Genomic DNA, 144,179 nt, shown 5'->3' with positions numbered 1-144,179 from the left:
AGCTGGGGGAAAGGCTGCCGTTCAAGAAAAAAATAATTTTTTTTTCACCCAAGGAATGTCTCCCCCCCACAAGTCTGCAGGTGATTTTTTTTCAACCTGCTGTGAACTTTTACTGTGAGAGCACAGACCAGGCATGGTGTGCCTGAGGGAGGAAAAAGGGAATCCAGGTGTCACTGGAAATTTTCTCACCTTATAAGAAATTAAATGGACCTAAATACTCGATGGAGCTGCCATAACATCTATTTAAACTGAAGCTTTTCTCAGGAGAGCTCATTTTTTACCCTAGGCACTTTGAAATGAGAGGATTAAACTAAAAGGTTTTGTTGCCAAGTCATACATAAAATGAAGAGTACATTCATAACCAGTTTCAGTGCACATCAGCTACTTTAGAAGAGCCATGTCAGTTTTCTTTTCTTCTAGTAATAACCCTTGATGACCTTGTCCTGGCTCCATGCGGAGCGGATGTCTCAGCCTCCTCTCGCCAGTGTCCCCTGCCGAGATCCTCGGGAACGCATCTTATCCTGCAGCACTGGGCGACCGGCTGTTCCTCCACAAGCAAGCCCTGTGTCTCCGGTTGATCCAAAACCAGCCTTCTTTTTATATCCTCTCCTTCCACAGTCGTGATAGAGGCCTGCCAACCACAAGAGTTTTGTTCACCTGCCAGAAAACACCCGATGCTGCCAAGTTGCCCACAACGAGCATCAGAGGCTCCGCTTGCCAGCGGTGCCCAGGTCACAGTTGCAGAGGCAGCGCTGCAAAAACCTGGCAGCTTTTACAAGGAGACAGCCTGGGTATCTTTGAAATGGCTTTTCCTGTGACCTCTGGTGGTATTTTAATAACATGTCTTCTCTTCAATGTGCTCAAACTTTTTTTTTCTTGTTTTATTTTTTCTTTAAAAGCCCAACCTCTGTGTTGGCACTCAAAACAAACCATTAAGTGCGAAAACTACGGATGGCTGCTAATTAGGAAATGCAAGGGCTTCATCTGGACTGCTTCTGCCTATGGCCCCATCTCTTCCCAAGTCTATCTTTATCCCCTTCGTTTCCCTGGTGGCTGCTGAAGCTGCTGAAGCTGCAGTGCCCAATGCTGTGCCTAGACCTGCTTTGCATGACTTCTGAAGAATGGTATTTCCAAAAACTTCCCCGGGGTGCCTGCACCATACTTCACTGGGTTTCACTCTGGTCACGATTAGCTGACACTGCTTATGCTCTGTCCTTTTGGAGTAAAATGAGTATTTCCCCTCCCTCGCTTCCAAGCCTATGCTTTCAATGGCTGCAGAGTTTTACTTCTGTACTTAGCTGAGCTACATGTGTAGCGTTTTTGCCTTTCCTCCCTACCCTTCTGATCTTTCTTTATCTCTGCATTTTCTCACTATCCGCTAGCATCTTCCCAACTGCGGGGCCTCTGGCTGCTCAGCCCTACGGAGGGGATACCATTGTGCAGGGATGTGCCCCCCTCCTCTTCTCCAGCAGGACACCCCTGCACCACCCCGATGCCACGGCAGCTTTGCCAGTAGAAAATAATAAGCCAGGTTTACAGCAGTTCACGCCCCAGCCTCAGACACAGCCCAGAAATAACAGGCTGTGTTCATCATTTTGCCACGCAGCACAAATCTGGTGTGCTAGAATTTGCCTCAAACCCCACCCCCCCCTTTTTTTTTTAATCTCCTAGGTCCCTAAAAATGTCTGACTCAAAACAGAGGTGCTTTTAGGTTGCTAAAGGGTCAACCGTTTTTATTTTCTATCTGGAAATGAAATATCAGTCCTATTACAATCTGGCTTGGAAATCTGTGATTGGATTTAGTGAGGCCAGAATGTTGGGCTATATTTTAATACTGTTGAAGTATTTTGATGTACAAAGTTATTTTTCTTTAGGAGGAGAGCTAACTAAATGAAACAAAAGAAAGCTTGCCACCACCAGAAATGCCTTATGACATTTACTGATGGCTCACTACATCCTTGTGGCTTTAGGCTGGTTAAGGAGAGGTACAAAAACTGTATTGTTCTCTTTAAAGTTCTATAAGTTTCAAGTTGCTTGTGTAGCTGCCTCTCATATTTCCTAGGACGGTGTCTGTATGAAGGTCTCTGGATGTCCCTGGACTCCTGCCATATACACCTTAACACTTGTGTTCATTTTAGTGCCTTTATTTTCAGCGTTTGCACATTTCTATGAAATGAAACTTGTAACTCAAAGCATTTTATGGGAAATGTTATAATTTTCATAAGAAAAAATTATGTGGGAAAACAATGTTCTCACTACCAAGCAAAAGTGGGTAAGTATGCTTCCCGGAAAATACTGTTGAAATAATTTTAATACTGAACCAGTTACCTTTTGTCAATCCAGATAATGTTAAAATAACACAAAGCATGTAAAAATTCTATTTAATGTGCAAGATAATTATGAAACATACATACACACTACATTTCACATGTACTTTAAAATGAACTGATAAAGTGTGCATGTGTGGTTCATTTGGACAGCTGGTCTTCCAAATGTACTGTCACTACAAGCTGGTATCAAATGTTGTACCCTATTCTTATAAACTCAACTCAGCCCTGATACATGATAACCAAAATAAAAGGTAACTCTACTTCTAAGATTAAAAAATATGTACCAGGAGAGACTCTTGCAATACATTTTTTTAAAAAAGATAAAACTCAAAATGGAAAATCAAATTACCCTTTCAAAAACATTTCTTAATTTCTGATTCAATAGCAGCAATATCTCGTTTTCTGAAAGAGAATTTCTCTAGTGACTTGATCACAAAACTCTATATGAGTGTCCATAACCACAGCTCCAGACAAAGGCACAGCTTTGGTGTTGTTCCCACATAACTGACTTGTTTCAGTGGATGTTGGTCTAAACAATGAAAGATCAAGACTGACTGACCAGGTACAGGAATCTTTATACAAGTAACTGAGAAAATTCTACAAAATATTAGAATGAACTATTTTCTGGCACTTCTTCCCATTACTAGAATACCTAGCAAAGTGAAATGGAAGCCGTGTGCATTTCAGGTGGCTCCCAGAAAGTTCCCGTGCTGTCACCAGAAAAAAAACCCCAAACCCCAGGGCCTGATTGCCAAAACTCTGATTGCCAAAAGCAGATGCAGGGCCTGACTCCCTGGAACAACAGCAAGCTCCAGGAGCTGAGCTTCTTGCATTTAGCCATCAGCAAACAAGGCAGAATGAAAAAAAAAAAAGTTACCAGAGTTTCTGTGTAATTCTTTTTAATCTCAGGCAAGAAGTCAAGGAGTCTGTGAGTAGAGATAGTAAGACATCCTCATTAACCCTGGTGGTTCTCATCCGTCTTTGGGGAAGCTCATCAATCTTGTGCTGCAAAGAAGGCTGCACAGGTACTGCTCTCCAGTCATACAGGGGATGTCATTCTCCAGAGCTGTTCTTCTGACACCTTTTCCCCAGCATTAAAATCAATGGAGGAGTACTGCAGATGAAGATGCCTGGAGAAATGTGAAAGGTGGGAATAAACAGGAGGGTTACATGATGTTTTTAAAGTTACTACTTTTTGATGTGAAATATTGAGCTCAAGGACACAATCATTTGGTTTCAGGTGTTCCCCCACTGTGCTTCTCGGTGGGCAGCATGCAGCAGGAGCAAGGTCGTTTTCATCAGCACTCTGCTCAGCGAGCGGGGAAACAAGTATTAAGTTTAAAATAGCCACAAGTTGTTTTCCACACACCCTTTCCCCAGCCTTGGACCCACACTGGCTTTCTATAAATGACTCAATTATTCTTTCTGTTCTGCACCAGCACACCACGGATGCGTATGGGGTGGTCAGGTCACACACCCCTTTTATTCCTCTTCGGCAGATTTTGGCTGGATTCCTGAATGGGCTTCCTTGGTAAATGTTATCTTGTTACTAAGATAGTAACAGTGACAGTGAGTTCATAATGAACAAGACTGAAGAAAAGGAAAGGCAGTTACCCTGTGGGAGAAAATAAGGGAACAAGGGAAAAAAGGAGAGCACAGACTGGGGCCTTGGCTGTACTGGGCTGGGGGGCAACTGGGAATGTCCTTTCAGAGGAAGCCTATTTCTGAAGCGGGAAACCGCACAGGTATGTGGGAGTGCTACCTGCAAAAGGATATGATAATACTCATTTCACTTCATAAACCTTTTATTTTGGGGAATTTTGGGGGGTGTGTAAGGTGAGAGGAGAAGGTTGCTGGTGGTAATCACACAGCCCCCGCAGAGCCTGTTGTGCCTGCGCAGTATGATTTTTAACAGACAGCATTATGGTCGTGTCATACAAGCCAGAAGGTCAAAACTCAGCCTGAAGTCAGATCTGGTCAACCGCTATGAGGGGCAAATAATGGATCATCACTGAAGTAACTTCTGGGAGGCTTCTGGGGATTCAGTTTGATGCCTGTGGTCAGTCTGTGGGACTTTCCCTTACAAGCCTGGAGAAATAGATGACATTCAAGGTAGGGAGAAGACACCGAGACACTGGAGGCATATTACATGGACACTGCTGGCTTGTCAGCATGCCTGAATGCAGAGACGGACCACGAAAGACTCCTGTGGCAAATGCTGGACATGTCTGCCAGTGTTCATTAGAGGGTCAAATAGGCATTGCAGAGTGAAGTGCCCCAGTGACAGCACTCCAGCTAGAGCTCCTGAACAGCAGCAACACATCAGCTAAAAATCTCCTGAGTTCAGTCACAGAATCACAGAAGAATCACAGAATGGTTGGGGTTGGAAGGGACCTCTGGAGATCATCTAGTCAACCCACCTGCTAAAGCAGGTTCACCCAGAGCAGATCGCACAGGAAGGTGTCCAGGCGGGTTTTGAATGTCTCCAGAGAAGGAGACTCCACAACCTCTCTGGGCAGCCTGTTCCAGTGCTCTGGCACCCTCACTGTGAAGAAGTTTCTCCTCATATTCAGATGGAATCTCCTGTGCTTCTGTCTGTGCCCATTGCCCCTGATCCTGTCACTGGCACCACTGAAAGGAGTCTGGTCCCATCCTCTTGACTCCCACCTTTGAGATATTTATAAGCATTGATAAGATCCCCTCTCAGTCTTCCCCTCTCCAGGCTGAGAGTAAAAGGTATTGTCTTGACTCTTAGTCCTTCTGCAATATTAACCCTACTACCTGTTTTGTTTTATTTTTTTTAGATGGGTTGATTTGCCATGGCTTTTCTCTGCAACAAAAGATGAAAGCAAGAGCTGTTAGCTTCAGAGTCAGTTCACTGCACAAAAAAATTACTTGTCCCTAAAAAATCTTTAGGAAGTTTGAAGAGAATATTCACCTCAGTGAACTGAGTGAGAAGGGAATTAAGTGAGGTATGTCGAAGTGATGTGTAAATAGTTTCTCACTTTTTCTTTTCTCTTTTAATTTTATTTTAAAATGTGCATGGAATACAGATATTCAGAAGGCATGTCTCAGGAAATGAGCTTGGGAAATTTGAGATGGGCATGGGTACATTCAATAATGTGTGAGAGTGTGTGCGTGTGTGAGATATTCAGTTGCTCTAAAAATGTGAGCAGAGGGAATGTTTGCCAGAAAGAAATATGTAGAAACAAAAGGGTGGAAAATAGCTGAAGAAAATACAGTTTCTCTCATTCATAAAATACAAGCATAGCTGCTTAGTTGGGGTAATTCCGACTCTTTCCACTGAGTGACTTAGAGACACCTCCTTTTGGAAGAGATGGGAAGTCAGCCCTAATGCAAAAGATATTAAACAAAGAAGTTAGGGCAAGTGTCACTGTAGCAAGACTAAAACTATGGCAGTTGGTTTTAATTCACTGTCCCCATGTATCTGCAGTGTGTTCTACACTTATATGAATTAACACCAGACTGGAGACTGAAGTCTGGCCAACCCTTACCTCTGAGCCCAGAGGTGGTCTTGTCACCCATTACAGGGGTGAAGGTAAGAGATGGGGGGGACAACAGGACATCTCAGGAAATGCAGAAGAGGAAATAATTGAAACTTCACGAATTTAGCTATGCTCTGTCTTGGGAATTGTGATAGGAAGGCACCTGTAGGAATAGCTGGAACACAGAAAACACCAGTGACTTGTTGAAACAAATTAATGCAGGCGCTGCATAAGAAGGCATTGGCTTTCAGAATTTTGTAATTGAAGACATTGCTTCATTTCTATGTTTTGTATCTCCTGAGTCACTCTTATTTTTCAAATAGACTGTGAAATTAAAAATCCTCCAAATTTGTGCAAAGCCTACTTCAATCTGAGAAAGATGTAGGAAAGAACAGGAATGAGAAAGGGAGAAAAAAAAGGCCTGGGATAACATCCAGAACTATTCTGCTACAGGATTCTCCATCTGCCAAGAGCAGAAAAATGCCTTTCTAAAGTGAATAGCACACAAAATGCTGAATGAAGTGAGTATAAGAAACTCTATCAAATCAGCAATTATTTGGTGAAAGGAATACAATTTTTCTAGGCTGAAGTGAGCTGAAATGCTAAAAAAGTCTGTTGCCAAATATTACATCTGGAGAACTGCTGCTGCATATTTCGTGATGATCTTTATAACTTTTCATTCTACTAAGCTTCCCTGGGAGAGCTGCCTCCTGGCATGAACTGGGATGTTACCCTCAAAATTTACTTTAAAAAGAAGATGAACTAGAGTGCTCAGGGTCAGGTTTTGGGGGTGCTCTGGGCACTGTAAGTAGGAGAGAAATAGCATTGGCCTCATAGCCAAAATACTGTTGTTGCAGTCCTTTTTATTCTCCAACGTGCACAGGACATGATGCTGCTGAGCAACTGGTTTTCACAGATTTGCAGACTGTAGGTGTTCACGTGCACTTTTCCTACCCTAGCGAAAATGGACATTACAAATAAAGTGAATATAGCCTAAATCACACCATCCTATGGCAAGACTCATTGAGCTACAGAAGTCAGTTTTAAACATGCAAAAGGCAGAAAAGGCGAAAGTTATGTTTCTTCTTGGAAACTGTTACTGCTCTTTATCAATATCTGCTGCTTTTCTCTGAGGAACAAGGACACTCAGAAAAAGAAGTCATGCACCGTGCTTTCATTCAGAGAGCTCTGTACTGTTTGCAGTTATGTTCTTGGGACACTTTTCACTTCTTGGCCTGAGGATAAGGATGAGAAAGAAATCCCCACCTTTCTCAGAGAAATCTTTAGCTTTATTTTGATGAAGAAGCTCCAACCGCTGCCCTGCAGCAGCTACCTTGGCCCCACACACAATTTCTGGGGCTGCGCTGGGGCAATCGTGTGAAGAAGTGGAAAAGGGAAGGAGGAGACAAGGAGATTTTCTAGAGCGGCTGCCTTGGTGTGGCTTCCCATCAGCTGCCCTTGGCAGCCTTCAGATGGGCTTAGCTATGGACAGCAAGAGCAGGAGAGCGGGGCCTGAGCCAAAACAAAGCGGACAGGTCTTGTCCCCCTTTGCATTGCAGGTTTTTGGAACAAGCGTTCTTTATCTCGGAAAAGTGCCATTGTGAAAAATGTCTGCCACTAATGAGGCCAAGCAGAGCAAAAGATGCAGGATTTGTGACGCTCCATTTTGGCCAGTTTCCTTTCTTTGAGGCTTTGCTGAAATACAAAGGCCACAGGAGAACTGTTGTAATTGGTGCACTCTTGAAAACAGAGATCCTATAAATAGCTAAAGAGAGCTTGAAGTGGAGGGGACATCAGAGGTTGGGTTTTTTTACCGCTACTGGAGAACACTAATTAGTCTGGGAAAAACAATATTATTTGGTCAGATAGTTCAATAATTGCTGCATGATGCTTTTGAATGTCTTTTTCTCCCTCTTTTCCCTGATTCCAGCTTTGCTGGTATGGATTAGCTGCCTAGGCTTTCAGGTGTCTGTTTTAATTGCCCCAGATTTGTCTCCTTTGTCCCAAATGGGATGACTCCTTGCCTTTTCCTTTTTCTGTGTTCTGCACGGAACAAGAACTGTGTGGTGTTTTGAGTAATATTAATGGAAAAAACAAACCAAAATCCAAACAACTGGGAATTAATTTATAGACTGACTGTGTGCTCTGTGCAGGACCTGCATGGGAAAGGACTTCACTAAGTAACGGGAGATGTTTACATAGGCATCTCAGAGATAAAGAAACAGCCTGGTAGCCCACCGCTCCCCAAGCACATAGCGTACATGAGGTTACCTTGTCCCTTGGTGTCAGCACTATTGACTCACCTAGGTATTAAGAAACTTTTGGTTTACACTCCCTTCGCAACCATAGCTATGATACAAAGCTCTGAAATTTAAAAACATATATACACTTTTTTTAAAAAAAATCAGTCTCTTGATTTTTTTTGCAGCTTTGAAAGGTTGTAACATTTTTCCAGGCTTTCATCACCCATTTCAGCAAAGTGAAGCCAGTCTTGGCCAATCCCTGAGTTCTCTCTTTTCCTCTTTTGTGTTTTGTCCTCTTCCAGGCTTCCTGGTCTCTCCCACCCATCATTGATGGAGCCTCAAAAGTAACTGCTAAAGCTTCAACGCTGCCTTAACGAGCTTATTTGGTGGCTCCAGAACTGCATTGACTTCTTCAAGCCTGGGTGCTCTTTCCTCTGCCAGCACATTAATTGTGTTAGCCACTTGATCACAGTTAATCTTTTTACTGTTGTGTTAGAGTAATACGATAAAAGGGCAAAAGAAAATCAATAAGAAAGCCTTCACAACCCATCAGTAAATCAGATGAGAGTCTCAGCAAGGCAGTGAGTAAAGCATTTAACAGACTGTAAGCTGCTTCTCTTGAATTAAAAGCTAATGAGAAATAATAACTGGAAGACTCTAAATTAGCTCTACTCATGCCTGGCCATAAAAAGGAAGATACGAAGGAGCCTCCTCACACAGTCTCTTCAAAAGGCACTTGGGAGGAGAGTGGCTTGGGAAGAGAAGATAAATAACTTCCTACCATTAAACATTCCCTCAGTGCCAGACCTGGGAAAGCCCCTCTCTGGTGTTGAAATTTCACCACAGAAAAGAGGGCAGCCCAAAAGCCTGGAGCAAGTCCTGCTTCTCACGGTCTCCTGAAGGTCCCTTAGCAGATTCCTTCTGTGCTGTTGGAAAGGTCCAGCCTGTCCCTCCATACCTGAAACCGTGACTGTGCTGTGGGCAACATGACTCCAGATGTGCTGAGGTCCTCCCAGTGAGTGTTTTTCCTTCATGGAGGTAGATGGGTGGGATGAGAGGACCTCAGCTCAGCTCCTTTATTTCTTCCCCCTTCTCCCTCTTCCACCTTTTTTTATTCCTTGAAAGACAGTAATTTCACAAGCTGCGGAGCTCACACATGTCTGGGCCTGAAGGAAGAATTGCTTCATTACCGGAGGGTAAAAAAAGTGTTAAGGTGCAGGTTCAGCTCTTCTTCCTCCATAGAGAACTGTCTTATTGCTAACTTTTGATTTTTGATGGTTTTTTTTCAAGTCATGATATTTGCTGGTAGACTCTATCTAATCTTAGTATCTTGTAAAAACACATTCTTCACGTTTTCCCCAATACCTCTCCTCACAATGAGGAATGGTTCCCAGCAAATATACACGAATCTATTCCATGTTCTGCTGAGTCTCTTTTGCCAAAAATGAACCTGACAACTAGTACATCATTGGTCTTCCAAGGTGACTGTCAGTTGTGTTTTCTGACCTTCTCTCATCCTTCCTCTGTGTATGACCATGGGGCATCACCTGGCTGGAAAGGACACATGCACTCAGCTGGCTGCAACGAAACCCCACCGGGGCCAGCTCTGAACGAGCTGGTGCTGCTTCTCTGGAGCAGAACAACCACAGCAAAGCTCATGTTGTCCAGCCACCCTGAGCACTGGATGAGTTTCTCAGGGACTTTTGCATCCTACGCTGAATTTGGCCAAGGCTAGCTAGCAAGCTAGATAATTTAAAGAGTTTCACATTCCTGCAACACATTGACCCATAAAAAGGCCTGCACTCTCCACAGTTTGAAAACTTCAGGGGGAGATAGGGCGGAGGCTAGCATTATAATTTTGTGTTTATACAGTCCCCATCATAGTGGGCTTCTGGTCAGTGAGAGGGCTGTTGCTGCTGTTGTTACGTGAAAGGTAAATGATGATAACGCGTTAATGGTGGCTGGCGGCAGGCTGACACACAGGCGGAGATGTGACAGATGGTGCACAAAACTAGTTCCTGCTGCTGTAGTGAAAGTAATCTGTTAAAATCTGTAGGGTTTACCATGTAAGGGTAAATAATACGTTTTTACCCTGGGGCAATGAGATCCGGCAGGATAGCAAGTGCTATGTGATCCCATCTCTGGTGTTAAAAGGGGTTTCCTGGACGTTTAATCCTTTTTATTTTTTGGTGACCCAACTTCTGGGAGTTTTTTATGACAGAACAAGAACTGTGACTCCTGTTTAAGATGACAATCTGTCAAACCATCAGCTCTCTGGCTCTGCTTGCGTGCCTGTCACACAGCTGCAGGTTTTCTTAGGCTCTGCTGCTGGGAGCCCAGACATGGGGGATACATCTATACTTTGTTAGCTGTTTTTCATTAGTAGTCCATGTTGAGGATACAGCATGAGCATTTTAAAAGCTATCCTGCTTGGTTCACTTCTTGACATCACTGATTTTGCCCAGTTCTGTACTACTAATTAATAAATAATAGCACAAAACTGTAACAGCTCACACTGCAGGAGCCAGGGACTGGCAGAGTGCTCTCCAGCTTTTTTTAGACATCAGCGAGAAAACATCCTGTAGCTCTCTCAATTTACTTGAAGACCTTTCCTGACCATATACAGTGCTCAATTTTGTCCCTACCTGGGAAAAATAACAACAGCAACAAAAAAGATAAGGCTGAAGCTGATTAATTTAATGAGGGAGACAGCAAGGAACAGTCATGGATAAAAAAAACCCAGACCTTGATCATCAAAGCCAAGACTAGATATGTGCTGGCTTTTCTATAAAAGCTGGAAGTCCAAAGTTTAAATGGGTAGAGGCTAAAAAGTAAAATGTCTGGACTTTTAAATTGTTACGTTAATGCAATAGACATACCAGAAACTTGGAAAATAAGCTGAGCCATGGGATAGCATAGTCGTAGGCTGCAACCGGTAAAGGAATTGCAGATTATGTTGTGCTAGTCTGTGTTTAAAAAAGAACGTGGAGTCAAACCAGGTAAACAAGTCATCTGTGGCATACAGGTAACAGAGAATCCCTGCAGTTTGAAATACTATGCCTAAAAGGGAAAAATATTGAACAGAGAGATGCTCTCAACCACCTGACCAGGTTGGTGACCTTGACTGAAAAATGGGAAGGGTAATGAGAAAGCATGAAATGGCAGAAAACAAGGAGATTGGGGGTCTTGGTGACATCCTGCAGCCTGGGTAAATGTTATGAGAAAGTATGAGGCAGAGACTATGTTTTCAGATGCCATAAATAACTGCTTGTTGCAGCAGCAGCTAGGCAGAGAACACAACTGAGAAAAAACAGTACCTGGTTTTGACCTGAGCATCGCTGCAGATGCAAGTGTCACCCAAGCATTTTAGCACAGTGACCACAGCACATCCAAATTCAGTAAGTCCACAGGAATAAAAAAAACCCAAAAAGACCACAGTGTAGAGCTTCAGAAGGGACAAAAATGTACAAATGAGAAAACTTTTTAGAAATTAACAGCACAGTTAAAAAAGTAAAATGCTTGCAGATGTCATGGAGACATTTAAAGACATATTGAAAATTCAGAGTAGGGATATATTATGTGGTGGAAAAATACTTTCAACTTTTGCACAGGTAAAGAGCAAATTAAAGGAAACCAGAAGAAAAAGATATCTTGCAAAATAGAGGGGAAGGTACAAATGGAAAAAATAGAAGAGAATACATATTCTGCAAAAGTAAATGTAAAATCCTAACTAAGCAATAAGTAATAAAGAGGTTCTTGGTAGCAGTAGGCTAAAGGCATGTAACTAATAATAGAAAATTTTCAAACATATCAGGAACAGAAGGTCGCTGGCAGAAAATCAGTATAGCTGATAAATGATCAAAGTGTAAAAGAAAGGCAAAGCAATGGCAGGAAAGCCAAACAGATTATTTGCATTGGTGTTCACTCCAATTTAGGAGCTCAGTGGAGCTGCCATACTGAAAACTTTAATTGGACAAGCCTGATGAAAGGTCTCAAGCTGAAGTGACATTAAAAGCCTTTTAAAAACAAACCGATAAAACAAATAACAACAGAACAACAGGACCAGATGGCACTCATGCAGGAGTTTCAGAGCAGCTCTGATATGAAATTGCCAAACTCTTAATTGTGGCGAATAACCCACTGCTTAAATTGGCTTTGCTTAAATTAGCCTCAAGGTTAGAGGAAGTGGGACATGTGATGCCCACTTCTGGAAAGGTTTCTAGAAGAACTCAAGGAAATACATACTCATAAATCTGATTTTCATTTGAGGGGCATTTTTGAGAAGCATTATAAAGAAGAGAATTAGTAGACATATGGAGAAATACAAAATAATGGAGAAGATTCAGCATAGCTTGGAAAACATGGCTCATAAATCTGTTGTTAGGGGGTTTTTTGTGAGAATCATCATGCATGTAGATGAAGCTGATCCAGTAGACACAGTATACTTAGATTCCTCAAAGCTTCTGGTGAAGTCTCTTCCTCAAATAAACCAAGTTGTCATAAGGGTGAAGGTTGTCTCATGGATTAGCAACTAGTTTAAAGACAAGAAACTAAAGGCAGAGATACCTGTCAGTCTGCACAACAGGGCAAGGTCACGACTCAGGGTCATACAGGCATGTGTGGTGGCCACAGGGCAGCTCAATACACTCATGAATGCCCTGAAAAATTATTTTCATTGGAAGTAACAAAATTTGCCCACAACATTCACTGACTTGGAGTAATCAAAATCAAAACCGATTGTGGAGAATTACAGAAAATTCTCATGGTACTGAATAGTTTGAGAATAAAATAGCAGATGACAGTCAATGTTATCAAGTGCAGAGAAGTAGACTTAATTTTAGTGCATACAACTTTACATGCACAGTGGCGGGCCCTGAAGAATTGCCACTGAGGAAAACTATCTTGGTGTTCAAGAAAGTTTCAGCTAAACCCACGGCAGTTGTCAAAAAGGTAAACGGATAATTAAAAACCAGCAGGAAAGAAATGAGGGAATAAAATGGGATGTTTTGCAATTCTGTAGACCCATGGTGCACTATCATCTTGAACGGTTCGTGTTGCCCTGCTCATGTCATCACAGGGTAGGTGTAAGAAGAACAAGAAAAAACAGAGAAAAAGGCGGCAAAGCTGGTGAGAGCTGTGGAGCAATAGCTGTATGAGTAGAAATGAAAAAGACAGGGACAGTTCTGTCTGACAGAGGAACCTAGAGAAAGTAGATGTGACAGGGGTGTGTAAAACCAAACACACCATGGAGGAAGTGAATAAGGAGAGGTTACTTGCTCTGTCCAAACTCAGCAGCTGCCCAATCACTCGGGTGCTGTCTCCTGCTGGTGGCCCTTCACAGACACAGAAAAGGTCCTTAGTCGGCCCTTTGCTCCAGACCAGCATGAGCCGCCACGCACGTCAGCACTCTCAGAGAGCATCCCAGCCAAATGGACCTTGCCTCGTCATTCCTAGCAGGGCCACAGAGAAAAGAAGATATTTTTTCTCTGCTTGTAACTCAGCAGTGCTTTGGCCGGGACTGTTGGGTTGTGCAGAGTGCTGTGACTACCATAAAGTCATGATTCACAGGGTCTGGAAAAAAAGGCCTTGTGGGAGAAAAAAGCGTGATTATTGTTGTTTATATTCAACAAGCACACTAGCTTCAGAGGTTGTCTACTGCAGGAAAACTTATATTTGCATTCAGAAAGAAATGCCTACAAGGAGAATGATATAATTAGGGTAAGTGAATAGCTATTTAACTACATGAAAATCAGTGATAGGAGGTTATCTTCAGTATTGAAATATGACTGATCAAACAGTGCTGGAGGAGAGAGGCTCCCAACATCCACCTTCTCTCTCGCCTCATTTCTCTTACTCTAAAAAGTGCCTTATTCATTCAGTACTCTACTTGTTTCAGCATGACTCTGTGAGGAGCAAACCACTCTTCAGCTCAAGGAAAGGCAGACTTGAGCCATTCAGTACTGAAAGCATCTAGAAGTCACTCCTGTGACATGTCCAGGTTAAAAAAAAAAATATTCAGGCATCAGCTGGTGCTCATGCTTTCTAACAAGGCTAATCTTGGGCCATAACATGCCAGGATGATGAGAGGAGCAAAGGGCAGTCAGGAACAGGTGGGTTTACAAGCTACACTGCAGGTTATGATTTTAACTATGTTTGGTTCAAATTCTTAAATTTCTATGCTGCCTCTTAAGAGCTCTGTGACTCGAGATGTATCCAGGGTAAAAACTGTGGGACGCCTAGAAGCAAAACCAAGTCTGACAAGGAGACTTTCCTGCAGTAACTCTGTGAGTGCTTGCAGCCACAGTGACCTTTTTTTTCCCCCGGAGCAGTTATGGAACTGATGTAGTTGTACTAATATGATTAGAAATCAGGAAAACTTGCATTCACTGAGAACTAGAGGAACTTTAATATGCAAAACCATAGAGGACACTCAAAGAAAAGTAGTTGTAGTGAAGAAACTGTTCCATTTTGGATGAGGTTTAGAGCCATTATCCAGAGCTTTATCTAGCCCAGATTTTTTTTTTTTTTCAGCAAATGCCAGCACAGTTATAGCAGTATAGAAAGTCTCTTTAGTATGTGTATGGGCAACAGGAATATTTACAGATTTGCAAAACTCACAGATAGCAAATGCCTTTTTTTCACTACAGTTCATTACAAGAGTACTACAGACCAAAGGTGGAATTGTTTCTGCTCCTACCATCCTAAAGTAACCTTTTTGTCCCTCTGTTCTACCTTCAGAGGCTGACTGACAAATGAATCTTGAGCAAGCAGGACTGTTTCCAGTCTCGGTGACCCTCAGAACATGCACTCGTAGGCCTGGCAAGGGTCTGACCTAAATCTGAAAAAAATCTCCATGTGTGAGGCAGGAATTTGGGTGGGTTGAAAAAAGAACAACTAGGGTGCTGCTGTGTATATAGGTGTCATGTTATCCATTTCCAAAGTAAGCACAGGATTATAACATATACTCTGCAACAGGGCAGAAAGTACAGAAGCGAGAAATGATGCCATGCATGAAGCCAAGTCACCCTAGGGATGCAGGAAAGTGTTAGTATAACTTGAGGGGCTCCACTAGAGAACATCCAAGGATAATTATCACCAGGTTTAGACCTGGATGCAGCTAATGGTCTCTCTAGCATTGTCTGGATTAGTACTACTGAGAAATGTTGCTAGCCTGCCAAATTACAGTACATGCTGGTTATGATAGTAGGATCCAGATATTCTGGAAAGTGAAAATCAGTTTATTCTTTCCAAAACAGCCACTGAACAAATGAAATGTGTGGATGCATTGAAGCTTTGATTTGGTAAAAAATAAGACTGTAATAATGCACTGGCTTTAGAAATTAACTTTGGATCAAGTGATTTCTTCAAGTTAAACGAAAGGACAACAAAAACAGGCATATAAACAATGCTTTTGATTTTAAACAGCCAATCTTTGTGAAGCTGGCTGTTGTGGTGTGCCTAAAAGCTGAATTGCAGCATAGACTTTGAAAGATTTTGCATATTTGATTTAATGACATCATGGAGTTTGGATCAGAGTAAATGTGGAAGGATGTTTACGAAAAGGCTAAGGTCACCAGAGGAGAATAACAGCCACGGGATAGACATTGAGAGCAAACATACACCCTACAGCAAGACTGATGGCTTGAGATTAAGGAAGTGCAGGATGAAAGTAAAAATTGCCAGGAATCAAGCTGAGATCGATGTTGCAAAGGATATTAATAGAAATAGTAAAAAACTCAACCAAACAAAATCCAGCATGAACGATATCGAAAACCTCAGACATCAGGAGAGTGAAGAAGTGGGACTGTCACGTGGTGAGGGCAGGATGGAAGTAAATGCAGCCAGTTTGTCACCAAAATGAAATTAATATTTTCCTTTTGTTCTCAGCAGAACCTGTGAGGAATACGAATAAAGAAAAAGCAGGGTGACTAGTGGGAATGAGAGCAGAAGGCTATCATTTCTCTGATGAAAGCAAATCAGAAGTTGCTCAGCATGCTTATTTCCAAGAAATGTTGGGAACGGTGGTGGCTGAGGTGTGTGAAGTGATGGCACAAAAACTCTGAACATCCCACCTCAGGGCAAAGGCAAAAACAAAAAAGAAAGGATCTATTGATCTGACCTTACAGTGCACAAAGCGTTAAGTGGTTTGTTTTGTTTTAAGGAAAATTATGATGAGAGACATAATGGTATAGCAAAGCTCAACACTCCTTCATCACAATCACACAACAGCACACCACCCTGGCAGCTGTCTTGGGAAGGCGGCTGCTTCCCCCAGCCAAGGGAAACCCAGCAGACCTGCCTGGAGTGCTGCAGGGTGTGATTCTGCATCAGACGGAAAACTGCAGAAAACTGCAGCTTTGGAGCTGAATGCGGGTTGCCAGGGCAGCCAGTGACAGCTGGGAGGAGGCAATGGGCTGGGCTGAAAGGGGAACAGGGATGCTTCCCTAATTCCTAGTGATTCCTAGGTGTCCATCCTAAGAACTTCTACCAATCTACCCAGGATAATTTCACTGTGACACTGGTACACCCAGAAAAGAGAGAGGTGCTGTGCCTTGCAGGTGGGGAAAAGCGAGATGGGTCTGAGGGAGGTAAGTCCTGTGGTCACAGGTGAACCCCACATTTGGGCACCTGGATCTCAGGAGTATCTCATTCACAGGGTTTTGCTCTTGGACCCTAGCTGTGGAGTGGCAGAATATCCATTCAAAGATATTTTATATCTGTCTTTCTTTCCTGCTTCCCCTCTCTCACAGAAGTAATTTTAAAAGAGTAGAAGGATTTCTTCTGAGAGCCAGATGTTTTGAGGGCATTTGCCTTCAGGAATCCTTTATACAAAAGTTTTCAAACTTCACAGAAAAGTTTTACCATTGTTTCACATTTGACTTCTTTTCATCAGTTTCGAGCCAGCTCTGGAGAATAAATAGCTGTCAGAACAGGGTGCACACCACAGAGGCCATCATCAATCCATAAGAGCACCTAAAGTGTGGAGTTTCATGGTTTGCATTCACATGTTGGCAAATGTGATAACACAGCTTTTTCTTTTCTGGAAAGGAGGAAAGCAGCCCTTGCGTTTTGCCCACCTGACTAACAGGACAGCAGAGCAGCTGATCCTGCTGGGTCTGAGAGCTCCTGCCTGGTGTCTCTGCTGTTCGGCATTATCCAGCTCAGCAGGATCCCAAGGCTGGAAGAAATGGCTCTGGGTTTCCATAATAGGCAACAATACTATTTATGATTTGCCTCTGCTCTGCTCTGTTTGGTTTTGTGTTTGTTTTTATTTTATTTTTCTTTTTCCTTTCCTTTCCTTTCCTTTCCTTTCCTTTCCTTTCCTTTCCTTTCCTTTCCTTTCCTTTCCTTTCCTTTCCTTTCCTTTCCTTTCCTTTCTTTTCCTTCCCTTCCCTTCCCTTCCCTTCCCTTCCCTTCCCTTCCCTTCCCTTCCCTTCCCTTCCCTTCCCTTTCCTTTCCTTCTTTGCTTTTCTTTTCTTTTTTCTTTTTTTTTTCTTTTCTATAATAAGACTAGTCCCCTCCCGCCCCTGCCCTGTGCCAAAGATGCTAATTTTCTAGGCCTTAATTAATTCCTGATGCATTTCAAAGAAGACAAAATTATCTTCAATGAAGAAAACACTCGGAGATTATATAACGATTCTCTCTTAATTTTTCTTACCTAAAAACACACTTATCTCCTCTACAGAGAATATAATTATACAAAGAAAAAAAATTTTCTGTGATAAGAGAAAACTGAGGTGCCAGTTCAATGGGTCGCAAATGAAGCCAAGCTGGTCTAAGGGAAAGTTTCCCGTGACGCTGATGGGGTGGGCAAGTACTGGGTTTCTTCAGAGGAGTGTGAGGGGCTTGTAGAGATTCTTTCTGGGCAGTATTCTAATAGTCAGGTGCATTTTAGTTTTGCTGGCAATGAAAGTACTTGTAGCGATCCTGTCCAGGTGCTTGTTTTGTTTTGTTTTTTCTTCCCAAAGAGTGAAGAAGCCTTTTAATTAAAAAATATTAAGCAACATGGAGATGAGTGTCCCATGAGAGAAAACTGATTTGGGTTGCAAAGTTATGTGGAATAGCCTGTTGCTTTTTGTAGCATATGCAGAGGAATGAGGCAGCGCATGGTTGTGTTCTGGCTCACAGCGCATGTTCATATTCTGGCTCTTCCAAGTCACTGACTTGGCGCTGTATAAATTTGCTGCAGATCAAATGTGATTTCCACAATAGCAAAGCTATCCACAACTCAGCTGCAGAAAACACTCTGTCCAGACCTCTCCCATTTAGCATCCAAATGTTAATCAGCAGTTAAAAAAAATGAAACAAAAGACAACTCCTCATGACATGTCTCTCATTGTATCAGCAAGCCTACATCATGTCTGTGATATTTTGCATAAGTAACTTCCTCTTGTGTGGGTTTGCTAACACATGGTGTAAAACAGTTGCAAGAAATAATACATCCATCCTATTATTCCAGAAATGTGAGTGCTGAAAAGATGATTCTGCCTTCTGTGTCTCAGAGTTTTCACCTTCTGAAAATTATTGGAGAAGAGCAAAGTTGTTTTTTTTTTTCCTTCCACATAACATGAATAATATGTCAGGGAAAAAGATCTCTGTTTAGCCAGAAGTACCATAGCTACCACAGATGACTGTGTGGTCCAGAGTTGTACTATGGATTATGAGAGCTCAGTAACATTACTGTATAGCTGAACTATTCCATAAGTTACACAGGTTCAGATGAAAGTAGGTAGAACTGCATTGTGCTTGCGGAAGCATTAGGTTTAATTCCTTTACCAAGCTGAGCCTTGGCTGTACCCTTATTTAATAATATATATTAATATTTTCTTCTAAAATGACGTGCTACCATGCTTATATAAATATTTAAGATGAAATGTGAAAGTTGCCATTCTTTCTGGAAGGCCTGTCATTGTTGTGACAGAACTACTCCACTTTCACTGAGCAGAGACAGCAATTTTCAAAGCCAGAACTTGTTCCGACAAAGCACCTGGCAAGTAAAGCCATAAAACATTTCTTCTTGCTGACTACTATGAACCACAGGTTTGCACTTGCACGGCCTTTTCTTTAACCAGACTGCTCACATTTCTGCAAGCTCATGCTGGTTGCAAACCAAGTAGCACATGTATTATTTGTGTCTTCTTACAAGTTGGTAAAGGGGGGCACTGACACGTTCAATTATACACAGTCACAGAGCAAGTCTGTGAAAAGGAGGGATGAAATGGGGAGGCTTTTTCCCTGCTCCCGCTGTTTTTATTTACAAGAAGTTGCAGCAAAGATATAAAGCCTAAAATCCTCCAGCAGGCATGCAAATAAGGATTGACATAGGTGATTTTCTGCCCAGGCTTTGGCTTGGCTCCTCGCTATTGTACTCCACTGGGCAGCACAAAATTCCTTAGCTCAGGCTTACAGGTAAGAGGGCAGGACACTGTGCAGGATCTCAAGCTGGTTGTGGAGGTCTTCAACAGGACGAGGAGGAATGGAGAGACGGTGCAGTTCTCTCAACAAGAGGAGAGAGGTGGTTAATTCTGGATCACCCTAATGTGGGAGGGGAGACGGAAAGAGCCATGGAGAGCCCCGGGAGCTGTGGGTCACTCTGGTGAGCAGCTGGGCACAGCACAGAGGGTCTGAGGTGGGGCGACCTCCTACTTTGTCTCTGTCAGTTCTGAGCTCTGCTAAATGCCTTCCTCCTGCTCCAGCTATACCATGTCTCTGCTTTAACGGCTTCATGGTAAAAGCTCTTTCATACCTCGCATTAGAAGATCGGAAGATGCCCAGTAAATGGTCGTTGTTATCTGATGACCCTGAATCTCAGTTTCCTGAAGACCAGAGAAGAACCAAGGATTACTGTGTACCAATTAAGTGGAGAAAAATGACAACTCAAGAAATAGGGTTTGTGTCTTCTGTATAACTATTACATTAAGCATTAGGAAGACTCAGGTCATCATAGAGTAGCCACTGAACATAAGAAGGGACTCTGCAGGAAGTGCTTGTCTTGAAAGGCAACTCAAAGAAGGTTTCAGAAGGATTTGACAGGTCACAGCAGGATGCTTCAGTCATCTGATGGAAATCTGGCTTCTTGCAGTTCCATTATTTGCTGCTGACATGAGATGAAGGCAGAAATGGCAAATGCTTAGGAGAAAAGGGTCATTTACCTTATTGCTGTGATGGTTGCCAGACACAGTGGTCTATAGTTGATATTATGGAGGAGAATCAGGAACATGGGATGTGTCCCACTCTTCTAGTAAAGCAGCAGAAGGAAGACTTGGGAGATGAAAGAGGTGGACTTGGAAAGCTGCCAGATTTTAAACCCTTTCCACTTTTAAACCCTTTCTACTTTTAAACCCTTTCCACCTCTTCGGATACTTCAGACATAGATAAAGGTAAGTGCTAATATAAAAATCAGCTGGTAAGCATAATCATTTAGGAAAGCATAAAGATACAAATGAGGGGACTAGCTGGTGAACGAACCTTTTTATTTGTCTTTACGCTGTCAGGTGTAGGAAACCAGTGCAGCAGAGCTCAAAGTGAGGTCTTAGGGAAATGCAAGGGACTTTATACTAAAAAACCTGATTTCACTCATACTCATTCCTGGACAGATTTCACCCTCTGCACTCATACCCTGTTACGGTCTTGCACAGTGTGATAAATGCATGTGCTCAAGTGGACTGGCCAAGGACCGCTGGTGTGTGACATGGAGAACAAGAGTCACAGGCTAGCAGTTCCTCTTCATTGGTGATGACAAAGTGGATTTGGACAGGCCTGTTATACCCATAAGAAGCCAACAGTGATGGTATCACCTTTTTGCCTCAGAATTTTGCTTTTTTAATCCTTTATAAAGATCATCTGTGCTGTGCTTTGCTTCGTCTGTCCTTCCATGCTTGGTGTATCTTAGAGTACCACCAAGTGGAATGGCCCATGCAACATCCTGTAATTCTGTTACCTTCCTCCTGTGGGATCTGCTACTGCTGAACCATCCCAGCTGTGGCTTTGTCTGAGCACTGTATCTTTTATATCACCTGATGGGGCAAGATTGTAGTCTGCAGTGGCAGTCACTGGGTTTGTTTGACCTGTGGAGCGGTCAGTCAGCAGAAGCATCCTGCCCAAGTGATCGACACATCTGTGGTTTGGGACTGACCACAACAGAAACTGCTTCTGACTTTGACGGTGCATGGGCATGTGGGAAGAGGTTGGAGGTAGGATGTGCACATCTATGGGCTGCAGCAATTAGTAGATGTGAAGGGAGGTTGGAGAAATAAGAGTGAAAGGGTGAATCACGGTGGACATAAGGAAGGAAGCAGGAGATATTGTGTGAGAAGCAAAACAAGGGCTGTAGGATGCAAGCCCGTAGAAAACTAAGCTTCCTTGGCTCTGCTTCTCATAGACTAATGTTTATTTTCCTTAATGTCAGTTCAGGGAGCTGCAGCTACACAGGCTGTACCTCATTAAGGATTATGACTCAGAGGCACAGCAAAATTGAGATATTTGGTCTCGAACATTGACAAGTTTTGTCTACGTGTGCAGAGGCACCATCCTAGCTCTTGCAGAGTAATGCCTGTCTTGCTTGCAGTGAGATAGCAGGTTTGGAGTGAGATACAAGTTACTGCATTGTCATCTTTCTTAGGAGACCTGCTATGTGAGGAAGAGACTTACTTTCAGGGGCTTGTGCAGAGCAGTGTGGCTGTAGATCTACCACTAACACCTGTCACATAAGAAGGGAGCAATGAGATTCTGGCATTTTCTGAAGAGTACAAATGATATCCTTTTTCTTTTTTTAACTGGTCTTCCCACAGTCTTCCTAGCCATTCAGCTCACATTGTCCTTTTCAACTGACAAGTGGGCAAAGCATATATACTAGGTTTTTTCTTCCTCAGTGTGCAAGGACAGTTTTTATTCATTTTGGCTCCTCAGGGGAGATGTGACTAGACACAGTCCAGGCCCTGATACCTGTATACAAGGCACTGCTCAGCTTTACTCTCTGGACACAGCTTCTCTCTACTGCTCTTCCTGCTGGGACAGAGCAGCGAAGTTGTCTTTTCTGTGCTGAAGGCACTTCTACCTTCACCAGGGGCTGTTGGATTGGTGTTGCCAAAATTCCGGTTTGCAAACTGTTCCATCGTTTAAGCTACATGCTCCTCCCTCTCAGTGGCTGCAGGGAAGGTCAAGGTAAGTGGGGAGCTGGACTCCTCTGTCCCCTTTGCTTGTGGGGCAGGGACTGTCCAGCAACAGCCAGAGAAATGTTGGTTCCCCTTGTGAAAGCTCTGCTGAGATAGAAGAAGATGCTCAGCTGCCAGCTGGGGTGACTGGGGCTGTGCTGCAGCTCAGCCTGGTGCCCAGCTGCATTTGAACCACTGGCCGGGCTCCTGCTTTGCCCTGGCCCTGCCTTGTCCCCTCAGCCTTCCCCTGACACAGTCCTGTTCATAGCCCTGTGGTTTCGGCTCCTGATTTCTGGCTCACATCGAGTCAGCTTGTATCCCGAAGTCACACAGCATGCACAGACTCTCAGGATTGCTCTGCCTGATTTCTGGTCTGTTTTGTGTCCTGCCAAGCTCCTTCATGTCCTACTCAGTGCTGACTATAAGGTCCTGGTCTAGTTGCCACCTTCCTGGTTGAGACGACCTCTCAAAAGACAATTTTATAACCACGGTTTACTGTTTGCTCCATCAAAGGTGTGTATACTCGGGGGAACATGGGCTAGTGAGTGCTAGGGGCTTGTAAACAAGGTGGGAAGGGAGCGAGGGATGTGCAAACAGGAAGCGGAAAGGAATGGTGTGTGTAACTTTGGTGCTTGTGTGTAAGCACGCGTAAGTGATTCAGACCAAAGGTGGTGTGCCTAGCCTAACACCCCGTCTCCAGCTTTGGGCAGTAGTGGATATTTAGGGAAAGAGTATAAGAAATGCGGCATTCATGTATTTTTTAATCTGGTAAATAGGCTGGTTCTTTGCAAAGACTGTGGGCATTGCTATGGGTTGTTACCCAGCCTCCACTCAAACATTTCTACTGTTAATGCTTACTTTCTTCTATGAGTTATTTATTCACTATTAGCAGCACAAATTGATACTGCAGTTTTGGGGAGGAGTGACCTACTCAGAGTTATAGTCAAGTTTTCTGTAGTCTTAAGTTTCCTGCAGGCAATGGATTGCAAAGAGAGAAATATTATAAATGTATATAATACAATACACTGCTTGCACAGACTATCTGGTCTCCAGCTATTGATAAATACTTACATTTCTTATTGACACTGTTGTGTTTTTACAACACCCTGCTCAGTCTTTATAGCCTTACAGCAATCACTGTCAAAGCTTTTGCATCGAGGCTAATAAAGGACAACTTGTGGTGGCCTCCACCACCCATATCTCTCCACAAAACTAAGCTAGACATTTATGGAGTTGCCCATTCAGTGCTATAAATAAGCAGAGTTTGGAACATGCACATATCATTTACCAACCTGGTTGAACTAACTCATTAGAAAAGGAAAAAATGTAACCTGCTAACAGAAATTACTTTAATGAAAAATTACTTTAATGCAAAACAGACAAAGTGTGGAAATAGAACCTGACTGATTACTGCTGCAGTCCTTGCAGTTCAGCAGGAATTTCTAGTTTGTTACTCAGATTTGGGGATATCTGCAACATCATGATAGATAACAAGAGAAAGTCATCATAATAAGTAAGCAAAGGTCAATGTACACAATCCTGACATCCATCAGTTTTACAGTATGACAGGTTTGGTGCCCTCTGATTTCCACAGTCCTTCAGTATCTCTTGGCATGAGGATGACCTATACCACCTTCTTGTTTGTTTGTTTTATTTATAGACACAGTGCAAGATCTTTTTTTCTCAGTTAACAAAGTCATCTATGTTTTCCACTCTCACTGTCTTACAAAACCTCCTTCATAATACAGCAGTATGACAGTAGTGGCAAGGTTTGTTTCCTGAACATCAGAGATAAGACACCAGATGAGCTTGTGGGAACAGTCCAATATTTTCAGAAGCAAGTCCATGTGCAGGTTAAACAAAACTGAGACTTGTGACTTTCAAGTGTAAGACCAAAAGTCAAGCTAAGGTTTGCTTGGGTTTTTTTTTCTCAGTGTGGCTTGGGTTGAAGTAGTATCTCTGGAAAAGAGGACACACCAACAACATCACGCCATTGGATTGCTTTCACTCCACTCAGCTTCACAAAGTCAGCGGAGAGTTATTACTGACTGTTGTGAGGTCAAGGTTTCACAAATAATAAGGTCTCTACAGTAACTACCAATACTTAATAAAAATACAAACTCTCTGCCCTTTTATGCCCATGTTTTTTAAAACTGCTTTACAAAGGAGGAAAATAAATAGTGTGTAGCTGCAGGAAAATTAAAGTACTCCCACAAGTGATGACAGTGAAATTTTTCAGACACATTTTTCCTTTTCTCTTGTGTCCGTATTTAAAAAGCAAAGCAAGAAAATTCTCTGAAGAGCCTCGAATAATAGCCAATTTTAATGCAGAATCCTCCATATAGATCTACCGGTTTGTAGACAGTGGAAGCCATGTTACCCACAGAGGAAATGTCATAGTAACCTCTTCGTAGCTATCTAGCCCTCCCAAATTAAACCGTCTGCAAGACTATGCATAAGCAACCTTGTGCCAGGAATGTTAAACAGTAATATGTGACTCTGCAATCTAACAACACGTTTACATTAATATTACAAAATTATTGTTTACGTTGCAGTAAATCCCAGATAACTCCAGTCAAGAGCTGAACCCCTATAGTGCTGCTCAATTGTAGCTTAAAGTTCAATTGAGGCCCTGGGGAGCGGGCTTTCTAAAGTGAAAAAGAAAGTCCCTGCTGGGGTACAGAAAGAAGTTTAATTGCCTTCTGCTTGGGTGTACTGCATTACGCCAGCTGAGCGTACAGCCCAAAGGAGCTGGGACAGAAGGGGCAGAAATGCCAAGGTCTTGGGCTGGTTGGGCACACAAGCTGTGTGCAATGAGCAGGGACATCTTCGACTAGATCAGGTTGCTCAGAGCCTTGTCTAGCCTGAATCACAGAATGTCCTGAGTTGGAAGGGACCCACAAGGATCATCGAGTCCAACTCCTGTCCCTGCACAGGACAACCCCACAGGTCACACCATGTGTCTGAGGCCGTTATCCAGTCTCTTCTTGAACACTGCCAGGCTTGGGGCCGTGACACCTCCCTGGGGAGCCTGTTCCAGTGTCCACCACCCTCTGGGGGAAGAACCTTTTCCTCATATACAGCCTGGCCTTGAATGTCTCCAGGGATGGCGCATCCACCACCTCTCTGCGCAGCCTGTTCCAGTATTTTACCACCCTCATTGTAAAAGATTTCTTCCTCATGTCTAGTCTGAATCTCCCCTCTTTAGTTTAAAACCATTACCACTTTGAACATCTCTCCTCCAGCTATCCCACACGTGTTCATCAATTAACCTTTCTTTCTCCCTATACATATGCTCAGCTCCCAAAGGCATGATCCCCTACCAAGGCCTGCTCCAAACAAGGCTCTGTCCCTTGCCCACAGTGGGAACCCTCTCCACCTGACCCCTTTCCCACCAGAGCTCCTTCCAGCAAGTATTTGGTGGCAGCCAGGGCAGGAGTTCCCATATCCCTGGGGAAGTATTGCACTGACCCTGACACCAGCATGCTCTAAGGGGTCAGGGCCCATGCTCTGCTCTGAGAGACAAGGTTGGTGCCTGGGTTAAGATTTTGGGCAGTGAATGGGGAGGAAGTCACCCTCACCACCACAGATTGATGCAAATCATCTATTAATTTTGCTGAATGAAAAGCAACTACCATGACAGTATTGCTCAGCAGGCTCTCACCCTAGGAGTCGCAGCCTTTCTAATTGAGACAGAATAAGGGAAATAAAAGGGGAGTTTGACTTCACATTTTTGTTTTCCCAAATTACGGAGAGCTCAGACACAACTGCTTACACAAGCAGTAACCCCACTGTTTAAATGACAAGCTAAAGCTCCAGGGTTCAGCAGCCGTGGCTGCTTAGAAGTACCACAGTGCTTGATTTTGATTAATAAGGGTTTTGCAAATGGAGCTGGTAGAAATGTCTTATTCCCTGTTCTCTCCTTGGCTGCTGATGTATAATGCTGTAAGCTGACTGGTTTGTGATATTCCTGGGAGAGGAGAAAAAAGATTGGTAAGCAAATATCCCAGATTATATCAGGGTGTACTAGGGTAGAAAATGAGCTTCAGTTTGATACAATGGGTGGAAATGTTCCTTCTCAAAATCTGACTGCTATCACATTTTTGTCTGAATTTGTAAAAAGTGCATATTTTTTATCTTCCTAGGTGACACATCACCTTTGCTACCATCCCAGCAACTAGCAAAATCCTAAATACATTTTTAGGACTGCTGCTTACCTGCTGTGACTCACATGAGTATTCTTCACAATCAAAGCTAAAAATAATTCTCTCTAAAGAGAAAAAGATGCTGTCAGATAGGAAGAGTTTTTATTAAGCAATGGGAGGGGGGTTTTTGTTAGGTTTTGTTTTATTTTGGTTTTAGGTTTAGGAGACTCACTTAGAGAAAGAGCTTCTTCCGTTGTACACAGTTTTCCTGGGAGAGAATCAATGCATTTAATTTGATTTTGAATCTTGCTGCACAATCAATAATGCCTCAAGTCTGGAAGCAAATGTCAGGGAAAGTGACTTCAATCTGAGATTTCAAATCAGTATCCCTAAAATTTAAATTTGAAATCCCTTTCCCCAAAAATCAAGAGTGGTTTGCTTTTGACTAATTCCGTATTAAGAAGAGGGCTATATGTGCTAGGTAGAAGAGGCCAAACTCTGGTACTGTTCCAAAAAGCTTCAAAAATAAAGTGTAGAAATAACCCAAGCAGTGCACTCCATGTCTTGGTAGTCCTAGAGGGTAATCAATTCCTATATGTGGACATGTGCTACGCATGCCAGTGGTGGTCACATATGTTTGCCCAAACCCTTGGGCTCTAGCCTCTGTAGCAATGTGCTTCTATGTGCCTTGGATGGGGAGGGAGAATAGGGCCAGAAAACCTCCGCATTTTAATTTGATCTCTGCCCTTATTTTTTAGAAATTAAGTCAGATCCCAGACACATTCACACTTTGCATGACCAGGCAGTGCTATTTGTCCATCTTACTGTGTGACTGCAACGTCCATGTTACTCCCTGCAGGAGGCTAGAGATATTATTCACTTATACTGGAACTGGATTAAGCTACTGGCCAGTCTCTGCTGAAACTTTACTTCTTTCCCCCCTCCGCCCCCTGCCAAACCACTAGTTATCAAGCTTTTAGCCTTCCCTTTGCCTTTTGTCCAATTTCATCTATTCTCTTGTTACTCACATCTTGGTCTGTTTAGCCCAGCTTATCTATTTGTGACAGGTGGGAATTTGAGAGAAATTCTTGGTTAACATAAACTACCAGTTTTATGTCCATAGATTCCACAGATGTGACAGTTAATTTCAACTGCAGACCTTCACCTTTTTCTTTTGAACACTTTAAGTTTCTTTTTGTTTAGATATACTTGAGAAAAATCTCTACAGAATGTTGTAATTTTACCAGTGATGGTTTGCATAGTTCTGGGTCTTTCTCACACACACTTGTGATTTCAAAGGGAGCTATATTTAATGAAGATGCCTTAGTAAGGGGCTGCCAATATTTTGACAAGCAGTTTCCACAAAATTTTACCCCTTTAACCTGTGATAGACCCTGCTAAGCACCTTGAATGGATGAGTTTGCACAAAAGAGGGATTTGCACATTAAAAACCACACGGAGTTGCAATTACGCAGGGTGAGCATCTCTACAACAGAATCCGCCTTCCCAAAACCTGTGTTAGAACCATGTCTTTCAGGGGAAAACCCACTGAAGAAAAAAAAATGCCAAACACAGCTTTTATTTTTTCAGTTTTAAGATTGTCAGAAGTAGGAATTCCACCATAACCTTTGGTACAGCTTTCTAATGGATTGCCAGAAACAGGAAATCTGACATTAGTACAGCTTGGTGATGGTTACCTATCCTCACATTTCAGATCTTGCATGTCATTTTTAGTTTGAGTCTATAGCTTCAGCTAGTCAATTGGACTTTTTCATTTGGTAGATGAAAGAGCCCTCGCTTATCAGATTTCTGTTCCCATGTAGATGGATATTTACAGCCTATGATCTGATTATCGCTCATTCCTTATTAAGCTAAACAGGCTGAGCTACTTGAGAAATCCCAAATCTTATTTAATACGCAGTCATCAAGGGCTGATGCATAGGAAACTAAAGACTTTCTTCTTGTCATGTCTTTGGTGTCATGACTAGATTTGTCTTCAGGCATGATTTTGTGCTGAAACAATGCTTATTTGGTTCTTATTCTTTCCCATTAGTTGTTACCATGTTGCACCTCTGAATAACCCAGGTTTACTTCCTTTGAGGAGAGGTCCTCCTTCTGCTGCAGTGAGGCCACCCTGACTGCACAGGTTTCTGTCTACATATAGGTTGGAGCATCAAAGTTGAATTGGACAGTCCACATCACACTTGCAAAGTGCGTGAATTTCTTCCAGAGCCATTGGGTGTCTGAGCTCCTGTTCCTAATTCAGAAATTATCTTCCTTCAGTAGCCTCCAAATTCCCCAAAAGTCCTAAAATTTCTTAAGTGTCACCTAAGGCTGAGATGCTAATGCTGATGTGCACTGTTACAAATGAGCGGCCTGATAAGCTTGGAAGGCTGTATGAGCTGACTTACATCACAAGGCTCAGTCCCAAGAGGGGAAGAGCACTACTTCTGGGGCCTCCGTGTTTGCCTTGGGCAGGGTTTTGGCTTCCTTTTTCTTATAGCGAACTTCCCAACAACTAGCGCCTGTCTTTCTTGAGTAGCTGGATTGCCATTTTGAAAGCAGACTTGACTATTTCATCATTTCTGTTGAGCAGTCATCGACAATCTTATCCCATACCTCTCTCCACCGTCTTTGATCAAGTGTCTTATCAGTCACTACTTGCTTCTGTTGAGGTTTGATTGCAGGGTGACAATAAAAGCGTGGCAGATGTATTGTTAACCCCCTCTCCCCCCACTTCCCCCTTTAGCCCCTCCCTCTCCCCCCTTCCCACTAAGGACAGGCGATTGGGAGGGAAAGAAGGACTGAGAGAAGAGAGTCGGAAAAATTAAAAATGTTTTACTAATGCTACTAATAAAAATAGAGAAAATAGTACAAAATATACAAAACCAATCTTGAAAGTCCCGGCAGCTGCTCCGGCACCCGAAGTCCTGGACTGGACTCTGCAGCCAACCGGAACTGGATTCAGTCTGTCAGTCGGCCTCAGTTCGCAGGGACAACTTGCAAGGTTCTCTCCTAATGTCAGCCACAAGGAAAAGGGACGAGATCCTCGTGATCCCCCACTTTTATATGAAGTATCACGTGAATGGGATGGAACACTTAGTTGGTCAGTTTCAGTTCACCTCCTGCTTGCAAATCTCGCGAGATGCATCGTTATCAATGACCTTGCATTCCATTGCCATGTCTACCAAAACATGTACCTAACTTTTCAGAAAGCGCAGTTAATAAGAAGGCTTTAGCTGACAGGGAAATTCACTAAAAGAGAAACTTGTTTTTAACAAAACCAGGACAGCTTCCTAACTTCTGGCTGTGCAGAATTCCCCAGACCATCTTCCCGCAGCCCGTGGGCCTCTGTTCACCCCCACCACAGAAAACACCACGTCGTCCCCTTGGCTGCCAAGACCTCTCCTTGCTCTCCTCTCTCCACGATTCGTTCCTTTCTGCCTTGAATTTGGAATGACAGCGACGTTGAGAAAGCATCCTTTGGCCTTCCATTGAATATTAACTTTATCTTCATTTTAACTAGTGGATGAATTCAGGCAAATGGCAAACCCCAAACAAAACTGCCATATACTGTATTTACTGTAAATATTTGTGCATAGTTTCTGACACATTGTAGAATATAAGACCACCATGCAAAATGCTTAATGTACACAAAATGAAGAAGAAAGAAGGGGACAAGTGGACAAGAGGGGAAATGAAGGTATTTTCTTTGGAGAGAGTTGTAATATAGGGCTCCTTGGAGCTGCCTCCCGCACTCTCTGTGCTGTGCCTTGGCTGTATGCACGGCAGAGATTACAGCTGTCACTGGTGCAGCTGCAAGATCAGGGCCAAATCGGAGCTGTGATTGCATCAGTTTCACTTAATCCCATTTCTTGATTTAGAGGAAGAGAAAATGACATGAACATGGCATTTCCTTCCTCTTTCTGACAAGGCAATTACACTGAATTAATCTTTCTTAAGACCTGTCTTAATCGTTTCTGGTTTTCTGCAGTACATTTGTCTGTGTTGCTGGGTTTGGTGGTGGTTGTTTTTTGTTTGGTTGGTTTGGTTTGGTTTGGTTTTTTTTGAAAGAAGCTGCCCTTAAGCTCCCGACTTCATCATTTCAGACTACTTTGAACAGCAGGTTTTGTAAAACAACAGCTATAAAATTTAACACTGCTAAGGGAATATTTAAGTATATCTATATATTATGATCATAAATGTATATGATCTTCAGATAGTGAGCGTAGAAAAGATTGCAGATATTTCCTCTTATTTCAGTGACATTTCAAAACATAACTTAAGCAAAACTCCTCTCTTTGGCTTCATCCCATGCTGATGGCGAGAAACTCCCTACACAGGTACAGCACTTGATAGTCCAACACTGCTGGTGAAGCTTTGAAAACCCGTTACCAACCCAAACCCAAGCAGCCCAAGCCTGCTGGTCCTCCTAATCATGGTCAATGCAAAGGTTCCTATTGCTTAACTGGGTGTTGAATCAGGCTCACAGGGAGCAAGTCTGGGTAAAAAACACCTCCATGCAGACATTCACTATGCGAAGGTGTCTGTATCCTCCCCTCCCCAATAAGCAAGGGCTGTCTATATGGACCAGCGACAGGGCCAAGGCTGTGGAGAATTGCAGAGAAGAGCAGGTGCAGTACAATGAGCATCTTTGAGTGAATTTAGGATCGCACTTCTGTTTGACTAGTAAGGTTGCCGCACTGGAGAGGCTTGGGAGAATTTACTTAAAAGGCAATCAAATGGCGTAGGAGGCATTTTTCGGGCACAGATGTCCCACTATACTTCACAATCAAATAATTAACACCCACTAAAAACCAGGAAGACCATTGTAAGCTTAGAGGTAGGTAAACTAACATCGAGATGTTGATGTGTATCATCCACTGCTATCACAGCAGGACCCAGGAATCCTGAGTAATTAAACCCAGGGAAAAATTATAGAAAGCAGAGTAGATTTCTTTTTAAAGTCTCCCAAGATTAACTGAAAACATCCTCTTTATTAAATAAGTCTTAAATTTAAAGCAAGGCAAATAATCCATACCAGTAACAGGCTACCTAGGGATCTTTTTGCTTTCTTGTTTTTCCCTCTTGGCATAAGTTGAGCTGGTCTCATGCCTTTTAATGAGCTGCCTCCCAGCTGGAAACAGCAACTTCTACTGTTTTCCCAAAACCTCATGTTTAGACTGTTTTATCAAACACTCCAGTCATCAGAACTTGTTCTGTAAACTGCAAGGTGGAATATATTGTAAGGAAGTTATATCTTGTTGATCTGAAAAAAGAAAATCAGGATATCAGCTTTTACTCTCTACTTTCTTAGTACTTTCTACATTTAGTCCTAAAGCTGGAAAGCGAGTCCTTACACACGTGAAAAAACAAAAGCAGGTTGATATATAACATTAGGGCAATGATTTTCTACTCTGCTCTGGTGAGACCCCACCTGGAGTCCTGTGTCCAGCTCTGGAGCCCTCAGTACAGGAAAGACATGGACCTGTTGGAGAGGGGCCAGAGGAGCCACATAAATGATCAGAGGGCTGGAACAGCTCTGCTGTGAGGACAGGCTGAGAGAGCTGGGGTTGTTTAGCCTGTAGAAGAGAAGACTCCAGGAAAGCCCTTGTTGCGGCCTTTCAGTGTTTAAAAGGGGCCTGTAAGAAAGATGGGGACAGACTTTTTAGCAGGGCCCATTGTGATAGGACAAGGGATGATGGTTTTAAACTAAAGGAGGGGAGATTCAGGCTAGATGTGAGGAAGAAATTTTTTACAATGAGGGTGGTGAAACACTGGCCCAGGTTGCCCAGAGAGGTGGTGGATGCCCCATCCCTGGAGACATTCCAGGCCAGGCTGGACGGGGCTCTGAGCAACCTGATCTGGTTGCAGATGTCCCTGCTCATGGCAGGGGGTTGGACTAGATGAGCTTTGAAGGTCACTTCCAACCCAAACTGTTCTATGATTCTATGATTTTTAAAATTTAGGACCAAAACCAGAAGGATTTGTTTCTCCCTTATATTTTATTACCACTTAAACAAGTTTGAAGAAGCTGATGACATCGCAGCACTGGACCTCTAAGATGCCCATTTGGTGTGCCAGGAGCCATGGCACACTGCTCAGCTTTCAGCCATGACTTTGAAATTCCTCAGCCAGGTGCGAGGCACAAAAGTTTGTAATCGATGGCTCATTTTGACTATTAACAGTTCGTCTCTCTCTTTGTCACATCTCTTTTCCTGGAGGTACAATGCAAACCCAACCAGAGTGGTCACTCCCGGGGAGGCCATGGCTTCCTGTGGCACACAGCAGCAGGTCGCAGGCTGTTGTGCTACCAGCACATCTGAGCCTCTGTTCCTGTCCCCATCTGTGTCCCACAGGCTGCAGGCGAGAGGCTGCTGGGGCTGCCTGCAAGCAGGGGGATGTGCTTTGCTTATCCCCAGCCTACAGATTTTTACTGTCTTAAAGAATAACTGGGGAGCTGCGAGTCAGGCAAAATGTACCTGTGTGCATTCGGGTGTGTGCGTGCCTGCGTGCTATCTTTAGCAGTTCAACAGTTGGCGTTTTAAAAGCTCTGTTGCAAGAAATATTCCCACGTCAAATTCTGCATTAGGGAAAAAGAAGGCCTTTTTTATAGCCAAAGTTTTTCCTAGATTGGAAACTTTGGTACTCAATTATTCTATTTTGAACCCATAGTCATTCTGATCATGATTTAAGGCATAGTTGGATATTCACTAATTTATATAATCAATCTCAATCTTTTTTTGTCCTTCATATTTTTGCTCTTTTCATTTTGAGAAATTGATTATTATTGACTATTATTATTAAAATTATTAAAATAGGTCATTTTGCAATCATATGTAGTTTTACACTACCTCATACTTCTCTCTTGCAAACAGAATCTCTATATTTACTTACTAAAATAATTACCTACTCTAACATACATTTATCCAAATACGTAATTTTTTTGCATTCTTAATGTACTAAGTGATATAATGTGAGTAAAAAAGAAATTTAATTTGATACTAACTTGTGCCAAGCACTTTTGATGAAGAATGGAACTCATTAAAAAATGTGGGAAGTCAATATTTCATATTTGTGATTCATTTGCTGTAGAACCTTCACTGGCATCTGTCTGCATTCAAATTATTAAAGAAAGGAAAGACTACCCGCTCCTTTCCTCAGACTTAAAAACCTCAAAGTATTTTTCAGATGTTCTAATTGCTCAGGTAATTGAACTTCTTCACAATATATGAATTTGCAAAGACTTTATTCAGTTACCGAGTAAGAAAATCTTTCAATGGCACTTATTCCTGTACTGAACAGCTGCTGATTTTAATATCTTGCCATACATTTTTTTTTTTTCTGTTTCATGTTTCGAGGATGCTGTCAAATATAACGTGGGCAAAAGTGTCTCTTTATGAAATTTTGTTGAGATGGCAATGCAATAACAGCAAAGCCAGAACATGCTGCTTCTTTTACTCTCTAAGTCAAAAGAGGCAACTTTGGAAATTTCAGCTCTTAGTACCATGGAAAGCAGCAAATTCTAAAGACGCATTTTTAGAGACGTCTACATTTTTAGGCTTGATTTAGATGTGATAACCTTCTCTTTGTAGTAGTTTATCAGTAATTAATGTTTTTATGGTGACCTCCTCCCATCAGTGACAAACGTATTTGATGCAATAATGCTTAAACTTCACACACTTGTAGTTTAAAGAGAAAATTTTAATACAAGAACAATATTCATTGTTTAAATGTACCGTACACAAATGGTGCCTGTAATGTATATTGCAAGGCACTGCTATGATACGAGATGCATAATCAAAGCAACATTGTAATTTTCTTCTCCAAATCTCAGTTGAAACTAATTAGTGCACACACTATGCAACTCTTTTTATCATAACTCTTTGGGTTGGTCTGGACTGACATCTTGCACAGCTCAGTTCACTTTGGTCTGTTTGCTAATGTGTCCAGGTCCATCAGTTACTGTCCCGTCATCTCACCAGCCTGAGGGTGGCTTTGGTTTGTGGTGAGCCTGTCACACAGGGTTCCCCTGCCTGCGTGTCCCTCGAGGACGCAGCTGGAACTGGCTGGACGCAGCACAGCCAGTCCCATCCCAGGGACTGTCTCCAGTTTCCCACTTCCAAGCACCCATTCAAGGTGTCATGGTTTAACCTGAGCTAGGAATATAACCATGGTAGCTGCTCGCTCACGTCCCTCCCACCCCCAAATAGGGCAGAGAATCAAAAGGGAAGGGAGAATCTTGGACTGAGGTAAACACAGTTTAATAAAATAGTAAAATACTAATACACTACTAGTAAATATATATATATATATAGAATAGAATTAGAATATAAAATAAAAGACATTCAATGCAATTCCTCAGGAACTCTGCATGGAGCAGCCAGTCCCAGGCAGCAGCACAGCCGATCCTGGAGAGACAAGAGAGAAAAAGGCAGAAAAGCCCGGAGATCTCTGCAAACGGCAGGATGGCAAAAGGCCAAACTAAGGAAAATCCCAAATAGAACTGCCCTGAACAGGTCTCCATCCCGCCTCCAACAAAGAGAGAGAGAGACTCGAAGCTCCTGACTCTCCTTAAATATGAAGCATGACGCTAATGGGATGGAATGCTCCTATTGATCAGTCTGGATGTCATTCAAGCTCTGCCCCATCTATGCCCTGCTTCCTCGCTGCCTCACACCTGTGGGCAGAGCTCAGAGGCCTTGGCGCTTAGACCAGAGTGATTAAAAACATTAACTCTATCCTGGGGTGTTATCTCTTGTTCTCAAACTAATATCAAACAACAACCGTGCTAGCTATGAAAAAGAAAGGTTTCCAGCTGCGCGAAGAAAACTAACTCGATTTCAGTCAAACCAGCACACAAGGCATGCTAAGTGCTGGCAGCTGTTGTATAGCAATAAGTGGCTGAAGTTAATTCCTATCATCTCCTGGCTCTCCCCACATCCACATTTGGCACAGGCCAGTGTCCAGCAGCGCCCAGTGGCACCAGCCATAGCACTCCGCACTGCAACACGGGAATTCAACAGTTTCGGGTGGGAAGCCCCCTGATTATCCAAGGCTGCAAAACCTCTGTAAATAGCAGGGCTCCTGACACTGTGCTGTCTGCAGAAACACTTGGGAGCTGTGTCTCATCCCAAAGGTCATTCATCAGGGAATATGCATTACTATTATTATTATTATTATCAGTGAATCTTGCCCAGGACTCTGTTTCAGAAAAATAAAAACAAGAAAGCAGCAGTTGTTTCCCAGTACTCCAGTGCAGTACAGCACTGCTGAATCCAAGGCACCGGACAAACCTTCTGTGCCTTTAGTGATGATTGGTTTAGTCCCATCATCCTGGAGAACACATGAAATCAGATGTTTGTCTGTATCCTCCTGTGATGATTTCGGAAGCTCAGTTTCCCCTTACTGGTTTTTGGTAAGACTGAAGCAGATGTGTGGGACAGTGAACTTTGTCATGCAGCTTCTTGCTAGTATCTTTTCCATTCTTCAAGTGACAATTTGATGAATTCTGACTTTTAGGGCTGTACAAAAAAGATCTCTGTTCTTAGACCATGTGCCTTGTGGGTGTGTTATTGAAGAGAAGTATTCTTTGCTTCTTGCTGTGCCTTTATCGGTCTCTCCGGCAAATGTCAAATGCCATGTCAAATCTAAAGCTTCCAGCCCCCCTTCTGAAGTGATAATACATAGGGATCTTCTGGAAGATCTGTGAATATCCACTCATCCTTTTGATTAGATTCACTCTAATGCAGAGCTATTTCCTGGGGTGTTTTCAGCTGGCTGCTTCTTCTGCCTGTCCTCTTTCTCTCATAGTGCTTCGCATGGTGTTACTAGTGAAGTTAACTTTTAGACATAATGCTACTGCACTCAAAACCTCTCGTCTCTGTGTCACTTTGTATTTGCTTTGTTTGAGCTCTAGAAGTTTGACTATGTCTTTAGCACCAGGTTATCTATAGTAAGCATATTAGAAACGAGTTATCTGGATATATTTTTTTTTTCTGTCTCAACAAGGGTGTTTAGGAGTAGTTGTCCAAATTCAGTCTCTGATTTACAATAGTAAGTGTTTCTTCCATGAATCCTTTAATTACTGACTCAGATATAGGATTTCATAGGATTACAAATTTTCCTGTGAAGTCAGTCACAGTCCTTGTGCTTGGATTAATGGATATGCTATTTCTAACCAGAAGATGTTTGCATTAAGGAGCACTTTCTAATCTAGATTTATCAGTCCCACACTTACTCTGCTATAACAATCTTTTCCTCCTCAGTAGATATGTGGGAGCAAGCACAATAGCAGGTTTTGCAACCCTCCCTACTGAAACCTGTGAAGCACCTGTTGTCCATGTTCTTTGTAGCAGATTTTCTTACTTGAGCATTTGATTATTGTGCATTACACTTAACCAGCACTTCATGAATCCCTGGATCTTTCAAATATGTTTTTTGGTTTTGGCTTTTGGTTTTTTTTGTTGTTTGTTTGGTTTTGGTTTTGTTTGGGGTTTTTTTGGTGTGTGTGTGTGTGGTGTTTGTTTTTTGTTTTGTTGGGGTTTTTTTACATCTGACAGCAGACACAGTCTGCTTCATATGATCATCCACTTGGATCTGCATCAGAGACTCCCTAGCAGTAATTGCTGCTTTTCTCTCCTGACACAAATGCATCCAAACATTTCTTCCCAACTGCAGATGTGCTAAAGCATTGCTGATGACACTGAATCTGCTGTACCTTACTCTCATTTCCACTTCTGGCAAATCCAGGCAGCAACATGACTGCAAAACTGGCATTTCTCAGAATTTGTGGTTCATGAAAGTAGATTTTTGAAGCAACGTTCCATCAGTCATGGAATTTCTAAGGTTGTATGAATTATATAAGCCTTTCATGCTCTTGGTGGGAAAGGAGACGGATGTCCACTGGCTCCCTTCTCTTCTCTACTTAGCTTCAGAAATGTGACAATTACATTGAAATCTGCAATACAAAATGGTATGTACTGTAAGCTGCACAATTCACTGGTATTATGTAAACCAGAACACTGGTAACAGATGTACAGACCAAACAGATACTGTGACATTCAATTTTCATTTTGGTGGTATCTTGGGAAAATTACTCATGGGGAAAGATTAACACATACACAATGTCTACAAAACCATACAAATAAGCCTGTCTAATGGAAATGTTACCACAACATTGCATAACAGTGCCCACCTGTCTTGTCTAATACCCTTAGGCTTAGACACTAATTGCTGGCACAAACAGGGTCTTGTTTTCCTCTTGGGTATATTGCTGTAATGTCAGTCTGACTCTACTAGCATCACCAAACCACACCTGAGAAACCAAGGAGTCAGGTCCATAAATCAGGGATTGTATACCATGATGACAGATAATATTGGACATTCCTCTCTGGCTTCATGCATATATTAATAAATCAACTGAGATTTATTTTATTATATATACAGCTGTACCACTAAATACTTTTCCCTTTAAAACCATGTTTATCGAGTTTCAGGCTGGTAAAGCCATCGATTACTCCACAAAAGCATTTTGAAGTCTATCAAAACCATAGTGGGCAGGCATATCCCCTTCCATCTAACAGCAGCTTACTGAACTGCAAATGCTTCCAAAACCAGGAAAGAAGCAGCTTCTTCCACACACAGGTAGGAAATAAAGTTTTCATCTATATTAGGGATCTGGTACATTGCAATCTTTCATCTTTTCACATTTTGTATGTTTATACTTAAGAGGGCAGTCTGACAGCAGCTCTGTCCAAGACCAGCACCAATGGCTTAGCTCTGAGTGGGTAGGTTTTTGCTGGAGCAGTGCATGAAATAGGTACGTTGGTTTGTCAACATTCAATTATAAGTACGGAGGCACCACCTGCGGTGGCGAATGCCATTAAAAACATAACAAAACTGAACAGCATGCGAGTGCCACTAAAGACAGAAAGCAAGGTACTGCCATTGACAGAGAAGCTCTCCTAATGCCGTCCTGAAGCTGAGGAATCTCATTTGCATTCACATTTTGCTCCCCATCCACCATTCTGGCAATGCAAAAGAAAATCAATTGACTAAGCTTCCAAAATTGCTTTAAAGACTCAAATAATGTCAAATCCATTTCTGATGTCTACAGCAATTATCAGAAAATTCAGAATTAAGTAAACTCAGCTCTGTCTCCTTGATTATCATTACTCCATCATTCTTTGTACAGATGTGTTCTATAGATCAACTGGGCAAGTCTTTTTCACACTTGGTCTGGGAACCATGCATAATTCATGAGCTGTCAGAAGGTGGTTGATAGAACAGGCCACCAAAATTCAGTATCAAACATGCATCTTTCCAGGCATGCAAGCAAGAAAATAAGCAAGTTCATGAAAGGAAACCTAGTAAAGGGATATTCAAAGCTGAACTCAAGGTTTTCTCTTTGTAAACAAAAAAAACAGTGTGGGGGCATTACAAGAAAAGATCCCTTAGTTTTATCTGTTGGGCTAAGTGATCTCCAGGGTCCCTTCCAGATCCACACATGTGCAGCTGCACAACATGGCGTGTGGCTCATTTCACCTGATACTCAACAATGACAATGCAGATGTTGACACAGATGTTGACGGGCCTTGCCTTGGCTTTTGAGGTTGAAAATACGCTGTTAAGAGAGAGGTTAAATCAAAGTAGTGTTTATCCAGCATTCCCTCAGATCTAATTATGTATATGTCTGTGATCCCACCCTCCTTGTACAGAAAAAATCCCACTAAGATTAATGGGTATTTTTTTCTTGAGAAGATGCCCAAGACACAGTTATTAGATTAGAGGGGGGGAAAAAAAAGCAATTTCAGTATAAGTCAAGAGTGTTTCGTTCAGCTCTGAGAGTCTTGAGAGAAGAACAGAACTAAAATTCACCTCAGGGCAACCGAAGATGATGAATGCAATTTCAAGAGAAAGTATAGGGATCTGTAGTTACAGCAGATGTGTAGTGTGTATTTGTATTGCGTGAGGTTTTGTTCTTTGCTGAGCAGTGTGACCTATTTCCCAGCATCATGTGATTTTTGTATTGGAAGACTCTTCTGTAAAGAAGTAGAATTACTTTTTCAGTAGAAAAGCTACAAATCTGATTTCCTTAGTTCTACCCAATAAAGTAGTATAACGTCGCATTTATTTTTATTTATCTATTTATTTAAACGTCATAACCCTTTTGAAAGATATGTATGTGTAAAGCATATGCACACACTTATTTCTTGTTGGCAGCATGTAGTTTCAATAAGTTTTAATTGAAAAAGTGTACAAGGCATCAGGAAAATCCAAATTACTTACACTCGGATTTAATATGATTTAAAGTCAACCTCCTAACACAACGGCAGTTAAGTACTTAGGCATCTAAAGTGCACGAAGGGAATTTAAGCCGCCTTCTACCTCACAGCGGTGCCTAAGTTTTCTGCCGAAACTTTGCTTAGCTGCCAGAAGTTTTTTCAACTATGCACACAGAGATGAAAATCTAGGGATGTCACCTCTGGCTAAAATGACCTGGCGTTCCTGTGTCCCAGTCTCATAAGCAACCCTGTCTATCAGACTTTCTTAGTTCATTCCTAATGGACACCAACACTAGAACTGAGAGAAGAGAGAAAAAAAAAAATCAAGCTGTAATGGAGACATCTGGAAGGGAACTGTTTATACAAACTCAATAACTTTTGAAAAGCAGGCCCTTTAAACTATGCACAGTTAGGCACTCTAAATCAGAAGTCCCTTCTGCAATGCTTGCTATACATGTATTTTTATCTCATGGCTTCTTTATTTCTAGTCATTTTTATTCTAACGTACTGGAAGTTTCTGTAATTATGGTGATAGGATGTTTTAATGCTCGTATAACTCAAAAGTGACCAAATGAAAGCTGACTATACTTTCCCAAAGGAAAAAAAATGTTTTATGAACTGACAAATTTCAGCTCTAACAGAAATTAACTTTCAGGTAATTGTTAGAAAGCCATGTTCATAGTACAGGTTTCTGTTCATTTGTCAAAATCAACAGCACAACACTACTGAGGACACAACAAGGCTGAGAATACTGTAGAAAATATTATAAAGGCAATGTTGAACATTTGGTAAGCTAAGAGGATATTCAGTTAGGTTGGTTTTAAAGTGTTAACCTCTTTGGGAAATGAATTCTGGCTTTCTGTGTCTTTCGTATTACATGAACTTTAATGCATTGTGTCTGCATGTTTTTTTGGTTAAGACCTCAAGTCAATTACAGCTTAAGTTTAGGATAGGATGTGCCAACACTAGAAAATAACAGCATTGTTGCTATGTCATGCTTTCACTGATGTGCTTAGCGCTGTGTATCCGTACTTGCCGGAAAACCCCTGAATTTTCAAGTATAGATGAAACTCAATTCAGTGTCAGCTTCAAGTCTTCTCAACCTTTCAGCAGCTGATGTACCATGGCTCATGTAGTCCCTGCTGTACAAAACTGCAAGTGGTTGCCTGGCTTCTGCTCACTCCAGAAGTTAATCAGGGCTTAATTGCAGTTGACGGGAAGTAATGAGGATCTGCCTTTGGAGCGAGATGTTGAACATGACTCAGACATGGCTTGGTGTTGAAAGCTAACACGGAAGTGTCCTCCAGTGGTTTCTAACTAACTTTTTGAGAAATTAGATCTGGGGAGAGGAGCTGTAGGAGGTGCAATGGGTACAAAAGAGACACATCTCAAAAACTGAGAGAACTGAACCCCCATTGACATTGAAAAGACAGCCTCTTCAGGTGGTGAGAAAATCTGCTCCTCCTAATTATATTCACATTCTCTGAAAAGCTGACAAGACAAGCGAAGATCAACATAAGTGACTTTCTTTCCAGCAGACCCTGCAGACCTGTTGGCATGATCTGAAATAGCTGCTTTCCTGATGCTCTTAGGTAGATTTCAACTACTTGGATTAAGATTAGTGCTTTTTGTTCAACAGAAAAGGCTAGTAGTGCTCTGTTTCAAATCTTGCTTTGTGCATATAGCAAATATTGCTCTTGTGGAACAGCTCATTTTAAGCCTGGGGATAACAGATGAATATCAGGACAGCTGCTCTCAGTTTCATTCCAGAGGTCCTGGTCAGCACTTCACAGAGCTTTCTTACCAGCTGAGAAGATGCTGTTTGCCAGTGAGATGTCAGAACACAGCTGAGCAGGAAGGTGGCAATGAATTTCTTGGCAAACTTTATAGGTGCTACCTTTCGGGATTTTTTTTTTCATGCTGTTTCTGTACTCACCATTTTTATCCCCAAACTTTAAATATATTTTCTCCCTTTCTTTCTCCCTTTCTCTCTTTCTTTCTTCTGTATCTGTCTCAATCCAAAATACCCCATCATCCTTTCAGATTTTAGTTTTGATCATTTGATTGTTATGTGCACAACTCACTCAGTGTACACTATAAGCACTGCAAAGTAGTATTGCCAGTATATACAAAATATGGAAATTATACTTTACTGTAGTTAAAATTTGGATAGACCAGAAACAGGTCAGGCAAGCTTAACCATCTTCCTGACAGTGATAAAATCTGAAAAGTCTTCTGGCTGAAGAAATTACATCATGCTGTTTTTGCAATTAAACTGTCGTAAGCTACTTGTATTAGATCATTTCCTTGAACGAGCTATTTCTTATTTGGAAACAGACTTGTGAAATATACTAAAAGTTCACCCAAAGGAAAAATGGAAGCTGTACTCTATGTGCATCCTTCTGCAAACCCAGAAGCTGCAGAAAAATAGCTGCAAATACCTGTCTACTACCAGTGAGGAAAATTAAGAAAAACAGGAGACCAGGTGCTGGGATCTGTAAAGGAATGCTAGCCTGCCTTTGTTCTGCCTCAGTTGCGAACTACATGAAGGACTGAAATCACCTGTGATGTTCTTCAGGAAGCCACGGAAGCTGCTGTCACTCATGTCAGCCTACTATAAAGCTACACCAGCATAGGAAACCAGCCAAGGATTTTGTGATTGGCCAAGCCAGCATGGGCTGAGCAGCATTAGGTAAGGCTGATCAGGACTGCCAGTAAGAGGCTGTGCTGGAGGAGATGGAGAGAGAAGAAAAAGCTGCATATGCACCTGACCTAAGGGCAGAATCTCTGCCTTGTAATAGAACTCATGTACAACTGGAAACCAGTAGAGTTCTGCGATGATAGTGAAAGCGCAGCAATTAAAGGATTTAATGGCACTTAAAGTAAACACAGAACATAAATATTTAGATATTACTTGTATGTACTTTTCTAAAGTAGGTTGAGTTATGATGTGCTGAATGTCACATACCGCAAGCAAAAGAGGAGAACATTTGGAACCTAAGTAACTGTTAAAACCACTTTTTTTTTTTTTTTTTTTTTTTTTAACAGGTCTCCCATAACTGCTGGGAGTAGTAACTCCTTTACAGTGATGCTCCAGAGAGCTCTGTGACCACTGTCCTTCAGCATCACTGCCTAACACAAGTCTCCTCAGAATCCACATTCTGGAACCAAATAAAAGAAACCGATTTCAGAGGTAACGAAGGTATGCAATTCTACTAGAAGGCTTTGAGAGCCGCAAGCTCCCATCATCTCACAGTAAAATTACTACAGCATCAGTAAGGTGTTTGGAGAGTAATGCTAGATGCTGGTATTTGAAAATGTTGTCCCAATTTTAAAGTTTTTTTTTGGTTTCTTTAATAAAAGATCTGTATTTTTCAAGTTTTGTCACTTCCTCATACTGTACCCAAGAAAGGACAGGAAGACCTCCCTACTCATTATTGCCCATGAAAGTCTCACTGAGTTGAATTTCTCTGGCCAGGACAAACACAGCTCCTGCAGCCCTCGCATGCAGTCCTGTCACACCCTGAGGAGAACGAGTAAGATTCCAAACAAAAACGTTATTTTTTCAAGGCTTATTCTGAAAAACGGACCAAACTTGTATTCCCTTTGATATGTTCTGACCTGCTTCTTTATGGTACATGCGAGAGCACAAAGATACTGTCAGTCTACGGCGTTACATTTGTTTGAAATCAAATAACCCAGGTGAGACCCCGCTCCTTTCAGGAGGCGCTTCCCCCAGGCCCAGCCCTTGGCAGGCCACACCATGTACCGCATGGGAAGCGTCACCTCGGGAGCCGCCGCTTCACCGCTTTGCTCTTCATTCAGACCCGCGATTGTATCTTTATTTATTAACAGTGTTACGTAGCGGTTTCCTGCCTTGCTGAGAATTTCCGTTATTGATTCCTCACGGTGCCATCTTCGCGTTTCTTCCACGCGGATCCCCCGTCCCTGTGTAGGTACCCGGGAGCTTCGCTTACACCTCGAGGAGCGGCAGCGCCGGGCTCCGGCGGGGCCCGGCCCGCAAGTGGGGGAGGCCCCGCACGTCCCCGCCGCGGCGGTCCCGGGACGCGCTCCCGGGCAGGCGGGAGGACACAGAGCGCTCTCCGCGGGGGCGGCGAGCGGCCGTGCCCGAGCGAGGCTGCTCTCCCTCCTCACGGACGGGTCGGGGGCAAGCGCCGCCACCGCCGCTCCCTGGGGCGGGGGAGTGGGCTTTCACGGGCGGGTAAGCGGCGTCTTGGCCTCACTTGGGGGAGCCGCACTCCCCTTCCCGGGCCGGGCGGTCGCCCCCCGCCCGCCGGGGGAGCGGAGCGGCGGTGAGGGGCGCCTCGGGGGGGAGCGACGGCACCCCCTGGCGGCCGCCCCGCGGCGGGGGGCGCAGGCGGCGGCTGGGCGCGGAGCGGGCGGCTCCGCTGCGCTGCGGGGAGAGAGCGCCCGGCGGAGGTGCCGCCTCCGGGCAGGAGGAGCGGCGGCCGCTGCCGTCCCCGCTATGTGGCCCGACCTTCCCGCTCTTCTCCGCCCCCCCGCCGCCTGGCTCTCCTGCCCCCAGCGGACCGGGAGGAACTGAACCATCGCTGCACAGGAAGTAGCGGCTGCGGGGAGCAGCGGCGGCGACAGCTGGGGCTGCCGCACTCAATGAGCGAGGCTCCCGCAGCCGCCCGCCCCGCTTGCCCCTTCCCTGCCTCCCGAGGGCAGCGGCGCCGAGCCAGCCCGCCGCCGCCGCCGGGGTGGCACCGCGGACAGCAGCAGGCGGAGGCGGGCAAGGCCGCCCGCCCTGGGGCCGAAGGCTGAGGCGGGCAGAGGCAGCTCCGGCTCTTCCCGAGGAGGCGGCGGCGGGGACCGCAGGTTGGTGCCGCTCCGCCGGCGAGGCGCGGGTGCCGGGCTGCGGGAGGAAGGCGGGCGGCAGACCTCGCCCGTGCCGGGCCCTCCGCGGCCGGGGCAGCGCCCCCCGCCTCGGCGCTCCCGGGCGGTGGCGGCGGCTCCGCCTGGCGCCCCTCTCGGAAGGCCCCAGCGCGCCGCCCCCCGCTGCGGCGGCGACCGGAGCCGCGCCGGGCCCGGCTCTGTCCGGCGGCCGCGGTGCCGGTGCTGTCGGCAGACGCAGCCCTTTGTGCGCCGGCGGGCGGGGGGGCGGCGGCCGGGCTGGCAGCGGGGGGCGCCCGGGGGGATGGCGGCCGTGCGGGGAAGGGCACAATGGTCCCGCCGGCGCGGCCGGGCCCCGGCTGCAATGCATCCCCCTCCCGGGGTGAGATAGGCGCCCTCCCGGGGGTGCGGAGCGAGGGAGGCGCAGGCTGGCGGCTCGCTGCCGGGAGCGGGGCAGCTGGGCTCTGCGCCGAGCGGGAGGGGAGGGATGTTGGCAGGACGGGAGAAAAAGTAGGAGAGCGGTTCAAAACAAAACAAAAAAATCTAGAGGAAAGCCCGTTTCTGAAGAGCTAGGCTGTACCTGGGTGCAGGGCTTGAGAGTGCAAGATGGAGAGGAGCAAACCCTACTGATCTGAGAGTGGCTACCAAATGAGATGCTGTTGTGCCTGGATTCTTTTCAGATGATGCTAATGGATTTAATAAGCTGCTAACCTAATGTGTAGGTATCTAAATCAATAAGCACATTGATTATCCCCTTATGGCTTTTAATACACCGTATTCTAAAGGAACTTTTTTCTTGTGACTGTTACCTCTTCGATACCACACTTGTATATTGTTCTCCTCCGATATTTTTTCCTCTTTGAATCTTCATCTCCCCTCCTTGGTAAGACAGAGAGCAGGCATGGAACGAGAAAGTAAAGCGGCAGAGTTTGCAGTGATCTTGCTGCTCCTTCTTCAAAGCAGTAACAGCCTTATTAGCTCATCATGTCATCAAACTCACTAATTTGTAGTCCAAACTAAACTTCATGGCCTTACCCCCTCTCCTGCTCTAAGGGAAATAGGCTAGAGTCCAAGATCGCATGTTTGCCATCAGTGAATTGCTGATACGTACAAGCATGTTTGGAAGTAAGGTGGTAAGCTCTATTGTCTTGGCAGCATTTCCTTTGCGATGGTGCTCTTCACTTGAGAAGCTCCTTGCTTGAACTACGGGTCATTTGGGTGAAGTTCAACATAATCACAGATAGGTATGTGTATTTCTTTTAAGTTTGATTCTACAAGTGGTAAAACCCAGAAGGTTTCCATTCATCTTCTTTCAAGACTGCAGCTATATACGGGATGAAGTTAAACGGAGTCGCTGTAACCTGCAGTAAACTTGCTTTGCTGCGGTGAATGTCGGGCTGTTACAGAGCTCTTCATGCCCTGAGCAATTCTGGCTCTTGGATTTTAAACATATGTGTTCTGGTCGTTCCTGTGACTTTCACAGGAGCCTTGGCTTTTGGTTCCCATCTGTGTACTCTAGTCTTCTCCTTCACATCTATTGTTAATGAACCTTTGCAATTAAAATGATGTGCATTACATTCACTACCTTTATTCAGCCTTTTTTAAGGGCAATCTTATGTACGCTAAGAAAGCCTCATTATTCATTTCTCTCTTAATTCCCACCTTCACCTCTGGACCCCTATACACATGCTTAATTGGAGAAAGCAGGCTAGAGAACAGTTGGTCTCCAAATATAGCTTGAATTCAACAAGCACAGGAAAAACACCTGACCAGATTGTCCCTGCTGAGCATGATTAAAATGGCAGGACTGCTTATCAAAACTTCATACTGCCATTTAACAAACATTGCAGATAGCTCAGTCAAGGGTGTATGAGTTGTACTTGACAAGGGCCGCAATCAGAATGGACTTTAATTGAGGTAATGGTGACAGAAATAACGATGCTATTTCCTCTTCCCAGTGTCATTTCTTTTATCTCTGAAGAGCTGCATTAACAAACAGGTCAAAATTCCACCTACAATTACAGTGAACACTACAAGCGCGAAGTGTATGTTCTTTTCCCAGACAAAGCCAAAGCTTTCTGCCCTGTATTAATCTTCTTACAAAATGAAACTATTGCATAGTCCTGTGCTAGTTTCTTTTTTTTTTTCCTTCCTGCCTGTGTTTGGAGAAAGATGCATTGTTTTCAAATCCTGAATGGTGTTTTGTTTACTTACAAGACTATTATGGAATAATTGGATTTGAAGCTTACATTTTGTGGGGGACCAATATGAACAAAGAATTGCTGTTACCTGTAATGAGTTCACCTATACTAAATGTATGATAGCTGTAAATTACGGTAGGCTGCTTCTACGCTTTATGCAAATACAAAAAAACACAGGAAAGGTTCCATGCAGTCTTGCTCCTTTGGCTCAGGAGAACATAATTCTTGATAGGAACGGCTAATGACAAAGAAAGATAATTATCATTTGTGCCGGCTAAAAATGTCCTGTTCTTTGAATGTCTTGTGTGTGTGTGTGTTAATAGTGAGTGTTACTGCATGTGTATTAGTCTGTAGTCAGTGCTTGAACAAAGAACAGGTGACTAGGCAATTGGTACCTTGAACATCACAAGGTAAAGAACAAAAGAAATGACAAAAGCAAAGGGAACCCAAAATTTTGTTGTATCTCAGACTGTTCCACTACCTTCTGGTGCTGAGCCCCTAGTAATAAGGATGCTTGCGTTTCAGGCAACTTTGGCATATGGGTAGCTCTTAATAAGTAATAGGTACCATCTTTTAAAGGAAAAATAAAAGGAAGGGAATAGAGAGGCTTTAGAAAGTGTTATTGAAATTTCTTGTTTACTTATGATATTAACCAACATAACGTGAGAAAAAGAAACACTAATCTCAAGGCCTCTGCTGCACGCTTGATGAAGATGCGATTAAACGTATTACATGAAAATCAATTTGCCATCTGATGCACGATCATGTCAGGATTCCAGGAGTGAGTCAGCGCCTATGTTGGGGACTGATTATTGCTAGGACACGGGGACCTATTGCTAAAATCAGGATAATATAGGAAGTGTTTAATTTGCTAGTGCACCAAACCAATAATCTCTGTTTCCTCTTTTGGTTTATTAATTGCAGAAGTCCAAATTCCAAATGATTTAAAAGGAAACAAACCCTTACTTAAATAGTTGTGGTGTGTTTGTTGGGTTTTTGTTGTTGTTGTTGTTGTTTTGGGGGGGGGGGTTTGGTGGTGGTTTTTTGTTTGTTTTTTTTGTTTTTTTTTTTTGATCGGTGGGTACTTATGATTTACCTATAAAATTTCCTTGTTTCTTTGAGTCTGGACACGTTTAGGAGTGTGCAAGACATGACAGTGATGAGAAGCTGGGCTCTTAAAGCTGCTATACGCAAGTCATAGCAAAAATGAAAGAAACACTTGTCTCTTTTTAAAAGACCAATCTGCAAGTGCTACTTTTGGATCCAGTCTTTGACAACAGCACCTCCTTCTGCTGTGTCTTTTTCTATAGCTGTCTAACCTTGCATGGGACAGACAGCACAACTGTGCAGTTTAGTAGCCAGGACATTAATCTGGGGAAGCGGGAGTCTTGGCTTCTTGACCAAACGAGTGTTCGATATTGTAAAAAGAACTGAGAGCCACAGGCACTCTTTTTCTGTCTGTAAAACCATGCAAAACCCAAACAGTTTTAGTAGGAGAGACAAACATCTGGCTGTACCAGAGTACCCTGTGCATTACCAGGGAAGTGCTAGGTGGAAGTTGTGAAACCTTCCAGGGAAAATGCAAGGAGAGCTGTATTGAAACAATGTACAGCTCAGAAGATGCGAGGCTGCTGCCCATCAGACTGATAGAAGAGAATCATAGAATCATTTCAGTTGGAAGAGACCCTCAGGATCATTGAGTCCAACCATAACCTAACTCCAGCACTAAACCATGTCCCTAAGAACCTCGTCTGAGCACCTTTTAAACACCTTCAGGGATGGTGACTCCACCACTTCCCTGAGCAGCCTGTTCCAGTGTCTGACAATCCTTTCCATAAACAATTTTTTCGTATAGACAAAGGAGCTGATCATCTTGGCACTCTGAACTTCCCCTAAAGCTGTTGATCCCTACCTGACATAAATCTGGGGAAAGCTGGGATTGATGGTACATCTCCTTGCTGTGTGCTATTGCTTCTCCGCTCTTCCTTCCTTCTTCTCGGGCATGCCATTTCCTCCATGCATTTTGCATTATTTTGGGCTGCTGATTCCCCTGGGAATTGAGGAATTTGGGACTTCAGCTCTTCAAGGCTTGCTACTGCAATGCTGCATTATTTAGTGCACCTGTAGGTGCCAGTTCCTTGGTGAAGAGCTAGGATGAAGAGAAGCAGCTTTCTGTTACATCTTGGATGAGGGGTACAGCCAGTGTACTGATTAGCCCTAATACTGTTGTTTTTCTTGCAGCAGGATCAATAATGTAGTGTTTGCTTTCCAAACCAAAGATGTCCCAATGATCCTTTGGAGCTTTGTGCAGTGGAAATAGTAGTTCTCTCAGCCAGATTGGTCTCTACCCTGGGTACAACCTTGTTGCCTAATTACTGATTACTGCTGTAGTTTGAGACTGCTCAAAAAAAAATGCTCGTCCTTGAAGTAGGTGTTGAGCTCCCTATGTTTTGTGAGAATGGAGGGGCATGTAGATTCCTTATATATTTGGAGCAATATGCTAGAAATTTTCCTTATGGAAGAGGTGGATCCAAGTGTATGGCAGAACATCTAGAAACCAATACCTCCTCTGTATGTGTATATTCATGAAAAAACCACTATTTAAAGCCTCTACAATGTTTCTGCATCAGTGTTTTTGGTCTTTAATGGTCAGGTGTAAGTGGCATAACATTGAATTCTTTTCTGTGTGTAGCAACTCTTCATGTAGCCAGACTTTCTCATTTGCTGTATAGGAAGTGGGATTTCAGTGAAATTATTAGTTGCCTTTTTTGGCCTATTGTTCTCATGCATTAGCATTACTTAGGTAATCATAGTGTGTTTATTAGGAGCCATGACAGCCTAAAAACTGAGTTCTTTGTCAAAAATGAAATGTTTCCCTTAATTAAGACTAGAATCAGCACCTGAATCTATTAATTAAATAGTCAAAGTTTATATCTATTTAGGATATACTAATGAGCAAAAAAAGTGCATTTCTGACTAAAGTGTTGCCCAGACTAAATGAGCTTCTGTGAGGCTTTTTTGTGGAGAAAAATAATCTATTGGTGCTGCAACTGTCACACATGCACGGTTGTGTAAAATTCATGTGGGATCTTTCCAAATTCTATGGTACTCAGAACAATAGCTGCTATTTCTTTTTCAAAGCTCTTCAGAGATGTTAAATAATCCTTGTGACAGCCTTATGAAGTGAGTATTGTTGTAATTATTTATGGATGGCGAAACAATTAATTTGCATTGTCTCCAGCTGTACTGCAAAAGAGGGATTTTCAAAGTGCCTGCGGCTTGGCCCGCCACTAAAATATGCAGGTACGTTATCAAGGGGTGGGTGAACGCATCTTTCTGCCTCTTCTAACTGTAGCTGTGCCGATGGAGAGAGGAAAACAAAACAAAAAGCAAACTTTTTGCGGATGCAGGAGTCATCAGTATGCAGGCACATACATGCGGCTGGGCCCTATGCATCCTTGTAAAGGATGAATTTAGCTTGTTCAAAAATTATTCTACCCATGTTACTGGCATCACTTCTTGGAGGAGAGATGGGCAGAGCTGTTGGCTGTGAAGTTTGTCCATGTGTGAAACCTGGGTTGCTCAGACTGACTTCAGAGCACAAGTTCGCTTATTTGTGGGATGAGGTCCTGGTTGGACCTTTCCCCCTGGGCGTGCTCAGGGTTATGAGTTTCCTTGAGGCTGGGCTCCTAGCTCCCTTTGATCCAAAAATGCTGCAGACATGGCTCTTTCTCTGCTACGTGAACACTGGCAGTATCTGCAAGCTGAGGGACGTCTGAATAACCAGGACGTAAGTTCCCGTTTGGGTCAGCCCAGCATTGCAGCTTTCCTGCACAGCGTGGCTTTGGTTGCTGGTAATGTCTCTCTCTTCTCCTCCATCAGCTCTTTGTGCTGCCCTTCCAGCACTTATAAATGCCACAGCAGATGGCTTGGGGATGCAGTGTCTGTAATTACCATTGCAAGATTTGCCTAATCTTGACTCTGTACAAAGAACACATTTCTTTTTTCCCCTGGAGATTTGAAGCTGTGGGTACTTCACATGCAGATTTGGTCTTTTCAGGGGAACATGATGGATGTCTTTTAACATAATTCATATGATGGTTTAGTGTTAGGAGTTTTCAGTCTTTTCCTGCAGGGTCAGCATTCAGGTTCCTGGTAGTAATACAGGCTAGACTGCTTCTGGACCCAAATTTTGATGATGGCTGACATGTGGTTAAATAACACAGCTATAATCAGTTTATTTGATAAAGGTAGATTTTTAAACCTGTTAGCCTGCCTGGTAGTCTTCCATCAGGTTTCAGTGCAGATGTTGTTCCTCCTCGTGGCTGAGCAGAGATGCATGGCTATATGGCTGACCCATCCACCTTTAATGCCTAATGCAAGCATTTATCTCCCAGTTACAGTTCTGATTGATTGATCCAACACTATGCTGCACACTGTATGTTTTTTCTATGGATCCCTGTGCTCCAAATGCCTTCCTGCCGTTTGGGGCCTCCTACCAGCGTGTTGGAGCTGAACTTCTCCTCGTGAGTCCGTTTGATGCCTATGGCCCTTGGGTTATAGACCTCTGGTTCCTCAGGCAGCTTCCTGGGGCTGTGCACAGTACAGAGAGTTGGAGCCCCTCTTTTCCTAAGGAGCGTGAAGCTCTCTTCTCTATTTAAAGGATTTTTTAATTTTAATTTTTATTTTTTTAAATGCACTTTACCTGTAAAGTACCTTCGGCTAAAATTATAAGCAGCTTTGGGAAGTTGGGCCAGATTCCAGATCCTTACTGATTTTTCCGTCCCCCCCTATTTCCAGTGAAATACCCTCATCACTGGGTTTGTGGAATTGAGGTAGCTCTTGGTATTTTATGTGTTGGGGTTTTTATCTTGTCTTTTGCTTTTCTGGCCAAAGAAAGCTTGCTTTCCTGGCCACCCCACAGCCAGCTTTCTGTCAAGGGACAGAGTGCTATGCCTTTTACTCACCTCTGTTCACAGCTAACTCTTCTGAAACCTGTAAATGTTTTCACATCCAATTTGAGTGTGGCATCACTCTTATCCATGGGAAGGACAGCTGTTTGAAAATAGATGTGTTTCATATATAGCTAGCACTGCGGCAAGGATGTTTACATGATCTCTCTTAAGAATTGAGATGGCTTAATCTGAATATTATGTAGTTTGAGTAATTTAGTTTGCTTTTTGTCCTCTTGAGTTGAATTGTTTTTGATGAAGGAAACTGAACTGGCTAGCTTAACTCTCCAGTTGCATTTTTCCCCAGTGTCTTTCTGTGGTGGTCTGAGACCTATCACTGCCAATCGCTACTGGATTCCTTTCAAGCTTTCCTGCCCAAATACTCATCAGAAAACACTCAATGAGCCCACTCTGAAAGGACCAAGTTTGCGTTCATTTTCTAGCAACCTTAGAGCAGTGTGTCTTAAGCTGAACTCCGAGGGCAGCAGCGCTATGGGGTGTTTCAAAAAGATGGACCCAAATTGTGAAACATACTGCTTTTGAAATTGGGCCCATCTTTTTGAAACGCCCTGTGCTTCTTGCCTTGAGAAGTGCCTTGGCTGCGAATTGCTAGAGGCTGGGAGGTTGGGCAGCAGCAGGGTCGCAATACGCTTGCCTGGGTCCTCTGCTCTTCCTTGGCCATCGTTTGCTGGCCACTGCCAGGGATGTGTCATACGATGGGGTGGACCTCGGTCTCTGAGCTGGTACAGACGTGCTCGTTTGCTGCTTCAGTCCCGCTCAGCCCTAGAAAAGACATTCAGCCTTGCATTGGAAATGAAAGCTTTGGTTAAAAGCAGCGTTGCTTCAGCTTGCTTATTGCAGTTGTAGCTGTGGCTGTGAATTGAGAGCCATAACTTGATTCATGGGAAAGGTTTTTGGAGCATATAGTCTTAGCATGAGCATACATACCTGTTCATTCTGTTAGATCTGTACTGCTAGCAAGGTCTCCTGGGTGCAACTGTGCCTATATTAAAGCCCTCTTGATGGTACTTTTCTCTTTTTGATTTATAAGTTTCTGCTAGCAACTTGCCAACAAGGAAATAAGCTTTACTGGCTGAAAAGTTTCATTTTAGTCTCTGTACTATAATTTTTTTTGTTTTGGTGGTGTGTTGTGTGGTTTTTTTTTTTTTTAATGGTATACTCCAATATGCTGCTGGAGTAGTATATTGGCTTTTCAGTAGCAATATCATGCTGGAGAAACAGAGCTGATGGAACTAGTGGTGATACTGAAGGGAATTTTTTGTAGTAGCTTGGAAAGAAGGCTTTGTAGCTTTCCAGGACCCAAAGGTATCATTAGCTTTACTGGAAAAAAAACAAATTTCCTTGTTTTGCTGTTTACCTGATGTACTGGCATTCACAGCATCATCTTGGTTATATTTCACAGTAAAAACCAGATAGACAGTGTTCATCATCACTGAAGTAACAGGACCTGCTGTACGTGACCCACTATGAGCCTTACGTCATTCAGGTAATGTGCCTGTACCTTTCTCTACAGCAAAAGAGAGTGGTATAATCCTTTTTTTTTTTTGTCCATTTTTTAGTGTCCTAAACCTTAAACAAAAGCAATGATCTCAGCATTTGACAAGCAACCATATGGTAGGTCTGGTTTGAAGGTTGAACCTTTGGTTTACTTTTAAGGCATTACAGGTGGAAAGGCAGTACTTAACGTCCATCTACACTAATTCTTCAGACACCAATTCAAAAGCTGTCTTGATGGATCCCAAAGGAAGCTATGAACTACTGGGAAGGGTTATCTATGGATAACTTGGCTTGCTGGCCCTGAGAAAGGCAGAGGATGTGTTTTTGTATGAGGGAAACAGGTTGAAGCTTTAATGCACTTGGTGTTACGTTTGAAATTAGAACTGGTTGCTCTTCACACTCGCTGCTGCTGCAAAGGAAGGCACATCCATTGAGGACATGATCAGGTTTATAATGGTAGAGTGAAGACTTATTTTTCAATGAAGGAACATCTAAAAAGAATGTGGGTTTCAGATTAGTTTAACGAGCATTTCCTTAGTTGATTTATTTTAATAAAACTTTGCTAAATGGCTTTTTTAATTGAATATTTAAGCAAGTTGAAAGCAGGCATTTTACTGTCCCTCTTTAATTTGTGCTGATACGTGGTTTAGCATAATTATTTTTTAATGTCCTTTTTTAAAAAAGTATGGTGCCCTCATCCTCCTGACCCTCCCGCCTTCAAGAAGAAGTGGATTTAATTTGTTAGGAGAGTAATAGCTACTGCATTGCTGCTTTGTGACAAGGAGGCACATGGCAGGGGTGGGCTTGGTGAAAAAATTGCTGGCTTTTAAAGTGACGAGTTCAGGCCAAAAAGCTTTAAAAATGGTCTGAAGCATACTGTGGCGTTTGTAAGCTCCCTTTATGAACCTCATGAATTCAGTTCTAAATATGAGCCTTGCAGCATTATGCAGATGCTTTGATTTTACTGGGTCACCTAAAATAGCCAACTTTCAACTTTCCCCCCCCGCCACCTCCTTCCATTCCTCCAGCCAGCCTGTCCTTTTCTGGTTGATCAGCATTAACCTTCCTGAGATCTGGGCCCCTAGAGAGGGAACAGAGCCGTATTCTTGTGTGTTCAGGTTCCTGCCTGATCCAGCACGGGGAGCAGTGAAATAGCGGAGTGATCCTGGATGTGAGCATGTTGTCACAGGGCAGATAAAACTGGCTGTTTACCTCCTACCTAGTTGGCTCTTTTCTCCTCCCCAGTGCAATAAGAATATCAACACTGAGAAAAGGTTGGCAGCGGCTTTTGTAGTGGGATTGCAGTTTAGCCTGGAAGGGAGGAGTCTGTTTGCTGGTGCTCTTAATTCCCCTCCTTCTATAGAATCAACCACAATCAGTTTTGGTGATATCATTACCTACATTCATTTGTGCCTCTGTACTTGCACTGGAGTCTGTCCTTTAATGCTATTCATTAACACAGCTAGGTTGGCAAAACATGTAAGGGAAAAGAAAGCCCTAGGCTTGTCTGTATTCCTACCAAATACCTGGTTTGATAATAACCAAAAATGTAGTGCTTCCACTTAGCAGTTTGCAAACTTGAATGTGAGTCAATCTTACATGGCTGCAAAAAAACCCCAAACCCTCCCCTTCTCTCTGACCCCAAAAGCAAAAAGCAAGCACGTGGGATGGGGATACACACCATTGTGAAATGACGCTTCTTGGCATGAGCTGGACCATGGCATGCAACTGAAGGCTTCACCTTTTAAGAAACGCCTTTTCCCAAGGACAAAACTGTAAGAAAAACTGAGTGAAAAAATTCACAAGGATATCTAGAAAACATTACCAAAGGAAGGTTTACAGAATGAAGGTTGTTCTATGTAGAGAATACTTGAAAGCCTGCTGCAGATAAGGGAGTGAACTGCTCTCCTTGCCTGCTGTAGAGATGGCAAGAAGTTATGGATTTAAGATGCAAAAGGGAGAGCTAGAAGGCTTTGGAAAAATCTTTCCATTGCCAAACAGGAGTTGCGAAATCTCTGTTGCTGGAAAGAACTCAAAAATAAAAGATCCTGGCAGATGCTTGTGGGAAGGTTGAGGTTTGGTGCTCCTGCACTGGGGACCTGAGTGCTGGGTCCCTGGTGGGAAATGCGAGATGCGGGCAAGGGGCAGGGAGGAGCCAAAGAATGTAGGTCCTGTCTGTGTTGTTTGCCATGCAAAAAATGTGTGGGAGGATGGGGAGGTAGGGCGCTAAGAAATTAGTGTTCATGATGAAGAAAGTGAGTTAAAGGTGATGGAGAAGCTTAGCTGTTAAAGGTTTGGGACAGCTGGGTTAGGTGACCACTTGAAATCCCCTTCAGCTGCACACAATGTAATTTTGGTTTGGTAGAGACTTGTACTGCAAGCCTGCTCCACTCTAGGAACCTTGTATGCTGTGAATTCCGGCACAGGGCAATGCTGATCAATCTGTGTGTCAGACTGAATGACCCTGGGAAGGGTATTGGTTTTTTAGCTTTTCTGACATGGGGTCCTTTTAATTAGTGGCTGCTTCCTATCTTCCACTTTAAGTATGTGAAAACAATTCCCTTGCAGTCCACATTTGTTCCATGCAGAAGGTGTAGCAAAGCCTTGAGGATACTGACCTGTTTAAACTGGAGCTTGAACCCAGCTACTATAAAGACCATGGTGTTAATTTCCTTTGTTTTGCTACTTTTCAGCCATTCGGCTCTTGGTGAGTTTCTGTGGCACAGAATTAATTCTTGACGACCAGCCAAAGTACATTAGAGTTGCTCTGGCCAGAAGCAGCAACTACCAGCAATGCGTGGAGGGCACTAAACAAAAGCTTAAAGGCTGGGTAAATCTCAGTCAGAAGCTTGCTGGTATGTGCCTGCAGAATTTCAATGCAAGCACGGGTTCTCTCTACTGCTTGCCTTTTTGGAATTACAGCCATTGCACAAAGCTAGTGGGTGCTGAAGTAGTTTTGCAGAATGATAACCAATGAATTAAAATCTGCGTCAAGTTCCTGGCTCCCTATACTGCCAAATGCTTCACTAGCAAGCATTAGAGATGAAGTACCAGAAAATTTATGGACTGTGATGCTCTATCACTCTGTATGAGCAGAAAAGAAATACCATCTAGCTTCCTGAAATGCTTTCTTTTATACATGGTATGCCTCAAATTGTTTGGCAGGACGTATGGTCTTTGCGTGTTGGTAAAACACAGGACATCTAGGATGCTCCACACAAGGAACTTCTTGCTCTTTGAGTTCTTTCCCCAGCATTGGCCAGTGCCTAATGTCAGCAGCGTTGAACTGTCATCAACTGTGTCTGAAAAACTCATCAAAAGTATGTGTATCTTTAATATAAATAAGACACAGTTTGCTTCCTTCTGACTGCGAGGAACTTCAGTCTTCCTGTTGCTGACTGTGGAGTGTGTGCCTAGAAAGGAGAGACAGAACTAAGATCAACTGAGCCTCTGTTGAATGACTCATTCATTCAATGGGCTGTTGGGGGAATTTGTAATATGCTGCTTTTTAAAATGCCATATGCTCTTAGGAGAGCGAAGTCCTGCTGTGTTTCTGCCTTAATTACAGAACAACGTTAAAATGGGATTCTGTATGTTGGAAGCATTTTGGGTGCTGCTCTTTAGTAAATGAACCCTGTGTCTTTGAAGATTTCGTCTTTTGCAGATAATGTAGTACTTGGAGTTTGCAAATCTGGTATAATCTGGTAGAATTACACCTGTGAAAGAGGGTAGAAGCAGCAGAGATCCGGTACCTGCACTTCGCAATGCGGGTTTGTTCTAGCTAGCCAGTGAGTCCTCGTTAGCTCTGTGCTTCTAAACCTGAGAATAATTGTTAGACAAATTAAAAACCCACTGCACTGACACAGGTCCTCTCTGCAGGAGTGTCTGTCCGACTGCAACTGTGATTAACAAGTTCTAGCGGTGCCCAACACAAACAACTTGATTATAAAGTGGGGATTTTATTTTTTTCCCCATTGAGTTTTTTTTTCTTGAAACTGTAGCCTGCAGAGCTTCTCTGGAAGAGGGTGGATCTTCTCAGACAGGTGAATTTGTGCATCTCCAACTTATCTCGATCTCTTGGTGTAATTTTCTCTTGTTCACCTCCTCCTCCTCTTCCTTGTTTTATCCCACTTACTGTGGGTTTTGTCAGGGCTCTCATTTAAGCGTTTGATTCAGTTGCCAAATTACAGTAATGAGCAGGTGAGTTTAATGCTATGTTGCATGATAGATTAAGTAATTGTACTAGCAATGCTTTATCTTTGTGTATTTCATTTTTGTACTTCCTGTGGAATTATATCAGGTTTTCTTTATTGTACCTCTTAACCATTTTTCTTCTATACTAGATGTACATGGGGAAGGGAGAGGAAGGAGAAGGAACATGAAGGGAGTGAAAAGGGCCTTTAACTGTTCCTAGATTTTCTTGGATTTACATTTATTTAAGTGTGTGTGCCTAGAGTGGGGGCCAAGGTTCTTCTCTCCCAAGTCCATTGTGTGGGTAGCCAGCAGGTAGGTACCCAAACAGGTCTACATGTGGGTAGATGCTGCCATTATTTTGGCTATGAACTAAGCCAGTAGGTTTTTTGGAAAGGGTCTGAGTTGAAATAGAGGAAGGTGTGTGGGGAGATGCTGGGGAGGCTGTGCGGGTTCAGCAGTTCAACCCTTCTCTTTCTGGGACTCCCTGTTGCCAGCCTTGCTCTGCATTCCTACATCACATCTCTCCTTGCCTTGCTTACTGCTTCCCAGATCTGTTTCTTAGACACTGACTTTGCTTCTTGTCAAACTTCTTTATTTCCTCCACCATGAACCCAGTGGGTTGTTTCTGCTTCTTCCTCCCTCCTGTACCTCACCACAGCACTTTCTGCTGCTTTGTCAGAGGATGAGAGGCTAGGGCTGTGCTCTGGAAGACTCTCACAGGCATTTAAGAGCTGCTGCCTATTTTTGAGGATGGCAGTATCTCTTTCTCAGGAGTCCCAGTTTCTTGCTTCAGGTCTGGATGCAATCCTAATTTATGTAGAGATCCTATCTTAAGACTTGTTCAGATGTTAACTTAGCACAGACAGCTTTGCAGTTCTTGCAATGGGAGTGATAGTTTCTGCATGTGGAGGGAGCTGTGTAAGCTCGCTGAAGACCCTGGTTATATTGGACAGTTCTTGACTGCAGCCTTTTTAGTTGTTTGGTGAGAGGTTATTTTGGGAAGAAGAATGTAATCAGGTCAAAAATCAAGGCAACCAAGGCCGACTTATTTTGTATGGGTATGTTTTTATTGCTGGGCATTACTCACAATAGAAGTTGGAAGGATTGAAGTGTTCAAACTAATTTTTATGAGTGGTCTTTCCTGTTGGCAATGTGTGGCTTTCCTGACATGATTTCGTTTCAGATTCCTGAATACTATTTTCTGTTTTGTATTAAATGTACTTCTGACTATATAACAGAAGTGCTTTGGTGAAAGTAATAAAGCCCCAAGGGGAACAAAACCATTTCCTTTTGACTTAGAGTTTTTTCTATAGACCAGCTGTGTCTTGTTTTGAACTGTTTCGTGCTTAATATGAATTCAAAATGTAAAGTCCTGCCAGTGAGCAGAGTAAACTTAATAAATCACTTAGGTAAGATAAGGTGGAATATTTGGAGTCTTAAGCCATGCTAATGTCGCCTTTGTTCTTGGTGTCATGGTGGTTTCCATCAGTAATCGTAGTGACCTTGGAGAACAGGGTAGCAGCTCTGTGCAGGTAGAAAACACTTTCTGAAAGTGTGTGTATACGTAGTTAATGTTTTTAGTTAATGTCTCCAATACCTAAACCTCTTTTTTTTTTTTAGTTCATAATGTATGTTCTTCTGTATTGGAACATGATTTTGCTCTTTTTCTTAATAAAAAGAGAAACTCCATGATCTCTCACAAAGTGATAGTGGGAAATAGTGTTGCGTGTCTCTTGAGGTGTTGTGGAAGCCTAGTCCTTTCACGCTGCTATCTTCTATTTGCCTTCTGTGCAGCTCAGTTTTTAAGTGTGTGCTTTTCCTCTTGTGGTCACTATTGTCAAAAGTTTCTTCAGTTATTTGTCAGACTGATACCATGCAAAGTATTTCAAATACTTACTCTGAGAAGGCAGCTTTCTTTCCTGCACACTGAAATCACATGGCCATCCACCAAATTAACTGGCTGGAAGGGGAAAGGATAGAGGGACCGGGCCAATTCTAAATCTGATTATCATCATCTTTAATTAAATGCTGTAGAGACTAGTGGGGCAACTCTGGGGTCTGAACATCTAATGTCACTTTAGGCACTCTGGAGTATTTCTCCAGGCCCGGAGCCACCGCTCTCAAAGGGTGTAGGTTTCCTGATGGTCTGGTGTCACATCTGCCAGTTCCATATGGATGCTGTGGATGTATCCTGGAACTAAAACAGATGCTTGGCACCTGTGTATAAAACCTGTATCTCTTCCATAAGTGTTGGTAAGAACTTCAAGGAACGTGGGGTTTTTTTCCTGCCTGTTAACCTAGGAGCCTTTATAACTGTTAGACCTTTCCTCAAACTTCAGTTTAAAATCACTCTGAAATGAAGATGTCAGAGTAATCTATAATACAGGAATGTTCTGTGGGTTCAACATTGAAAAAATGCAAATGTGTAAGTGTAAGAATAGTGTGTCTTCAAAGACAGATATATATACTTATGGGACTGCAAGTGCTGTAAACTTAATATTTTCATTGTTGGCAGGAGCAAGATTTTTATTATGCATTAAATATTTTCTAAGCAGCTGAAGCAAGTAGTGTCTGATTGTTTGCTTTATCGCGTGTTCCTAGCCACAGTGTCATAGCCATTTTAATGAAATAGCATGCCTCTGCCATGATGAAGGTAAAATAAGCAAGGCAGTGAATTGGATCAGTATGGTGATATTTTTCCCCCCCCCCCCTACTTTCCCACTGTCCTTTAGCACAGTACTTCCAAACTAATAAATACATTGGAACACTATGTGATAGCTTTGTAATAAATCCGATCTTCTAGAGAAACAAGAAAACATCTCTGGAGGTTTCCACCTTTGGAAAAATATTTGTCATGTGAAGAGCAAAATAATTTCCTAGCAAAAAGTACTAGCATCTCTATGCTTTCCAATCATCTGTTATTCATCAAAACACTCAGAATTATGTTTAAGTCCTCTTGATTTCAAGACTCCCATGTGTCCTGAATGAAGCCGCATTATTATTATTATTACTATTATTATTATAATTCATAAAGAGTATTTTAGACTTTGATGAGACCATAGTTGAAAAGCCACCTTAGAACAGAAAATACTAAAACCATCTTGAGCTGTGGAAAGAATGACTAGTGTGGATATTAAGAGAAAGTCCAGCCTCTGAAGAGCAGTCACTTCAATGGGTGCAAATTCGAGTAAGATTCATGGAGTCTCTGCATGTCGTTGATAATGGTAGTTGAATGCCTATCTGAAATAGGGGTGATGGAAGTTACTTGCTCACTAAGCATTCGGATTTTATTAAAATTCCTTGTATGTAGGTGCATATAAATTGTCTATGCAGATTCAGTTGTTTATTATTTTGAGTAAGCATTTAATATGATAAATACCTTTGCAGGAGGGACGGCATATGGTGGAAGGAGAGAAGTTTTGGGTTTTTTTAAGTATATATTCATTTTCTCTTCGTTTTCTCCATGTCCAAGAGAAAGACAGGAACATAGTTGGCTGTTTTTAAGAATCAAGCAATAGGCAGAGCTTTAAGCCTAGAAATAATTAGAAACCTTCCCCCCAGTTCAGTAACTCATGCGCATCTCTGCAGTAACCAGCACTTCAAATGATGTGTAACCCAGGTTATTGCACTGCTGAAAAGCAAACATCCTTTCCTTTGGAGTGCACAAAATGCTGCTTGCAATTTTCAGGTGGTGTTAACTGTGTGCTTGTTTTTAACTATTTGTCTTTGTCTTAAAATAAGCCGGTATTTTGTATATGGGTCAAAATATGTTCTGTTTACCAGTGGTACACTGAAAAGCAAAAAATCTTACAATAGCGTGTTATAACGTTATAGTGAAATGGGCAAATAATACTATGATTTGTGCTTTCTGAATAGCTCAAATTGTGTTTGAGGATTGTGATCAAATGCCACTTTGTGGCATAGCAAACCACTGGCCGTGGGGCTGGGTGTAGCTTGGGCGGGAGGCGGCAGCGGAGCCTGCAGCACTGTGGTCGGGCCTGGGCAGTGGGGCAGGACGCTGGGTTGAAAAGCCAAGTGAGGCACCTGGCAAAATGCACTCACAAAAAATCATAACCGTTCCTTCTGACTGTAGAGTGCTCAAAAAGAGAGATCTCACTCATACTGGCTTGGGCCAGTCAGTAAAACTTGCTAAAGTCTATTGCAGTATTTCTCAAATTCACCTGCGTGCGTATAAGCAGTGCCAGGGTTGACCTCGGTGATCCAGAGGGCACTTGCATGTTTGCTTTACCCATGCACTTTACCCTGATTATGTGACTTTTCCAAATAGTATTTATATGTTAAGCAACATGGGATTGTGGCTGGATCTCTGAAGGATGTCGGATATTGAAATTCGGATGCAGGGAGCAGTGTGCACTCACGGGTCAGGACATACATGCTATTCCTCTCCGGACATGCTCTGCACCAGCACGGGCTGGCACCAGTCGTTTTGGCGATGCATTCTTAATCTTTTGACGTACTCATGTTGTGCACGGCTGGACACATCTGGCAGTAGCAGGATGCACGCAAGCATCTGACCAGCCGTCTGGTCTGCTGCTGACACTGGGAGGCTCTTCATCTGCAAAAGGGCCCTGGATGAAGGAGGACCCACGAACACGGAGTCAACTGTCCCTTTGGGCCCATGAGCCCGAGCAGTGCGAGGCTGAGCCTCGTGAGCCGTGCGAGGTGCAGGCCCAGGGGAATCCAGGGAGGTCGTTCTGCTGGCATGGAGGTCCCGGACGTGTCTGGGCGATGTGTGGTTCCTCTGCCCCTGGGGCAGCTGTCCCTGCGGTGGGATGTCGGCCAGCAGCACTTCTTGGGGACCTCTCTGCAGACCCAAACCTGCTGGCTCAGCAGTTGCGGGTCTTTGGTGCTGCAGGATTACCTATTGTCTACCAAAAGTCGTGCAACCTTATTCCTCCATTTGCCAAAAGTGGATTGGGATTTGATATTCTAAGGTGATGGTTGTGCTGGAGAGAAAGGTGAAGCTGGGAGACCTGCAAGAGAAAAGCTGTAATGCCCCTAGATGTCTCCTCTGAGGTGTGTGTGAGGTCTTAATCCACTTACTACTGAATGCACTATACTTAGCATGCTCTGTCAGTGTGGAATTTTATTTTCCATGTGCCAGTAAATACTTTAACCTTTAATTATTTGTATTGTTTTATGGGTTCCTTGTTCCTGAAAGAGCAACTCTTAAAATCTCGCATCCACTTAGGAAATGTTGTGTTTACATATGACTTTCTGTTTCCTGTGAGGATAATGAGACAGTTTTTGCTATGTGGTAATAAATGAATGTGATGGATGTAGAGAGGCATCTCACTCTTTTTAAAATTATTTTTTAACATCTTTTAGTTCTTAGTAGGGTAGGAAGTGGCTCTACTGTTCCATTTTAGCCTCTTGAGGCATCTTGAAAATGAGAGGAAATCTAACCCTATGCTTAGGCTGGCAAGGAGATGGGAAAACAGACTTCTGACATATAGATGTCATTGACTGTATTTCCTGGAGCTTGAAGGCAGACAGTCTTACTGGAGCACCCAAATCTGTCACATTGAAATAAAACAAAAAAATTTTTTAAAAAAGAAAAGCCTGGTTCCTTAGTATTTGTTCATTTCTCTTTTTCCTTTGCCCTTCTTTGTGTTTAAAATATTAATTTTATTATTTATTATTTTCTTTCTCTGTATAAAGAAACTGGCTTATTTGGGTAATGGTATATTCTTACAGTCAAATGTTATCTTTTTTTTCCTTTGATTTTAAAATTTTAAAAAACATGCTGTGAAATTAATCTGAGAAGCAGTAGGTAGATGAAAAGGGAATACTCTCTTTAACACAAGTAATGGAGCTCCCAAGAGCAGAGCAACTGGAAGCAGGGGGAAGTGCAAATGCGAGAAGGAACAGATCTCTATGACTGTGCTGTTTAACATTTAAAAGCATTTCTGCATGGGGCATGAGTAAACTGCCAGCTGTCTTTAGTGTTTGCAAAGAATTATTCCCCTTTCCCTTAGTCATTGTGGAGTCACTTGAGTATATCTATACATTAGCAAGGGTTTTTTTCTGCCCCTCCTCCTGGTAACCCCAGAGTGAATGCTGCTTGGGATCACTTCATGCAGTGTGGGGATCACTGAGGCAATCCTGAGTAGTATTACATGAGTTGTAAAGAGACAGTTTGGGACAGAAGGAAAGCTGGGGGATAAGAAGCCTTTGTATGTGTTATTGTTTTGCTTGTTTAGTTTTTGGGGTTTTTGTGTGTGTGTGTGTTGGTTGTTTTTTCATATATTTATTTAGGAGTGGAAGAAGCTATATGGATGGAATATGAACATAGGTGAAAGCAAAAGGGGATGTATAACACCCCCCTCTCCCTTTTTATTTCCTAAGACTTTTGGGTGCCTTATATTCCCTCAGAGTTTGAGGTTTTGCCCATGACTTTTAGTGTACATTTATGCCGCTATGTGAATTTTCTGCGCTTTTTTTTTTTCCCCAAACGATAGTGCTCAGCTTTTTGAAGTATAAGCTTGCATGCAGTGTTTATCCCCCTAGAAGTTTCTGTTTGTGTGTATGTTGCTGGTTGTGATTTTTAGAGTAGAGATTTTAGGAGTAAACTCAGATTTGATGAGAGAATTGATCACTCTGTCCACCTCCCCCAGCAAGTTACCGTCCTATGCCCAGCAGAGGTGAGAGAAGCCTGCTGTGCTGCTCTAAATAAACTTTCTTGCTGCCTTCAGGGAGGCTGATTGCTTTCATTGATAGAGCTGTAAGCGACACAGACCAGCCTCCTTTAAAGACTCTGTGGCTAATGAATTGGGCAGTACGTTTTAGTTTGTCCTATATAGTTTGCCGCCTTGGCTAGCCAGACTATGAAGTTCAGATTTTTACACCATTATGTGACAAACCCTTTTAATTTGGTTATTGTTATTTGATCCTGTAGCTGTTGCTTGGAGAAGCCAACAGAGAGCCCAGCTAGGTAGTCCCTTGTTTTCTGTGCTTTTGTGCATCAATTCCTGGTATCTCCTTTCCTTCTGCATAGATCACAACGCCGCACACATCTGATCCCCCATAGAGCTGGTGTCCAGGTAAAGTTTCGCTGCTGTACCTTGTCACGGAGCTTGAAACAACAAAGTAAATAAACAGCAGCTGTATTGATTGAAGCCGAGTGTGGAGTAATACGGTAGCTTTAAAAAAACAACTGCTTCCATGTTGTCACTTAGACAGGGGATCACTGTGTGTAAGGATTTGTCATCTGGAAGAATCAGCCTGTGTGTGTGACTGGGGACATGTTTTAGGTTTAGCATTTTTCTGGTTCACTGTCACATAGCATCGTGTACTGTCTGCACAATGCAAGGCCGGTTGGAGTACTACGTGGCAAGCTGGGCTTGGGTTCTCTGGTACAGGGAACTTTGCACTTGAAAAACTCACCCTTGAAGTGGTGATCTGAGGAAACGAACAAGCAAAGTTGTTGTCTTTTCCCTAATGGCTCTTCCTTCTCCCCTCTCCAGTCTTCTACACAGAATTGGTTTCTCTTGTTCCATTTCTTTCCTTCCTGCCATGCATCTTCAACTAAAAAAATAAAATTACTATGTGCATCCTTTTACTTTCACTCTGTAGGCTGCTCTTAGTCATTCTACTTAATTATCACAGAATCACGGAATGTTACAGATTGGAAAGGACCTCGAAAGATCATCTAGTCCAATCCCAAATTATCAGCATGTTTTCTTTATTTCCTTCTAAATATTTTTCTGTACTTTCTCTTAATTTCTTTTCCTGCCCCTCTTCCATTCCCTGACCCCTTCACCCACCCGCTTCTTGGCTTCTTGGGTCACAAGCCAAAAGTGGAGCCTATAGAAATTATCCCAAGGTTAACCACACATTTAAAAAATCTGCATGCAATCTATAACTTGCCTCCAAGAAAAAGTTCCAGACTTGGCTGAAAAAATGGTTAGTGATGAACACTATGCTGGCCCTCAGTAAGTTGTTCCAGCAGCTGGTGATCTTTGCTGAAGTACGTGGCTTGTGACCTGAATTTTTTTAATTTCATGCAGAAGCTGCTGGCTCTTGTTTACCAAGATTTAGTCCCAGCAGCTGATGCTTAATCTAACATTAAATGTGCTTTCATGTGGGGACGTAGACTGTGATCAGGTTTATGGATTTGTGGGTTGGTTGGTTTGTTTTTATCTTGAAACAGCTGTCCCTGTTGAGTTTCCTGCTGAAGACTTGTTTTCTGATGGTTGAAATTGTGTTTGAAGCTCTTCCGTGCAAACTTTTCAGACTGTGAACACAGCCCTTGAACTGCTGAAGGCAGAGGTGGACGTGGCAATGTGGATGTATGACAGCCCCATATCCTGTTTATATGAGCCCCTGGCTAGAGCACGGCCCTGTTTCTTTCTCCTGTTCCTCCCCATACTTCTTGACCACCACCCTGCATCTTCAACATCTTTGTTGGCTCTTGTTTCTTCTCCTGCCTCTCCTATGGAATTTCCTTTACCTGCTCTGCTTCCCCTGCTTGAGGACTGTCCCAGCTTCTGATGGTGTGCATGTTCTCCTCTTCACCACTTCCCCAGGACCTAATTTTTATACGTTTTGGGTAGAGGGACTGGTTTGAAAGCCATTGACTATGTAATGGAAGGCTGTTTGTATGGTTCTACTTTTCAGGCTAGCTTTCAAGGAAGCAATGATTCCAAGTCATGAGGCTCACCAGGCTCGGGAACAAGCTGTGTACATAGTGCCCTCCCTTTGTTTTCAGCGGTTCAGCATTTAGAATTAAAAAACCCACAATACTGCCTCTTTGCATTCCTAGGTGCCTGTCAAAGCTTTTGTGGGAAAAGTAGTCCTTTTAGTCACCTGGAAGAAAAACTGCGAAAAAACCAACAGGGCTCATACACAGAACTCGGTGCTATTAAAATGTTGATAGATGGACAAAGTGTAATAGTTTTATTTGTAGTACAACAGTAAAGCCCTGTTTGCTTTAAGCCTTATGATTTGCAGGGCCTGAAGTAAGTCTTGGAAGCTGTTGATTTCTCAATTCACAAAGGTAGCACTGGAAGATATTTGAGGAGAGCAAGTGTCTTTTTTCCATCCTTCAGTTTGACAGTCAGACTAGGCCTGTTCTGGGGAAAACTGTCACCTTGGGAAGGTCATTCACCTATTCAAATAACAGCACGGAGGAACAGAAAACTCTTTCAGAGTAGGTGTCTAGAGACGCAACAGAAGATATCTGCTTGTATCTTATTATACCTGTCATCATGGAAATCTGGTGAACGAGTCTCCAGTTGCCAGCAGGAGAAAGAAGTTACAGTGAACAATAAATAACAGGCCCATGGGGAACACTTGAGGCATCATCTTTTGCGCAGACTGAAAGCTCTTTTCTACCGTGTGGAAGAAGAACAAATAAGTAAAATTTCAGTATGCCACTGATGGGACACATGTGAAGCATTAGGAAAAATTAAAAGGTTGAGTTACTTGCGTTTCTTGCTGAAGTTAGATCCTTATGTCTATATGGACAGAATCGAGAGCAGGTTTTCTTTTTAAAGAAAGGAGAAATCAGTCAGTCTGGCACAGGAATAGAAGCCCGCTTTTGTTCCTCAAAGTCTAAAAGTGTTTGGTGGAATAGATTGTATTGTGTGAAAAGCTCTTGGAGCAGATGTACTTTGCAGTTGTAATTTTTCCTTACATGTTTCTTAGCCTTTGCATGGAGAATACAACAGTCCTGGAGGTGGGCTGTTATCCGACACTGAAAATGCTGCATGTGGGGAGACTGTAGCAGTCCAGTGGTAAACGAGTTGTTTGGCTGAACGAAAATGTGAAATGCAGTTTTGCTCCATAGTATTTCTTTGTCCCATTAAGGCAACTTGGAATAAAGGTCATCAAAGCTGAAGCTAGCTCTGTACCTTATGAGTCTAATTTAACTGATCTGTGACTGAGCTGGAGGGGGGCAGGACTGTGCTGGTCAAATCTTTGTAACCAAAAAAAGCCAGTTAGAGAACACACTTCCTCTGTTTATCAGACTTCCTCTAACGGGCAAGAGTACCTGGGAGCTTTATCTTGTGTGATAAGTAAAGAATTCAGCTTGTGCAGGGCTTTTTTAGTAGTGATGGTAGATTTTAATATGAAGTACTAACAATGTATTTTAGATTAGGCCTTGTTCCACATAAATAATCCTGTGCAGGCATGTATTTGCATAAAATTTTTCATAAAAGTGAAATAATCCAGAACATGTCCACCTGATGGCTCTGACCTCTCTCTTCTTGAATCAACACACTTGCATGGCATTTTGGTTTTGCCAGATGAACAAGCTGTGGGCTCTTCACTTACCTGCTGTTTGGTCTCTATGCTCTGGAATTCACTTTGCAATGTCTTGTCAGAAGCTTTTCTAAGGACACCAGATTTTTGCAAGTGCAAGCTCAAACACTGGTTCCTACAATTTTTTCTATTCATTTGTATTTTGGGGTAGTTGTCAGACAGCAATGTGGGACCATTGCTTGATGGCGCGATTCTGAGAATCATTAAGATATTTAGGCTGCAGCATGTGTTTGTGTGATTGCGCAGCCTGGTAGCTCAGGCTGTTTATCTGCTGCGGCTGATCGGAGTGGCGGAAGAAACTGAGCTGCTGCTTTTGGATGCCCTTACCTGCAGTAGCCTCTCCTGGAGATGTTTTTGCATATGGAAATGAGCATGGCCTGATCAGGAGAGATAGCTGTACAGGACAAGGGCAGCTGCCGGTGGGAGCACAGCCTCTGCGTGCTGAAGGTCAGCCTGGCAGTGCTAGTGCTGGTCCAGGGGAGCTCTGTGCAGGAGCACATGGATGCGGTGGTCTCCCTCTGCCTGGCTCTCTGGACAGCCATCACTGCCTGGGAAATTGCTGTGTATCACTGCTCCTGATCTGTTCCCTTTTGGAACCAGCCTTCCTAGTGTGTCAATAGAGAATTTGCCTTAATCTCTTTGGAAATTTGCTAACTAGCAGAGGCCCGTGATGTCAGAGTCCTTAAACTCATCCTACCATCTTCGTCAATGAGAACTACTTCTGTAGAAACACATTTTTCCTATGGTTGTTCTGGGCAATGGCTTGCTTGCCATTCTCCTGACTTCAGGCTTTCCCAAGCAGTGTTTTTCTAAGCCGGACGGCAGCCAGAAGATTGTAGGGCAAGCGTTCATGGCAAGGCTTGGTGCTGCCGTCTCAAGGCCTGCTTTATCACATGCTTGAGCTTGTCTGTGAGTGGAGCAGGAAAGTGGAAGCCCTATTTAGGAGAAGAGGTGCAGTAAGCTCTGCAACACACTGAAGAGGCAGGAAGACTGTCCATTGGGCTACACAGTGGTCCTCCCTAGGGCTTTGCACTCCTGTTTTAGTCAGAGGGCTTTTTAAGGTTTTTGTAAAATAATTTTACAGAAAATGTGTGAAGCTCATTTTCCATTTAATCTTATGAAAGGTTACTGAGTGAAGTTAACAGTGCAGACTTTAGTACCGATTTTGTGAAATATATGTGCAGGTATGTCATAAGTTCGTTGGTTTTTGGATGCACACGATTGATGCTATCCTAGAGAGGACTGCATCAATATGGGTTTCCCTTGATTTTTGCCATGTGATAGAGAATGTTTGCTATCTTGCTGTTACTTGCATGTATGGTAGCAAAAGCCTTGGGTTTTGCTGTTCCAGCATTTTGGAGTTGGAAATCCTGTGGATTTCCTCAGGGAATGTTTGTTCCTTACATATGGTAGGATGTGCTTGACTGAGGATGATGATTTTGGCCAAGAACACTGCACCTAAATGTTTTCCACACAATGGGCTGCTCCTGCATCAAAATCGGCAGCTGTTTCCTCATAGTGCTATCTTCTGCAGCACTGTCCTCTGCCAATTCTCTCTTCTCTCCCTAAGGTGAATGCACATTGGAGAGCTGATTCATCAGCCCAGTGATAAGCTGTGCTCAAATTAGTCCTTTCCCCAGGCTTCAGAATATTGTCCAAACATGAACAAGAGTGCATAGCACTAAGGTATTAGTGTACAGCTCTGGTCAAGTTCTGTCCTTGGCATTTCTGAGGGTCATGATACCCCATTTGAAAATGGAGCCATTTCTGTCCCCTTTTGCAGGCAGCTGCCAGATCTGCTTAGTCCATTCCCAACACTGACCTTTTTGATTCCTTTTGTCCCTGTCCCCCAATTTGGCTGTTACCTGTTGTCTACTACTCAAACCCCTAAAACAGAAGTTAACTGCCTGATTAAGAGATTTTTTTTTTTTTCCATTTTGTTCTGCAGCTGTTTCTTCCCTTTTCAGGGAACAAACACTGAGGTGCACCAGAGGATCTACATCTAGGTGGTCATAATGTGTGTGTGAGAACTGGTATCTCTCAGATTTCAGTGGCTGATAAATGCTCATGGTTGGGATGATGGGTTAGCATGCACATATAGTTCAGGAACTGGGAAAGCACTGAAGTAGAAAAAGAAATTACTGAAAAATTATTCTAGTCTCTAGAAATAGTAATAATTATTTGGGTTGTTTTTTCCCCCCCTTGGTTAAAATGTTGCTTCTCACCTCCTTCAGTTTTGGAAAGCCCTTATAATCTTATGTCAGGGTGAGCCTGAATGTGAAGCAATATTCCCTCCATCGCTTGATATCTCCTTCATGTAAGATCTAGGTACCTGTCTGGAATCGTGGAGGACAGGAAGGGCCAGGGCAGTAGTCATCTTATATATGTGTCTGTAGAGGAGTCCTTATATGGGAGGCTGGTGATGGTTCGTGGCAAGATGGAAAGGAGCCACCTTTGGGAAGCAGTGGGTCAATCAGCAAAGCACTCAGTGGTGTTACTTGCTGGAGTGCTCTGAGTGCTGTGGGACCTTGTCATCTACCCTACTTAGCTCCTGGCTTGCCACCTGTCTTGTTTTGGACCACGCTTGGCTTTCTGGCCTGTCTTTTAGCAGCATCTGTCTAGCTGTAGAGTAATGCCTCAAGTAGCAGTGGCTGCATTGCCTGGCAGGGTGCATGCCAAAATGGAGTCCTACCCTTGCCTTAAACTGTTCGCGTGGCTTGTAAATCAGCACAAAGTCCACTGAAGAAAAAGTAGGCTTCTACAGCAGTTTGGCCTGAGCCCATGTGGTTCAGATCCTGAGAGGCTGATTAATACTAGCCCTGCGTTTGATAACCTCTGTTTTTTTTTAATGTCATGTTTGGCGGAGGAAAGGGGAAGATAGACCTATGTGAAATGTTCAGACTCAGGATATTGCTCAAACTGGAAATCAAAGAACTGCATGGTGTGCTTTTCTGTCCTTAGTTATTCAAATAAACATACTAGTCCCTGTTTTGTAGTAGTTTTAGTGATTATAAAGGTACATATTGTAGGGAGGATTGAAAAAGCACCTGTCCATCAGATACCTGAAGCAAAAGTTCTATTAAGACAAACAAAACCCCCAAGCAACAGAACTGTATTGCAGTATAGCACATAATACTCAAAATGCTTTTTAGCGGAACGTATCTCTTCCCTGCAGTGCCAGTGCTGGGTTTTGGCCAGGATTTTGGAGCAGCTCTCTGAGGATTTGTGTCTACGGAGGAGAGAATGTCTGTGCCAGGGGAGTCGTGGCTTCCCGTGTCTGCGTTAACCGCATGTGCAGTGCAGTAGGAGCAGGCCAGGGAACCAGGTCTCAGTTTCACTTGTGTTGTCCACTTAATGCTCTCTGAATTTGAGTTAGCCTTCTCCCTGGACTGACTGTCTTCCCTGTGTGTGTGCTGCAGAGCTCTCTGAAGGTAATCTGTCCAACTAACCCCTGCTCTTGTACTGTTGTTCCAGGAGGTGTCAAATTGTCCTCTTCCCCATTTTTTGAGAGATGATACTAGCATGTTATTGCCCTGTCAATAGTGTCTGTATAAGCCTCTTGGGGGAAAAAGCTTTATTTCTCTTTCTGCTCACTTGGGTGACCTGTGCAACCTACTGCCTGGATCCCTTCCTGACTCTTGAGATGAGTGGTGTCAAGGAAGATGGGTGGTTTTCACCATCAGCTGCTCCAGGAGCACACCCAACTGACCAGACTCCCACTAGCCATCCTGTTGTTTGGGGAAGAAGTCAGAAGTAAGAGCTTTCTCTGAAGTTTTGCAGCTGCTTTTTCTCTGGACCTGGTGGAGAAGCTCGGTCTGGTAGGATGCGGTTGCTCTTAAGACGCAAGATGACCAGCAGTGGGCACAGCTTCTATGTGTGGAGAGTCACAGTCAAGGCCTTCTGCCATCAGATAGTATGGCATCTCTGCTGTCACCGAATTAAGTGTTAGCAGTCCAGACCTTGTGCAAAAGAGTGACTGTCATCTGTAAAGTATCATAACTCTCAGTTCCTGCCACTAGTGGTGAGCAGATGTGGGGTGATCAAGTTTGGTGTGGGTGTAGTTATGACCAGGTTTTCCAAGGCTCTCTTCCAAACCTTTTACCTCCATGTAGTGGAACTTATCAACAAGGTAACCTGGGCCTTTGGCCCTCTGTGGATCCCCAGGCAGTGTGAGCAGTATTGATTCTAGCCTGGTGCCTGGCCCAAGACTGCTGTTAAGTAAACAGTGGGGGCAGTCCTGTGTTAGTCCTGCCAGTTTCAGAGCATGGAAGGGAGTTTCCCACCACGGCCTCATATCTTACCTTACTGAGGTGTAACATGCTGCCTGGTTCTTCCTGCACAAAAGGTGAGAAACAAAAATATCCAGTGCCTTCTGAGTCACAGGTGGCAGCTCTGGACACTGACTGAGGATGTGGGTGAACCTTTTCTGAGGCTGTAATTTCCGCTTCCCACATCTGCTTCAGAAAGTTGGAGTACCCAGCATGGCACTCACCTAGGACATTTATTACAGAGGAAAACCACTGTGATCAGTGGCCGGGAGCAGACAGAGTGGAACGGGGGAATGAAACTACATGCCGTGACTTATTAGTCAGACTTACAACATGTCTGTGCTGAATAAAAAGCAAGAGATTCCTGATGGACTCTGGATCTGCTTAACCTGCCCTCCCCATTTTTGCATGCTTATGCATGCACATGTGTGTGTGTTCTGTTCTTGGTGGCACTCAAATCAACCACTCCTTTTTGTCCCTTTTGATTAGTCTTGACAATGTTTTTGCTGGGCCTTCAACTCTTTGGGTTGTCTTCATGTCCAGGTTTCTGCCTTGTGACAGGGGCTGTCCTTGCCTCTGAGACCCCCTCTGCATCAGAGGACCTTGCGGAGGAGAGAAAAACAAACTGGTTCTTCCTGTATGGATATAATGCAGGGCTCTGACTAGTTTCCCCAAGTTTGTAAAGACAGCATAGCATAGTGGGAACAGCAGAAGAAGATAGAAGGTAGTATAAACTGATAGACCTATTTTTGCTCCTCCTGTAAGGGAAAGGTGAAGTTGAGCTCTGAATAGGATATCCTACCGTACGTGGTAATTACCTCTTCGCTATGGCCAGTGCTGTAGTGCAAGAATCTGTCCTGGAACCTGCTCAAATTTGCAGCAAGGGAAGACAAAAAAGCATGGCAGGAGCAGGGGGGAGAAGCAGAGAGAGGAAAGGAGGGAAGAGAGCTCCTGCAAAAACGTTGATCCCTTGGGTGCATGGGGTTTTTTTTGTTTGTTTTATTTTGCTGGCCCGTGCTGAAGGGAGAGCTAGTTGGGACTACCTGGTGGCCTTTGAGGGCACCCCATCAGTAACTGTTGTGAATCTGCTCTATGCCACACAACAGCCCACCTGGATCAAGGGATGACCTAGGCCTGTGTGGTTCTGGAGTTGTATCCCGCTGGATAATGAGGGGGACATAGTCAGGGCCTTTGTGGTCTGTGTTAGAACATGCTGTGTGCAGGTGTGCTTGGTCAGCAGGACTGAGCAAGGCACTTGTACAGGGCAAGGAGCAGAGAGATGCTTTCTATTATAGTTCAGCCGCTTACCATGCTATGAGCACCAGCAATCTTCTGCCCTTGTGGAATTGCTTTTAAAGGCATGACAGCCTTCCTGGTCAGGCTGCTGATGTTTGGCTCTCTGCAGACTCAAGATCAGTGAGTGTGCTGTAATTCAGCGTGAGGACTCATATGCACACATCCTTCTTCCCTAGCAACGGGTATAGAAAAGCAATGCACTTACCGGGGTTGGAAACAGATGAGTTAATGCAGGAAGTTGCTGCCATTGGCCATGGGGGAGAATGGACAAAGGGAAATGTCCGTTTCCTGCACATCGATGTTCCCTCATAGCACTTACAAGCAGGGTCTGGGAGCAGGAGGCATAGGGACTGTGTTGTGTTCCAGTATCTCCTGTGTGATGACCCTGGCCCCAACTTGTGTCACCAGCAGGGTTTAGAGTGACACACCAGGTGGATCTTCTGATTTGGTTTCATCTAAAGAGAATCTGACTTGTGCACACCAAAATCACTCTGTGGTCCAAGTTGCAGAAGCAATAGGGCATTTCCTTCAAAAGCAGACTGGTGCTGTGTATTAATGTACTATTGTAGATCAATGCAGCCTGCTGGCTATGGGTAGGGCTCAGTAGTGTTCTTGCAGGACTTCCCTTGTTGCTTTTTCCAGCTTCTCTTAGTAGACGCAGGTGCTGGAGGTCTTGTTGCAGTCTTAATTCCTCTGAAAGAAGCTATTTTTTGTAGCTCATGTGCTCTTGGTTGCAGCATGGCTGTCCTGGGAGTGACCTCCCAAGTTGTTTGTTTGGATGTGTCCTTGTGATCTTGTGTTTGTGGCCCGTGTTAAGGAACCAGTCGGACATCTCCAGCGTTGAGGAGGAGATGTGAGCAATGCTGTGTCTGTAATTACAGATAGGTTATACCTGGCTGCATATTGGCATTTACGTGCACAGATTATATGTGGTCAGTTTGACGCCCAAGTACTAACAAAAGCCACAAAACAACTATTTGGGCATATACAGCAGAAGGGAAGACTGCCAGAGGCCAAACCTAGTTCATACACAGTGTGTGTTTCTGGACAAACTTTTCTTGACATGTTTATTCTGGAATTTAATCCATTTTGAAAAAGGAGTTATCCAATTCACAAGAGGTAGACAAATTATCTGAAACAAATTGTGAGCTGAATGGCTTTTAATCCAGGAAATAAGAATAAATTGGATATGCTGTCCCTTCTCCCACAGATCCACTTCTCTTAAGCAAACCCTGATTTGTATGTATTTTTTGGTTTGTTTTTGATAAACAGAGAGGATATGCAGCATTTAATTTCTGTCTTTCTAAGGTTTTGCTTGTTTCTGTTCCCTTGCTTTGGGGTACTTTACAATGATAAATAAACTACTTTTTGGTAGTAGAGGAGGAGCTGGCAACAGGAAAATTTCCTTATTTTTTGAATTTTGTGTGGCTATAAGAAGAAGAAATCTTGAATTTAAGCCAGCTATTTTCCTGTCTTTAGCTTTTTTACAGAAGACTAAAATGAAACCACAGCTGGATGGGAACATTTTTATCAGTAGAAAAATAGTTCAAAACTGGATAGGGGAGTTAAGTGAGTATGCTCTGTTAAAAGCTTTCAGAGCAGCTCATTTTAAATTGTGTGAATTTAAGTCTTGCTGGCTTCCATAGTGCAATAGCAGTGTAGTGCAAGGTCTTCAAAGACAAACATACAAGGGTCAGTCTGAGATTGAGGTAATTGAGGCATGTATATTTTTAACTTGGAAAGGCCTATAATTTTTTGAGAATCCATAACTTTACCATATGGTAAGTTGCAGACTCAGGTGATTTACAGCGTATGAAAGTAGTAAAAACCTGCCACTGGCCAAACTTATTTGAAGGAAGCCTGTAGTTAGTGGGGTTCCCCAGGGGTCAGTATTAGGTCTGATCCTGTTCAACCTGTTCATCAATGACCTGGATAAAGAGACTGAGTGCACCCTCAGCAAGTTTGCTGATGATACCAAACTGGGAGGAAGGGCCGACACACCAGAAGGCTGTGCTGCCATTTAGCGAGACCTGGACAGGCTGGAGCACTGGGCAGAGAAGAACCTGATGAAGTTCATCAAGGGCAAGTGTAGGGTCCTGCACATAGGGAGGAATAACCCCAGGCACCAGTACAGGTTAGGGGTGAACCTGCTGGAAGGCAGCACTGCAGAGAAGGACCTGGGAGTTCTGGTGGACAACAGGTTGACCATGAGTCAACAATGTGCCCTTGTGGCCAAGAAGGCCAATGGTGTCCTGGGGTGCATTAAGAAGAGTGTGACCAGCAGGTCAAAGAAGGTCGTCCTCCCCCTCTGCTCTGCCCTGGTGAGGCCGCATCTGGAGTATTGCATGCAGTTCTGGGCTCCCCAGTTTAAGGACAAGGAGTTACTGCAGGGAGTCCAGCGGCAGGCTATGAGGATGATTAGGGGTGTGGAGCACCTTTCTTATGAGGAGAGACTGAGAGAGCTGGGTGTGTTGAGCCTGGAGAAGAGAAGGCTGAGAGGGGATCTTATCAATGGATGGGTGTCAAGAGGGTGGGACCAGACTCCTTTCAGTGATGCCCAACGATAGGAGGAGAGGCAACGGGCACACACTGAAGCGCAGGAGGTTCCGTCTGAGTATGAGGAAAAACATCTTTATGCTGAGGGTGCCAGAGCCCTGGAACAGGCTGCCCAGGGAGGCTGTGGAGTCTCCTTCTCTGGAGACATTCAAAACCTACCTGGACACATTCCTGTGCAACCTGCTCTAGGTGAACCTGCTTTAGCAGGTGGATTGGACTAGATGATCTCCAGAGGTGCCTTCCAACCCCAACCATTCTGGGATTCTGTGATTTGCTATCATAGTATGTGCAAAGATGTTTCTGGTCTAGTTTCATACTCTGGAGTCCCTTAACTGTCTGTTGTTTGCCCTGGGATTGGAGAGCTGTCAATGTGTGAGTAATGCTAGTTGGAAGAATACTTGGAGTATATGGCTGAGTGATGAGACGTCTGTCTTTTAGCTTGGGAATGCCTGGAAGAAAGACAGAGTTCTCCAAGGTCAGAGAAGCGAGGAATTTAAAATTTATATATGGGCAAGTATTTAACCAGTATCTTCCCATTTCCCTCCCCCCGCTTTTATTTTGATGAGTGCATTAAGAGATCTAGCATAACTCAACAATCTAAAATAACTGTGGGTAGATTAACAGGTATCTTTCTAGAGCAGGACTTTCAGATATACAAGTTATCTTTCAGTTTTTCTGGATGTAAGACCCTGTCTTAAATGACTTTATTTTCTCTTCCTCTTTTAATGAAAGTTTACTGCAACTAGGAGAAGCTTCGTTGACACAGTTGTGCTTTTCCTGTCTATCTGAAGTATCTCTTCCCGCACACATAAACCATAACTTTGATAACCCATATCCCGCCCTTGAAAAGAAATCTTTGATTATTTGTTTTAAGGTCAGAGGCACCAGGCTGTTGGGGGACTTAAAACACATTGGAGATAACAGGGCAGAGGTCTTCAGGGGAAGAAGATGACAGCTGTAAGGAAACAAAATAAGAAAGAGATAAGTAGTCTTTTGTTGCCTGAATATATGACCTGAGCTGCTGCACTTGCTGCTGACCTGAGGTTTTGTTGAAGGTGTGTCCTGGATTTGGGAGTGGGGGGTTTGTTTTCTTTTTAACAGCTAACCCACAAGGTGTCTTGAGCTTTTTTGGGGTTAGAAAATTAGAAATACTTCAAGGTGGCACTTCATAAGCATAAGGCTGAAGTGTTGCATCTAAGCAGAATGACAAAAAGATTATGCTGAGGATTTTGCTTTCTGGGTTGTTTTGTTTGTTTTTAAAGTAGCTCTCTGAAACCAAGGAGAAATAATTCTGTGTATGCTCTTAACCCTTAGACTCGTATGGTTGAATTGGTGGTCTGACGTACTCGTTGCAGTGCTCGTGTAGCTAAGATTTGTAAAACAGACTTCTTAGTAGAATATATTTTCTGGTAATGCTTCATCAGAGATCATGCTTTTTGTTTTTTTTAGATAGAGGAATAAATATAGAACAACTCAGGTGCTAAAAATAACCACTTGCATTGACGTCTGTGCTTTTTTTTTTCTTTTTTTCTTTAAAAGAGACCTTTTGGGATACTTAGCAAGATGCTTCATATCTCCTCAGAATCATTTTGGCCACAGTGATTTTGAGGGAGAGACAAGTCAGCTGATCTTAGAAAATAGCTTATCTTGGTTTGATTTAAGAGTGCAATGTGGGAATAGAGCAGATGCTGAGGAAGAGACTTGATGTGGGTAATGGCATGAGAGGTTGGTTTAATTACTGCAGCTGTAGAAGCTGGGCATTTGCAACCTCAGAGATTAGAAGATTGCTCAGCTCTTGTGTTCATGGAAAAAGAAAAAAGATACTAAATACTTCAATCAAACCCTAAGATATGTGATGGATCTCACTGAAAAGGTGGTCCCTTGATAAGAAAGCTGCTTTTACTGAATGGCTTCTGTTTCAGTTCAGGATCTAGTAATTCTGTCATCCTTTTAAGTGTGAGATGAAGGAATGAATGATCTTCCAAAAGATCTCTAATCTTAGAAGCTGAGATTTCCAGGCAGAAGATTTACTTGAAATTGATTTTGAAGTCATTCTCCATTTGCAGATGATATGCTGTGGACATGATTCCTTGTGCATAGTTGGGCACTTGATCACATTCCAAATAGTCCTTCGAGATTTGTGGCATGAGAATGAACTGATGAATCAGTTAACACATTTAAATCAGTTTAAGATTAGATTATAACTTCAGTACTCTGTCACGTAGAACTCTGAAATTTATTAATTCAGTCCCACACTCCCTTATTTACAAACTGTGCACACGTTTCAGTATCCAGAATCAGGGAGATCAGCCCAAGCAAATGCATGATACCCACTGTCGGGCGCTGTCAGAAGTGGATTATGTGATGCATGGGGAGGAAAGGGGTCAGGGCTTTTTGGCATCTGGCAGGTTATACAGCATCAGGCAGCTGCTAGTTTATGGCAGTTGGAGCAGACCACTCCTGCAGCACATTTCTGCAGCCCACCAGGCATTTTGGGGCCACGATCACATCCCCCATCCCCAGCCGTAGCTTCCCCTTCTCCACCGGTGAGCTGGGAACACATCACATTGCCTTCCCAGTGGCATTGCTGCGGCTGCTTCTCTCTTTGAACTTAATAACAGGTCAGATGTAAATCACAGTTTGGACATAAAAATAGCCGGCACCTGCTTCAGTCACGCTGGCCAGAGGTGAGCTGGGGCCCTGCTGCCGCCCGTGCCAGCCCCGGGGCTGGCGTGAGCAAGAGCAGTCTGGTGAGGTTTTCTGCGCCTGTTGCAGGTGAAGTGGCCGCAGCTATGGGGAGGAGTGTGGACAGCCCCTTGGCAGAGTTGTTGGCAGGACTCCTGCAAGATTAATAAAACACCCATGCTGTTTCACCCTGGGATCGCAAGTCTTTTCTTTCTCCTCAGTCGTGTGCTCTTCTGTTAGACTTGTTTTTTGTGGTGTTTGGTTTTTATTTTCTTTCGTTTGGTTTTGTTTGTTTGTTTCTTCTCTGCTTTTAACCTCTAATGTAGCAATTTACTCTCTTGCTGTGTTTGACCAAGACCAAGCTAGGACTATGTAAAGGTAATGCATCTTCTAAGGAATTACATTGTTATTTTATATTACAGTTAGCTCAAGATTCATTAGGCTTCTGGAAATCTATTATTTATGTATATTTCTGGTCAATTAAAAATGCTGTTAAGATGGTATTAAAAATCTTTCCCTGTGTAAACAAGGAAAAAAGACATTAGTTAGAAGATCCAGTGCACAGGTTTTCCTGCAGAAGATAAGCTAGGCTTTCTCTGCATCTGTTAGCTCTGTTGAAGATTAATATTTTTATTATTTTATTGTTAGCCACTGTTTCTTGGAAAGGAGTATGCCTAGTAGGAGTATGCGTATCCGTAACTTTTTGGAGATCGTAAAGATCTATTTCATCCCCTCTTTCACTGCAAAATGGCTTCACTCATAACAAAGAGGAATATAAACATAACTCCCATTTTTAAAAAGGGAAAAAAAGAAAGACTGGGGAACTACAAGCCAGTCAGTCTCACGTCTGTGCCCAGCAAGATCACGGAGCAGATCCTCCAGGAAACTATGCGAAGGCACATGGAAAATAAGGAAGTGATTACTGACACACAGCATGGCTTCACAAAGGGCAAATCGTGCCTGAACAAGTCTGCTGACCTTCTGTAACAGAGCTACAGCGTTGATGGATAAGGGAAGAGCAACTGAGGTCATCTATCTGGACTTGGGCAAAGCATTCAACACAGTCCTGCACTCTGTCTAAATTGGAGAGACGTGGATTTGACAGATGCACCACTCAGTGGATAAGGAATTGGCTGGATGGTCACACTCAAAGAGTTGCAATCAATGGCTCATTGTCCAAGTGGAGACCAGGGATGAGTGGCGTTCCTCAGAGGTCAGTATTGGGACTGGAGCTGTTTAATATCTTTGGCAACATAGGCAGTGGGATTGAGCGCATCCTCAGCAAGTTTGCTGACAACATCAAGCTGTGTGGGGTGGTTGACACACTGGAGGGAAGGGATCCCATCCAGAGGCACCTAGACAGTCTTGAGAGGTGGGCCTGTGAACCTCATGAGGTTCAACAAGGCCAAGTGCAAGGTCCTGCACATGGGTTGGGGCAATCCCAAGCACAAATACAGGCTGGGCAGAGAAGGCGTTGAGAGCAGCCCTGAGGAGAAGGACTTGGGGATGTTGGTTGATGAGAAGCTCAACATGACCCAGCAATATGCACTTGCAGCCCAGAAAGCCAACTGTATCTTGGGCTACATCAAAAGGAGTGTGACCAGCAGGTCAAGGGAGGTGATTCTGCACCGCTGCTCTGGTGAGAGCCCACCTGGAGTCCTGCCTCCAGCTCTGGGGCCCCAAACATAAGAAGGTCATGGACTTGTTGGAGGGAGTCCAGAGGAGGGCTGTGAGGGTGATGGGAGGGCTGGAACACCTCTCGTATGAAGACAGTCAGAGGGAGTTGAGGTTGTTCAGAGAAGAGGAGGGGTTGTTGGAGAAGAGGAGGCTCCAGGGAGGCCTTATAGCAGCCTTCCAGTACCTTAAGGGGACCTATAAGAAAGCTGGAGAAGGACTTTTTACAAGGGCATGTAGTGATAGGACAAGGGGTAATAGCGTCAAAGTGAAAGAGCATAGATTTAGATTAGATATAAGGAAGGAATTCTTCACCATGAGGGTGGTGAGGCACTGGAACAGGCTGCCCAGAGAAGCTGTGGATGCATTCAAGGCCAGGTTGGATGGGGCTTTGAGCAACCTTTTCTGGTGGAAGATGTCCCTGTCCGTGACAAGGAGGTTGGACTAGATGACCTTTAAGGTCCCTTCCAACCCAAACCATTCTGTGAATATTTTTTTTTCAGGATACAGGTGTATTTAACTGTTCTTTCCTTATTTGTGCTACTGAATGAGATATAACAAATGCAGCTAGTTTCACCATTGCCTGTTCAGGTCTTACTTTTAGCAGTTCATAATTTTAAAGCTTTCTTTAGAAGGCTTTTACTTAATGCAGAATGCTAAGGGGTTTGGGTGAGGAGTAATTTTTTAATTAGCTCAAGTGCTCTATGGTAGACTTTATTTCTGAAATGTTATTTACGTTTGTTAAAGATCTTAACTATATCCTTTTAATTTCACTTGTATTTGAATTATGAATAGTGAATGAACAGAAATACGTTTAGTTAGTTTAGTATAACCAGGGGGAGTAAAATAACTGAGTAGGTGGATCTCTTGGCTACAAAAGCTGCCACGCAGGTTTGTTCCCAGTGGTTGGATGTGGCCATCTCCTGGGGTTTGGTGGTGCTACCGATAGCAGTAGGTGCTTTGCAAGCAGCTTGGGAGCTTGAAGGATGTCCAGCATGGAGGCAGAGGATGAGGTGGGCAACGGTGAGGCAGATGAAGGACAGTGTTGGAGAATATTTTTTGGCAAGCTTGCGTGACTCATGGCCCTGGTGGCAGCCTCTTGCTGAAAGGGACTTCACGTGGACAGCAAAGGGGGTTGTATGGATGAGCTCAAGGAGATGATGTGAGTCTGGTGTCCTGGGCACACACAGGTTGCTGGGGGTTTTAACCCTGGTGTGACTAATACTCCATATAAATATTTTTTGGTTTGGAACCTTACAAATTTGAAGCCTGTAAAGGAAAGGTATTTCTGCTGAACACAAGCTGCAATTCTCAGATCCCATGAGGGTAACTCATTCCTATTAACTTTATCAGTGAATTCATAATAAAATTATTAATTTGGAATACCTGGAAAGTCTGCATGTGGAAGATCAGAGCATGAAAGTTAATGATCAATTTCTTCTCGTTAGTGGATAATTATGAAGAACTGTGTTTTGGGATTATTATTTTTTCCTGACTGAAGGCCACTTAAAGATCCTACAGCTCTAAGAGTTATCTATAAATCTGTTGCACACCAAAGATTATGTCAGAGCAGTGGGAGAAAAGGTTGTGCAAACTCAGCTGAAGACAAGAGGCTTCCTCTAGGGTGCAGTGCGGGGACCCTCAGCCCCAGCGTTTGGGACAGGGCACAAAATGAAGACGCTGGAGGGGCACCCTATAGTGAAAGGAACAGTGAAAGGTCAGAAGAAATCAGCAGAGGGTGTTTGCAACTGGTTTGGGTTGTCTTTTTTTTTTTTTTTTGAAGACTTGTGAAAGAAAAAGGGAAATTAGGAAATTAAGCTTATCCATTACCCTGCAGAACATTCTTGTGTGTGTTTTCTGTGCTGCTCCACAGCTGCTCTCTCTCTATGTTATTTAGGAGCTGAATATAGCACCTAACTATCCTTGTTTCTGTTAAGGCAGTTCTTTATGTAGCTCTGTGTTAGGCAGAACTGTTCTTCTATTACCATTAACGTTTTCTATAATGGGCATATTCTGAGCAAAAGAATATTCCAGTGTTTAAAAGAAAAAAATCACTGAAATTATTCTGAACATGACAGATTTGTGTTATATATTGTGATGAGAAAACACTGTTAACAATTAATTGCCATTTAGAAAAGTAATTTAATTCCTTTTTCAGAGCCTGCTTCTTCTCAGAAGCCAGTTCAGGCAATTCTTTTATAAAGCACGGATGAGCTTGCATCAACATTCAAGATTTATTCACAATTTAAATTTCATTAATAAACCCAACCAAACCCAGGCACTCCTAAACAGCAGGAAATCTGGAAACCTTGCTGAGCCCATTCAAATTCTCTTCTTACACTTCCTCTCTTATGCCGTGTGGTTTTTGTGGGGGATTTTTGTGTTTTGATTTTTTTGTGTGTATGTGGGTGGTAGTGTGGGTTTTTTTTATTTGTTGTTGTGTTTTGTCTTTTTTTAAAATTTTTAATATGTCTAGGCCTTTAATTAGGGGAAGGTCATGGCAAAACCTCAGACATAACTAGTCTCTAAGAAATTGCAGATAAATTATTAAATTTCTTGGGAGTAAACCTGTCTGGGCTGTAACTGGGGTAACATTGCCCAGGACAGGGCACCCTTAACTCAGTTCATAGATATTCTGCCCTAGTTTTTTGAGGCAGCTGTGGCTTTCCCAGCTCATGTCATTTCATATGGCCATGGCTTCCTTTCCTGTATGTTACATTTGAAGCTAGGAGTAAGATGAAAGCTTTCCAACTAAGCACTACAATGCTGTACAGACATCTGAGTTAACTTGCTGAGGACTTAACCTGTTTCTGTTCTCAATATCAGAAAGATTGTAACCTCTTTAACCAGGAATAATTCGACCACTTCGACTTGGATCAGGATTGTCTACCAAATCTTGCTGCAATGATCTCAGACATTCCATGCTCCTCCAGGTGTTACCAGCCATTGGCACTGCAGAAAGGACCATGTGCAGGTGCTTCAGCCCCAGCAGTTCACAGCTGGAAAATCCTTGTGGAGTTTTCTGCCTTGGGGGGGAAAAAAAAAAAAGGTCATGACAAGAACTCACCTTCATCAGGGGTTTAAACTTACATATTGAGGTGTGAATTGTAGCAACAAAGGTGCAGGCTATGAAGGTGTTCCAGCTATGAATGAGTGATCCCTAGCAGAAGGCTGGGATGGACAAGAGAGGGCAGTAATGTTTTAGGTTGCCACAGCTGAACCTGCTGGAGGATGTTTATCCATCAGAACAGTGGCTCCACAGAAGGTTATGGAGAGGGATACATTTAACTGGTCTGGTGGTGCTCAAGCTCTCTCTCAATGAGTGAACAGAAAACTTTGCAGTCATGAGACCACAGATACATTAATCTGCTTCATTCTTGTTTATCTGTTCCCCATCTTAGAGAGAGAACCTCAAAACTGAAGGGTTTGGTTGCAAGTTGCAATGGAAAATTAAATGCTTTGTTCACTGCAGAAATCTAATTTCCATCTTGAAAAGGGAGTCTCTCACTGATCCATCTAGGTCAGTAGTCTGGCTTATAATGGGTGCCTTACAAAAGGATTTACAGTCAACACAATGACTCTGTCATATCCTCCTAATTTCCATTTCATTAGTAATTCCAGTTCCTCTCTTTTCAGTCTACTTACACCACCTCCAACAGCCACGGCAAGAATGTTTGCAGGTCAGTTCTGCATTATGAGGGAGAGGAGGTGGAACACTTCTGACTGTCTGTGTAAACCCTTCATATTTTGTTGACATTGTCCCTATTTTTTCCTACTATGAGTGAAGACCTCTTTTTCTGCAAGCACTTTCAATCATTTCCAGTTATCATTAGGGTAGCATTTAATTTTTAGGGGCAGTGTTCTGAGAGATGATGGTCACAGTAGTAGGATGGTGGTGGCAGGAAGTAATTTCCTGAAATTGTTCTGTTAATATCTGTATGATTCCATAAGACATTGAGAGAGGTTTGCCATGAAACCAGTTTTGCCATTTAGGAATAAAGTTGTGATTAAAAACATATTATCAAACCTTTTTTTTTTTTTTTTTTTGACTGCCATTCCTTCATCAACATCAGAACATCAGGAGATTATCATGTGGAAAATGGTCTTTAAGGAACTGACTGAGCTGTGGGTCAAGCAAGTAATCAGGAGATTCAAAGATATCTGTACTTTCCATGGCGAGGAAGAAAAGTGACCAGAAAATAGATTCAGTAGTTTCAATAATTTAAAAAAACCCAAAACAACCAACGAAACAAAAAAACCCAAACAAACAATCACCCACCACAAAGAGAATGATGACATCTTCCCCTTGTGAGGTGATACTGAAGACTGATTGTCGGCTTTTATTTAACGTTTCCATTAGTAACTTCCAAGGTGTCTGCAGCTTTTTCTTCCTGTGCTGTCTGTCACCATCTCTTTTGGGCAGGATCTTTTACTGTGTAACAGTTCCTTTACTGGTCTCCAACTTTGCATGTTTAATGTGACACCACACGTACAGATATTAAATAATGTTTGCTGAAAATCCAGCTAGCTGAGACATATTTATTTTGAGTAAACTCCCTACAGCAAACCTGTTGTGTCCTGCTCTCTTTGTAGCTTCACATCCTTATTCTCCTTTGTCAGTCTTTGCTGAAATCTTACATGCTTTTGGTAGTTCTGTAGCCTTTCTTCTATGTGACAAGTCAAATCTGATCATAAAAGTATGGCACTGAAGTCTTTAAATGAATCTGCGTCTTCTGCATTTCTAGAGGTATTCTCTAATGGTTTGAATATAGCTGACTTTTAATTGAGTGTTGAAAATTGTGTGTTGTTTTCGTTGGACAATTTTGAAGATAAAGTGTTGCAGACAGTGGTACATGTTTTAAACATGCTTGCCTGGTCATCTGTTTTCCTTCTCTAACGTGGCAGCAGTAGAAGAAGGATACCCTTTGTTCCAAAAAACAGCAGATGTATTTCGACATAAAACTGGCCTTGGGCAATGTCCCAGCCCAGGTGAACTGGCAGCTAGTAATGTATACAGACATAAAGCTGAGCTAGGTGGGTAGTCGCTAACTGGCATTTCCTAGTATGGTTTGGTTTCAACAACATGTTTACACAAATTTGTTCGAAGTAGGTTGGAATTGAGCTGTTTTCGGATGGTATGGTATCCAGGGTAAATACATTCAGTATGAACCTATGTGCCTGGTCTTTATTTCTGTTCCTCTGAACGCACTGTCACAGAAGTCTTTTAAGTGTCTGAATGATTCAGTGCTGGTTACATCTCGTGACAGGTACCTACTGGGCATCTTAATAGACACATACATTTTATTGTAGACCTTACATCCTCATTAAAATCAGTTGCAAATGAAGTGATTTGTGTGAGAAGAGAATTGTTCTTACAGCTTTAAACTTTACTAGAGATAGTGATGGGTTAAAGAAAAGCTTTTGTGATACATCTGACTTGTTGGGTGGATGTTTGAAGAATATTTTTTCTTCAGTTTTTAATTTTTAAGGAAAATCAGATTTGCAGCCTGGTAAATGAGTTTCGTTGGGGGTGGGTGGTTTTTTTTTTTTTGAGATGTGGTTTGTAGTTTTCTGCATGAAACTTTAATGGCATAAGGCTTGTGGAATTAGATAACACGCTTTAAACAAGCCACCTCCGGGTGAAGTACATCTCTAATTACTGAAACTAAATTATGTGGAAAGTGAGCTTGTGTCTGAAGTAAATCTCCAGTTCAGTAATCTAAAATTAAATAATGATTAACTTAATTGCTTCAGGTTCATAAAAACTGCTCTTAATAAAATATGGGGATTAAGTGCGTGTTTTGAGAATGGATAATTGCTTCTGCTTCATTTTCAATAACTTCTATCAAGACAAGGTTCGTAGGTAAAAGAAATACCTTTTGTTATGCTAGGAGAAGTAAGCTAGTTCTTGAGTATGCAGGCCCTTTCTTCATTCTGAATAGAAGCTGTAATTTCACTACTAAATATAAGTTGAGAACACTTGCTTTAATTTCACAGATACATATCAGGCCCTCTGAAAGGAATAGTAGATGGTACCTGTCGAGCAGAGTGTAGTATTAGTACATGGGAAGAAGAACTAAGTAGGTTTTTTCCCCAAAGAATAGAGAAAGTTGTGTAATTTTAATAAGAGGAGTTTGAGTTAAAGAATTTGTGACCTGGGTTGGCAACTGCATGTTGTTTGCATTGTGTTTTGCTTCTAACCAAAATATTTTAACCCTCATTCATTGAAGAAATGTCTTTTTTGCTTATAGGCAAATGAGAAAGCAAATCTCTTGAAACATAAGCAGAGGTACTTCCCTGGAGGGAGGAGATGAAGATTCTCCTGTTACTCTGAGTGTTGCCAGGTGCCAGAAGTGGTCCCCAGTGGTGGTAAGAAAGAAATCTTCCCCCACATTTCTGTATTTGCGTTTTGTCTGTAGCAATAAGATGCTTTATTTTAATAAAAAGGGGTGCAAATCCTGTTCTTTTCATAGATCTCTATGAATTGCTGGAAGAGGTGTCAGAAGTCTCCCACTCTGAGAATTTGAATTTAGGGACGAAACCAGCGCTTCAGCTTGTTGCTTGCTGTAGTGTTTGCTCCTGCTCTCTCAGGTATGCTATATCTGTTGTTAATCATTGCAGTAAAGGCTTAACCACAAATAAACCTCCAGAAAACTCTAGAAATACTTAACTATCACCTCCCCCCTTGAATATAGAATGGGAACTGTGGCCTTATAGTGCTTTGAGGACCTCTTTTACACAGTTCTTAGAAATCTCTTGAGTGCTGACTCTGGCGTCATCTTAGGCTGCCTTTAATCCAAGCATCTTTAAATTTTGTCTGGTAACCAGATACGGAAATGTTACAGCAGTAAACTTCCTTCTTTTTGTAGTCTCTCATACAAACAGTGACAGCAGCCTGGAAAGCTGATGAGAACCTGCAGACATAGCAATAGGACATGGTTATTCCAGGACAGGCTCTTAAGACCCCAGAGTGGCTAGTGTCAGATGTTGACATTTTAATGATGATCTCTGATAACCCTGCCCCTTCATGGGCTATTAGAAGCTTTTTTAATAGGAAATTAATTTAATCTTGATGATTTTTGCAAAGACCCAGTGTGTTGCTTCAGTATTCTATAACATTTCAAGGTCTATTATAGGGCAAGTAGTCTCCCAAGAAACTGTGAGAGATTTCTCAGAGCCCTGATTCACATGGTAGTACATACTGGAACAGCCACAGTCTGTGCTCAGGGCATGCGTTCTGACCCCATGCAAAGCTACATCCATTTCGAAGATGCACATTTTCCTACTACAGAGGCAGTTAAAGCATTTATCCTGGATAACATTAGGTGGGCAAATTAACCACTTTCTGTGAGCCCCAAATATTTTTGGATCAAAATTTTACCCCTAAAAATTAGTTACTGCAGCTGAATTTGGTAAATGCTGACCCTCTGCAGCTTTGATGGGTGCAGGGAGACCCAGTAGGTTGATTAATGGAAGTAGGCTCATTACAGTGTCATGGTGACCAGCTAATTTCAAAACCGGTTCTGCAAAATGCTTTTGCCTGGGGCCATTGCCATCAGCCATAAGAGCAATGCCCCAGAAATACATGAAAGCCTGTTTTTATGTGCTTGCTTTTCTATAGTGTATTTTTCATCTGACATGGCTGCAATTTTTGCTTTTCTTCTTTGTGTTTCAGTGCTGAAAAGGCCATCAATGTGTTACTGAGAAGCTAAAATATGCTTGGGGGGCAGGATTTTATGAATTGTGCACAGGTCTTGAATTTTCAAGCTCCACTTCTGTTTGGAGAAGAGAGAATTTGGGCTTCTTGTACCCTACAGGCTGCCAGGCCTGGTGCCTGTGCCCCTAATGTAGTGCAGGCCTGGTGTCTTATCTCAGGTTGCTAGAACCTGCAAAAGGAAGAAGAATCTGGAAATGAAATGTTCTGAATGAAGTGGATGGCCATGCTGGAAGCTGCATGGGTTGAATAGTCTCATGAATAATTCCTTAAGCCTTCACCTTCTTGATTATTCGGATAAAATCCTGAGTGGGTCAATAGATATTAATATGGATTAGAGAAATTGTACTCAGAGCTTTTCAGCATCCCAGCAGATGCTTCTTCTGCAGAACAAATCACCATTTCATGAACCAAAGCAAAACTGGTACCAACAGGCACACAGTCAAGGAGGTGAGGGACTGAATTATGGGGAGGCCAAATTATGGTAGCATTTGCTATAGCAGCCACCCCCTCTTGTTGGGGTTTGTGCATAGGCAAGAAGCCCTGTAGGTATCATCTGCTGATACTGTCCTTACTGTGTGCCTTCAAGAGGGGATTTATTTTTGTCAGACATGCCAGTGTTAACATTTGTAACAATTGTTGGAAGATTCAATTTTCATATAAACTTAGTTGGAGGTTACAAAGAGAAAAAAAAAATCATCTTTGCAAAGCACTTGTGGACATAGAGATCCAGCAGGCTAGACCAAAAAGCAGGTTTCAAAAGCAGTCAAAGTTACAATTTCAAGAGTGTTCTATAGTTCAAGCAAGGAGAAATGTAAAGTACATTGGAAAACCAGTTACATTCTCTGCTTTCGTATTTAATTTACTAATCTGGAGGATATGGTAATGGTCTATTTCAAAGCCCATAAGACAGAAGCCTCTTCACTGGCAGACTGATGTTCTGAAAAGCAGCTACCAGAGATATGATCCCTACTGTTAGTCTGGTGCAGTGTGGTTTTTAAGCTAAGAGTCAATTTTGCACAACATGCAGAAGTAATGTTCTCTTCTGTCTGGTCTTAATAGCACACTGAGTTGGGACACTATGAAAATGAGAAAGGACTAGTTTTCCTTGGTAGTCAAGAAACACTCGAAGGTCTGGTCGTGTTAGATGTGTTATAGTATGGAACACTCTTCTGCAAGGTGGGAAATGCTGCTCTGAACTCTTGTCCCTCACTTCAGTGTATCTCATCTAACTACTGAGCCTGTCCATAACAGGCGGGCACCAGATCAGCTCTCCTTGTTGTGACTTTTATTTGGAAGAAGTGCTGGAAAGCAGTACTGTGGAGAAGGATCTGGGAGTTTTGGTCCACAACAGGTTGACCATGAGTCAACAATGTGCCCTTGTGGCCAAGAAGGCCAATGGTATCCTGAGGTGCATTAAGAAGAGTGTGACCAGCAGGTCGAGGGAGGTTGTCCTCCCCCTCTGCTCTGCTCTGGTGAGGCCGCATCTGGAAGCACTGTGTCCAGTTCTGGGCTCCCCAGTTTAAGAAGGACGAGGAATTACTGGAGGGAGTCCAGCAGCAGGCTACAAGGATGATTAAAGGATCTGGAGCATCTTTCTTATGAAGAGAGACTGAGAGAGCTGGGTGTGCTGAGCCTGGAGAAGAGAAGGCTGAAAGGGGATCTTATCAATGTTTATAAATATCTGAAGGGTGGATGTCAAGAGGGTAGGACCAAACTCCTTTCAGTGGTGCCCAATGATGGGATGAGGGGCAATGAGCACAGATTGAAGCACAGGAGTTTTCATCTGTATATGAGGCAAAACTTCTTTACTTTGAGGGTGCCAGAGCACTGGTGCCCAGAGAGGTTGTGGAGTCTCCTTCTCTGGACACATTCCTGTGCGATCTGCTCTGGGTGAACCTGCTTTAGCAGGTGGGTTGGACTAGATGATCTCCGGAGGTCACTTCCAACCTCAACCATTCTGTGAACTGTGCTTTGTGAAGCACTCGGTCCTCTTGATCTTTGGAAGCAGTCAGACTGTGCCCCAATAAGCTTTCCTCCCCGGAAAGCTTAGGGAAAGAGCAGCCGTGCGGGATGATGCTGGCTGTGCTTGTGCCTGGGACCCAGCACTGTTCAGCCCTCCCAGGGTGGTCACTGCTCTGGGCCAGCACAACAACCACTTTAAGATGGTGGGGGTCAGCTGGTGGAAATCAAGGACCAAGGACTAATAAACCGGGTCTCATAGGGATGTTTATTTTGAGAAGAAAAAATAATCCAAACTAAAAGTGCTTTAAAAGGAGCTGTAATGGCATTTACTCATTTTTATAATTGTTTTGAAAATCTCAGTGTTGCTTTGAGAGCAATCGTTTTCACAGAGTTTTTTAAGTTTTGACGGCCATGCATTCAGGACTTTTGACAGGATTTTCCAAAGCAGCAGAAAATACAGATGGGAAGATGAATGCTGTTGCAGCGTGTGTTTCAGGACGACATTGTTATACCTTGTTGGAATAATAATGTTATCCTTTGTTGGAGGGACAATGCAGCAGGGCATAAGCAACGCAGGAGGTTCCTGGAATCTGTTGGTGATAACTTCCTTCTCTAAGTGATAGAGGAGCCAACAGGGAGAGGTGCTTTGCTGGAATACAGAGAAATTGTCCAAACAGCCACAGATCAGGTTAGGAAAGCTAAAGCCCTGATAGAATTAAATCTGGCCAGGGATGTCAAGGGCAACAAGAAAAGCTTCTGTAGGTACATTGGTGATAAAAGGAAGACTAGGGAAAATGTGGGCTCTCTCCAGAAGGAAATGGGAGACCTGGTTACCTGGGATATGGAGAAGGCTGAGGTACTTAATTACTTTTCTTGTGTCAGTCTTCACCAACAAGAGCTCTAGCCATACATCCCAAGTTGCAGAAGGCAGGGACTGGGAGAATGAAGAACTACCCAGTGTAGGAGAAAACCAGGTTTGACACTATCTAGGGAACCTGAAGGTGCATGAGTCCATAGGACCTGATGAGATACACCCACAGGTCCTGAGGGAACTGGCAGATGAAGTTGCTAAGCCACTATCCATCATATTTGAGAAGTCGTGGCAGTCCAGTGAAGTTCTCACTGTGGGGCTTTGAGCAACCTGTTCTGGTGGAAGGTGTCCCTGCCCATGGTAAAGAATTGGAACTAGATGATCTTTAAGGTCCCTTCCAAACCAAACAATCCTATGAGTCAATGATTGCTACCAGCAAGGCCAGTTTTGTATCAAGGGTTCATTTGTCCAATCTGTGTGCCTGTTTCTCCCTCTTAAGAGAGTCTACCTTCTACCTTGGTTGCGGTGCTCATATTTAATGGGACAAGTAGCCTGATGCACAGGAGAGGCTTGGCCTGAGACCAAAGAGTTGGAGATCAAACAACCAAATACATTTGTGATTGAAAATGGCTGGCAAACAAGGGACAGCCCTCTGAAAACAGAACAAGCCTTGCTCTTGCTGCGGTGTGAGGAGAACAACAGAGAAGGAAGCTCGGTGTGATGTGAGCTGGTGATACAGCTGCTGGTCCCGTACTGTGGTGGAGGACTGGTGTACATGTCCAAGCTGGTTGGGTGAACAGTGGCCGGCCACGCGTGTGGGCCGCTCACCCGCACCACAGGGCCTGGCTGCCGTGTCTCATTTTGCAGGTCCCTTCTGGACAGCTGTCAGGGCAGGTGCTCCTGTCCTGGCTTTGTGAGCTTTTGCCTTGTTGAGTAACAAATCATCTGGGTATTTTGGATCTGTATTGCAAGATGGCAGCAGAAGCCCTAAGCATCTCCTTTTTTGGTGGTTGTTGGTTTTTTTTCCTGTACTGAAGGTATAGCAATGTCACTTGTTATTGTCATTGTGTGCCCCAGAAGGAAAACATCTCCACTGTTTATGACTGTGGGCCAGGGTAGTGCTGGGATATTTAGTAATATAAACTTAGAGCGCAGTTGCAGGTGCTGCTGTTTTAAAGCTGTTTGTCCCTCTGTGCCAATTTCTCAGCTTTGCTAGGTTAACTGTTCCATAAGCAAGTCTACCAAAATTACCTATTTCCTAAAAAACTCTAAACAAAATTTTTAAAAAATAACAGTTTAGCTTAAGATATATCTTGTTGGTGCAGATCTAGGATGAGTAATAACTGCAAAATGAGTTATACAAGCAAACCTCAGGCCGTGCTGACCTTAAGTATCATTGAAGAGTGAGCCTCTAGCAGTGCCTGGAAGTACGAACTTGTGAGCAGTTGGTCAAGCCAGGCATGGGATAAGCTCCCAGTTGCCTGGAGGTACTTCTAATAAATGCAGTGAAGTTTTAAAATTATTACAGGTATTTCCAATATCTGGCTGGTTATAGTAAAGGTAAAAGGAGTTTAAATAGAATGAATCAAAAGAAGTATTATCCACATTTAATGGGCTCGAAAATGAACAGCACAGACTGCAGACTCAGGAAGCAATTATACATTGTGGAGTAAATAGCACCAAGGTTCTTGTTATATGTCTCAATTAGAGAAATATTCATTATTTTAGATTAGTTCTGATAATTAGACCAGTCTGCTTGTTTATTTTAAACAAAGCTAGCCTGGTTTGCTAGACTTATTGTCTATAAATGTGTTCTATATTAACACATTGCATCGAACTGCAGGCAGTTCTTAATATCCTTGAACATCTGATTTTTTTGGCATATAATTGCTGATGAACGAAGGGTTATTCTGGCAGATAAAAATGAATCATAAGAGCAGAAATGCTGCTTCTCAAACCACTACTCTGCCTGACCGAGGAGCTTTGGAAAAGCAGTGCCAAGCTAGCAGCTCCATCCAGAATTAGAGTGTGGCACACCGGCTGTATTGAATATGAGGCTTTGGTACAATAAACACCTCTGTTTATTAATTAGCCTCTAATTTTTCAAATTATGGGAAGCAATTTTTGACTTGGCAGTCCAACTATTCTGAAACACTGCGAGCTCCAAGAGAAATGGGTGCCTGCTTTTATGCTATAATTTCACATTTCACGTTTCTTTTGCTGCTTTATAACTGTGCCAGGTAACAGAAAACAATCTCTGCTCCAGTGATCTTGTGTGTCTCTGACAGAAGTGGAAATGATGCAGTGGAATGTAGACAGATGTAGAAATTTCCAGGCAGGCAGCTGCCCACCGGGCTCATGTTAGGTCACTGAGAAATCTCCTACAGTCAGATTAATACCAGTACTGTGGCACCTGTAGTACTGAGAAAGTACTCACACTGTCAGAATTATTCTGATGTCCTTCTGTCTAGGTCCCGTCAGAGCTAGTTTACGTGAGACAATGATAAAAAGAGCAGAGAGCATCTGTAAAAACTCCCTTGCTGTTTTTGTCAGTAATGGAGCAGCCCTCATGCAAAGTAGCTGTCTGAATCTTGCTGGTGCAAGGCAGGCATGCATTTCTTGTGAGCTAGTCATTTCAAGGATTCCTGTAGCCTTCAGTAAAAGGATATTTAGGTCACCTCCCTCTCCAACATTGCTTTAAAAGGCTACTGTTCAGAAGAAGCTCAACACGTAAAACTGAATTGCAACAACGCTAACCAGTCCTGGGTTTCTGATCTTTCTTGACTGCGTCTTTCAAAGCGTGTGTTAGCATAGAAGGGTCCCGTGCTCTGCAGAATTCAGAATCATTTGAATCAACTATATATACTACAAGAGGCTTATTTAGCAATACAATGCCAAGGTACAAGGAGATGTAAGACCTTAAAAACTGGAGAGAGCTTTAGATATTTCTTTTCAGATCTTTCTCACAAGTGGATTTTTTAACAGATGGGCTGTTTGCAGAACGGCTGCCCTTCAGTTCGTGACTGAATGGCCAGCAACAGCCTGAACTATAACAGCATACAGACTTTCTAAGTTAATGTTTTTGAATGAGTGGGATACTATATTTATAAAGTGCTCTGGTTCTAATTTATAAAGATTTTACCATGTGCAAAAGCACACGTTCATGCTCACGCAGTTCATCTTTGTGTTCAAAATGTGATCTTCGAATTTGTATAGGAGAGCAGGTTGGGTGGTGGTGGTGTTTGGGGTGGGTTTTTCAGTCTACACTGAAACGACTGTGTGCTGCCAGTATTGATATTCAGGCCAGAAGAGGCTGGTGTGATCTTATCTGAAAACACAGAACAAAAAGCTTTGTCGGGCATGTATTTGTTTCTGCTACCAGTCTGCTTGATAGTCTGCCCTGCCTGTTTAGAAAGATACCTGCTTTTGTGTACATGCAAAAGGAGATCTGACCACAAGGATAATTATGAATTCAGACTGATAAAAGCCTGTGAAATATTTGTCAGTGAAATAATCCAAAATAAGTATAGCCTTTGTGTTCAGGTAGGAACACGCTGCTAATGGCAGCTGATATGACAGGGAAGAGGATAAAAATTGGATCCCGTACGAGGAAAAACGAAGATGATGTGGGCCTCCGCTCTGCTGTACTGTTTAACCCTTTGGGTTGTGAATAGCAGACTGCACACCACAGTGTACGAAGCAGCATTGCACTGAACACCCTCCTCCTCCTCTTCCTTCAGGATCAGCAGGATCAAGCTCCCTGGTGCAACTCAGGCTGCTAATTAGCTGGTGTGAACTGACTGAGGAGCTGTTTGGTTTGCGTACCTGTTGGTTTTCTGAGCCACGTTTTTCACTTATGATTCCTTTCTGACTGCAGACAATGTGGTTTTATCTTAAGCTGCTGACAGTCAGTGACCCAGCAGAACACCTACCACTTCTGGCTTTAGTAATTTTACTTTTCTCCCTTGTTTCCCCTGTGATGGATATCTTGCAAACCCAGACAGTCCAGAACAGTGGCTTTCACTTTCCCTCCCCCTCCACATGGCCTCCACCTCCATGGAGAAGACAAGGCTGAGGAGGGTCTTATCAATGTTTATAAATATCTGAAGGGTGCATGTCAAGAGGTTGGGACCAGACTCCTTTCAGTGGTGCGCAACAATAGGATGAGGAACAACAGGCACAGACTGAAGCACAGGAGATTCCGTCTGAATATGAGGAAAAGCTTCTTAACTTTGAGGGTGTCAGAGCACTGGAACAGGCTGCCCAGAGAGGTTGTGGAGTCTCCTTCTCTGGAGACATTCAAAACCCACCTGGACACATTCCTGTGCAATCTGTTCCAGATGAACCTGCTTTAGCAGGTGGTTTGGACTAGATGATCTCCAGAGGTCCCTGCCAACCCCAACCATTCTGTGATTCTGTGATTCCTTTCTGGGTTGAACCCTGGAAAATTTGCTGGTGGAAGCATAGACTTCCTATAAAGAAATGTCTAGAGGAGGTATCCTTGTTTATGTGACAAATATCAGTCTGGTGACAGTGGGCTGATGGGTCTTTCTCACTTGTCACAGATCTGTCAAGAAAGCTGAAGACTGCAAAGTTACAACTGAGTGGCATGTATGCTGCTTCTCAGCTGTCTTTTAGAGCAGCCTTCCTCCATTGCTGGTAAGCTGTTTAGAGGTACATCTGTAGGTGAATGTACTTCTGAGGAATTTCTGGATTTAATATAGTAGAGCACTTGCAGGCAAAAACTTTCCTGTTGTCCCTCGTCAGTTTTGCAGATGTGATTCTTACAGCATGTGGATAGCTCTGGTGTCATCTGGGGCCTTTGCTTTACTGTGTTATTCATTTCCTTATTTATTTAATAATCGTCATAGTAATTAATGATTGTATTTATTTGAGCTTTTCCATCATGGCAGTTCGGAGTGTGGTAGCAAATGCTGGAGCAGAAACACGAAGCATAAGTGAGCGAAGCCGATGATCTCTGGTGGTGCAGTCATACAATAAATTGTATCGCTTCTGTTTTGCAGAAGGTGGTGGTTTATACCTAATATTTAAAGCAGCACAGCACTTCTTGAAAGACAGACTTTTGAGTTCTTCCCCATTAGTATGCAGTACTTCAGAGAAAAGCTTTGAACTTGGAAAGGGGCTTGTAGGCATGCATACAGTGTTTGCTGAGACCTCATTTGGCAACAGTCAGAAGTTTCTCCTTGTTCAGCCACAGCACATTTGCATGTTGACAGATATCTCCTGTTGACGCTCTTTGTTTCTTATGTTTGAGGGTTGACATTTTTTTTGCATAATTTTCCATCCAGAAAGCAAAGTGTGTGTTTCTTCTTACAGCACTTATCTCAGATGATCACAGATAAGACTTTTTTGTTTATCTTTTATTTTGCATCCCTGTTTTAACAAGTAAGGAAACTGCCACAAAGCATTTTCCAAATTCACGTGATCTGTCTAGAAGGAGATGGGTTCCTAGGTTTTACAGCTTGGTGCGTAGATGCACTTACGCTCCTGAAATTTCTTTTGTAGTTTATTTTTATCTGAATACAAAGGATGAATTCCCACCTGCCTTGAAAATGCAACCACTTGGAGTGAAGAGGAGCGTTTTGTGTAGTCTTAGAGATGAGTAGACACTACTGAGGTTTTTCTTAATCATCAGAGACTAAGATTCACAGCATTATATAATTACATAACATTGATTTCCTTTACACAATACAAGAGGCATATTACTCAAATAATTTTGTACTAATAGGGCTTCTGTTAGATAACTCCTTTTTTATTTGTTATATAAGGGCTGGTATTATAGAATTGCTGTTTGAATACCACCACTATAATTTTAGAATTGCTTTTATAATAGAAATACTAAGTAAGCGTTGATCCAAATATAGGCAATTATTGCAATCTCCTAATTTTTTTCCTTTTTTTCAAATGAGGCTTCTCAACAATTGCTACTTTGGTGTTTATTTACAAAATCCCGAGGCTGTCCTTTGCCCAGCCATATTCCATTATATGTATTTACTGTAATGAATATTGAGCACTGTAAAAGTATTGGTCAGCAGTCTTGGAAACTGGCAACTGAGCTTCACCTACAGAAACATTGCAAATGCCAGTTTACAGACTTGGCACATCTAGAACCCTCTTCTCATCTTTGAAGTATGTGTGTGTTTATCTCTCAGGTGTTGGGGTTTGTTTTAAGACAATTTATTATAATTGTATTTCTGTAATTGAGAACAGAAACAGTGTGAGCAGTCCCAAAATGATATTGGGAAACAAAATCAGTAAAAATTCCTTTGGAGCCCACAGAAACTTATTATTCCCAAGCAAAGAACTTAGTTGCAAGCTGTCTCTTTCACTGACAAAGGTGTAAATAGTAAGACTTTTATCTGTGTAATCACTTGAGAAATGTGATTGAGCCATAGGTGAGGTAGGAAAAGGTTTTACAATAGACTTGGACTTTATGCAGGAGATAAGAGGGCAGGAGGACCTATTGACTTGGTGCATAGAGAGAGCCTGGAATTTTCCTTTAATTCATGAATGCTGTGATACTTCTGTCCTGGTCGAGAAGTTGGTTTCCACAGGACCCTACTCACCACACTTTCTGGAGTGCATCGTATATATTTTGTGTGGTCTTTTAAACTCAGAGGCAGCTTCTCATAGTCTTTTTCCACCCAGCTCTGCTGAGCTTCATACCAAATAAAATGCCCTATTTGGCTGTGGGGTTTTTGGTTTGGTTTGGTTTTTTGTTTTAAATTCACCGCTTCTTTTTTTCCTTTTTGGCCAATTAGTTCCAAGTATTGTCTGTTTCTTTAATTGTAAAAACTTTCTATTTATTGTATCTTAAATGGTTTCGTACTATCTCTTTCCACTTTATTAAAATCTCCTAAAGTCTCTATGACTCCCCTTACAGGGCAGCCAAGGGTTTAAGAGGAGCTAACAGCACACTGTAGCTTTCTGTAGTGCTGCTGCTAAAGTTTGGTCAGTAAATTGGGAGCATCAGGGGGCTCTGACTACAGCTTTTTCTTTGGCATTTGAGACAGATTTTGTTTGGATTTTGTTTCTTTTTTCTTTTAGAGGCCTAACTCTTACCGGGGAGGATCAGTTACACTAGTGAGAACTGGGTAGGTCTAAGGGTAGGTGAAGAGGAATCACACTTTTCAGTCCGACTGTTACGTCCCCGTGCGGACGTGGCCTCAAGTCTCTATTTACCTGGACTGTCTAGATTGTGGTGCAGAACAGCCGGACGGGCCCCTGAGCCTTAATCACACCAGCAGTGCTGCGTTCCTGGGCCAGGTGTCACTGCTGCCTTGTTTCTCTCCTCTCTAGGCTCTTGCATCTCGTTTTTGTTAACCAAGCAGCTGGAGCATGCCTACTGTGGCTCAGGCCTCTCTAAAGCCCTAAATTTGCAGCAGAGAGAAGAAAGAGAAAAACTACTGTTGTCTTTAGTTGGGTAAAGCTATCCACCAAGGCCTGCAGGGAAATGGTAAGGGCAGTGGAGTCCCGGTTGCCCACCAAGTGAAGCAGCCTGGAGCGTGCTCCCTCCCTAGCTGCCTGCAGAGTCCCTTTCTTCAGCCCGAGCAGTTTCAAGATGTCCCTTCATTGTACCACGAAGGCGAGCGGTCCTTCTGCCTTGCAAGGTTCCTTTTTGTTAAAATCTATGTTTCATTAAAATCCTTCGTCGGCTCTTAAAGAAAAAAGAAGTGTCAAGTGGCAGTGCTGAACATACGTACCTCGCCATGCCAGTGAATTCAGTTGATTGTAGCCTGGTAATTTGCTGTAAGAAGATTATTGGATTAGAGCAAAAGCTTGGTTTGTCAGCAACACCACCTGACAGTAATATTTATTGAGAAGTATTACCTATTTTAAATATGAGTCCACTTATGCCCCGATCATACCTTCATTCTGGAGGTAAGGGGGGCTTTTTTAGTTTGGTATTTTACAAAGCCATGTAGTGGAAAGGACACTCAGCTTTCTGTTTCCTGCTGCTGAGCAGGCAGTTTTAGTAGCTGCGGCGCTTCCAGATTTACCTCGATGTGCTTTTGTCATCATAATCCGTCCTCCATGTCAAGACTGATTTGCTTTCCTAGCAAAGGCTCGCACCGTCCGTTTTTGCCATTCCATTTCTTCTCCTCCTTTTTTTTGGTTTTATTAATCAATAACAAATTGGGAAGATGTTGGTAAGCCAGTCGGGTATATGCTTGCTAGCTGGAGTCTGTGCTACACTCATCGCCCTGGCTTTAGCCTATTACTTGTACTGGTAAGTTGGATTTTGCGCTGCGTCTGTGGTCATGGTGTGTTCTTTAAAATGCTTTCTTGGGGTGGGCTGGAGGGTGGTGGTCCTTTTGAAATGCTCTTGGAGGCTGATGTACTTATATGTGGCCGGGGTAGATACCTCCGTCAGTTATGCCAGTGCTGCCTTAGTTGTCGTGGGACTCAGTTTTGCTGTTGTTTGAGTTCTTGTATGTTTTTATTCTACTGAAAGTGTAGTGGCTAAGGATGCCGTAGCATGCATTGGGTAAGATGGCGATCGTGTCTTTCCAGTTTGTTGTGAGAGCCTTTTTAAACTTCTTTCACTCTTATTTCCTGCTCTTGCTTAGCATTGGCACTGCTGTCACTCTTGGCATGCAGCTTGGAAATTAGGCAGCGACAGGCTTACAGTGCATTAGGGTGTTTGCAGGACACCTGCGTCTTCAGCACTTCAGAAGAAATGTTTCAGGCAGGTGCAAACTAAGGACTTCGATAGTTTTTTTCCCCCACCAGGAGCTCAGCAGGTTGTTTCCCCTTGGGGATGCGCTGGGGCCCGGGAGGGTGGTGGCCTGGAGCAGCGGGGATGGGAATCCAGGCGTCCTTGGGTTTTTTGCTGTGCTGGAGCAGCACGTGACAATGAGCCTGCCTGCGTTTGGGAGAGGTAAGGGCAGTGCAGGGATGCCCTAGATTTCTGGGCTGGCTTCATTTCTACATGTCTCTACATATGTCCAAGACTTTCAGCCAGAAGAAATCTTGGAACTTCTTAGAGCTGTGTCTGGAGCAAACAGCAACTTTTAGAGACCCAAGTGCAATCTCTTGGCTAGTTTTAGTGGAAAAATTACATGTCACTTCAACTGTAAAAGGAAAAGCCTTCTGGAGTTGTAATTAATGTGGCTACAACTGGAAAACTTTCCATGGGGTGTGATGTTGCTGAGAGCAAGTCTCTAGCATAATGCGTGGGTTCTTTTGTTTGTTTGTTTTATAAGGCAATGAAGAGACAAATGAAAATCTGTGGGGTGATCTTCTTGGCTTTGTTTTTGCCAAGTGCCTCCTCCAGGCAGTTATGCTTGTGCTGTTTACAAGCCTACAATCCTCTGTGTGTATACGCACACACTTCTAATATTAATGAGTTTATTTACGTTTAAGCTTTACAGTGAATCTCTGCAGATATGTAAGCTTTCAGCTATACAGTGTGGCAGCACACATTAAAATATGTGATTTCTAGCCTTTCTAGTACTAGCTTCTCTACTCTTAAAAATGTTCAAGAAAACAGGACATAAGTGACTTTACAGTGTTAGTGTTAAAAACCAGGAAGTTTAGAGCTGAAGGACGTTAACAGCTGTCCTGCTAAATGTGGTGGGGGTTTTTTGTTTGGTTGTTTTTTTACAAAAGAAAGTACATGTGGTAGGTATATACATGAATACAGCGTAGCTTTTAATTAATTCTACACGTCTTGACTTAATATTGGGGTGCATTATATGCATCTGATACCAGTTATGCTTTTGTATTGTTACCAATATAAATTTGTGTGTGCATTATACACAGGCATAGCATGAACATCTCTTTTGTAATGGTTTTTTTCCCCTATTTTGTTCACTCTTAAAATTCTTGACTTGAATCCAGGTCAGATCTGGTTTGCAGGAGAGATTACAACTCTGTACGCAGCAGGAATTAACTGGTATTACGTTAGATCCTCTTCTTCAACAACCTCAAGGTTCAGGAGAAAATTAATGACATCATCTACTTGTTTGCAACAAGAAAGCTCATTGAAACGTCTCTGATTAGATATGGATGAGACTTAACATGAGTACCTCAAAGTGCTTTTTTGGCTTGGGTTTTTTTAACTCTTTAATTTGTTGATGCTTGAAGAAAGCTGTCTTTGATAAATATTTTACTTTATTAATTTTTTAACTTAAGTCTGCTCTGTAGGAAGTAACTAGAAAGGCTTTCATTCTTTTTTTATTCTTCTTATATGTGTTAGTTTGATGGCTGCAGTTCCCTTAAAATATCCTCAGACAGAGCTGAGGTGATTAAGATCAGAGATCACCAGTTCAGCTGCGAATCAACTTTGCATATTGAGAGATTAACCTGTTTTTTCTGTAATTCCATCTGTGATCTTTTACTTCTCCTGAATTGGAGCACCCTCATTAGCTTGCTGGACAGGATGTATATTGGTCACTTTCTAGGCTAAATTTAGTTTGTATTCTCTAAGGAATTAATTCTCTAAGGAAGTGAAGGGTCTTTGTTGCTTTGGGATTTAGGTGGCACCCTGTGGGCCTGGGGCTGGCTCCCCTGCTGCGTGTCTGATGCAAGAACACCACCAACCTCAGAAACAACCTAAAGGGGAGGGAATGAGGAGGGAAAAACAACAACCAAGCATTGTTCAGATATGTGAATGCTGGTGCTCAGGCAGCAATGGAAGATGTGCAGGAGGGGACCATCACAGTAACAGTCTCCTGAAGTTACAGGCAGCTGTATAGGAAATAGTCCAGAGGGCTCTTAAGTGTCGGCCTGTGTACAATTCCACTATCAGGTATGAATGCCTCACAGAATAAACTGCAGCAATCCAGTGTGTATACAGGTTGTATAACCCATAGTGCAAAACTGATGTCCACAGAAATTATAAGAGCAGGAGACATCACATTTTCTTCTTTGGTCAGTCATTACTGCCATGGGGAGTTTGTTTGGCTGAAGTGTCCCCGCAACATGAGACCCTAAAAGAATCTTTCTTTTTCACCAATCAGCTGTTCACTTGGCACATAAATAATGGATTTATCATTCTGTGTGTGCTTGTCATCACTTAATGTATGGGATAAACTCAAAAGTTCTCTGCTCTATTTTTTTGTTATTTTTAATTTACCCATTCCAAGCTACAAAATGTTTGAAACAAATACCTTTTCCTTTCTTTTTCCCCGTTGACAAATCTGCCCCCGAAGTTTCAGCTTCAGGCCGCCAAAGGAGCCCAGAATACTAACATGTATTTAGTTTGATTGATTGGTGTCCTTTTTACTAGAACTTAAGGTAATTTAACTCAGTGATTATTTTTTTTTCTTTTTTTTTTTAACCATGTTCCCAGCCCTGCCTTGTAGCTTGAGTGATGTGTCGAAACACCTGAACTTGGCATGAATGTTTTGATTTCATTAATACACTTCTCTGAGTTAAGAGCAAAATATTTCAGATCACAAAGTTTTGGCTACTGTTTTACTTTGTACTGCGATAGTTTAGCATTTTTTGAGACAGGCTTAGAGAGGGGAGAGCCATGCTAGGCTCGCATGTATAATCAAGCAGTTTTAATGAGCTGCATAATTTCACTGTCCAACTGTAATTGTGCTTTGCTCTCTCGGTTTCAGATATCCGAAGCAATAATTTAACACATCATTTCTAAAGATGTCTATCTTCATCTTCTTTTGGATTTTGTTAGTATTTCCCGTCATTGTATTTTTGGAGTGAGTGTATTGTCTGTTATTTTGGGCAGAAACTAAAATAGTGACTGCATATTCAAATATTGTTTATAAGAAAGATTGACTTCTGAAGGAGGTAAATAGGCAAAAATGAGTAGCCAGTTCCCCAGCCCTGAGGAGAGCAGCAGAGCGGATGGAAGAGCACTGCTCCTGTGTCAGGGCTGGCCAGCCCTGCTGGCTGAAGAGCAGGAAGGGGATTCTTGGGATGAAGATTTATTAAAATATATGTCTCATCTAAACCTAGTATATTATTCACATATCTAAATACTAGTCTATTTTTCTCAAAATGATGGAGGAGAGGAGCATTATGCGTTGGCTGCCATGTTCCCAGTCAGGCCTGTGGAGTGCAGCTGCCTGTGCCGCCATTAAGAGAGGCCGAGGAAGAACAGGCCTGAGCCTGGTAGAAAAGTTCAGTTTTCCAGATGCGTCTATACAGATTATCACTTGACACACAAAACACAACATGATATATTTCCATATAACATCTATTATCTGTGGATAACGCGCCCATAATCTATGGGCTGCTGTGCTGGAAATATCACCACATTTGTGTACAAGCCACTGTATGCTCTGCTGCTTTTTTTAGGTAGCTTAAACTGACACACCGAGAAGACAGCTGTCCTACATTGACTGGGTAGCTGTCTATGAGATAAGTACCTAGAGATTAAAACAGCCGATGTCTTCGTAACACTTGTAGCATCAAACCGTGCAGTTTTAGGAACGTAGAGTATTCAAATAAATCACGAGTTTGCTGAGAAGTTGAAGCTTTGAACAGTGTTCTTAATGTGGATTTTAGGGGGTTGCTTCTGTGCTGTGGCTTCTGCTCCTGGATCTGCAAACATGGAAATCTTGAATATCTGAAAACTCATTACCCGAAGAATTTTGTGACCATGCCCATATGCATAAACCATGAGTTTATCCAGGCTAATATAGCATTGCTGTATATTTAAATTTGAAGACTTGAAGAGATTGAGCTTGGCAGATTTTCAGCCTGCTTTGCTGTGGAAATAAAAGTTCGTGTTGTGCTGTTCAAATACATTGTGTCCCTTTCCTCAGTGATACATTTTGAACCCATTGAGGGATTTCCAGGCATGCTTGGCTGGCAAGTGTCAGCGAGACTGTCTCCAAAATCACTGGAATCCTACAAGTTTCATGGAGGTAGCTGGGGAGAGGAGAAAGGGGCTGCTAAGAGCCTCGCCTTAGGGAAATGTTATGATGTAAAGTTGGGTGTTTGTTGATATCTGGGTCTCTATGCAGATGTGCTTGTAAAAGTGTCAACGCTAAAATACAAGTTTGTAGGGAACCAGGCTTTTGGAAGTACTGGCTAAATTCCTTTCTTTGGCAGATTGCTTTCTGATGATGAGTAGCTGGTTACTCAAGCTCTTCTCTGCAAACGTAGCAATTGTTACTTATTAACTAGATGGAGATTCCTATATACTGGTTGGAGTTTGGAGTTTAAGAAAAGTATGAGATATTGAAGGCCAGAGGAAAGGCTGGAAGAGCAGCTGTCAACACCCCACAGGCTGGTTTTTTTTTACTCTTGAACACAAACCAAATTGACCTTGAGGACTTTGCTGATCACGCCCATTATCATGACCAGTGGTTGCTCTGCCGCAGGCCTCTAGTCCAAAGAGACAGGCACTGTCCCCATTTCACTGGGGATGTGCAACAGTGCGGTTCCCCAGGCACTTGTTCCCCAATGGCTGATTTTGATTGCCTTTTGCAAGCAAATGATGTCAGACTGTGAAATGAAAGAGATGTTACTTAACACTCTGAAATTTGGAAGGTGCAATGAAAGGGACCCATCATATTAATGCTAGTGAAGAGATGCGTAGTGCAACAAATGCTCTACGTAATACTTAAACTTGCGTCTGTCTTAAGGATGAACTTGCTTTAAATCACATCTTTGATTTGCAGAGCTGGTAGAGGAAAAAATGAATCTGTGGCTATGTTACCTGATAGGGCATGTCTATGTGGTAGCTGTGATGTGATTAGTTTTAAAGGAGGGTTGAAGTGCTTGTAAGAGTAGCCATGGCAACATAGATCTCACCGCAGGCTGCAAAACCCACCTGGGAAGTGGAGTGAAAACTTAAGCAGTTTGGACTTAATTATTATTGCTCAAAGTGCAATTTCATGGAGGAAAGAGGTCTCAGAATGGTTTCCCATGGTCAAATATGAGGTCTTGGCATCCATTTTTCTATGGAGATTGTAATTGAGGGCTTGTAATTTTACAAGCATTCATTATTAAATACATACATATATATATATATATATATATATATATATATATATATATATGTAAGAGCACAGGTGGGACCTCTGAAGTGTGCTGTTGAATTTGAGGCAGCTTTCAGCAGGGCTGATTTCACAGATCAAGTGGGTTGCTCAGGGCTTTGTCCACCTGGGTTTTGAAAATGTCCAAGGATGGAGTTTCCTCAGCCTCTCTGGGCGACTTGTTCCAGTGCCAAACCACTCTACATATGTTGTTAATACAGCTAGCGGTAGTACAAATTGGTGTTGTCTTTTAATGCCTGGAAAGAGAGAGAGCCTGGTGAGGAATGGGCTTTGCTATTCATTCTTTACAGAAGTTCTCAAACATGAATGGCTGTTGTTGGTGAGTTTTTGCTCTTCCCAAGGTTTGTGTTTGAGCTCTTCAAGTTAGACCCTGGTGAGCTGTCACTGGGGCAGTGTGTGCCCTGACAGGACTTGGCCCCCTGATAGAGAGGATAGGTCTGTAATGGCTGTCCCGTACATGCCCAACATGATGACCGTGGGGTGCATCCAGTACTGTCTTCCTTTGCGCTGGCCATGTTCTGGTAGTGGACCCAGACAGGTGGTGAATGAGCAAGAGAAGCCGTGTCAGTGGTTGGGCTTTGACGTGACATCCTAAGGTGACTTCATACATAACCAAAATTTTGGCAAGTGAGATGCCACCTCCTTAGTCCATGTCCAAAGGGGGTTACTTCTTGGGAGAGACCATTGAAAAAATAAAGCAAACATCTCAAGTTTGGTGGTCTTGAAACTAAAGTAAACCTTGAAGCAGCCCATGGGTTTTCCTTGTTAGCAGCCTTTTTTCCTGGAAAAGAGAGAATCAAACCATATGCAGGTGTCCATGGTTTGGCCTTGTCTATGTGAAGAGCTGATCTCTCATCCTGCATTAGAAGTCTGCCAGGGAAAAAGACTCTATCAATAGCTGGGGTCACTCTCCTTCTCCCACTTGTCCTATAGCCTGAAATATGTTCGTCAGTAATTGCTCAGAGGTTTATTTCCTCCATATCACTGTCATGCGTGTATTCTGTTTGCTTTCACACAGTCCAATTTATCTATAAAACTAGAAGCTGAAAGCAAAATGTTGAGATGTGTAGCAAAGATCGTAAAGTGCTCGCAGGAACTGTCATCCAGGGAAAGAATGAGGAGACTAATTGGCTCCGTATATGTGAATAGATGACCAAAATGCTGTCAGAGTGTAGATATCAAGAATGTGTTAACACAGAAGACAGGGAGAAGCTTTGTGGAGAAAACTAACTAGAAATGGTAGTATGAAAGGTCAGAAAAAAATTTTGTTTGTAAAATGCAATAGCCATTGTTCAAAATTCTTTTAGCAAAAAACACAACAGAGGAAGTGGCTTGTAGTGACAGAAAATTGATGGGAGCTTGAGGTTTTTTACAAAATTACTGTAAAAATAAAACTCACAAACTATTAGGATACTATTTTATATCTTGTGTTCAGGAATAACTTCAAATGCACTTTACTAAATATACCACCTTCTACTTGCTATGCATATTTCCATGGTGAAGGGAGAATTAAAACCAAAACCTTTGTTGTTCTCAAGAGATCAATAATAGAAGCTGCACTGCTGAAAATAGGTGTTCGCATGGAGAAGAGACAGTCTAAGTTGGGGATATTTTAGGTTTACTATCCTCTTGATGCGTCTGAGAAATTTTTGGATTGCCCAGTGATTGCTTTGCTTGTTCACTGGGAGTGGACCTGGTGTGAGGAAGCTGATGCGTGGGGCAGAGCTGCACCGGGGTGATATGGGTGTGGATGCAGCTTCCTTCATGTGCCCAGTGAGTTAGGGAACAAATAGCCAAGTTAAGAGGTTTTTCTGGCAATTAGTAAGCTCTTCTTGCCTGACTAAATGAAAGTGTTGTGGTGGTGACATTAACTACATCTCCGTGACATGGTAGTAGCTAGCTATCAAACTGATGACAGAACAACAGATTGTCATTTTACTCTATGGATGCAGCAAGTAGGGGGGGAATTGAAGTTGTGAGGATTTCTTCTGACACACAAATAGCTAGTGTAGTTGCATGTAGCAAGAAAGAAATAACATGCTAAATATATTGGCACAGAGGTGGAGAGTGATGGATGGAAGACTTGTTCATGTTGTGAATTCAAATATACAGGTTACGAGGGGAGCATGGTCTGGTGCCGATCTGTGCTCCCCTGTGCTGCATTGTTCCTCTACTCCACCTTGATTTCCTAGCTTTTCAGCTATCTGCATTTCAAGGCTGCTGTCTTTCCCTTCTTCTGAGCTACCTGGCCACTTGCAAATCAGGTTTAGGCATCTTCTCTGCCCTTGGCTCCATAGGGATGCTTTTTTGAGAGAGGTTTGTGCTTTCCCTGTGCAAGTTCTTGGGCTGAACCGACTGTTGACCTCAGCAGTGGCAGTCCCATGTGTCAAGTTTTCTGTTTTGCAGTTGTATGGCTCACTTTGGAAAATGTCCCTCCATTCAGGGGAGTGACTCCAAGGGAAAACTGAGAGCCATGCACTTGTGTCATTGCGAATACCATACACTGATCTGGAAACAAGCAATGTTTTCCAAATTATGCCTTTTTATACAATATTTAACTTTTTCATCTTCAGAATCTTTGCTGTTCCGTGAAGAGTGCTGGATTACTGGTGTTATGAAATTTATTTGGGCTATCTAGAAAAAAATTCCCAATATTTTAAAGAAGTCACTATGGTTAATTACTTTGTTACTTGCCACTTCAACTAGCTACTAGCTGGATTGTGCTCTGCCCACTTGCTGCCAGCAAACCTCTCTCTTCAATGAGAGTGGAGGCAATCTGAAATTTTTAGCAACTTAGGAGTTGTACAAATCAGAGCAGGTGATTCAGGAAAGGGTGCTCCAGCAAATCTTCTGTCAAATTGTAAATCCCTGCATCAAGATACGCAAATACAAAAGTTTGACACTGAAATAGTTGTATTTTAACCTGTTAAAAAAAAAAATTAACCTGGTTAAATTTCAGAATTTGGGACTTAATTACCAGATATGAAGCAGATGTTAACTCATTAGAAGGTAGGAGGCAAGGTGATGACAAACCAAGTGTGTTACTCTGAAAAGATTTGCTAGTGTTTTCCCCATAGCCTTCATTTAATGCTTAAAAAACGCCACTATCAGCATCTGGACATAAATCTGTTTTATGGTACCAATTGTGATTGTAGTAGCTTCAGATTTTTGTGTTCATAAAAACGCATTTTCGCTCGTACAGGCAAACTATCTGGTGTAAAAACTTCAAAAAGAATGAAAGGCTTTGGAGGGATATTGAATTGCTCTGAAAATCCACTCTAGACAGCATTCTTCTTACTACAAAGAGTAGCCGCAGCCTGAATATGTTCACTTTGAGAAGAGAAGTCTACTATAAGGGAAAAAACAAGACATAAATACCAGGGAAAGTCTGTCCCCATTTAAAATTCAGAGACCTCATTTTCTTTCCCCTGTGTTTTACTCAGAAATTGCAAAAGGCTCTTTCCTTTTTCAAGTCCCAGTCGGGTTTTCAACTCTAAATGAACTAGTTGAAATGAAGAAAATAATCTCGCTACACCTGCTAGCTCTATCGAAAGCAGAAGTAATTAAGGCAAAAAGTCTTTCTTTTCAAGAGGAATTGAAAATGCTTACATTTGAGTGGAAAATGTCAGTATCGGCATTTGCTCCATGGGAAAGGCTGAATATAATAGAGCTGCTAAATGCAGAATGTGATTTCCTGGTGGTTAAATCTTGACTTGACCTCCAGTCAGGTTGGGCAAAAGTCCTGAGCTCTTCAAGGTAAAAAAAATGCCCCTTTTTTCCAGCTATATGGAGAAGAACTCACTGAGGCAATTTGCAGCTTCAGCTGTTTCTGTGGTTAATTACATATTTGTAATAGATTATATGATAAGTTTTGGTCTCAGTCCTCTTTCATCATTTTAAGCATCTGGAATGTGTTTTTGTGGGTTTTTAAAATCAGTCTAAACCCCTGGGTTGTATTTTTGTCTCAAAATACGGACTTATGTTGCTGGTTTTGCTTGCTTCCACGTAAAGTGAAAGGGGAGTTTGTAAGGGTGAGTCTGGGGCTGGCTTAGGTGCAAAGTGAGTTACTGTGCTTTACCCCCCTGCTCTCTGAGCTACACCTGGCCCATCGCAGCTGTGAGAAGTTAATTGCAAAACGAGAATCTGTTCCAAGAACTGGGAAGAATTGCTTGTTTTTGTTGGTCCTTGAAGAGTATGTATAAAATGTTCATTTTAAGTTTCTTATTACTCTGTATTGGGTAATCTATGCCTTAGCTCAACAGGAAAAAATCAATTGGCATCAATTACTTTTGCGGAGACAGAAGGTATTTTATATTCTTCCCACATTGCGCAAAAAATGGAAGGTTCGTGCTTCTGTCAAAATGCAAATTTTATCACAGATTTGGGGGATCACAGATACTCTGTAGCAATTGCACAGGTGTGTAAACTGCAGTGGGACAGAATAAATAATGAGCGGAACATTGACTATGGCCAGCCCAGCCTTGTGGCATTACATGTGTATCGTGGAGTCTGTGCTCTCCTGGCTTCCACTTTCCACCCTTTCTCTGATTACAGTGCTAATTATGTATGAACCATTTCCTTCCGAATACTAGCATAGCTACTGGGTTAAAATTAAATTCTGTCAGGCCTGCGAACTGTATCCTGAAAATTGCTGATATGTCCTGTGTATGTCATATATACATATATGTGTGTGTTTGTGTATATATGTGCATACATATAAGCAAAGTAATTTTCAAAACCGTGCCTATGTGGAATTCTGCGTCACTGTACTGAGACCTGCTGTCATCTGAGAAGCATTCTTTGGGGGTATCAGTACGGTGCTACTTATCAAATCTACAAGATCTCCAGAGCATCCACATTGTGAGCGCCAAACCTGGCTAAAACGGGTCATCCCCTCCAGCCCTCTCCTTCCACAGAGAAGCATATTGCTTCCTGCTCCCTTGCCCAGAGATCTGGGCTCCTCTGCCTTGGGGAAAACGGAGATTTTTTTTTTCCAGCCCCAGCTGCAGGAGTGGACACGCTGTTTTCAGCCACTTAATCGTGCTGCTGCGTAGTGGAGAAGTACAGGGTGCTTCAAAAAGATGGACCCAATTTCAAAGGTATAGTGATTTCAAATAGGGTCCATCTTTTTGAAACACCCTGTATTTTCTATCTTTTCTGTGAGGGGGAGGTCTCTCAGCTCCTCCTGAGGCTTAAGGGAGAGGTGGCGGTGGGGGTATTAGAGCAGATCTCTATGGGCACTTGTGGGCTATTGCCCTGCTCTGTCCACCCCCTGCTTTGGCCAGCTGAGGCCCAGAAACCTCGAAGCAACATCAGTGTGGCACTGCACACAGACTGTCATAGCTGAGGCAGCAGCAGAGAGCATGAGCAACGCAAGCAAGCGGGCAATCCACAGGTGCCTGTGGGGATGTGCTTTACGTCTGCAACATCGTAAAGCTGCATGTTGTCATTAAGCAAAAGATTTCCCATGCCTGCAGTGTAACTTTGGGAGTAAGTCAGAAGCATGCAAATACTGCGTTTATTAGAGGTTTGGCTCATTTCTCATGACAGGCGTTCAAAACTGCTTAAATGTCTTGTGGTGCTGGTGGCAATTCTGTTTATAGCAAGTGCAATGGTTAAATGATGTGTGGGCTGCTGCCGGGCTGTACAGTAATCTCCACTCACAAGTATCCCTTCCCTTGCATACAGGGAGAGATGCACAGGGTTTAACCAAGATGCCACTGAAGTCCTTTCTTAGATTGTCACTGACAAGTGTACCTGGCTGGGAAAAGAAAGGGAGCATTTAGCACCAAGAGCATTGCAGTACTGCTTGGCAGGTATTGCATCCCAGTATTGCCCATCATCTGCCACTCTTGAAACTGGGCAGGACACCCTGCTGTTGCACTTAGAGTGAAACTGCAGAGAGCAGTTAGCAGGTCAGAAAATATTTGGCTGTCCTTTAGGGAACGGGAGTGGACCTGTTAGACCTGTTGGAGTGTACTGAGTTCTCCAAGAGCTTCTCCCAGCCTGCTTTTGCTCTCAAAGCCTGTGCAAGCTGGAAACTTGACAGCATTTTTCTGAACACGGGGCTGACATACAAACTGTATACCAGATGGGCAGGCAACGCCTGTAACGCTGCGTGCAATGGTTGAATGGCACAAACCTGCTGAGACACGCAGCGGGATGCTTGCACAGGCCCGGGAAGTTGCTGCTGTGTGTGAGAAAAAGAGGAGAGTATAACAGGAGGGAAAGAATAGGGAACCAGAGAGCTCGCAAGGATTAGCATCCTGCTTCTCCCTAGAAGGGGTTTTATCTAACGTGGCAGAGGGGGGAGAAGAGCAGCCTCCAAACAAGCAGAAAAGGCAGGGAGAGGTTTACAAGCTCCCAAGAGAAGGAGCAAGACTGGCAGAAGGTGTTTGACAGCCATTTTTGGGTGAGTCACACTTAACTGTCTGTCTGGAGCCACAAGGAATTTACAAAACTGGATAATTGTTCCTATTTATTTCTTAAAATATACAGAATGAGTGTTCTAGCTCATGCGTTTTGGTGTAAAACATCTTGCTGTGGGCTGATATTTTCTGCTGCTTTTATCCTTTTTGCATTTAAATTGCAGTCTTGCTTATGTTCTCCCTCTCCCTGTAAGAGCCAGGTCTGTTCCTACTGTATCTCACTGGGCTGGTGGGACCACAGCTCCCGCTTGCCCTGTGCCAATGGCCCACATCCTTGTGCGTGGCTGCAGCAGGGAGATCAACTTCTGTAGTGCTGGAAAGAAAGGCAAACAGCCCAGTCCAGCCCCCAGGAAGAGCAGTCAGCATTGAGGAGGGCTGTGGGACCCCCGGCGTGCTCTTGGGTTACCGTCACCCTTTAATGGGGAAGCTGATGCATTAAAATGTGCACGTTAACTTGCTCTTTAGCTTAGCTCTGCTGCAGTAAGGCTTACTCAAGTGCAATTTCTTTTTGGTTCAGGTGACCAGAATTGAAAAGGTCTTATTGTTTGCCCCTTACAGTTGAATTTTCCACTTTTCATTAAAGATGAAACCAGGACTAATGTCTGTCTACTGCCTTTGGTTTTCAAAACGAGGCTAATTGCACGCCATGTAGATCAAGAAAAGTGTGTGGGGTTTTTTTTTCTCTTGATAGCAAGCAAGTCAAAGAAGGAACTTGAGTACAAATGCTTGGAGTCTGGTAAATCTTTGTAATTAGTAATATTCAAGTTTAGAGCAAGGTTTATTAAAGTTGAGTTCTACAGGGGCTCTCCGTAGTATGTGTAAATATGCATGTACCCACAGAACCCATCTGTATCTATGAGAAATGAGGCAAACTTGCAGAATTTGCTAATTATTATCTAATCTAAATTTAATATGCAATTAAGGTCTTGTAATTACAGCTTTAGGAAAAATTAACATGTTGTTTACAGTGAAGCAAAAGTGCCAGACTGCAGACCGAATGATGACAAATGACGTGCATACAGGAGATACAGGATACAGGAGAGAAACAGCATGCGAACACCTACAAGCAGTTGTAAATGACATACCATAATAGAAACTATCCTAAGTTTACGAAACCATAAGGCAATGTTTGTCTTCCTGAAACAAAAATAGGTTATGGGCTTGGCCAACCAGGTTTTGAAGTAGTGGGACTCCATCACTGGAAAGCTCAATGGAGAACCCTGCGGTGTCTTGCAAGTATGGTGAGGCTGTTCTACAAAGAAACTAATGTCAGTCTAGTTCAGTGATATTCAGCTGTGACATCGAAGTTGTCTGGGCTGGTTTTACCCAGCAGAATCTCTCCAGTTTCTTTGTTGTGAACAGAAAATCCTTATGAAAAATACAATCATTTTCTTTGTCGATAAAGAGATGTTTGCAGTGAGGGAGGTTTCTCAAGCAGTTCTGCTTCCTTGTATTGGTTGCTTTGCAGCCGGCAGATTTCTAAGCAAGTCAGGATTTGTTTCAGTTATCTGATCCATTTGTTTAAATAGGGGCCAAGTGAACTGAGTGTGTGTGTACTGAGGAAAAATTGAATTTGTGCACATTTGTTCTCTTTTTTTGTATGTGCCGAGTACAATAAAAGGAAATGGTTGAAATTAAATTGGGAAAATAGCCATTTTAATATTGCTTGTATTTTCAGCTGTAATATTGTAGCAACAAGTTAGTAAAATAGATTTTCATCTCTAGCAGAGGAATAAGCACCGTGCTCTTTGCAGCTGGCAAGGAGGCTTAGTCATGTCAGTAACACTTCATTTAGGGTGGGAAAGAGGGAGAACTGTACCTCAAGTGCCCTGATAAGTAGTATCCAGGGCTATTCTATCCCCTTCTGACTCCATTGAGTTGTTTGAATGTTTTTCTTTGACTTGTTTACATATTTGGTGGATTTCTATCTACAAAAGACAAGTTAAACAACTCGTTATCTTGTTATCTTTTTTTTTTTTTTTTTTTGAGCAGTCCATATCTATATTTGTGCTGGGGCTCAAATCCCGGTAGGGTGTGAACCTTTTATGGATGTTCTCCATAAAGTGGGTGACGTTGCCATGGCAGGAGATGCTCTGAGCACATAAAGGACTCCCCAGAGCAGGGCTGTGCCCTAGTGCTGCATTTGTGGGGTGAAGGGATGGCTTTCTGTGGTCACTTACCCATGGGGCTCGCTGGTATGCAGAAACTTCATGTGCACTTTATTTTATAACTTACTCTCTCTTAAAGTTTAATTTTAAACTTAACAGTCTTGTAATAATAAAATTAAAGATTTCTGAAGAGTGGAGGAGGCATGAACAGGGACTAGTGTTTCTGTTGAGGATGTGTGCTCCTCATATGGTTGTCATTGTTCCGAGTGACCACCACATCATGCCTAAAGTTAACGCCTGCAATTTACCTGTGGCAGAAGAAAATTAAATAATTTCTTCAGGACCTGTCATTCCTCATTCTGTATGCCCATTAAATGGCAATGAGTGTCAGGGCAATGTGCCTTGAAGTACTGGCGTCTCATTAGGATGATGAGTCAAGCAAAAGGCATTCTGTTTGAGGGAAATAGATTCATCTTGTCAAAAATCTCTGCAGAAACTGAGCCAAATCTATTGACACTAATGGAAGTGTCTAGGGTTTAATGGGCTTTAGATCAAGACCAAAAGAATTAATATATTTTTGACAGATAGCGGTGATAATCTTCTACTCTTGACCTTTTCTAGAAACTGGCTGTGGTGCTGTTTCAAAACTGAGACTGACAAAATTTCAAGGAATACTCATCTAATTTCATGATCATAACTCGGTAACATTTTTTCTTTTTGAGATCATATTCCTAGTTCTCAGAACTTGGAAACAAATCTGCATTGTTGTGACCTAAGTTTGGCTTAAGGTCCTCTTCTATACACTTCCATTTTAGAAATTCATGACAAGCAGGAATTTTAACGAATTCTGAATCAGCTTTGCGTTTCACTGAGGGATGTACAGGGAAATTAGACCTGTATTGTGTGACAAACTAAGATAATCTTCCTGTCATGCTTAAGTTTAAAAGGCTAGGTCGGTAGCAGACAGTTTGTAATGCTGTGTGGGATGTGATTGAATAGCTGTCTATTTTTACAGCATATCTGGAGAATCCTTAGTACAGACTGTTCAAATGGATACCAAAAGTTGTTATACCTTATTTCCTTTCATTTGCTTATTAGCTATACTGACTCACTGTTGTTGATCTAAGCTATGCTTTCTAGCCAACTTAGTTGTGGTTGCCAGTGGTTCTTCTAAAACTATACTTCCAAAATAAATCAGGCCTGAGTGGCGACTGTTTTTAGTGGTGCCATGGTAGAGTGGGCAGGAGCCTCGGGTTGCTTTTTGCAGTCTGGGGCAAAGCCCTGGGTAAATACTCTATCTGTTCATTTTGTATGACTTGTGCATCACATGGGTCGGGCTTCCAAATTCCTCATCCCAGAAAGAGATGTGGTACAGTGCAGGATGTGGAAGACCATCAATTACCTACTTTCTTCCTGAACTTTTTCCTACATCAGGGTTATTTGCTATGAATGTATTGTTACACTTTTAAAAGCTGGGTAGCCACTGCACTTTTAGCTAGAAAAAGTATTGCATATTCTGCAAGGAATAGGGGTAACAGGTAATTACTTGTAAACATTGAACGCAACTCATATACTCAACATATTTTTGTGTGGTATGTCCCAGAAATGTCCAGGAAAATAAACTGCTGCACCTGGCAATGTAGTACTTCTACAGGATGCTAGAATAACAAGACTGGGACCTGTACTTTTATTTATCCACCAAATGAGTATAGACAGTGGCACTGGAAGCTTTCTTTCACATCTCTGCCTTGCCTGTTGGGTAGCTGGTTAGTATTCTTGGCTTTTCTGATCTTGTAAGGGGAGGTGAGGGAAAAGATGCTTATGTTGGCGATTTTCATAGCTGCTTTTAAGCGAGAAGTAGCCTGAGTCAAGTCATCAGAGAAATCTAGAGGGTAGAAAGCATACTGAGAGATGAGGTGTTTCCTTCAGCTTCTGTCTGCTGCTGTTTGTACCTGTCCTCCTCATACACATGAAGCAGCTCATGGAACAGATAGTTCTCACTTTGAATTAAAAAAAAAAAGTTTTTAATTCTACTCGTGTGTTTCTGATGAGCAGATTTTGTAGAATTCTGAAAAATGGTGAGGAAACTCTTGATGAGACATGGGCAACAAAATGCTTTTTTTTGTACTGCTTCTGACTTGCAATATTATTAGCCGTTCTGCATAGACATGGTTTGCCAAGTTTATACAGACAGGAGGCTTACAAAGCTCAATCTGAAAAATACAGTATTTTAAAATACAGCGGTAAAAGGTAGAATTCAGTATTGTAAGTGTTTCACTCAATTGCTCAGCTAGCAAAAATGTTATGAGGGTGGGGCAATGCATTCGGAGCAAAAGATGTCTGTAATTAGTTTCATAAGTGGAGATAAATATGGTATGGTAGAGTGGAAGCAGCTGGAAAATTAAACGACAGCATGCTCAGAAAAACTGAAGGCAAAAGGCTAGAGATGTAAGTACCTGCTGCCACAGTTTTTGTTGTTGTCAAACACATTAATTCTCACTGGGTTGGAATATTAGAATCAGTGGACCAGTTTCTAATTTCATGCTCATATTCATGCAAACCTCGTGAACTCTGGAGGAATTGTACACACATGACAGCAATAAATTAATTAAAACCTGGAGCTCAAACTAGAAATATGATATTATAGAGTGATTAATGACTTAATTTTTAATTTTGGGTTCATAAAAACTACATTAACTACATTTCGTGAAATGGCTGTAATGTGCTTAGTGCACATTGTGGAACTGTTTTTTTAACCTGATTTCTTAATGAAATGAACCTGATGCAATCATGCCGTCTCTGTCATTCTCCCTTCTAACAGCTTTTGAACTTGGTAGCACATTTCAGTGGCGTTTAACAGAGAGGTAGAAGTCTCAAAGCAGTTTAATCTTTAGGACTTTTCATGAATGTATAAAAAGGTTTTATTTCTCTTTTTACTGAGAGTTGCATAGTATGTTTTGGATACCAGAGAATCCATGCAAATGTAGAGCCTCAAGACACAACTCTGTACGCAAGAAAGCTGTAGCTCATCTGCCTCCTTGCTCTTTACTTGGGAGGTATATAAATAAGGGAGGGAGCCCAGAAGGATGCAAAGCATTTAAGAACTTTTTCGTCAGAGAAGATAAGGATCGATACTATGGGAAGCGGTCTCGGACTTTATGAAGTTGAGCAGCCCTGCGAGGTAAGGCACTAAAAGGCAATGGAAGTGTGCTGTTTGGTTTGAGCTGGATTTTGCACTAGTAGCAGTAAATTTTACATGTCCTGCAGCGTGGCTGTGAAAAGCAGGCACTTGGTAAGGATGTGAAAGCAGGGAAGGTACTAAAGTTGCCTGCAGTTCTCAGTGTGGCTGCACAGGAGGAAATGGGGGTTTTGTGGTGGAAGGTCAATGTTGTGAAGTTATAAGGTGCTTTAGGAAAATAAGGGAGAAGAAAAGATTTTGCCAGCAGGTCTTTGAATATGTGCATGATATGTGTATACTTTAAAAAAGTAAAAATGAATAGTGTTGAGACTTGCTGTCTTAAGCTAGGACCGATGTTTATTTCCTAGACACTACACTGAGCTGATCCTAATATATGCGTCAGATGCAGAAATATTGCTTCTCCTTGTTCCGTCAAATACTGATTTCTCCATCCTCTCCCTAGCCCGACCGTAGGATTCAGCAAAACAGCTGCTGACCGCCCTTTGCGTGGTGGCCTGTCCTTGAATTGCCTGGCTGTCCTACATGGGCAGGAATGCAGAAAAGTAAAGAATTCCTGGGTTAAGATTAACTTCTAATTATCTTAAAAGTCAAATACAATTAAATGAGGCATTGGCAAAAGGAACACTGGCACGTTCTGTATCCAGCACTGAAACTGGAAGGATCAGACAAGAAGACTACCCCATTTTTTAGTTTATCTCTGTCCATTTTAAGAGGAGGTGCAAGTTAAACCAGTTCTGCTTTATGGAGCAACTGGGCAAGTCCTTTCCTCAAAAGGTGCCAGAGAGGAGCCAGCTGTGCTTTGGCTGCTATTCTCATTACCCTGTAGCAATGCTGGTAGGACGTGCAGTCCCCAGGTGCATGGGGGTGCAGTGACCCCAGGGGCAGGCACACGAGGTGACTGTGCCATGTCCCCAGCCAGAGCCGTGCAGCTCTGGGTTCCCATCAGAGCCAGACGGTGCCCAGCGAGCGGGGCACAGCACTGGTGCACGGCACCAGCACACGAGTGAGAAATCCTGTTTTCCATGTGGAACAAAGCTAGAGAAGCAACATACTGCAGTAGCTCCAGCCTTCCGTCTGGTAAAAAGGGATGTGTCCTTCTGGATCTGTAAGATGGCAATGTCCTTAATGTAAGGGGCAAACACGAGAGTGCTCCAGACTTTGCTCAAAGCAAAGAGGGTGTGGAAGTGGAGTCAAACCATTTTATTTGAGGATAATACTTGACATTTCTATTCTTCCTGATGCCATTTGTATGCGCTTTGAGCCCTTGTCTGGAAAGGGCCAAACTGTGCATCGAAAGGCCGTAAGAACTAGGCTAATGAGTATGATTGACATGGTCATCAGCAAAGTTGCCTGCACGTGACTGTACAGAGGCAAGTAGGGATTCAGGAGACACTTGTGTAGGGAGAGAGAGAAAGAGTAATTCTTCTTTTCTGGTTTGTTTGAACTGTTTTTTGAGAGAGACCACGTGAGGAGAATGACTCTGATCCTGGAAGTGAAGAACTTGGTGTTTAATGTATGGCAGTACTTAACACAATGACTTGAAGAACATGCCAGTGGAAAGGATAAATGAGCCACATTAGGGAGTCAGACGTCAAATATCATGGTTGTTTCCCATACATGTGAACACTGGCGTGGTGTTTTGGCTCTATGAGACAACTGTACCCTGCAACTCTTTGGGAAGGGGAGAGGAAGGAGGGCTCCATTTGTTTCTTTTTAAACACAAGTTTCTGATTCCCAACAGCTGTTCTTAAAATAATATGTTAGTGGAAGAAACGTTTCTTCCACTCTTACAGGAGAACATTGGGAAAATTTAGATTATTCATTATAAGCTTAAATTTCAGCTAATTAAACTTGATTTGCTTTCTGTGTAGGCAGACTTTCCTCTGTAATGTACTTCTGAAGTGGGTAGTTTACTAATGATGCAAGTAGATTTTAATTGTGCAAAAGCTAGACACTCTGTGCATTGAAAGGCATTATACCTGATTTGTAGAAGAAACAGTAGAAAACAAGCTTTCACAAGTAAAATTGCTGTTGAGTTTTATAAATAGCACTACACTGTAAGCAGATGGCAAATGGAAATGGTTTGGTTCCTCACAGCTGGCAAATACTTTATTTTTGGGCTTTGAGAACTTCTGCATCACCCTCAGATGCTTGACTTGTCAAAAGTATTTGTTACCATCTACTGGTTGTTCTGGTCATTTGCAACACTGGCAAAGACAGAGTATATTTGGCTGTGGCAGAAAATTATGGTCATGCTTTTATTTTTTGAGTGAGACACAGAGGTTGTGGTTGGCCTAGTTGCAGAGCTTCTAATACCCAACAAGTCAAAAAGGCCAGTGCCAGATAATGCAGGGTTTGGAATAAACTCAGTCTGGTGGCTTGTTGAATACATTTTATTGGGTTAACTTTGTACTGGCAGGATTTGTATTGGATCAGACTTGTCTGTCTAAACTGCTATGACTTTCTGCTGGTTCATACATCACCTGTCTTTCTGCACCTGGTATAAATATGGTACATGCCCCAGGTTAAGTGCTCTGGCTAAGGCAACGGGATCAAGATTCTGCACCAAATCCCTTTCCAGATAAAGTTTGTGCTGCTGCATAGCCTAAGGTTTTTCTATGATTTTACTTGCTTCCTACACACACACTAACTGGTATATTCGATCATAAAACTGCATTTTGACTAAGTGAGAAGATACTAAACTTGCTCTGGCATGGTTTTTGGATGTGGAAATACCTAATTTCCATTTCCATGCCTTGGTGTTTGCCAGACTGATGCTCTTGTTGACCAGCCCTGCCCTTTTCATCCTGAAATTTGCTGCAGGATGAAGAGCCCATTCCCCAGATGGGCTGCTGTGCTCTTCTAGTCAAAGCAAACACATAATGACGTCTCAGTAGCCCTCGCTTGGTGCCTGTTCAGGAGAAGTGTGTACAGAGCGGTGGTGGCTTTGGAGGCTGGCCAGGAGGCATGGATTCCTTTACACAGCTCCAGAGGTTTGGGATGCTGTTTATGGGGTGTGGGGGGCTTGAGGGTCCCGTTGCAGTTTGGGGACAGCAACCCCTGAAGGTCCAGCAGTCGCGGTGCAGCTTGTTTACTGATCAGGGCTCGATGGTTTCACTGGGAGTGCAGGGCTCTGTGTTCCTCCCAGCATTAAGTCCAATTATATGATTTTGTTGTTTGAAGAGAGGTGTGAGATACATCTTCAGCAAACAATCATCTTCTTAGTGGGCTGTAAATTGCAAATAATGATTCCTTGCTATTTTCGGAAGCGATATGCACCGTCAACAGTTGATTGCGTGAAGACCTGAACAAGGCAGGCTTGGAGAGCAGAGTGTTTATTGAGCTGGGTTCCTGTTGCTGAAGTGGCATGGACTGTTTAAGGGCTGCCACCTTGCCCTTCCTCAGGGCTTGTAAAACCAGCCTCCATTTGATTATTTTCTTTCTCTTTCAGGACAATTATTTTGAGTGACGGCCCTTGCACGCGCTTCTGAGTGGTTATCATGGGCTTCATTGCCTTTCTGAAGACCCAGTCCATAGTTCACCTCCTCATTGGGTTTGTCTTTGTCGTGAGTGGACTGATCATTAACTTCATTCAACTATGCACACTAGTCCTCTGGCCCATAAACAAGCAGTTTTATCGCCGAGTAAACTGTCGCCTTGCCTATTCGCTTTGGAGCCGTGAGTATGCTTGAAGGGGACCTGAGGGCTGGGGGTGGGGAGGCGAGTGTTTTTGTTTCTCTTTTTGTTAATTGAAGAGTGTATATATATATATGTATATATATACATGTATGCATAAACAAAACAGACACAAGAGTGAGAGAGAGAAATTATAAGTCAGATGTAGACTCTTTCAGAGCAGTTTAAAGCAGCTATCTTTTCTGAAATATTGGGAAAATATGCAAAAGTGACTCATACATATTATCACTCTGTTATTTAAAAGAAGTGGGTATTAAAGCTCTTTCCCAACCCTATCTTTACTGTGAGGAAATTGCTGATTCTGTGTCAATACCATTTTCATCCTGCATCGGAGCCTGTGCTAAGTGATGGGGAAGGGGGAATTCACAGAGAATGCTTCAGGTGTTGAGTGTACGGGCAATATTGACCACTTAGGAGCTCAAGTCAACTGTGTGATCTGCGAAGAGAGATGTCTGCATTGAAGTATCTAGTGTAGATGCCTTTATAGCTGAACTGTGTGTCAGCTTTAGAGCCCTCTGACACCCTGCAGCATCCATCTGTGACACAAATGTCTCCTCTTGTGAGCAATTTGTCATTCTTTTCTTCTTCTGCCTGTGGGATGGCTCTACAGTGAGTGCAGCTGCTTTGCTCTCTTCTCGTAGACCTTTGTAAAACTTCCTCCCTGTGGATGGCTTTTTTTTTTTTTTGTCCTCATATAGCTTAACAGGGGAGTAGATTTCTGAAATGAATGTTTAGAAGGCTCCTTAGTCCAAATGTCACCTCCTGTTTCAGCAGTGAATCATCTAATTTGTATCCATTCTCCATCCCCTCCTGGTATGTATGGCCACTTACCTTAGTGCTCTGCTCAGCATCCAACTCCCACTTCATGTAAATGAGTCACCTAAACGAGTACTTAAATTACAGTTGAGCGGTCCACTGACAGGCACCCACATTTCTCAAATCATCGATGTGAAGTACTACCAACAAAAGCTCTCCGAAATGTCTATTATAGTTCAGTTTCTTTTTAAGCTTGCTGTCCTTGTCCTTCCTCTGCCTTTTGCCCTGCCTGTTGAGAATGTTGTCTGAGAAGCACAGGAGAAAGGAAATCAAATAGAGAGTGGCAGGCAAACTGTCAGGAGAAGAGAGATTGTAATGGAAGAACTTATAGGTAGAAACTTAAGAATTAGCTTGATTGGAGGGGAGTGGGGTTATATGGGATTTTTTTTTTAATTTGCTTGTAAGGATTTCTTAATGTGCTTTTAATAAGCTAGAATCTGACCTCATCCTGAAAGCTATAGTTGCACTAGTAGTCTGACTTTTCTGAGGGTATGAGCTGCTTGTGCCTGTAAGGGCACAAGAGTTCAGACCCTTGATTTCTACAAGTTGGCATTGTGCATGGAAAAAATCACATTTTAAATGCTGTTATCTTATTATCTTGTATACGCTAGAAAAACCCACATTATTGTTCAAAAAGGTTTGGAGAAGCTGAGTAGATAATTGGGTTGTACCTAGGATAACCCCTTGGGTATAGCCTGTTATAAATTAAATGACTGAGAAATTAAACTATGAAAATTAATGTAAATGTTATATGGGATTGCAGAGTGCTGATGGCCTGTAATGGAAGAGCTGACAGAATATGCACTTCAATTGTGATTTATAAGGAATTGAGTAAACTGTGTAAATGCAGCCATTCAAATGTTGCCATTCATGATGAAATATATTTCATTATGTGGAAGCCTTTTAGCAGTGAACCTGAAGATTGGTGTTCTGTTGAGATGCTACGATTTGCTCGCTTACTCCAAGCTGTTTAGTTTTAGGCTGCGGGTGTTCATGTCAGAGCTGTCTGTAACAGAAGCTGCTCTGCCCACCTGGCAGAGGATCGGTGTGCAGGAGTAGATACGCAGGTGATGGTGTATCTGGCTGTGTAGTCAAGGCCACTGAAAACCAGGGTCTGTTCATACTGCATCTCTTCTCAAATGCATAAAGCACAGCTTCAGAAGGAGAAGGAGATAGACTCTATCCAATGTTCATGGCAGATGTTTGGGGAAAAAAACATGTGGCATGCCCTGGCCTCAGTGTAAACCCTTTGCAACACATGATGCATGCCGTGTGGTCTGTACTTCAAGCTCTCCTGTATCAGCTCCTTTCAGATGACTCACACCTTTGGAGAGCACAGAGCATTTGGTTAAGTCCAGTTTCAAAAAAAATCTCTCAAATATTAGTACTTTAAACTGAGGAGTACGCTGTGCCTCTTGTTTGCCTTGTTTCCAGGTGGCCATAAACCCACCTCCTTTGGCTTATGGGACTCTCAGCTACAGGAGGGGGTTGTTGGTAGCACAGTGGTGCTTGTCCTCTACAGAAGGTATCCCAAGCAGCACAAGTGTTACCATCCCTTCGTTCAGAAGGATGGGCTTGCTGTAGCATCAGTAGGATTGCTGCCATGCAAAATTGCTGTAACCCACACACCAAAAAAGGGAAACGAGCCCACTCCCAGTTATAATCACATCACTTACCAGTACGCTTGCAAAGGACAATCCGTTCCCTCATATTAATTCTCTGACCTATCGACCCTCCTCTCACAGTATGAACTCTGGCAAATCTCTCTGCAAAGCTTCCTCAACTATTTTAGAGTGAATGGTACAAGAAATGCTCTACAGAAATCATCCATACCTGCCTCTGCAGAATTTTTTTCTGACTTTGAAGAAGAAACACATCCTTCTTTTTTTTTTTTTTTTTTTTTGGTAAGAAAATGCAGTGACCGTAGCAGAACTGGAGATGTTCCTCCTTAGTAATTAGACAGCAATGGAAAGGAAAAATCACTCAGAATGCCACCCTGTGTTTGGTACCACTATTTCATTCTCCTAGCCACAAGCTTGGAACAGCGTAGCTCTAAACTGAGGACACTCTTGCTGTCCTCTTTCCCCTGGTACTGAGCCAGGATAACCAGAGCAAGAAAGGTAAGCGATCACATAATTCGCAAAGGAGACAGAGCTGGAAAGCAATGACAAACCTCTGGTTGGTGTGAAGTATTATTCTGTCTTTCCTCTGCTGTATTTCCAGTTGACCAGGGTTGCGCTCTCTTGATCAGCAAGTGGCATAACTTTGTCATGGCTCCAAATGAGTGAGTCTTGGAAATGATATGGGGGAACAACCTGGTGGATAAGTGGGCACGTGGGGAATAAGGGTGGAAAAACTAGTGTTAGAGAAGCTGTATGTCTCCATCCGACCAGGTTTGATTTTCCCTGCTGTTGACCTAAATACTGTGTTTGCCTTCTCTGTGATGTGGTGCAAAATTGGACCCATTCCTAATTAGCAGGATGGGTGGATTACCCTGTTGTGCTCCCACTGATCAGAAGCCCTTGTACAGGGGGGTGCTGCTCCATTTTGCAAAAACAAAGCCTCTCAATGGAAAGCTGAAATACTACGTGGCAGAACCTGATATAGGGAACCAAGGGGGCACCTTCCAGTTTTGACCCTACAAGTTTGTTGTAGTAATGTAGGAAAAGTTGGACTTCTTAACTGCCATGTTTGTGCAACCAAATTTTGATTACATCCGTATCTCGTTGAAATGAGAAAATACCAATGACTACAGTTTGCGTGGAAGCAAATCTTCCTACTGGGAGAACGAACTATTCTCATACTTTTTATAGTTCTCCCATGATACAGGCAATGCCTTCCATCTGCCTGGTTGTACTGAAATGAGAGAAATAGGCTAACCATAGCAACTACATTCAGTGCGTGCTGAATTTAAGTGGGAAGGGTTTTTTAAGATGAAAAAAGGGGAAGTGGAAAATAAGAGTGTATAACGAAGGAAATGTTCAGAGTGGAGTAAGAGAGATGTTGGAATATTGAAAGGTGGATAAGACAGAGCAGAAAGGGCTTATTCTTTCTTTTGCAGTAAAAGAAAGACACAATTTAGCATTCCTGGCTTTTCACAGGGATTTTGATAAATTAGCTCAATTCTCTGGTGCTTCTGACTCTGTTGATGACCACAATACAGAACAATTAGAGTCCTGTGTTCTAATATTAAAATCTGTTGCAGAAGATCGATGGCACTGGATCCCTTTAAAAGCCCTCTATTGGTCTGTTTGCCTCCATAAAGCTCGTTCCATCTTGTGTAAAAGCATTAGGCTGCATCTATGCATAATTTGTGTTCCACCTGGGAGAAACTGTACTCAGTTAGTGGAGCAATCAACAGCTCAACTGTCTGTTTTCAGGCACAAAGTTTGAGTATTTTTTCCAGTGATTATGAAATTTCACATTCATAATATAATGTGCAAACTTTTCACTGTTAAAAACTTGTTAAATTATCCGTAATGCGTATATCTAGTGCCTTAAATGCTGCTTAAGGTTGATGATGTTGTTTGGTTTATAGCCATCTAAGCGCTCATTTCATCTTTATTGGGTTGGATTGAAAAGGTGACAGGTGTTGGGAGCCAGAGGAGATGAGGCACCAAATGAGGCTGCAGATGAAATGCTAAATGCTTTCTGTAGCACCCCTAATTCCTCTCTCTGTCTTTATTGTGTTTGTCAGAGTTGGTAATGCTGCTGGAATGGTGGTCAGGCACAGAATGCACCTTGTTCTCAGACGAGGCCACGGTGAACACCTTTGGGAAAGAACATGTCATCATCATCTTGAATCACAACTTCGAAATTGACTTCTTGTGCGGCTGGACGATGACAGAGCGCTTTGGAGTACTAGGGGTATGTGAGGCCATGACCTTTCCCTTCGTCTGGTGGACTATGGGTCTATTTAAAACCCATACACACACAGTTTCTTTGCATTTGAGTTTCCAGCTATAACTCCATCAACTCTTCATCATCTTAACTTTAGTGTCTTTGTTTGATCTCGTTGTACAAATCAGCAAATTACATTTTTGGATTGTTATTTTTGTTTTTCTCCAAGAGTTCCAAAGTTCTTGCTAAGAAAGAGCTACTATATGTGCCCCTAATTGGCTGGACGTGGTACTTCCTTGAGATTGTTTTCTGCAAAAGGAAATGGGAAGAAGACAGAGATACAGTTATTGAAGGATTAAAACGTTTGGCTGATTATCCTGAATATATGTGGGTAAGTGTCAATGTCCTGCTCTAGTATCAAGGGCTAGAATTGAAATGGTGATGGAAATACTCATGTGGTACTGTAGCATTTTATATCAGGAGAAGGTCAGCTAACTACTTTCTTCAAGTTTTGTCAAGGCAAACATGTGCTCTGTTTCAGGAGGTCTTTTGGGATAAGGGAGAGTGTTGTTCTGTTTGCCTGTTGGTGAGAGAAGTCATTTGGGAAACAGTTCAGAAGCTTGCATAGATGATTACAAGCTTGATGATAATTTATAAATCAGGCTTGTGTAACACTTGTTAATTTTGTCTGCACTTATTTTTACCTTTAAAAAAAATAGCCCATAGTTGACCACTAAATCTAAATCACCTTAAGCTACATTTTCTGAGGTAGGCTAAAAAGATGCATAAACAAGAGAGTCTTTTCTGGAGAAATCAGTGAGTTTGGGTGGAGGGGGTGAACAAACCATAAACTTTGTTAGGAAGTTCTTGTTAGTACATTCATTGATCTGTAAAATGACAGGTTTCCCAAAACATCTCAATGAGAACATATGGCAAGCTTACATCTGCTTTTGCAGTTATCCTTTTCCTTTTTATTTTGACATTATTTGAAGTCAGGGGTGAAATATCTATTTTTCATTATGTGCAGAGTTGTTAGATTTTACTGCAGCAACACAGTGGTATAATCAACCTATTAACCTTCTTTTAGGTTTGAATGCAAATGTTTTGATAAATGTACTGCTTTGCTCGTATAGCAGCGCATATAACGTGCAGTTATTTGGCTCATAAAATGTTTTAAGAGGCTTTTTGTGCATTTTAAGTGATTTTTTTTCAATATTAGCAAGTATAGCTTGTTAAAATGAATAGTGAAATAGTAAGCATTAATTAGTATATTGTGAATACGTCATTTGTGTGGGTTTTTTGGTTTAGGGTTTTTTTTTGTCATTACAAAGATAAAGAAGAATCTGGATCATGTATTTTAAACTACTTGATTGCTTGAATATATGGATAGGAATGACATTTGATATATTCTCCTGGTCAGTGTTGAAAATAAAAAAATAAAAACCCCTGCCAATTAAAAAAATCTGAAGGCTGTACTTCAGTTGCAAATCTATACATTTTAATGATTCTACAATTGAGAACCAAGGACTAGTCTCTAGGGAAAACAACTAGAAAATATAAATGCAAAACGTAGTTAACATTGATTATTTAAATCAAGACTTCCTGCTTGGTAATTAAAATCATGATTAAAATTGACTTGAATACATCAATTTCCAAATTTTTGTGCATTCTAAATGCCACAATCAGGGCTGGTGGCACAACCTTCCTTTGTGAGGTCTTCCCCAGACATGCACTGCAGCATGGTCCGTACCTCACTCGCACCCTTGATCCAGAAGGATCGCTGCGCTGTGGAGTAGAAGAAGATGAGAATTTGGTGTAGAGGAAAGAGCTTGCACTGCAGACTGGGGTTGACCCTGTACCTTGTGCTGTCCTCACCCTGCGGTGGTGGTGGTTAGTCAGGTTTTCATAATAAATGTGCCCTCAATGGCCAGATGAAGATTGCAGGACCAGCTCTTATTCTTCCACTGCACTCTGGTAGGTCTAACTCTTGTGTCTGTGGAAGTTCAACAAAAGCAAGTGTAGGGTCCTGCACCTAGGGAGAAATAACCCCAGGCACCAGTACAGGTTAGGGGCGGACCTGCTGGAAAGCAGTACTGCAGCGAAGGACCTGGGAGTTCTGGTGGACAACAGGTTGACCATGAGTCAACAATGTGCCCTTGTGGCCAAGAAGGCCAATGGTGTCCTGGGGTGCATTAAGAAGAGTGTGACCAGCAGGTCAAAGAAGGTCGTCCTCCCCCTCTGCTCTGCCCTGGTGAGGCCGCATCTGGAGTATTGCATGCAGTTCTGGACTCCCCAGTTTAAGAAGGACAAGGAATTACTGCAGGGAGTCCAGTGGCAGGCTACGAGGATGATTAGGGGTGTGGAGCATCTTTTTTATGAAGAGAGACTGAGAGAGCTGGGTGTGTTGAGCCTGGAGAAGAAAAGGCTGAGAGGGGATCTTATCAATGTTTATAAATATCTGAAGGGTGGATGTCAAGAGGATGGGACCAGACTCCTTTCAATGGTGCCCAATGATGGGATGAAGGGCAATGGGCACAGATTGAAGCATAGGAGATTCCATCTGAATATGAGGCAAAACTTCTTTACTTTGAGGGTGCCAGAGCACTGGTGCCCAGAGAGGTTGTGGAGTCTCCTTCTCTGGAGACGTTCAAGACCCGCCTGGACACATTCCTGTGCGATCTGCTCTGGGTGAACCTGCTTTAGCAGGTGGGTTGGACTAGATGATCTCCAGAGGTTCCTTCCAACCCCAACCATTCTGTGGTTCTGATTCTGTAATATTGATTTAACTTACCTTTTGTGGTGCACGGTATGTGGATACACTACTGAGAAAAAGTTTAGCAACTGCAGTATTGACAAACAGCAGATGTGTAGTGATGCATTTGACAAGTCTTGCATTTGAATTGCAACATTACAGCATTGCATGATACTGCTATGAGAGAGTAGCAGCAACCTGCCCTTCTCCCCCTCCATTACCTACCTGGGATGCAGAGATTTGTGTGTTGCAGTGGAGCAGTGTTTCCTTTGCTTGGTGCAATGAGAATGATGTCCACCATTCAAAAAGGCCAGGGATAAACAGAAGTTCACCCCAGGGCTTTGTTGTGCGCTCTTGGCTTTGCATTGTTTCTAGTCTCTTGGGTAGAGCAGAGGCAATAGAGAGGCAGGAGAAGGAGAGATCTGTGTTTTGTGCTGCTTGAAGTTAATGTGGGAGGATTTAAAGTCTTTGGTAGTTACTCGGGATACTAGAATCAGATTGGTGACTTACAAGATGGACAAGGTTTTACGGAAAGGCACCACTTTTTATGAACACAGCACAATGCAAAAAAAAAAACAAAAACCACTAAAACCAAAACAAACCGACCTAAAAATCAGAAAACCTTTCAGATAAACAAGTCAGTCTTCAAATGAGTAATGCTTGTTGTACAGTACAAATTTTAAATGAGGTATCTAGTGATTAATATATTTTTTTGCTAAAGTTGTCATGTACTAATGTTTGAATTGCTTTTTCTAATTTGTAGATTAGTCCATCGCCAGCCAGCCAAACCTTTTAGGCATTTTTTTTTTTTTTAAGTAAACATTTCAGGTATAACCATTTAGACTTTTGTCACCTTAAATTTGGTACCACTGTTGTTAAACTTAAAATCTAATCTATTGTAAATTAGTTGTGAGGTGTGGTACTTCTGCTTAATACTTGATGATCAGATTAAGCAATTAAAGTGTGTATGTGCATGGATGTATGTTTATCTCACACAAATTTTCAGTATTCTGTGTGCTTTCTTGTGATCACAAGGTGTCCTTGTTTTTTGCCTTTCGTCTCGTTGAGCTAGTTTCTCCTGTACTGTGAAGGAACTCGTTTTACAGAGACCAAGCATCGTATCAGCATGGAGGTGGCTGAATCCAAGGGGTTGCCTAAACTGAAATACCACCTGTTGCCCAGAACCAAAGGTTTCACCACTGCTGTCCAGTGTCTCAGGGGAACAGGTACTGGCAAGCTGCTACTTTTTTGCATTAATTGTAATATGTGATTTAATATACTCTGTGTACCACACCGTATACTCTGTTGATTACCTCCATTACAATTAGTGAGCTGGCAGTAATAATCATTCTGCATGACAGCTGTTAATTTGTGCCACACAATTCTCAGATAGAAGTCTTAAAAAATATTAAACCTTTCATGTATGTCATGGTTGCTTGGTTCATCAAGTTGTCTTGTGTTTTGGTAACACATGCTAAGTAGGTGGGAATATGTCAGGTGGCTGAAACAGATAAATACAACATGTAAACACAAAGTAGTGAAGGGCTCTCGTACCTGACATCATTAAGGCAAGGCTTGCATGAGGCCCTGTTGCTGTCTAATGCAAGGATGTCGGCAATGTGGTTGCTAGAATTGCTGATATAATAGCCATATTTTCTTTTTTTGTAACAGTTTCAGCAGTGTATGATGTAACACTAAATTTCAGAGGAAACAAGAACCCGTCTCTATTAGGAATCCTTTATGGAAAGAAATATGAAGCAGATATGTGTGTAAGGTGAGCATATGATGATGGAAGAGAGCCCTGAGATGCATGCTTTGGCATGTCGAAGTGTATTCAGATTTTACAGGTTAATGTCCTTTGCTGTAGTCCCCTTTTCCTTGTCCTTCAACCTTCTTTGCAGCCTACAAAGACTTCTCCCTTGCTTCAGCTCACTTTCATATGTGAGATCCCTTGATAATATCACCCAGCAAGTCAGACAGCACTGGGCAGACCTTTTAAGCCTGAATAGAACCACATTGTTGTTACAGGATTTCCCCAAATTTTGTGCAGCGAGGACTCTAGTCTGCGTTTTTCCTTTCTCTGCTGGGAACAGAAAACCAACTGTTCTGTCCCCTTCCAAGTCCCCTGCAAGCATATGCATAGTATAAATAGCCTGTCCAATGTGAGTAGTCTCTTGTGGTGAATGGCATAAAGCTCCTTAATATGCCAGTTTCTCTCTTTCTCTCACATGGTTTGATTAGCAGATTACAAGTTAAATAATGCTGAAATTCAGACATTGTATGAATGTGGTAGTACACTCCTCAAATTCCTCGTTGTTCTTTTTCCTGAAAGAGTATCTGCTAAAACCAAACTCCTTGCAGCACGCACACACACATGCTTTCTCTTTCTTGCTTTCTTCTTGTTGCCTTCTGCTTTAAAGGCTTCCTTGTGATCATAAAAACTACCAACCCTTTCCTATTGAATTTCTTATTTTCCCTTTTGTGTTTGCACCTGACAATCAACCTAGTTGTTCTTTCCACGGTTCTTTTGACAGTTCACTTCTACTTCTCTGGGGACTTCACCACCACTTTGGAAAATGTTGCTACATTATGGTGATGAAGTTAATGTTTGGTTTTGGGGGTTTTTGGTGAGAGGAAAGGAGAGGGAAAAAAAAAAAAAAAAGGAAAAAAGCTTTGCTACTTCCCCACACACCTTTCCACTCTAGCATTGCAGACATTGCAGATGTGGGGCACTGCCTCTATACATTGTACTTCTACAGGACAGGTGTGCCTTGCCAGAGCCCCCAAGGGTGAAAGACTTTGTAGGGAATCGCATTCATTATCTATTGTGTCAAGGTGTAACAGCAACAGTTTTGTGGAAGAAATGCTATCCTGAGGAGGCAGAGTGGTGCAGCCCTAACGGGGAAGGGCAAGGGCAGCATTCCAGTTCTGTTTTCAGATACTGGAACTTCCACAACATTTTAATCTTTCAATTATAAACAAGGCTGTGGAGGTGATGGGGAGAGAGATGGGGTTATTCATTTGAAAGGGGTTTCTTTTTTATTATTTACACTTGCCAGACATATTCCTGATGAGGAAAGTGAGCAGACAACTTAACAGTTAGCAAAACAGCTGGTCATGGGGTTACCACCTGTAATTCTATACTGATAGCAGATGCATGTAGCATGCCTAGTTAGATCTGGGGCACACATGCATGGATGTACATCTCTGTAATTATACATTGAAGAGTGGCTGCGTTCGGTTAAGTATCCTGTGGCTTGCTGATGGAGATGTAAGTTGATGAGGCAGCAGGAGAAAAGAAATGCAGTTTTCTGTAGTTGTTAGAAGAGCTTTGGGCTCATAAAATTGTGTTGAGCATGATGTTGCAAGGTAAAATTACTCATTGTACACTATTAAAGAAACTAATGACTGCGTGCAGATAATTTTGATTTTGAGTATGTTTGTGTGCGGGGAAGAACCCCACCAGGGATTCAGACCTGAGAAGGCGGAGGAAGAAATGCAGCCGACTCAATATGAGTGATAAAGCATACTTCAATTTATTAATAAGTTGCACACACTTATATAGTCCCTTAGATAATTATGCCTACTAGTCATTCAATAATTGGAGAGAATACCTAAGTAGCCCAACCCCCCTTGCGGTTTCTCTGGTATGCAAGCTCCTCTTCTTCCCAGAGCTAGTCCCTCAAGGTCGTTTACTGAAACTCCTCTTTGCCTGTAAATAACCCAGATTACCCTCGGTCAGTACTTTTCCATCAGCAGTTTCTGACTCTTGCTCACCGAGGCCTACCAAGGCCTACTCATGCTGACTAGAACAAGCTTTCCTGATACAGCAGATCACTGGACCCATGCCCCTTTTCCCGTAGCCATTCCTCAACAATTCCCCCTTTTTCTTTTTGGGCTAATAATACATCTTTACGAAAAACAGATTCAATAACTTTGACACACATATTGCGGATACAAGATAAACAACAGATTCTAATACTTAATATAATAACGATAAAGATAAAACTGACCAACATTGGCCTTAAAAAGCTCAGTAACCAGCTTGGAAATCTTAGCGAAGCCCACCATGCTCTAAAAGGATCGTCCTCTACTTGTAACTTCTCCACGTGATCCCGCAACTGCTTTAGTTGTGACTGAATGGACTTGCTGTGATCAGAGATATTAAAGCAACACATACCATCAAACTCTTCACACCCATGTCCTTGAGCTACGCAGCTGTCTAAATAATTCCCCCAAGCGCGGTTGCCTAACATCTTTGATCTGCGCATCTTCAATTCTCTGCAAAACACCTGCCACATACAGAGAATCAGTCACCACATTAACAGCCTCATCCTTCCAAGTCCCCATAGCCCATACCACGGCAGCAAGTTCAAGGGTCTGCAGCGAATCCTCTGGAATTGCCTCCAGCAAGTGGTGGTGCCACTCACCGTTGACGTTCCAAGTAATGGCAGCCCTTCTAGATTTCTTGCCTGCATCAGTAAACACCGTCTGGGCCTTCTCAAGGGGCGACTCACTCCGGAGAGGCTTTTGCATCCACGATGGTTAAATCTGCCCCAGTGTCCAACAACATAGACAGTAATAAAAATTGGCCCCGACATTCCAGTCGCACGGTTGTATTCGGTCATCGATTCATGGGCATTGTCAGCAATGCTGCAGGTCCTGTAGATCCAAAACCCTGATCACCTCGCTCCTTCCGAGACGCTGTTTTCATGTCTCTTGTCAACTGCATTAGCGGTATCAATTGCGCAATTCTGCTGCCTCGAGGAATATGGATAGGTGGAAACAATGTCTGAATCATGATCTGTATGACACCCGTATAGTCTGCATCGATAAGTCCTGGAATAATTGTCAGTCCCTTCATGCTGCTTGAAGACCGCCCTATCAGTAATGCACCCTGTGGTTGACCGTTGATCACTAAAGGCGCTCTTACTGTTGTAGCTACACGGCGCGGTTTGGAGTCCATTAAAGTTATTTCTACTGCGGTTGCCAAGTCCAATCCGAGGCTCCCTCTCGTGGCTGGCTGGAGGACACCTGCAGGTTGCGTGACGCTGGTACTGGTTCCTCCTGACTCGCTGTTTGTCGCTCCGATGTCGCGACTGCAGGAGCTGCCATTTTTATCGGGGCGCGGCGGCTCGATGCACTCATTCTCCCGTTTCCCGAGTAACATGCTTCTGAGCTGTGGTTGGTCGATCTGCAGTTCTCGCACCACACTCGAGTCGCTCTGCAGTCTCGACGGATATGACCCTCCCGTCCGTATGTGAAGCACTTATTACTTCTTCTCCCCTCAGTACTGCGAGGCTGGCTTCCAGCTTCCACAGCACCGGCACGGAGCGGAGCTAACGCAGCAAAGGCTTGTTCTTGAAACTGCGACTGGGCTGCTAGAGCTTGTTGCTGGGCCTGCAGGAGGTCTTTCCCTAACCTATCCATAGCTTCCACTAACATAGCCTGAGGCCCTACCGGAACCCTGCTCATTCGATCTAACATCAACTCAATCGTAGCGTCTGCTGGCAACGTTATTAGAATAGACCGAGTCGCCTGATTCGCATTCTGAACTGCACACTGCCTCAACAACGCTGCCCTCATCCACTCAGGCACATCCGACTGCTCTATGGCCGCGGTAACTCTATCTATAAATTGTGCGAAAGGCTCCTCTCTACCTTGCTTTATAGACATATAGGAAGGCGCTGGCTGTGCCGTCTTAACCTGTTCCACCGCTAGCCTTGCCGTTCGCATTGCCTCAATACACCTTTCCGGCCCCATCTGTAATTGGGCCCGTACTTCCAGGAACGGTCCTGTACCCATCAACTGCTCTACTGTAACGCCGTTCAACGGGTCATCGGGCCCCCTTCTTTGCTGCACCGATGCCTCGCAAAACCGCTGCCAGTGCGCCTGCCACAACAACAGCTGCGACTGCGTCATAATCATCCTCATGATCACCTTAAGGTCCTCCGGAACTAATACCGTACTTCCAAACACATAATTCAACATTTGCTTGGTCGGTTCACCATGCAAACCAGATTCCGATACCGTACTCCTGAGCTGAGATAACAACTTCCAGCTAATTGGACTGTACCCTGCTTGCATGTCCCCATGCTGATCCCTTTGAAACATCGCTGGAAACGCTAGAGGAGTAAAATCTCCAGCTTCTGCTGCATCTTCCATGATCCTTCTCCAGTTAAGCAACGTAGGACAACTACCCCGGTTTGATTTACCCGTTTCTACCTTTTTCTCTGGCTCCCTTGATTCGTCCACCCTACGACTATCTCCCTGCTCTCTTGTTTCCGCTTGTCGCTTTAACTCCCCTCTTTCCGTAACTTTAACTGTTTGCCAACAAGGTGGATTAGGAACCCGACAATTACTAAACAACAAATCATTCGTCTGCGGTGGCGGTGCAGACCCCTCCGAAAAGGGCGATATTCCAGCATCTAGTGGCGGAGCAGACGGCTCCATCCGACCTAACTTCTGAGACGCAACTGCTGCCAAATTTTTCTCGACCTTATGCCTCTTAATATTATTTATAACCTCACGCCACGGTTTCATTAACTTTTTCGCTGTTTTGTCCTCATCTATCACCATATCCCATAACACATCTCCTAATTTTCTCCACTCCGCTTCTTCAAATAACGAATCCGGATCCTGAAAACACCCCTTAGCTTTCCCTGTTGCTACTAGACCAGCTAGCTGTTTAACGCAACTATAATCCACCCCCCGCTTTTCTAAAAAGCTTTGCAATAAATCTAGGGCTACTTCTAAATCCATGCTACCGTTATTTATAGCCGAGCACGGTACCTCCTCCTGCGCTTTAAAGACCTCCTTGCAGCCCTCCTGTAGCCCAGTACGGCGAACTTCACTCGGTTCAGGCGTCGGAGACGATACACCGCAGCACAGTGTTCGATCGCTCTTGCCCGCCGGTCGCTGCTCCCGGCGCCGTTCCTTTCCCTATCCGCCACTCAGGTCCCTGTTTGGGCGCCAAATTGCGGGGAAGAACCCCACCAGGGATTCAGACCTGAGAAGGCGGAGGAAGAAATGCAGCCGACTCAATATGAGTGATAAAGCATACTTCAATTTATTAATAAGTTGCACACACTTATATAGTCCCTTAGATAATTATGCCTACTAGTCATTCAATAATTGGAGAGAATACCTAAGTAGCCCAACCCCCCTTGCGGTTTCTCTGGTATGCAAGCTCCTCTTCTTCCCAGAGCTAGTCCCTCAAGGTCGTTTACTGAAACTCCTCTTTGCCTGTAAATAACCCAGATTACCCTCGGTCAGTACTTTTCCATCAGCAGTTTCTGACTCTTGCTCACCGAGGCCTACCAAGGCCTACTCATGCTGACTAGAACAAGCTTTCCTGATACAGCAGATCACTGGACCCATGCCCCTTTTCCCGTAGCCATTCCTCAACATTTGTGGACTGAATCAACATTCTCAGGATGCTTCTCTACACTTTAAGCTTTTTCTCAGTTTTGGAAAATAAGCTATGAGAATAAGGAAGCCATTTTTACAGGTTTTTATGAAAATTGAATGTGTCCTTAATGTGCCAGCAGACTTAGCTTAGCTCAGAGTAAGGAAACACATAAGCTCTTGTTCTTGGTATATGTGTACACAGTTACCTGTGCATAGGTAAGAAGCTTAGCTCTCTCCAGAGGATCGAGTCTTTCTCCTGACTGGCTCCAGAGAAAATAATCAGCTAAATGACTGCAGTGGTTTAACCCCAGCTGGCAACAAAGCACCAAATAGCTGCTTGCTCACTGCCCCTGGTGGAATGGGGGAGAGAATCAGAAGAGTAAAAGTGAGAAAACTCGTGGGTTGAGGCAAAGATGGGTTAGTAGGTAAAGCAAAAGCCACACATGCAAACAAAGCAAAACAAGGAATTAATTCACCGCTTCCCATGGGCAGGCAGGTGTTCAGTCATCTCCAGGAAAGCCAGTCTCCATCATGGGTAATGATTACTTGGGAAGACAACTACCATCACTCCAAATGTCTCTCACTTCTTTCTTCTTCCCTCATCTTTTCGTTGCTGAACATGATGCCATGGTCTGGAGTATCCTTTTGGTCAGTTGAGGTCAGATGTCCTGGTTGTGCCCTGTCCCAACTGCTTGTGCACCCCCAGCCTGCTCGCTGGCAGGGTGAGGTGAGAAGCAGAAAAGCCTTTGACTCTGTAGAAGCACTGCTCATCAAAATTAAAACTTCCCTATATTATCAACAGTTTCCAGCACAAATCCAAAACATAGCCCCATACAAGCCACTGTGAAGAAAATTAACTCTATCGCAGCCAAAAAAGCACAATGACCGAATGTTATTGCTGTGAGTACCCTCTAGTGGCGACAGCAATACAGTGACAACTTTGCTAGAGAGCTTTTAGGAAATGACTTTTTAATGAGCTTTTGTTGAGCATTATCTACATTAATTGAGCAGCTCCTCCTATTAGAGCTAATTAAAGTGAATCTGTAAAATCTGGTGTTCGATTTGTTTACAGGATGCAGAAGTTATTAGAAATGTATTAGAATATCTTCCCTCTGCTGCTGCAGACTCAAAGGCTTTAGTTTGTACTGTGGAAATATATTCCATGGTTGAACAGCAGCAAATAAGTTGTATCTGGGATCGCTGTGTCTAGAGCCCTCCCAGAGGTCACCTTTCCATTCTTACTGCCCTTCTGTAAGAGGGTCCTGATAAGTCCAAGTGTTGCTAAAATGTGTTCAAGCTGAGGGGAAGGTGTGTGCCTGCCCTCTACAAATGGAGCAACTTCTTTCTGAATTGATCCGGGGCTGAGATGTGTGCCACTGAGAAAGGAGAGGATATGTTTGTGTATGTGTTAGTGGCCTACCTCAGAAAATAAAAAAAATGCAGGAGAATGGTTGGCTCTTCACCACTAGAAAGAGGCTCTTAAAAGGTCTGTGTTCTTGGTGAGATCAGAGCAGTACCTGAAGGGGGACATGACTTTTGTGTGCACCCAGAAGTGCATGCCTCAGTCCGTAGGGCTGGAGAGGCAAGAAGAGAGAAGTGCAGTCACTGTAGTAGAAGATGTTTTCCTAAAAATTGGTACAAAGTTAATTTTTAACCACCCATTCCATTTCTTCTGAAACAGGGTTTACACTAACAAAATGTAACAAAAAATTATCCCGGGGTTTGCCACTTGCTTGTCTTTTCCCGGCTGTGGGTGCCTCAGTCTGAGCTCACTGTGAATCAACTGGTGGTGGTTACGGTGCAGAACGAACAGTGTTTGAATGGGAGTTGCTCGTTTTACTAATGTGCTGTGAAATTCATAGGAGCTCACACAGTTTCTTTTGTCTTAGAAATCTGTTTTAGGTGGAGAATCGGGTGTTAAATATTTAAGTCCCAGTTCTTCTCTGCATTAAGGCCTCTGCCTTCAGGGACAGTATTACCTGTAGCTTATGCCCTTCATTGAAGGGAAGATCTTCCCTAGTAGAGACTTTAAGTCAAATACCTGGATTTTCCCTTATTTTTTTTTTTTAATCTCTCTGCTAATCTAGGAGATTTCCTCTGGAAGATATCCCTCAAGATGAAAAGGAAGCTGCAAACTGGCTTCATAAGCTTTACCAGGAAAAGGTAAACTGCTTTGCTTTCTCCTCACTCATCCTTCCGCTCTCCTTCTCTCTTTTGAGACTTTCATGGGGTAGTGTATTAAGGCACTGAGTGATGCACACTCTTCCACTGGATGGAGAGGAGAGATGGAAATATTATGTATAATTTGGCAGCCATCCCTCAAGCTGCTGGAAGGAGCAGTGCAGAAGAGCCCCTTGGCCATGGAGGGCTGGCTAGTGGGTAGGTCTCAAATTGCTGAGAAGCACAATGGGATTCAGAGAGATGCCTGAGTTGCAAAAGGCTAATAGCAATCCACTTTCTTTTTATGTTCTTCAGCTCTTGGGTCTCCGTCACACATTTGTGAAAGCTCAATTTTCCCTGTGGGTGTTTTTAGTTCACTGAAGAAGAGTAATAACTGTATGTCAGGGACAGCCGGTCCTGGCTTTTAGCAGCAATCGTCCTTTGCTTTCATGTTTCTTCCACTGTCACTTTCCTTCTGCCTCCTGATAATGCCTCTGCAGTGGTGTGTGACATGGTACAGACAGTCCCTGGGATCTGCTGCCAGGGACTGATGTAGCACATGGCCAGCATGCCTTCAAACAGCACAAAGCTTTTCCTTCTGTTTTGTTTTTTTTTTAATATATTGATCTCATGGTGGTAGCAATATGTTGTAACTGGAATCCTTAAAGCGCTCCCTCCCATGCAGAGGGTATGTCCTCAGAAGACTGTGTCATTGGCAAGGAACATCTTGCGCTTCTCAGCCCTTTATAAGGGAAGCTGAAAGACAAACAGATTAAGTGGGAAAACTGAGAAAAAGCCAAACTTGAGCCATCCTTGGTAAGAGCTTGGAAACCTTACAGAACATTCTTACAAGCTGAGGGAAGGCTGAAGGCATGCTGCTCCGTTGGGTGATGTGTTTCGTGGTTGCATCTCTTTGCAGACTCCGCTCAGGATGCAACTGCTCTGTTGAAGTCTTAGAGTTATGACTAGCACAGAGCTATCTCTGCTGGTCGACTTGTGCTTTGCCTTCTTCTTCTAGCTGTATAGATAGCATTTTTCTGCTGTGCTTTGCTAAGTCATGCTGACCTTTTTCTGGAAATAAAAATGGAAAGAAAAAGCATCCAGCAAAGAGACATTGAATTGGCCTCTGGCCTGACACTGCCCTAAATTCCTGAGCAATTAAGAGAAGAGATTAAGGTATTTCATAGTGGAGAAGCTGGTGTGGCTTCAGTTTCTGATGGTGGCCAAGATTGCCTTGAAAGGGCTAGTACTGTGGCCTTGGCAGTCAACAGAAATGCCCAAATAAATGACAGCAGATGAAAATGGAAGCTCTGTAATCTTGATGGACATTTACCACAGATACTGTCCTTGCTGTCCTGGAGTTGACTAGTTTCAGATTCCTTGGTGCAAACATTATGAACACGTTTTCTTCCATCTTCTCTTTCTCACAGGATGCTTTGCAAGAGATGTATAATCAGGAAGGCAAATTTCCTGGGCAGCAGTTTAAACCTCGTAGGAGACCATGGACTCTCCTCAACTTTCTTTTTTGGGCCACAGTTCTCCTCTCTCCTCTCTTCACATTTGGCTTTGGAGTTTTTGCAAGTGGATCACCTCTCCTTATCCTTGCATTCCTGGGATTTGTTGGAGCAGGTAATAAAAGCAGAGAAGATGCTAAGCCCAGAGTGACATGTAGCAGGATCCGTTACCTCCAATAAGTTCTGTGTATTAATTAATATGAATGGGGCTTGCAGAAGAGTACTTGGAGCGCAGTCTGTAGTGTTTATGTTGTATAGCAATAAATAGTGCGTATTGTAGCCTGTTATTATGGTGCTTGAAGGAGAAAATACTTTTACTGCATGCCTTTTCTGTGAATTAAAAAACAAACAAACCAATAAAAAACCCAAGCCACCCCCCCAGAAAACCCTAACAAAAAAAAAAAAAGAAACAAATAAGCCAGCCACAATAAACCACAACCAACCAAATCAAATCCAAAAAACAAATGAGGGGGTGTGTTGTGCTTCAGTGTGCATACCACTAGCCTGTTAATCAACACAGAAGCATTAATTATATTTTGAAGTCTGGATTCTCCCCCTCTTTTAGTGAAGCCTAACCTGTGATCCATGTGCAGCCACATGCAGTGTACTGTTGGTCTGTAGTCATTACTGTCTTCAGGATTGGGTTGACTCATGTTGGTTCTGCTTGTGTATTTACATGTAACTTTCTGAATCCTTGAGCTGGTTTTAATATACCTCCAATTTTTCTGTTATATTTTAAAGCTTCCTTTGGAGTACGTAGACTGATAGGAGTAACTGAAATAGAAAAAGGCTCCAGCTACGGCAACCAGGAATTCAAGAAAAAGGAATAACTGACAGCTGCAGTTCAGCACATATAAACAGACTATGGTATCCGATTAACTTCAGTTAAAAAAACAACAACAAACACTTAGAAACTATCTTTTTATTAATAACTGATGACTAATATTAATGAATAAAACTTGAGCCAAGAATGAAGAAGTTGGAGGCATCAACTGAAGCGAATGCATCAACTTTCTGCCTGTTTAAGGATCACTGTAGTCAAACTATGGGAGAAAATCTGGGCTGGGGTGGCAGAAGAAACTAATTTTTCTTGCTTTGTTGGGGGATTTTGATGGTGGGGAGATGAAAGAAGGCATTGGCCATGGCCACATGCATCTTCAGATGACTGAATACACTGGTTTCTGTCGAGGGCACTACACTCACTTTTACAACAGGAGCCATTGAATGTTTCCTCTTGCTAAAGCCAACGTAATGTTTGTTGATTTCCAACCTTTTTTATTAATGAGCCTGGAAAAAACAGCCCTTCTTGAATTAATCGACAGATGTTCACTGGGTTAGAGTAATTTTGGATAGGCTGTGTTGTCATGGCTACAGATGAAATCCTATTTGTATGTTACACTGATACTTTTTATTTTCAGGCAACGTCTTAAAACTTCTGTAATGTGGGAGAACAGATAGTGGAGTTTGGAAGCAGTGTGTTATTGATCAGCACATGCCATAGAACAGATCCACTAGTATTAAAACAGTAAAAAATTCTCATCATATCTCCTGCTAACTGCTCAAGGCTGTTTAATTTCAAAATATGACTTCAGTCTTGGGTGTTGTTTGCCCTGTTTCACATCATACATGTATGATAATCTTAAATCTGTTTGGGTTTGGTTTGTTTTCTGAATTAATGGTGACTGTAGGATTTGGAGTTATGCAAAGAAGGAAATTTATTCAATTGTCCTGATGTTTTCTCCTTTTATTCCTGTTTGCATCTTGCATCACTGAAGTCCAGTTCAGCCAGCCTCTCTCAGTGAACTGGGAGGCAGCAGCAGAAATCAGCACAATATTTTTCAAAATGTCTTTTTACAAAAAATTGAAAAGGAGAGGTCCGTAGCAATCAGATTTTGAATACTGGCATCTGAGTTTCGACATCGATTAGATGGAGCCAGGATCTTACCCTGAGCTGTAAGGACAGGGTGCACTACACTTTCTACTTGATTGTGCTTTAGATGTTAATGTGAAATATATTGCAAGGTGAGCTGTGCTGTTAAGCATTAGAAGGAGTATTGGGTCCCTTCAGGGTTTTTAAATATCTTTAGTTTTGCTTGTTGACCTTTGTTTCTTTTCTTTTCTTTTCTTTTTTTCTCCGAAAATTAGAGATCAGAATCATGGTTGTACCTGTCTCTCTTTTTTGCTTTCTCTTTTTCACAAATGCACCTTCTGAGATTATTGTAGATTGCTGCTGTGTGCATAGCTGGAGAATTATTTGCAAACAGATGGGAACTACCTGTATGTTCAAGTCTGAAGGCCACAATCTGCATTTGGCTGGGCTCAGAAGTTGCAGATCTACAGCTGAGGGCAGAAGCTGACCCTCAGGGTCTGTATTTTTAACCCAGCTGCCACTAGAATATTTATCTCCCTTTTGTAAAGAGCAGATCTTATCAAAGCACTCGTTGTTATTTTTGTCTTTGCTCTAGTAACCAAGATAAGAGAGTAATAATTTACCACCTTTTCATATTTACTCTAACAGTTGGATCATAACCTCTTCTCCCACAGGTTTTTCTGGTTTCAAACACTGGAAGAGCAATTTTGTAACTTAGAAAATATTTTGCTTGGGGTCATTAATCACTGTTCTGTCATGCACTTGATTTTTATTTGTGCTCTTTTCAACAAGAGCATTTGTAGGATGACCTACATTGTCTGTCTCCTCTTAGACTCATCCTCACTGAATCATTGTACCCGTAGCCCCAGCATTAGTGTGTCATCTTTGTCCCCTTAATAAATCTTCCCTAAGACAGGATCCAAAACTGTTGTTAATGTTAGTGGAATTTGGAATATACTTTTGGAATTCAGGAGAACAGAGCCTAGCCGTGACTCTGTTTTCCTTGCTGGATGTTTTTGTACTTTGTCTTTAATACGATCAGACTTCCAAATGCCGATAAAGATAACTCTCGTACTTTTCCCTATTTTTTAACCAGAAGACTAAAAGCAGTGAGCTTCTCTTTCTTTTCTTTTCCTGTCTTTTCTTCTTTTTTTTTTTTTCCTTAAGTAATTCAGTAATAGATCTAATTCTTGCTTGTTAGAAAGATGTTACAAATGCTGTATACTTGCTTCCTGAACATATTGAATATATATAAATTGTACTGGCTTAGCAGAGTGAGGCTTGCAAAGCAGGCCGACCACTGTTTTATACTTACATTTTGAGCAGTATATTAATGGGCATGACAAGAATTTCACAAAATAAATCCCTTCTTAATGCTGAGAAGAGGGGAGATACTTAAAGGAGAAGGGAATGAATAGCCTTTCTCTTTATGGGATCCTTTTCTCCTCTTAGTGCATGTAACTCCCTGTTAGGAATCACGGGATTAGTGCATGTACATCGAGGGGAGAATAATCAACATTTTGTATTTTCTTATCATAACTTACTGGTCATGCTTTCTTTTTGAAAATACAATAAATACATCATCAGTTACTTAAATTTTGCTCTTCTAAGCAGACATATCAGTAACCATTTGGAAAATATCCAGCAATGCACAAAACACTACAAAAGCAACACAAATCTCTTCATTTTGAATTTTATCTACTTGAATAGGGGTTTTTATACACACACACGCACACGTACACAGAGTCTGTATAAATTGACTGGAAATAGCTGAAGTTAATGTCACTAATGAAGATTAGCAGGTGACTTGAATTTGAGAAGTGAGCATAGATTTTATATCTTATTTTCTTCTGGTTTAATAGAACATAGCTTGTATATTTGATGACCAAGCCCTTTAAGAGCAATAATAAACAAAAATATATCATGTTTTTCGTCTTTTGCTTTTCAACCATGCTAGGTTTAATAAACTTAAAGCTATCGGAGTGTTTTCTCTCTCCACCTTTCAGAACTTTCATTTATGTGAAATTGATTGTTTAGACTAAATACCGTGTTCTCCAGTGCGGACTTGCAAGCTGCCTGCCATGGTGCTCAGCATTGACTCTGAAGATGTGAATGGTTCTCAGGCCAATGTGGACAGATGCTGTGCTCTTGGCCTTGGCAGCACTTGTCATTGTCACGAAGAACGATGATGTTGCTCTCGAAGTGGGGGTTTGCAGTCCCAAGTTGGCATCACATTGACCTACGTACGTCTAAGAACCTGGTGGGAGAGCTCAGAGGCTGCTGGCGTTGTGGCATCTCTCGGTTAGGAAGGCACAAAAAGCTGATGCTGAAGGAAGGACCAGATTACGGGTATCCAGAGGTCTTGGCTCGGCAGGGATTCCAGTTCTCTGTTGCTCGTTGTGTGCTGAATGTATTCTTGCAGTGGACTTTGCGTTACTGATCAAAATATGTCTCCAGCACAAAGAGCATGGGCAACGTTCCTTTGTTCTGCTTTAACTTATCATGAAGGGCTCTACACTTAAATGCTGACCAATGAATATGACTACTACCTTTGTCCTAATTGCCTGGTATTCACAGAAAAAGTGAGTGTGTCTGCTCACTTCCATGTGATACCGCTTGTCTCTGTCTACCGATGTCTGTATATTTGCCTGCCTGTGTTTTCTGCAGGTGGTTCGGTTACGACCTCTTAGCTGGAATTTGAAGTTTTCCAGTTCAACCAGTCCTATAGAAATTGTCTCACATAGCTGGGGTTTTGTCTTCCCGCATTCTGATGCTGGTTGGCATGCTCAGTAGGTCTGAAGTGGCACGGTTGTGTTAAGTGATAATGCAACTTTGCTGCTTCAGAGCAGAACTTTTTTAGGGAAGAGGAGTCCTTCCCAGGCCGGCTCACATAGGCCTATCACTACCTGGTAGCAGGTCCCTCTAGCATTGACGAAGCCAGTGAGAGAGAGCTGGGACAAGGTCTTCGCTAACCGTTGAAGTAACTGGCAAGTAGGGATTGCTGTGTGTCTGATAATTCCTAAAGATACAGGTTTTGTCAGGGACTACCCCAAAATCTGGTTTTGATTAAACAAATGTGGGGGTTGGAGCTTTTTAATAATTCTGAGCTCACACTATGCAGAGTGTTTCAGACATATTTCAGCATCTTGGAGAAGTATGTATTAAGTCTAAGGCCAAGATTGAGCAGACCTAGCCCACGTGTGTTTCATTCAGATGCTGGAGGCCAATGCAGATAAAAGTGAAAAATCCATTCCTAGATTTCCTTTGAAAATCGGATGCAGCGGTGGAGCTCGCAACATCTCCTGGATGCCTGTGTGCTTACGTCACTTGGTGTGAAGCTTCTGGTTCACAGCAGACGATTACTACACATCCTGGTTTATGCCTGTGGAAAGAAGTCTTTCTCCATAATGGTAATGCCGAATTTGCACTTTGACCCAGTTTGTCACAGCTACTTATTTCCATATTTCTGAACCTTTTGATCTGTAATGGGCTGCTCCAGGGCTGCCAGTGCTGAGTGAAGCCAGGATTTGAAGCAGGTGACGGTCATGCTGAGAGCTGCAAGGTGCATCACTGAAGGGAGGAGGAACACGAACACCCCAAGGTGCATCGCTGGAAGGAGGAGGAACAGCGACAGGTCTGGCCAAATTCTTGCCCTGGAAAACTGAGTTACGGCCAGGAGATTTGCAAACCAGAGATAAGGGTATATGTGGGCAGGCAAACTCTTGACACACAAATGTGAGACCTCCCT

At 42.8% G+C, this 144,179-nt stretch overlaps 1 protein-coding gene across 5 annotated transcripts; it reads left to right on the top strand.

Annotated features, from left to right (window-relative positions):
* The first annotated feature begins 43,922 nt into the window (after positions 1–43,922).
* Positions 43,923–142,357, top strand: AGPAT3 (1-acylglycerol-3-phosphate O-acyltransferase 3). Of its 5 annotated transcripts, XM_065633253.1 has the most exons (12): positions 43,923–44,505; positions 45,676–45,764; positions 86,403–86,520; positions 86,625–86,742; positions 119,825–120,051; positions 124,583–124,752; positions 124,955–125,116; positions 128,550–128,703; positions 129,149–129,251; positions 136,975–137,050; positions 138,478–138,676; positions 139,303–142,357. In XM_065633253.1, exons 5-12 carry the CDS (start codon positions 119,874–119,876, stop codon positions 139,389–139,391), a joined length of 1,131 nt encoding a protein of 376 aa, XP_065489325.1. In that variant the 5' UTR covers positions 43,923–44,505; positions 45,676–45,764; positions 86,403–86,520; positions 86,625–86,742; positions 119,825–119,873; the 3' UTR covers positions 139,392–142,357. The 5 variants fall into 5 exon arrangements, with proteins under 5 accessions (XP_065489325.1, XP_065489308.1, XP_065489315.1 ...); XM_065633236.1 differs by lacking the exon at positions 45,676–45,764; XM_065633243.1 differs by lacking the exon at positions 45,676–45,764 and having other exon boundaries at positions 86,599–86,742.
* The last annotated feature ends 1,822 nt before the right edge of the window (positions 142,358–144,179 follow it).

The sequence above is a fragment of the Caloenas nicobarica genome, chromosome 1 (genome assembly GCF_036013445.1).
Source record: "Caloenas nicobarica isolate bCalNic1 chromosome 1, bCalNic1.hap1, whole genome shotgun sequence".
In the NCBI taxonomy this organism is placed as follows: domain Eukaryota; kingdom Metazoa; phylum Chordata; class Aves; order Columbiformes; family Columbidae; genus Caloenas; species Caloenas nicobarica.
This window is presented reverse-complemented; position numbering and strand designations above follow the sequence as displayed.

Excerpts from the sequence above, each read along its gene's own strand:
- AGPAT3 (XM_065633271.1), top strand. The coding sequence starts at position 119,874 with ATGGGCTTCATTGCCTTTCTGAAGACCCAGTCCATAGTTCACCTCCTC. Across the intron at positions 120,052-124,582 it reads TGCCTATTCGCTTTGGAGCC|AGTTGGTAATGCTGCTGGAA; the intron begins GTGAGTATGCTT and ends TGTGTTTGTCAG. Across the intron at positions 129,252-136,974 it reads GAAGCAGATATGTGTGTAAG|GAGATTTCCTCTGGAAGATA; the intron begins GTGAGCATATGA and ends CTGCTAATCTAG.